Raw genomic sequence first — 123,119 nt, 5'->3', positions numbered from 1 at the left:
AACATGCACTTACCATATGACCCAGCAATTTCCCTCTTGGGCACTTATCTCAGAGAAATGAAAACTTACGTTCACACAAAACCTGTATACAAATGTTCATAGCGATAGTGGCTTTATTAATAATAGCCCCAAGCAGGAAACAATCCAAATGTCCTTCATCAGGTGAATGGTCAAATGAACTCTGGTACAACCATACAAAGGAATATTGCTCAACGATAAAAAGAAACAGACTATTGATACATATCACAACTTGGCTGGATCTCATAGGAATTACATTAGTGGAAAAAGCCAGTCTTAGAAGGTTACATACTGTATGATTTCATTTATATGACGTTCTCAAAATGACAAAACTACATAAATGGATACCAGGTTAGTGGTTGCCAGAGGACAGGGATGGGGGTGGGTACAATTATAAAGGGGCAACAGGAGGGGGTCTATTTGTGAGGATGGAGCAATGTTGTGTCTTCATTGTGGTGGTGGTTACACAAATCCATACATGGGATAGAACTGCATAGAACTACACACACACACACACACACACACAAGTGCATGTAAAAGCTGGTGAAATCTGAATAAGGTATCTAGTAAATAGTATTACACCAATGTCAACTTCCTGGTTTTGATATTACATGTGTAAGTTATATAAGATGTCTCCACTGGGGGAGGTGGGTGAAGGGTACAAAGGATTTTTAACCTCCTATGAATCTATAATTATTTCAAAATAAAATGCTTTTTAAAAGACTTTGCCACTTTGCTTTGGGTCTGCTCTGTGTAGGTTGGAGGTGAGCCTGGGATATATATCTGCTCATCCACAGAATTTGGGATCCCTCCTCCAGCTATCTTCTCTTTGGGAATTGCCCCACACTCTCTGGCTCATATGAGTTTCCTATTAGAACTTTAGGTATTCACACTGTTGGTACAGTATTGCAGGTTTGCAACTAAGGCTGTCCTCAGGGCAGGGACAGGGTAGAAAAAAGAAAGGAAAAATAAAATGAGCCCAAGGATTTTCCCACACATACTTCATCTTGCAGAGGCCCCTTTCCTAGTCCTCTGGATAGAGAGATGATTTCTCTGCACAGTTCTATACTGGGACTGACCTCAATTCAAAACTGGGAGATGGGGGCTTTCCTGGTGGCGCAGTGGTTGGGAATCCACCTGCCAATGCAGGGGAGTACAGGTTCAAGCCCTGGTCCGGGAAGATCTCACATGCCACGGAGCAACTAAGCCCGTGCGCCACGACTACTGAGCCCGCGTGCTGCAACTACCGAAGCCCGTGCGCCTAGAGCCCGTGCTCTGCAATGAGAAGCCCGTGCACTCCAACGAAGAGTAGCCCCAACTCACCACAACTAGAGAAAGCCTTTGCGCAGCAGCAAAGACCCAACACAGCCAAAAATAAATAAATAAAATAAATAAATTTATTTTAAAAAAACTGGGAGATGACAGAAGAAAAGAATCTGGGAATCTTGTGTCCATTATGGGTTATTCTTCAAGTTTTGGCTCTTCTCTCCAATCTTCCTGTCATTGCTAACATGTTTACTTGTTTACTTTGTCCAGAGTTTTTAGTTGTAATCAATGAGATAGATAGAATTTAGTGGTCTTCATCTTGGCTAGCATCAGAACCCTTAAATGTAATGTTTAATCTTTCCAGTTACCATGTGAGATCATATTAACTCTCTTATTTTAAAGATAAATAACTTGAGGTTTAATGAGGTATAGTCTCCTGCCCAAACCCATATAGCCAATGCTAAGGTGAAAATATATATACAATTAAAATTAGCTCATGAAACAGGCTGTTGAGTAGAGTCAGAAAGCAGGAGGGGGCAAAAAAGAAACACTCTGTTAGAACAGAGTGGTGGGGAGATCAATGGTGAAAAGGGACAGGAAGAGGAGAGAGTAGGGAAGGCGAGGAGGTCTCTTCCTGAGGGGTCAGGGCTGTATCAGGCAACAGCTGCTCTGCACTGAGGGTACTTACCCAGAACTCACCCCCTTTACACGCACCTCCATGGATTTCTTGTGAGCAAACAGGCCAGTCTAAGCAATGATGTAATCCTATTCCCTTTTCCAGTCAGGGCCCAGGCTTAACCCAATCAGGCTCGGCATTTCTTTGTTGACCACATTTGTCCAGGGGCACCTGGGCAGGTCACCACAACTGGCTGAAGATGAGGTTTTTATTCTACAGATGAGAGAAGGCTTTCTCTCTTCCCACCCAACAGGAACAAGGAAATATGTTGTTCTACTTACTGCTGGCATCCATCTGCAGCTGTGAGAAAAGACAGGCTTGGACAAAGCCCATGCAAGATAGCCTGCCTGGGACCTCCTTTTCCACTAGATTTCCTTCTCAAGTGAGTCAATTTAGGTCAGTGTTTCTGTTACTTGCAGCCTGAAATGTCCAAATGGAGCCCTCCTAGGCTGAGCCCCTCTTAGACGTGTTCCAGGAGCCACCTGACCCCAAGTTGGTGCTGGAGAACCTTCTGACTCTGAGCCCAGGACAAGAGCAGGCCTGCCTCTGGTCACAGGTTGGGACTCCAAGTGCATCTGTTATTGTCCCTACCTAGATCTACGTCCCATATGCTTGTGAGTGCATCCTTGGGAAACCACTGTGTTATTTTTTTTCCACACCAATAACCAATTCCTCAACTCTCCAGACTCCAGCCAATTCTGACAACAACTGGGTGTCCTATAATCTAATTCAATTCTGACACTAACTACTTGGAGTTAACATCAGACTCCACAGGTTAAGGGCTCAGTCCCACAAGACTGTCCCCACTTCAGATGCCAGTTGCAAGTGTCAGATCCCCAGGTAATCCTCCCTTCTGTCCAGCTCCCCAGGTGTTCCCCACCCCCCCACACACACACATGTTCCATATTTGATAGAATGACTCATAGGATTCAGTAAAATACTAATTATTACCAGTTCATTATAAAGGATACAACTCATGGGCTTCCCTGGTGGCACAGTGGTTAAGAGTCCACCTGCCAATGCAGGGGACACGGGTTGGAGCCCTGGTCCGGGAAGATCCCACATGCTGCAGAGCAACTAAGCCCGTGCGCCACAACTACTGAGCCTGCGCTCTAGAGCCCGCGAGCCATAACTACTGAGCCCACTTGCTACAACTACTGAAGCCCATGCACCTAGAGCCCATGCTCCGCCACAAGAGAAACCACCACAGTGAGAAGCCCGCACACTGCACACCACACCAAAGAGTAGCTCCCACTCACCACAACTAGAGAAAGCCCGCGTGCAGCAACGAAGACCCAATGCAGCCAAAATTAAAAAAATAAAATAAATAAATGAAAGGATACAACTCAGGAACAGCCAAATGGAAGAAATGGGAACAAGATATGGGGAAGGAGGGTGTGTGGAGTTTCCATGCCCTCTCTGGGCATGCCACCGTTCCAGCACTTCAATGTGTTCACCAACCTGAGAACTCTCCAAACTCTGTTGTTCAGTAGTTTTATGGAGTTTCTAATACATAGGTATGATTGATGAAATGGCTGGCCACTGGTGATTAACTCAGTCTCCTCACTGGAGACTGGGGGGTGGGGCTAAGTGTTCCAACCCTCTAATCATGCCTTGGTCTTTCTGGTAAGGAGCCCCTATGCCTGAAGCTATCTAGCGGCTTCCAGCCACCTCATCTCCTTAGCATACAGAAGACACTCTATCACTCTGTAGATGCCATGGTTTTGGGGGCTGCATGACAGGAACCAGGGGCAAATATCAAATACTTATTTTTTACTGTACCACAGGCTCCATTCTCAGTCCATGGGGTTGTGTTGAAGGGACTCCATGTCTGCCTCCAGGAGTGCCCATGTGGTAAGGTTTGGCCAGTCAGAGCATTTATCCACTTGGTCACAAGGGCTGTCTCAGTGGTGAACTCATGAAATAAGACAAACCAATGAGACTCAGAATATAGAATGGAAAATCCATTGAGAAAGAAAGGAATTTTCTGTCCTGCTATGCCCTTCTGGGATTCTGAAAGAACAGAATGTTCCCCCTGGACCTGCTGGAGGTCATCTTGTACCCATATGGGGAGAGCCCACCTGAGAATGAATGAAGGCAACCACAAAGAGAGCAAGGCTGAGAGTGGGTCAGAGGAAGCCCAGCTCTGATGATGTCATTTGACCTCTTAGATTCACTTGTGCCTGAACTTAGACCAGCCCAGACTTCTCCTAAGTGACCAAATAAAATTTCCTCTAGAGTGAGCTGGGTTTCTGGTGTCTGCAACTAAAATGGCCCCAATTAGTACATACCACCCCATGCCTACAGGGCCACCAGGCTGTTGTGGGGTCCGCCCCAACTTCCCTCTTCACTCATACCCCCAAATCCTCACTCCTTCTTCATTCTTAGCGTTGGGTCCCCTCAGTCAGGAGGCCTAATTTAAGAGTCTTCTAAAATGAGCGGGACAGGCAAGATTTGTCTTCAGGATGTCAAGACATCCAGAGGCCAGGCATAGCTTTTCCGTGCTCCCACTTCCTCTATATAAGTGAGAGCTGCTTTCAGATACAAATAATGGGAAATCTTCCACACAGTGGTTTTAAAAAGAAGCACAAAAGAATACAGAAGGACCCAGGCTCCTTCACCCTCCCTTCTCCACCACCCTCAGTGTGTGGTTTCCATCCTCATGATTCCATGTGGGCAGGAGAAAGGGTAAGATGTGGCGGCGGCAGACCTTCCCTCCCAAGACGTTGGCCAGAAATGCATCTTGGTCGGAATGTGCCCCGAGGGAGGGGATCTTTATTCGCTTATGTATTCCAAGCACGTAGAACTGCTGCTCAGTCAAAATGAGCTTAATGAAGGAGTGAATAGATGAAAGGATGGATGGATGCCCATACAGGAAAACTGAGTTGTTACCTCCTGTAGCCTCTACAGTGGAGTCAGGCAAGAGAGGAGGGGTTGGAGTGACCACTGAGTGATACCTCACAGAACCTGCCACCCATTCCCCAAGTTGGCATGCGGTCTCCTAGCTCTCCCCACGGCCCTTCATCCTCCACAGGTAGGATCTCTTTTCATACATCTGAGCAGGTCTGGATACCCCCACCCCAAACTTTCTTAGGAGATTCTCACCCACCAGGGGGCATATGCTTCACCGGGAGATGTGTTCTCCACCTTTTGGTAACGTCTCCTAGGGCAAAAATGATTGGCAGGGAGGAGGTCCAACTGTGACTGCAGCCTGGGTAACAAGCTGCTCCCCCCTGCCTTCAGTAACAACATTAAAACCAACCCGGTACAATTTTTGAGTAAGGACTTACAGGAATATTGCCTGCACTCGTACCCAATATGTTGCGATAATGTGAGATTTATCTTCAGCGAAGATGCACACAGTCAATAGACCAAATTTATGTCTATTTTTGCTCCAAGGACTGGGGATAGAATCATTCAATGTATGGAGAGTATTAGGCCTGTGAAGGAGAATTTGACTGAGGGTCACTGGGAGCCACCGCCCCCCCCCCAATTCTGCCAGCCCAACACTGCACAATCTCCCTACCCTTGGCTCCACAATCCCACTACTTCTAATAGGTTCTAATAGGTTCTTCAGTGGTCTCTTGATGGGTCATCAGAGATAGCATTTTTATAATTACAAAAGGAACACAACATTTTGAAAATAGAAAAAAAAATGTAAAGTAAAAACAATTACCTTCTTGGCCTTATTCACACATGTGGACTTATTTTACAGAGTGACAACCAGAGATTTATTTTGTATTCTGTGTCTATGCTCAACAGTACATCATAAGCATTCTTCACATTGTTACAACTTGTTCAATATATTAATAGCTGCATAATCATCCTCAAATTTGTGGTACCATAATTTGCTTAACAAATAAATGAGCTTATTTCCAACGTTCTGCCCATATAGCTAATGCTGCAATAAACATCTTTGTGCACACAGTTTTATTTTTCTTGTGTTGCACGTTGTTTTAAAAGCAGCATGAAGCCTGGTGTCAGCTCTGGACTGGCAGTTTGCTTTGCATTAATCCACCTGAATCCCCAGGTCAGAGAAAAGCTGCTGGGACTCTAATATTAGTCTTGGAGCTGATCACAAATAAATGGAAGCAGCACGGCCTCCCAGCTGGATGACAGGTCTGAAGAGGAAGATTCGAAACCCCACTTCTACTTCTGGAAGAAACCAGCGGCACTCACCTGGCAGGAAGTAGGATCAAGCAGCCTGTGTGGTTTTCCTGCAGCAGACAGAGCTGCCCTTGTCTCCTGTGTCACTGGGCTATGTCAGCTCTGGGGGCTATTTCTCCTCCACTGATGTTCCCTTGGCAGGCTGACAGTCAAGGTGCCCTGAGTTACTAGGATCAAGGTGTAGGCACCTGACTCAAACTAGACCAGTCAGATGCTTTCTTCCTGAAGGGATGCAACGCTGACTTAGCCCAACAGCTGTGCCCTGATGAAGCCACCCCTCTGTTCCCACTGCTCAGACTCCCAGAGTCGGCTGGGTGTTGTCCTTTCTGAGACTGGTCCTGTTGCCTTGCCTTCACCAGACAGCTTTCCGAAAGAGTCTCTTTCTGCACACATCTCTCCAGCCTGTGAACAGAGGGCCCTTCCAGATACAGCCAGGCCCCCTGGCAAGGGGCCCTAGGGATCCCAGGGACCACCACGCCAGGTCAGCCTGAGGACCAGCAGTCAGACATGAGGGCTGGTCTGCCCAGGCTAGCTCAGCCCAGCTGGCGTCTCCTCTCTGTCATTCATCACTCTGACCAAATAAATCTTGACAAAGTCCTGCTAAAAGGTTCCCACCCCAGCAGCCTGTGCCCACTCAGCATCAGCCCCAGGCCCCACCCAAATGCCTGGAGGAGCCTCTGGCTTCCTGGCCTGGGCCAAGTACCAGGAAATCCAGGCATCTTCTGAATCCTGAGCCTGGCACCAACCTGCAGGAGTGAAATGAGTGAGGGTCCTAGAGCTGGCCAAGACTGGTCTCCACCCCAGGGACACCACCTCATTAGCTGGGACAAGTTCACTGGGCAAAAATCTCACTTCTCTGAGCTTCAGTCTCCTCATCTGCAGAATGGGCATACAATCCCTATGTTTGAGAGTCCTCAGGAGAATTAAATTCTGGACTCAGGACCTTTACAGGTTCCAGATCTGAGCCGTTTTGTCTCTCATCACTCCTCTGTCTACAGGGATTTTCATAGCATCACCCGATCTGACGCCAGGTCCACTCTCATGGAGGTGGTCTATGAGGCCTGGGCTCAGAGGACCGCCAGTGTGGCAGGTCCTCACTCCCCACGTCCCGCCATTACTTCCCTGACGCCACCCCACCAGGAAAGGGAGGGAAGGCTGCCACTTCCTTCGTCTAGTGGCCCTTTTGGAGGTGAGAAGACCCTGGGTCACTTCCATTTTTTGAGGTTCTTGGTATATTAAAAATGAGGAAAGTTACAGTAACTGTGGTATAACTTAAGTGTCCACACAAAAAAGTATGAAACAATAGTATTCATATTATTGACAAGACAATGGCAGAAAATGCAGTATATTTTCTGGTGAACTCTAAGTAGTATATCTGGGGTAGGACACAAGCTCACATTTGCAGGACGGCCATCTACTTCTTATGATCTGCTGGAGCTGGGCCTGTGACCTCAAAGTCTGAATTTCTAGAAAAAGACATAACCAAACCCAATGCAGAAACTTCATTTGATCCCATTCAAAGAAAACATGGGGGCGAGGGGGGATTTTTAGACGTTTAGGAACCTTTGAATAGGGTAAGATATGGATTATTTTACAGAATTACTATTCATTGTTTTGGTCGTGGTAATATAGAAGAACAGTCCAAAGGGTCATAAAATTGTTCAGGAAAACAATTTTAAAATAAAAGCGATAGGTAAAGCAACCAAATGTTAACACTGGTTGAACCCAAGTGATGAGGTACAGGGCTTCACTGTGCCATCCTCCAACTTTTTCTTATACTGGAAGTTTTTAGTTAGGAAAGATTAAGAGTTTTGGATTACCAGTACAAATGTATTTTACATTTTTCTGAATAAAATGCTGTTACCTTGTGCCCCTGCTTGCAGTGGGGCTCCCGGTGCCTGAGTGTACAGGACACTGACCAGCCTGAGGGTCTATCCGTTCGGGACGGTCTGTTCTGGGTAACGGCTGTGGGAGGGCAGCACTGCAGTCCTCACCCAGGCAGCCACTCAAACCCTTCACAAGCCCCTGTGCCTCCAGTGGCAAGTCAGAGGGAAATAGGGTGACTGCAGCAGCTATAGCTTCCAGGCACCCGTCATCTGATTTGTGTCTCTCAGGACTATAGAGGGAGAGGTCATTAGTATCACTTCACAGAGGGAAACTGACCTCAGAGGGAACATGAGCTTGCAGAGGTCACACAGTTGACATGTAGCCAAGCAGGGATTTGAACCAGTGGCATTCTGGTAAACCACTCACAACGGTCGAAAGGTTGAAGCAATCCGAGTGTCCATTGACAGACTGATACACGAAGTATGGTATATACATACAATGGAATATTATTCATCCTTCAAAAGGAAGGATTCAGACACATGCTACAACATGACTGAGCCTGAAGGACATTACGCTAAGTGAAATAAGCTAGTGCCAGAAGGACAAATACTGTATGATTCCACTTATATGAGTGGAATAGTGAAACTGGTAGAAACAGGAAATAGAATGGTGGTCCCAGGGGCTGGGGGGAGGGAAAAGTTATTGTTTAATGGGTACAGAGTTATCCGTTTTACAAGATGAGAAGAGACTGGAGGCGGATGGTGATGACAGTTGCATAATAATGTCAGTGTATTTGGTGTCACTGAACTGTGCACTGAAAATGGTTATGATGATAAATTTTACGTTAGGTATATTTTACCACAATTGTTTTAAAAGGTAGCTTTGTATCACTACTTATAAATGAAAAATCTCTGGCCCTAATGGAAAGGTCTCCATAAAATTAAAGACAATTACACTCCAAATGCAGGTTGTGGTTAACATTGCTCTAGATGCTGGTGCCTGCTGAAGCTGTGCACGAAGACCTCATCCCACTTTGTCTGAAGGGGGATCGTGTTCAAAGCACTTTAGATCCAACTTTCTCCTTGACAAATTCAGAAGGGCCAAAAGAGAGCTTGAAAGGGACCTGCTTTCTCCCCAGCTGACTTAACAGGGTGGCGTCTGTGGGTCTCTATAATTGTTTCTCACGCCAGGGGGCAAGAGCACCCCACACTTTGAAAGACCCTTGTAAGGACAAGGTAGTAGGGGGCATGAGCTTTTCAAGCAGGGGCAGGCCACAGCGTATTAAGTAATAGGAGCGGAGTAAGAAGACCCCTACCACAAAGAGCCCTACCATGTAGGCCCGAAGAGGCCCAGGGCTGTTTGGAAAGGGAATGCCTAGGTCTCAGGTGCCGGAGCAGAGGTACCTTGGTTCCGAGGACTCCTTGCCCTGTGAGAGGGGTCCAGCTGTGACAGGGCCAGAGCAGAGCGCTCTTTCAGTACAGGGCCTAGGATGGTGGCCTGGTTACTTCCTGTATGCAAGTAAATAAAACACAGTCTCAGGACAGGACATGGACTAGACAAACAAAGGTAGTAGGGATGGAAGGGAAGGAACTGGAGGGAGAACTTGTTAAGAATGTCGAGAAGAAGGCACCAGTGGACATCTGATGTGTTGGCCTGCACTACATCCATACCCTTTCCCTGGAAAGTGCGCCTCAGCGTTCCTTTGGGACGTTGCCTCTCTCTGGGATTCTCAGTACAGTTGGTTGAGCAAGGATGACTTCCACCCCCTTTCCACTACAGGAGGCAGGAGATCCAGGCCTGGCTAGTCAGAAGATGCCATCCTTACTCCCCGCTTCGTGGCAATGATGAGTATGCTGCCCAATATCATATAAGCTCCTGAATTCAGCTACACCCAAATCTAGACTCACCCTTCCCTTTCATTTATGCTTTAGAAGGGTGCACAGCTTAACTGACACGGTGTGTGTGTGTGTGTGTGTGTGTGTGTGTGTGTGTGTGTCTGTATAGGGTAGTGTGTGTGCTGGGGGGTCCCGGGTGGGGGGAAAGTCTCACCACAGTCTCCACCTTGTCCAAGGGCCTCTGGAGGTTTCATCTAGTCTGTAGAGGTCCTTCCTAATAACTCAGATGTCCTTAAAGATCCGGGCCTAGTGAGCCCCTGTACTCTTATTTGCACAGAAGCATCCTCCCTCCCGTGATGCCAATTATATGACTTGGAGTTGACCAGCTGAAATGTGAAATCCCATAGACATTTAATCTTTAAATTAATTTTAAAGTTTTAGCTCTTTTTCTATTGTAACCTCATCTCAAACTCTTCCAGAGGCCCTTGGAAAGCCCCCAGGCTCCAGATCCTAGGCGCATCACGCCTGACGTATAAACACGGCTGGGGACGGGTTAAGAAAGTGCGGGGGCCTCCTCGGGCCCTCGTGCAGGCGGGCGGGAGCGAACAGGGCCTCGCACGCATGCGCATGGAGGCGGGGCTGAGCCCCAAGCCTGCGCCGTGCCACCCGGCTGACAGGGGGCGGGGCGGTGGCGAGCGCGCGCCTGAGGCAGCAGCTCGGCGACCGGGACTTTGTGCTCCAGGGACCCTTCTTCGGGCGCATCTCCCATACCTGTCGTGTCCTTGCGAGGCGCCCCCACTCGGCGGGACCGGCCCCGGGGAATGGAGAGGGCCCGCCCCCACGGCCCTGGAGGGACCCGGAGGAGACGACCGCGCGCGGTCTGACCCGTCGTCCTCGCCGAAGGGGCCCATGGGCGCGTCCCCGCGGGCGGGCCGCGGACGTGAGGGCGGCGAGCAGCAGGGCCGCGGCACCGAGGAGGGCCGTGCTCGTGCCCGGCCCTGCACCGGCCGCGCGCGTGCGCTCCCACAGCCGCGCTGGCCGCGCCCGCACCGCCTCTCGGCGCCGGCCCGGGAGCCCGGTCCGAGAGCAGCGGCAGCGGCGGCGGCCGGAGGGACGATGAGCGGTGCGGCGCGGGCGGGCCCGGCCCGGCTCGCCGCGCTCGCGCTGCTGACCTGCAGCCTGTGGCCGGCGCGGGCAGACAACGCGAGCCAGGAGTACTACACGGCGCTCATCAACGTGACGGTGCAGGAGCCCGGCCGCGGCGCCCCGCTCACATTCCGCATCGATCGCGGGCGCTACGGGCTCGACTCGCCCAAGGCCGAGGTCCGCGGTCAGGTGCTGGCGCCGCTCCCCATCCACGGAGGTGAGTGCCTGGCAGCGGAGAGAGAAGCCGTGGCGAGGCGGCGGGCGATGGTCCCCGGTCCCTGGCCACGCGGGAGCCGCAGCCTGGGCGCGGGGGCGGCGGGCGCGGCGCCCCCACCCCGGCCCGGATTGTCGCGCAGCTCGGCGGGCGGCCCCAGGGTCGAGGTTCCCGTCGTGTGCACCCCCGCCTGCCCACTGCTGGGATGAGGCTTCAGACGCGTTATTGGGTTCTTCTTTTGAGAAAGAACGTTCCTTTTGGTTTAGTTAGCTTGTTTACAGGAAGGCATTGAACTGCGAGTTTGCAGGGACAGCTCAGACAAAGGAGGTGGTGGAAGAGCGCAAAACTAGTTCATGATGGATGAGGTCTTAACCTGTATTTCGGAATCCGCAGGTTCGTTTCCGAAATCACAGACTTAGCGCTGCACTGAATCTCGAAGGATGAGGCCCTTTTCTAATGTAGAAGCGTGCCGTTTTTCTTAAGTGGCAAGTGAGAGGAGGGTGGAGGAGAAAAATGGGCATCTTCCCTGTTGCTTTTGGCTGTTATTCTGCCCCACCAGTTTTACTGTAATTTGACGCCTGAAAATCACACGTTATGAAGAATCCAATACCAATTGGAACCTGTAGCCAAGTCTTCAGGTCACGGGAGTCTACCAAACGGGAAATGGATAAAATTTTCGAGAGTTGTCTCCGAAGCGTTTGGCGTAACCTTACGTCTTCCTATTATCATAGGCTCTGTTTAATTATTTGGTATAAAGCATATATTTGTATAAATTTCTGGTCATGTTTTAAAGGAAAGTTTTCCCACACGGTGGAGTATGATTTTGTTTTTTGGCCCACAGCAAACTTTTTGGAAAAATGCCTACTATTCTTCTCAACCCCCACCCACTCTCACCCTGAGAATGCTGAGAGGGGACTTTTTTTTAAGCTGCTGTTCATGTTAAGATGACCTAAACTAGGCATCCTAAATAAGGTAATGGTGTTTGTTTTTATACTCTAAAATATTAAAACATCATGCACCTTCTGAGATCTGTATCTGAATGCTAACGTGCTAAGCTGTTTTCTTCTTTGAGGCAATCTAGCTGAGGAAGAAGAATCAGGTAAGGCTTTGACTGTAGCCTGTCCCCAGTTTACACCTGCCTTTTAAAAGTTCATTTTTACACGAGTAATCAAGTGTTAGGGTACACTTCTCATCTCCACTTTGTTAAAAAAGGCAGTTAGGGTCCCACCTTGCCCACAGAAACAACTTTGGCCTTTGGTTCATTCAGTAAATATTTGCTTGCTTGTTCTGTGCCAGTCACTGTGGTTGGGACATATAATGTTGCCAAACTATGGCACTGACAATGGTAGTCTATTTTCTGGTGCTGAGATCCGTGAGGGTCACGTGGAGGGGGAGGAAGAGGAAGAGAGAGAGGCACACTGTTCTAGAGCAAGAGCTGGCCCTGTGCAGTATTTTGAAATCTGTGGTTTGCTTTGGGGCTTGATTCCCCCAGGGACCCCAAATCCATGATCCTCACTTTAGATACTTACCTCATAAGTGATCCGTGTTCTGAAACTACTTGTTGCTTGCCTGTCACTCCAAACAAAAGCTCCATCTTTAAGAAAACTTGTTTTAGGTGTTTGGATAGAAAGGTATTGGGCACTGATGTGTGGGTAAAGGTTAGTCCTATTCCCCTGTCACCGAGGAGGTAGCATTAAAGGATTAAAGGTTCTGAGTCGTACTGTGCATAAACTGTGACCCTGGGAAGGTACTTTGTGACTCTAGGAAAGTAATTCGGCCTTTTAGCCTCAGATTCATCTGCAAAGTGGAATGGTGAAATATTTACACCATAAGGTTATTGAGAAGTTTAAATGACTCCTGCATTCTTACAAGAGGAGATTGGTTAGCCTAAATGAGTCTCTAGATTGGTGGAGTTTAAACACGGCACCAGTGTGCATACATTGGAGCAGTGTGTGGAAACTGAGTCTGCAGTCAGTTCCCCTGAGTGTCTGTCTGCTCTTCCTGTCCTCTGTTCTCTAGAGGCTCAATTTGTATCTGCACAGCATGAGGTTGCTCCATGTTTTCTCATGGTGTGGGTGGGATCCTGCAGGTTTGGGTCTGGCTTTGTACTAAGGAGTCTGCACACATAGGTTCTTTCAATCCAGCAAATACTAATTGAAAACCTACTGGTACCAGCCACCATCCAAGGCACTGGGGCAGAGGGAGGGGCCACAGCAGTGAACAAAACAAATCTCTCTCCCCTTCCTGAATCTCACAGTCTAGTGGCAGTTTTTATGTCAGTGTACCTGTAAATTGTTTCTAGATGGATTAACATGAAATCTAAGACATTTTTGTGCTTTTGCAGCAGGAACTTAGGAATGTATTTTATTTTTTTTTGTTTGTTTGTTTCTTGGTTTTTTTGACTGCACCATGTGCTTGCAGGATCTTTAGTTCCCCGACCAGGGATTGAACCCCTGCCCCCCACAGTGGAAATGCAGAGTCCCCACCACTGGACTGCCAGGGGAGTCCCAGGAATGTATTTTAAAAACAAGAATGGTGGTAGAAATCTGTTTAAACTTTTCCTGTTTAAGAAAATGGCTTATGTCCATTATACCTCAAATAAAAGAAGAAAGAAAATGGTTTAGAAGTTGTGTGATATTTGGGTATTTCACATTATGATATTCTTGATTTAGTGAGTCTCAAATTTTTGTATTTTTAGAAAAAATTATGCATTCCTTCTGACTCTTAAGCTCTTACAATTTGATTCTTAACATGTTTATTGAAGATTTACTGTGTGTTGACACTGAACAAAGTGATGTTCAAATTACAAAAAACAGTTATCAGACAGAATTCCTGGCAAAAAAAACAGGTGTGGTCAATAGATGGGAAATTAATGAAAATTCATTTTGAGGACAAATATTTGGTAGAAATGAACATAAAGACAAAATAACTTTACAGTTTTCCTGGAGCTTAACATGATGACTCATTTTAAATCTATGACTCGGTTTGTGAAAGTAAAAACCTTTCTTGTTATTTTGCATTGTTTCTGTTGATTAGGCATGTATGAATTACTGAGCAAGATTTATTTGTCTTATATCTTTAAAGGGCAAATTGGCTATTTTTTCCTTAGATGCTTTAGTATTTTAAAAGTACATTTTGGAAACTGTTTAAACTTCATAAAATATTTCATAAACAAGTGTTGTACTTTGAAAATATATTCTTTATCATTAAATAGATGTAAATGGAGATTCATTTGTTTGGTGATAACACATTTCATATTTTAACTGATAAAGAATTCATTTTTAGAAATGGACTTTTGAAAGAACACACCTTATATTTATGTACAGATCGTGGTTGTTCATGGTTGCTTTCTTACTGCTTACTCAAAGGGTGAGCTTAGATCTATAAACAAATGTAAACTAGCCAGCATTTACTGTTCCGTGGACACTGTAAATGTGCTTTATGTGTATGCACACTAACTTTTTGTTTGACGCTAGCGTGGGGGTTGGGAGAGGAGAAGGCCCTGTTGTTGATGATGTCATTTTGTATGCAGATGTGCTGGTGGGAAGAATTTGGTAATGGCCACTTAGCCTAGAAATTTTCAGGATTGGATGTTACAGCCTTGGAGAACAATTTTACCAAATTAATAAACTTTTTTTGGCCATCTTGCTGACTGTAGGGACACAATAACATTTTTAAAAAAATCTTAGATTCTTATGTTTTATGTGATTCTATTGGATGAATCCATTAAGCCTGAACTTGGTTTTTAAAATTCTGAGAGTAAAGGCGATTGATGTGGAAACAAGATCTTGGATGAAGAGGGCCATGTGATGTTCAATTTCATAATGGCAAAGACGGGCTACTGGATATAGTTAGAGATTTCAAAATATTCAGAGAAAAAGTAAGTGTGATCCTAGAAGCAGAGATCTTGAAAGGAAAGAGAATTCAGGAGCTGGAGGCTCTAAAAACCAAATTTTGATATAAATTAGATGACCAAGCAATATATGATAAATTATATTTGTGTTGAATTTTAATAATTTAGAATTTAACAATTTAGAAAATGTTTTTACATACTGTATTTTTCCTTTGCTTTTGGTTGATTCATTAGCATTTAAATATTTGAATATATATATTTAAACATTTGACCTCCCCACCAAATATCCATCCTGCTGCCATCCCATTTCTCTGTTTCTCTTTATGGCAAAGTGTTGTCTATACTTGTTGCCTTCAATTTTTCCTCCTGTTATTCTTCACATTGTGAAGTTCTTTGATTGTTGTGCCAGTGATTTTGATAAAGACATGATATATTTAACTGAAATATTGGACTAGAGTATCCTTAGGATCTCAGTATATGGAATGGTGGGCTGAAACTAAGAAAAAAGTTAATAGGAATGAATATGTATTCTTGATTTGGGTAAAAAAAAGTTAGCTCCAGGGAAGGGAGTTGAGGGGAGATAAGGCTTAGAGCAGCATGTCACAGGACCAAGCCTGTGAGTGCTCACTGACGAGTTCATTCTAATCTTGCATGCATTTGAGCATCTGGATCCTGGGTAGCACTGGTTGCACTTCGTTATAGGCCAAGCACACCTTTAGTTCATGTTCAATTCTGACTATGAGTTTTAAGAGATGAACAAACTACAGAGCATTGTTTTGAATATTACAAAAGGGAAATCCTTCATTTGAAGGAACGTTCGATTAGATGGCTTCCAAGATTCCCTCCATCTTGAACAAAGTGTGACTGTAAAGTAATAAGACAAATCTTGTTAAACAAACCTGCCGGAATAAACCCATTAAGGATACTATTTTTTTTCACACCAGTCACATGGGTGTGTATGTGTGGATATATATACATACATACTGTGCAACAATGAAAACAGATTTAAACATTTAGAATTTGTTTTATGAGATTATCTTTTTGATTGAACAATTTGAAAAATACAAGCAATATACCAAATCTTTGTCTTTTCTGGATAGATTTTAATTTTGACAATTGAAAATTATTTTTGATGCAGTTTTTTTAATGTGCTTGTGAACTCTTTCTTTAGATAATTCTCAAAGAAGTCTGGTAGTGCTTTGGACCATGTCCACGTCACTGGGATGCATGAGTAGTCCTCACAGCTGGTTCTTTTAAGTATAGCAACCTTGACTTATTTACAAAATGAAATTAAGTTGTCAGGATCATCAACATCTGTTTGTTTTATCATCTTAGAGTATTTTACGCACTAGGCATTCATTTTTTTCCGTAAATCATAGTAAGTGTAGATTTCTTTACTGTTGGAAGCAATTTTGAGTGAAATAAAGGGAACCCTTCAAATGTCAAATGAAGTAAATTAAAAAGTCCTTGATAAGCACCTACTCTGTGCTTGTGTTATACACGTTCTGTGGCGTGTGCAAAAGACATAGTATGTAATTCTGCCTGAGAGCACTTGGTTTTCTTGTTGAGATCAGTCTTGTCTGGATGGCACAAACAGGACATGCCATTGTAGAAGGTGGTGCAAGCTGTCTGCAAACTCCAGCCAGGGGGCCAGCCACCTGTTATTGTCAACAGAGCTTATTGGAATACAGCCACGCCCATTCACTCACATGTCTGTGGTTACTTTCAAGGTACACCGGCAGAGTTGAGCAGTTATTACAGGAGCCTGTATGGCTTCCAAGCCTAAACTACTTATTCTCTGGCCCTTTAAGAAAACTTTTGACAACCCACAATCCCTGTTCTAAAGGTTCATTTATACCTTAGTTTTTCCCATTAAAACTATGTTATGGATTTATGGGTGAGAATTTGATTCCTCAGTTGTCCCAAACTGTGAGCTCTTGGAAATTAGGAACAGTGTCTTCTTTGTCTTCTTTGTTTCAGCCAAACACCTAGGACTGTGCCTGGCACTAGCAAGCCACTGTAATATGTGATTGCATTTAATCCTGTGGTGCTTGGTCTGGTAGTGAAACTGATAGCAGGCATTGCTGGAAGCTGTATGGTGGGATGTGGTGGGGTGTTGAGGGACAGAATATACTGTAGGGTCTCTGTTATTATGCTAGATCGTAAATGGTACAAAGACCAGAGAAATGAAAAATTATTTGGACTTGTAGTCTAGAGAAGTTTCATTAAAAATGTGGAACTTGAAGTCAAACTTGATTAGTTCTGCTTCCAGCCATAATGGAGTAACAGACACCAGGTTTATCTTGCCACCTCAAGTGACTGGAAAACCTGACAAGGTTGTGAAACAGCAGTTTTAGAAATAGGTCAAAAAACAGCACAAGACAGTGATCCCTGAGAGAAAGGAAAGAAACAACAGAGCTCTGTGACTGCCTCAGTTGACCTCCTGGGGAGTTTCCAAGCTGCAGCACAGGGAGGGGGGACCCAGAAAGAATCTGGTGGTCTCCCCGAGTTGCTGAGACAGTTAAGAGCTCAGGGAGGCAAAGGCAGCTTGAATGTGTGAGGAGGTCAAGTATAGGAGAGGAGGGAGCTACACAGAGAGCAAGCTCTAAACAGCTGTAAGGGGTCCCCTCAAGCCTTTGGTTGAGTACTGATCTGCACGTTTTATGGAGAACTGTGAGGAACTCAGCAGGTGGAAGAACTGTTGGAGTTCGCACAAGGCTGGGAATAGTTCATATTCTCACTAATCAGAGTAGAAAGACCTGATGCACAAGGCATGGAGGGAGGCCAAATTAGCCCCGGAGAAAAGCCTGTTCTGGACCCACCTACCAAAGCTTAGAAGCAAACCTTAAAAGGATCAGATTTATTCAAAGGAACTAATCCTGAACAAACCCCAATAATATTTAAAGGAATACAGTAAAATCCAGCTCCCCAAAACATGAAATCCAAGACTAGCATCCAATCAAAAATTAGCAGACAAGCTAAGAAATAGAAAAACATGACCCATACCAGACAGGAAACAGGCAGTAGAAACAGTCCCAGAAATGGGCAAATGATGGAATTGCAGATAAGGATGTTAAAACAGCGATTACAAATATATTCGGTTTGTTCAGGGAGGTAAAAGAAAACTTGAACATAATAAGGAGAGAAATGGATCTAAAAAAGACCCACATCAAACTTCTAGCAGTAAACTCAAACCTGAAAAAGTATCGGATTTATATTGACAGAGGAAAGAGTATACTGAGAGGATGGTATTTCCTGCTTTGGTGTTCTTTCTTTATCCCAGGCAGTGATATAGTTAATATATATTGGGTACCTATTGTGTACCAAGAATGGTGCCAAATACTGTACATGGATTATCATTTAATCCTTGTAACAGCTCTCGGTGGTACTATATCCTCATTCTGTGGGTGGGAATTTAAGGCACTCCAGTCTCACACTTAGTGGGTTTTTTTTTCTTTATAGCACTTAACATGGTTGGAAACTATATATCTATCTTGTTTGTTTCTGAAGGCAGAGATCCTGTCTCAGTGTCCACTTTTGCATACTCAGTGCTTAGTGTTGAGCCTGGAACATAGGAGGGTGGCACTGGTAATTAGTGTTGGATGAATTAAAGCGAGTGAGGTAATCCACCAGCTGAATCCTGTGGTGATTCAGTATAGTTTGGACTTGATGTAGGTCTGTCTGACTGCAGAGCTTATACTTTAACCACATCTTGTATTGCTTCCCAAGTGGGTTTAGTAAATTATGATATATCTATTTAGTGGAATATTACACAGCCATTAAAGGGGATCATTGTGAAAGCTGGCTATATCCTACAAAAGTAAATACATAGTGAGTGAACTTTGACTGTGTTAAATATGCTTACAGTGGACAGGGACTCAAAGTAATATGCAAAAATAAAAATGGTTGTGTTATGTTGATTGGATTGTGGGTGATATTTCTCATTTTCTTTTCTCTCATTTTTTTGAAATTATTTTTAATATAAAACCTCTATAGGGGGAGAGTCATACTCTCTAAAGTGAACAAGTAAGTGTCTAAGGTTGGTATTTTTTAAAAATTTATTCCCTAGCTTCAAGAAGAATTGAATGCATTCCAAGCAGTGGTTAGAATGAGTAGAAAACTGGAAGATACTAGAAATAACTGAAGAGGGCATGTTTTTCACCAATAAGAAAAGAGGAACTCTCATGTTTTTCACCAATAAGAAAAGAGGAACTCTAAGACCAAGTATTCTTGTCTTAACAGGAATCAAGCTAAAATGTATCATCGTTTTGAGCAGTTAGTGAGTCCTAGAAAGGGACAGGACTTGGCTTTTGTATAATATTTTTATCATGATGATATTAGTGCTTTTATTGGCTTTCACTGTTTAAGATCAATCTGTAGTTAAAGCATGAAGACTTAACTATGGGTAATCTCCACTTTTTGAAAGTTCGCTTTACACTTTGCTTTTACAAAAGACCTACATTAGTACCGTGTGTGTGTGTGGGGGGGAGGTTCGCGGGCCTCTCACTGTTGTGGCCTCTCCCATTGTGGAGCACAGGCTCCGGACGCGCAGGCTCAGCGGCCATGGCTCACGGTTCCAGCCACTCCGCGGCACATGGGATCTTCCCGGGCCGGGGCACGAACCCGTGTCCCCTGCATCGGCAGGCGGACCCTCAACCCTCCCTGTGCCACCAGGGAAGCCCTAGTACCTATTTTTGATTTCCTCTTCAGAAATCTGAAGAGGTTTTTCGCTTTTAATGGGAAAAAGGCAAGAAGCAAAAATAGCATTCAGCATTTGTTTTGTAGCGAGACGAGCCAGTGTAGAGGCAGCTGCACCCAGAGCAGTGAGAGCGGCCCCGCCAAGCTCCTGCCCTGGAACGACACTCAGCATCTTAACATTGAGCTGCTGTAGCTGTAAACCGTGTCTGTGAACATCTATGCTCTATCTTGATTTATTTTGTGGGTCCGTTAGCAAGATGTGTCCTGCGGTAATTGCTTCTTCTCTTTTTGCCGTTTTGGCTTACAAAAGGTTTCACAGGAAAGCTCAACTTTTGTGTAGCAGAGAAACCTGTATAATTGCAGACCAGAAAGGAAATGTTATCAACCTTAAGAGTATACAATTATAAATAGATGACAAAGCTGGAGAAATAGAAGAGAGAGAGGAGATATTAGGGACAGGTGAGGGCCAGTATCTTCATCGCATCTCACAGGTGAGGATTCAAGAGAGAGTCTGTAATTGCAGAAACTAGAAAGGTTTAACTGCAGTGGAAAATAATGAATTAATAAAATCAGAAGAGAGGGAAGGTGGAGAAGTGTTAAGTGAGCAAAATCCTAATTTGTGACATCGTAAATCCACAGACAGTGTCTAAAGTTGAAAAACCAGGAAATAATGGCTGTAAGCCTTTTTAGAACTAGTGGAAGGTGACCACCGGAAGAACTAAAAAAGAGCTAGTTAAAAGTGGTTGCCTCTGGCGACTGGGGGTGATGGGGTGAATGGGGCTGGTGCACTTTGCTGTATGCCATTGGGTGGATTTGTCTTTTTTTAATCCGTGTATACAGTATGATTCCCACTCTTTCCCCTGTGTGCACTGCAAATGAACTCTGCCCCCTATTTTTTTTTCTTTGAAGAAGCTCCCTGTTTTCCCAACATCTGAGCTCTTCCCCATTCATCTTCTCCATTCATCTTCTCCATGCTTTCTGTCGCCCAAGCAGCTGAATGTTGCTGGAGAAAAATCTTAGAACCCAACTTACTGAGGTTTGAGATCATAAAACTTAAGCAAAAATAAATGGGCACTTAACAATATCCAGTAATCCAAAAATATTTTCTTGTAAAGAAATAAGAGCACTCTTTGTGACAACAATTTTTTCCTCTCTCCACACGCCTCCTGCGACAGCTTCCTGTATCTTTACTTTTAGCCTCGTCTTCTTCTCTGAGCTCTGGATTCATATATTCAACTGCCTACTTGGTATCTTTAACTTAAATTTCTCAGAGACATCTCCAGATCGATAAGCTTCAAATGGAGCTTTTGATATATATCTATTGTTTGCCTTGCAGTCTGCTACCCCTGTTCCCCTGTCTTCTCCATCTCAGTAAATGACATCGCTGTCCACTCCTGTTATTTAAACGCATTTCATCCTGGCTTCTTTTCCTCACATTCCACATCTGATCTATCCTCCACAGTTTACCTTCAGGGTGTATCATATCTATCTGTTGCTTGCCATTTTCACTCCTGCCATCTTAGTACAGGCAGCTACCATCTCTTACCATTTTTTGGTCTTTCTGCTTTTTCTCTTCACTTCCATCAGTCTTTTCTCCCTGGTAGCCACAGTGATCTTGAAGCTTCACCCAGTCATGTCACTCCTTGCTTAAACTACCCTTCAGTGGCTTCTTATTGTCCTTAGAATGGAAATCTGAACTCCTTACTGTGGTATACAAGGCACTTGCTGCTTGGTCTGGCTCCAGCCTTTCCTTCCCTCAGGCCATTCATCTCACCCTTGCTCACCATGCTGAAGCTACCTGTATTCTGATATTCTTTCATTCCTAGGGCTTCTAAGTTTTCTTTACAATGTGTACCTTCTTGCTGGCATCCCACTCACCTCTACCTCCTACTGTCCCACACAGTGTTTGCTGTATCAGTAGAGCTTTATGGTTCTTTGATACTGTATAATGGCCAGTTAAAAGGGCCATGGAGATGGAGACATGGGGAAGGAACTGTAGAATCTAAGAACTTAACAGTCATCAGTGATCATCAAGTCTAACCACCCATCTGAGGCCTCAGCATTACTATCCGATGGTTTTACAGCTCAAGCTTGAACAAATGAGTGACAGAAATCTACCACATTCATCTCTGGAAAACAGAATGTTAGAAAGTCTTTTTTTCATTTGAAGGAAAAAAAAGGCAGTTCAAAAATTTGTAGACAGTAGTTAATTTCCTTGTCTGACTCAAATCCTCTAACCCTTAGACTTCATATTCCTATTTCTATTGACCATTCTTAAGAATATGGTATTGTAAACCATAGAATGCAATATTCCACTTAAAGGATGCAGTGAGTTGAATAGTGTCCTACAAAACTTCATGTCCACCTGGAACCTCAGAATGTGATCTTATTTGGAAATAGGATCTTTGCAGATGTAAGTAGTTAAGGATCAAGATAAGATCATACTAGTTTAGGGTGGAGCCTAAATCCAGTGACTGGTGTACTTATAAGGAGAAGAGAGGATACAGAGAGACAATGGGAAGATAGAGGTAGACAGAGATTAAGAGTTAAGCTGCCATGACAGGGAGTGCCAAGGATTGCTGGCAACCACCAGAGGCTTAGGAGAGAGACATGGGACTATTTCTCCCTTGGAGCCTCCAGAAGGAGCCAGCCCTGCCAACACCTTCATTTCGACTTCTGGCCTGAACTGTGGGACAATAAATTTATGTTGTTTTAAGCCACCAGGTTTGTAGTCATTTGTTATGGCGGCCCAAAGAGAAAAGCAAAATTGAACAGTATTGCAATTTGGTCTCACCAATGCAGAAAAGAGTAGAATGCTTTTTTTCCATCATCTGAACACCTGCCTAGAGTTATATAGGTTCTTTTGGTAGCCCTAATCACTGACTCATACTGAGATTACTGCTGATTCTAGGTCTTTTTCATAGAGGCTGCCCCAAGCCAAGTGATTTTACCTTTACAGGGTTCCGCCTGTTCATTCAGCCTTGCAAGATACTTTTTGAATCCTGATTTTTCATCCAGTCTTTACTCTTTCTAGCAGCTTTGTGCCACCCGTGAAGGTGATGAGAATACTTCCTGTGTCTTCATGTAGGTCAGTGGTTCTTAACCTTCTGCGATTATGGATTCCTATTAAGACTTTAATGAAAGCTGTGAACCTTTCTGATGAAAAATACTTATTTGTGTATATATACACAGAGTTTTCAATGAAGTTTAAGAGGTTCAGATGCCTCTTGAGGCCTCAAGTGGTCCACGGACCCAAAGTTAAGAACCCTGCTCTAAGTTATTGATAAAAGTATCGAAGAGTGTGAATGAACAGACCCTTGTAGTGTGTTTCTAAAAACTTTCTAAGATGGTTGACATTATTCCATTAACCAGCACTTCTGGGGGAGTGGGGAGGGCATTTAACCATTTTCTAATTTACTTTATTGACTTTGCATTTAGTACATGTTTCTTTGTCTTATGATATCATTAAAAGACATAATCAAGTTCTTTGATGGAAAAAAACAAATATATTGTATTTACTTTGTTTCTGATTTGCTAGGAAGGAGAAGAAGTGAGTTTTTATGGCTTAACCATAGTATGTTATTTTCCTATTGCCACTGTAATCAATTACCTCAAACCAGGTGGCTTAAAAGAACACAAATTTATTATCCTACAGTTCTGGAAGTGAGAAGTCCTAAATGGGTTTCACTGGGCTAAAATCAAGGTGTTGGGCAAGACTGCATTCCTTCTGGATGGTCTGAGGGAGAACCCATTTCCTTGTTTTTTCCAGCTTCTAGAGACTGCCTGCATTCATTGGCTCGTGGCCCCTTCCTCTATCTTCAAAATCAGCAGTGAGGCATCTTCAGAGCTTTCTGTGACTCTGATCTCCTACCTCTCTTCCACATTTAAGACCCTGTGATTACATTGGGCCCACCCACATAGTCCAAGGTAATCTCTTTATTTGAAAGTCAACTGATTACCAACCTTAATTCCCTCTTGTCATGGTACCTAACATATTCACAGGTCCCAGGGATTAGGATGGAGATGTTGGGAGGATTGGGAGGAGGGCAGTATTCTGTCTCCCACACATAGTGAACCTGTGCAAGCACCCCATGATTATAGCTTTCTCTTCTAAGTGTCTAGAAATTATTCCTTGAATAATTATTTCTGAAATTTTGCTAATAGTACCCTAACTAGCCCATAATCTACACAGTCCATCTTTATCAGTTTATAAAGATTGGAGTGCTATTTACACAGGTTAGTTTTCTAATGTCTCTCTTCTATGATTGCTCAAAGATCATTGTCAGTGATGCAGTTTCTCATTTGCATGTTGTCACCAGACTATAATTCATCTGGATCAGAAATCCTAAACTCATGTGGGACAGCTCTTCAAATACTCATTCAGCAAATAATTATTAAAACACGTGTACGGCAGGCAGGACAAGAAGTTCCTTCATGCTGTCTGGTGGCTGTCTAGTGGAAGAAGCAAGGTGAGTCAGCCCCTGTGTATTGTCTAGTGGTGAAAACAAACGTTAAACAGATAATAACACAAGTAATAATTTAATAGTAATTCTTGGGGAAAGTATCAGGATGCTGAGAGAGCATAAATGAGAGAACTAACCCAGTCTAGGATGCTCAGGGCAGGCTTCTCTGAAGAAACGATGTTTAAGCTGAGGCTAAAGCAGGAGCAGACATTAAACTAAGAGGGGCACAGAAAGGAAGACCATTTCAGGCCAGGAACATATATGAAGACCAAAAGGTACAAAGAAACCCTTGGTGTGCTTGAGGAACTGAAAGGAGTTAAGAGAGTAAGGGGGAGAGTGGTATACAGCAGAGGTGAAAAGGTGGGTCAGTACTTTCTAGGCTGTGTTAGGATTGTGGACTTTATCCCAAGAGGAGTAGAAAATTATTGAAGGGTTGGCTGGTTGGTTTGTTCGTTTAATTTTTAATTATGGTAAAATACATGTAACATGAAGTTTACCATCTTAACCATTTTAGGTGTACAGTTCAGTAGTGTTGACTAGATTCACATTGTTGTGGAACCAATCTCCAGAAGTCTTTTCATCTTGCAAAACTGAAACCCTATACCCATTAAACTATGCCTTTCCTTCTCCCCCCAGCCCCTGGCAGCCACCCTTCTACTTTCTGTCTCTATGAATTTGACTGCTCTAGAAACCTCATATAAATGGAGTCATACAGTATTTGTCTGCTATAACATACACAGAAAAATACACCATCGTAAGTCCACAGCTTGATGAATTACTACAGCGACCACATTGACGTCACTCTGAACCTTGTCAAGAAATAGAGCATTATGAGCTCCACAGAGCTCCCTGGGAGTCCCCTTTCAATCACTACTTCTCCCTTGCTCCCTCCCTAAACGTAAATACTGTCCTGACTTTGAACACTAGAGATTATGCCTGCTTTTTAACTTATATACATAGAATCATGGTATGTATTCTTTTTCATCTTGTGATTAGTTTCTTTTGCTCACATCATACTGGTAAAATAAATTCATGTCATTGCATATAGTAATAGTTTTGTCAGTGATCCAGTGCATGAATATATCACATTTTACCTATTCTGCTGTTGAAGGACATGTGGGTTGCCTGTGTTTTGACTGTTACAAGTAATGCTGTCATAAACATTGTGTACATGTCTTTTGTTACATAAAATATATAAACATTTTATTGGAGGTATGCTTAGGGAGTGGAATTATTCTCTCCCTCTCAATTTTCTTTCAAGCCTGATATTTCCACAACAGTTCATCATCTTTCCTCCAAAAATCTGTTTCTTCTCCAATGTTTGCTGTTTCAGTCAACACCACCTTCTACCCAGTGTGTTATGCCAGAATCTAGGACATCATCTTTAGACCCCCACCCCCCGATATCTAATTAATTACCAAGTCCTGTTGATCCAAATTCCTGAATATCTCTAAAATGTATCCATTTCTCTCCACATCCACTGCAACCTTCTCTAACCTCTTACCTAGACTGTGGCCTCCTAACTGGCTTCCCTGTGTCTACTGGTGCCCTCTCTAACCCATTCCCCGTAGTACTGGGGCATAGACTTTTTTGGTTGTGCGTGTACATTTATCCCCAATATATGTATTATACTTACAAATGTTAAACCACACTATTGGTCTTCTTTGACATAGTACCTCAAGCCTAACACTTAGGTTAATAGCTAATAACAGCTGTAATAAGTGTATTTCTAATAGTCTTTCATGATCATTTCTAGTTTGGGGGCTTTCTTTAACAAATCTGATTAGTTGGGTTTTTTAAAACCTTTTATGATAACTAAAAAGAGGTGGTACAGGAGTAGAAATGTCACCTCTGCCAATTTTTTTTTTTTTTTTGCAGTACGCGGGCCTCTCACTGCTGTGGCCTCTCCTGTTGCGGAGCGCAGGCTCTGGACGTGCAGGCTCAGCGGCCATGGCTCACGGGCCGAGCCGCTCCGCGGCATGTGGGATCCTCCCGAACTGGGGCACAAACCCGTGTCCCCTGCATTGGCAGGTGGACTCTCAACCACTGCGCCACCAGGGAAGCCCCTGCCGATTTATTTTTGCTTTATTTTGTAGGGATGTTTTTAAGGCATTGTCCATTTAATGAGGGACATTTAGTTAAAAGTAGATGGTATCATGTATAAATCCATGTAACTGAGTATATAGGCTATTTTGCAATAACCTGAAAAAACACGTGTGAGGGAGTCACTGACATCCACTTTACGTTTGTGGGATCACTCTTCATTCAGGATACCTCAGATACCATATGAGATACACAGCCATCTGACATGGATTGAGAAAGGCAGCCAGTGTTAATCCATAGTTAAATGTCATTAAACCTTTGTTTCTCATTTATTATTACAGAGTGATTTTTTTTAAAGTTGAGTAAATTTAGAAAGGTCACTAGATACAAAATCAATACAAACACACACAGTCAATTCTACTTCTGTATGCCAGAACAAACAATTAGAAAATATATTTTTAATATCATTTAAAATGTCATTGGCCCTGAAAACTACAAAATACTGTCACAAGAAATTCCAGAAGACCTAAATAAATGGAAAGACATCCCATGTTCATGGATCTAAAGACTTAATACTGTTATAGTGACAGTACTCCCCCAAACTGACCTACAGATTCAATAACCCTAAGAAAATACCAGCTGGCTTTTTGCAGAAATTGGCCAGCAAAATGTATGTGGACGTAGAATTGTCAAAACAATCTTGCAAAAGAAAAACAAAATTAGAGGGCTACACTTCCTGATTTCAAAACTTACAAGTCACTGTGGACTGGCATAGACATATAGATCAATGGCATAGAACTAAGAACCAGAAATAAACCCTTAATTTATGACCAATTGATTTTTGACAAAGGTGCCAACACAATTGAGTGAGGAAAAGAACAGTCTTTTCAACAGAGGGTGCTGGGACAACTGGATAGCCAAGAAGACTGAGAAAGAGAGGGAAGAGACCAAAGAAATATATATTGTCTCAAAAGTTAAGTGGTTTGCTACCTCTGACACTGCTGAGGAGGATGGCATGCTGAGGACTGGGAAGTATTCTTTGCATTTGGTGATGTAAAGCAAAGTGACTAGAAATTTGGAAGAAAGCAACTATAACATTTTTTTTTTTTTTTTTTTTTCTTTTTGCGGTATGCGGGCCTCTCACTCTTGTGGCCTCTCCCGTTGCGGAGCACAGGCTCCGGATGCGCAGGCCCAGCGGCCATGGCTCACGGGCCCAGCCGCTCCGCGGCATATGGGATCCTCCCAGACCGGGGCACGAACCCGTATCCCCTGCATCGGCAGGCGGACTCTCAACCACTGCGCCACCAGGGAGGCCCAGCAACTATAACATTTTTAAGTTTGCAAACACCAGGGCAAAGAAAGCTGGGTAATTATAAATTATTTTAATGGGATGAGAGATTACTTGAAGAAACCAGCATGAATGCACAAGCTGTGAACAGCAGTTTTACTGAACTGGGAGACCTATCCTAAAAATATATTTGCTTTCTTATGAACTCAACCCATTTCCAGGGTGCTTTAGCCTTGCTCTGGTCGTCTTAGTTCTCAGGTTGTTCTCCTTCACAGGGAAACAGAAGCAAAAAAGTTTTTGAGAAATGTTTTCATCCATTGTTTTGTTGGCCCTGAGCAGTGGACCTATTACTTTCCTATTCTTCTTGCTCTGGAAAAATCTTAAATCTTTTGGGAAGGGATTGAGAGAAGCCCCTTTGCTTGTTCCTGTCATTATTGGCAACTTTCAACTCTTTCTGGGCTTTTTAGTTTTGGGGAGAATTTTTTTAAGTCTGTATTGTCATCCTGCATTGGCCTTTACTTTGTACGAGTCTTCCTTAAAGTTGAGTTTATCTTGTGCATTCTTGCTGGTTTCTTCATTTTCTTTCTCATCAAGATGATTTGTAATTACCCAGCTTTTTTGCCCTGGGTTTTGCATACTGTAAAATGATAGGTTGCTTTCTTCCAAGTTACTAGTCACTTCACAATCTGGGTATATGTTATGTTCTGGGTAGCATTTTCCTCTGGTTATCCTAGCAATTATCCTTTGGGAGACGAAATGAACAGTAAAGCAGATCAGGAACTTGCTAGACATTCTGCTTTTAGCTAAATGAGATTTCTGCAGTTTTGTAGATGACTGGAACCCCTATCAGTACTCTATCTTGTCTGCCAGTTTTGTGATCTGTAAAGAACTTTTGTATTTACTCCATTTGGCCAGTTGATCTTGGTATATTGCCCCCGTCAAAGTCTCATTTCTATCTCTCAGACATGTTCTGAGTTCTTCTTTTCACTTAAATTTTCTTGAAGGATGTACATTGTCTTGATGTAAAATAACTGCTTTTCCTTTTTTCCTCCGAATAGTAGGTTCTTAGGTAAAGTATTCTTTTCTATTATTATCGGCCAATCTTCAGACCCGCTTCAACAAATCTCATTGGTTATTTTGTATATATAGGGTAAACTTTAAATATTTTTCTCATTACTTACATTTATTGGTTTATAAACATCTCAGATTATGAAAACTTTAAACTTCCTATTCTCATTTGTTTTCTTATGTGAATAGTCTCTCACCGTGTTTTCTTTTCTAATTGTCCTCCATAGGGACTGATTTCATGATTTTTTTTTCATGTTCTCTTACCTCCTTCCTCAGCAGTTTCACTTAAAGTCCTTCAATCAGTGGTCAGTTAGCCTCTGGACAAATACTTCTCCTGTTAGTGTGAGTGACATTGTTCCTAGCCCATAATTTTTTTTTTTCATGAGAATGAGTCATCTCTTTTAACTAACATCATTAATTCAAGGGATAACAGCAATATCACACACGTAGCTAGCACCTGTGAAATGTAAGAAATAGTGGGGAACTGTGTCAATAGAAATTTGCATGAAACAAGGACCCTTGTTTTTGTGTATGGTGTAAGATAGTGGTCCAGTTTCATTCTTTTGCATGTGGCTGTCCGGTTTTCCCATCACTGTTTATTGAAGAGACTGTCCTTTCCCTATTGCATGTTCTTGGCTCCTTTGTAGTAAATTAATTGACCATATATGTGTGGGTTTGTTTCTGGAGACTCTATTCTGTTCTATTGATCTATGTGTCTGTTTTTATGCCAGTTTCATACTATTTTGATTACTGTAGTCCTGTAATATAGTTTGAAATCTGGAAGCATGATGCCTCTAGCTTTGTTCTTTCTCAAGATTGCTTTGGCTATTTGGGGTATTTTGTGCTTCCATACAAATTGTAGGATTGTTTATTCAGTTTCTGTGAAAAATGTCATTGGACTTTTTATAGGGATTACACTGAATCTGTAGATTGCTTTGGGTAGAATGGACATTTTAACAGTATTAATTCTTCCCGTCTATGAGCACAGATTACTTTTCCATTTACTTGTGTCTTTTCCGGTTTCTTTTGTCAGTGTCTTATATTTTTCATTGTACGGGTCTTTCACCTCCTTAGTTAAGTTTATTCCTAGGTATTTCATTCTTTTTAGATTTGATTGATTGATTGATTGATTGGCTGCATTGGGTCTTCGTTGCTGCACGCGGGCTTTCTCTAGTTGCGGCGAGCGGGGGCTACTCTTCATTGCAGTGTGAGGGCTTCTCACTGCTGTGGCTTCTCTTGTTGCAGAGCACAGGCTCTAGGCACACAGGCTTCAGTACTTGTGGCATGCAGGCTTCAGTAGTTGTGACTTGCGGGCTCTAGAGCACAGGCTCAGTAGTTGTGGTGCACGGGCTTAGTTGCTCCGTGACATGTGGGATCTTCCTGGATCAGGGCTCGAACCCATGTCCCCTGCATTGGCCGGTGGACTCAACCACTGCACCACCAGGGAAGACCCTATTTCATTCTTTTTGATGTGATTATAAATGGGGTTGTTTTCTTAATTTATCTTTCTGATAGTCTGTTATCAGTATATAGAAACACAGCTGATTTACATATATTGATCTTGTATCCTGCAACTTTATGGAATTTGTTTATTAGTTCTAACAGTTTTTTGGTGGAGTCTTTGGAGTTTTCTATATACAATATCATGTCATCTACAAATAGAGACAGTCTTACTTCTTCCTTTCAGGTTTGGATGCCTTTTATTTCTTCTTCTTGTCTAATTGCACTGGCTAGGACTTCGAGTACTATGTTGCATAGAAGTGGCAAGAGTGGGTATCCTTGTCTTTTTCCTGATCTTAGAGGAAAAGTTTTTAGGTTTTCACTGTTGAGTATGATGTTAGCTGTGGGCTTATCATTATGTTGAGGTACATTCCCTCTCTACCCATTTTACTTTGTTGAGAGTTTTTATCATAAATTGATGCTGAATTTTATCATATGCTTTTTCTGCATCTATGGCGATGATCATATGATTTTTATCCTTCTTTTTGTTAATGTGGTGTATCACATTGATTTGTGAATGTTGAACCATCCTTGTGGTGGGAGGAATACATGATGGATAGGAGCCAGCAGAAAAGAGAGCCTCAAAAATAGTTGTATTCAGTGTTATGATGCTTTTGTGGAATGGGGAGTGATGTGGATAAAATAATTAGCACTTGTGTACGTGTACTATGATACCATGATTATACAAGGACCTAGCAGTGACTTTTAGTTATTTCGATTTATAGTATCTCTTATGCATGAAGTATTTGTTACATCAGTTGTAATAGAAATTATTTCTGAACATGCCTTTTCAAGTTAAGTGATTTGAGTTAGCCATCATTTAAAATTACTGTTAAGATGCTTTTTATTATGTCATGGAGAACATCCAACAGATATATATAAGTTCTAAGGATGTAAAAAATAATCAAAATCCATTTGAGATCTACTGTAACTAAGTATAGAAGAGAAATGATAATGGATAGCTATTGGCAATTAAACTTGCTGACAGTTCAGCTACGTATGACCCTTCTTGCAATGTTGATTGATATATCCAGCACTCTAGGTGTACAGAAGATATTTTATTGTTTCCTTTTCCTTTAAAATTCTATATGAAAAGGTAGTGAAAAGTTTGTTTCTTCAGAATATAACCGAAGAGGTTAAAATTGTGATTAATAGATCATATTTATTTTACTCCTTAAAAATATTAGATTCAAAAGTAAAAAGTAGGTAACATTTGAGAGCCTACATAATTAAAATGTTTTGTTCAGCCTCTTCTCAACATAAGAAGCAGAAGACAATGGAATATTACCTTTAGTTTGCTAAGAGAACAATAACAATCTAGACTTTTTACCCTAATTTATCATTCAAGAATGAGGGAAAGTGAAAGAAGTTTTCAGATGTGTAAAGACAAGTTTACCCGAAAAAGCAAGTTTACCCTTAACAGATCTGCATTGAAATAACTTCTAAAAGATGTAGAATAAGTAAGAAGGAGGAAACACAGAAGGGAAAAGTGAAATGTGAGGAGTACTGTGATGGTTAATTTTATGTGTCACCTTCACGGGGCCACGGGGTTCCCAGGTATTTGGTCAAACATCATTCTGGGTGTTTCTGTGAGGGTATTTTTCGATGACATTAACACATAAATTGATAGATTGAATAAAGCAGATTGCCCTCCCTGTTGTGGGTGGACCTCATCCAGTCACTTGAAGGCCTGGATGAAACAGAAGGGCTGATTATCCGCCAAATAAGAGAGAATTCCTCTTGCCTGACTGCCTTCAAACTGGACATTGGCTTTTTCCTGCCTTTGGAGTTAAACTGAAACATCATCTCACCGTGGGTCTCGTGCCTGCCAGCCTTCGGACTGGAACTCCACCATCAATTCTCCAGCTTGCTGACTTACCCTGCAGATCTTGAGACTTGTCAGCCTCTGTAATCACATGAGCCAGTTCCTTACAAAATAAATCTCTTTATACACACACAAATATCCTACTGGTCTGTTTCTCTGGAGAACCCTGACTAATGTAGGGACTGACAAGCATCTGTAGGTAAAGTTTAACAAACATTGACTGTATGAAACATTGAATATTAGGGAGGGGATAATTAAAGCAAGGTGGAACTGCGTAGTGGGCAATTAGACATACGATGAAAGGTGGTGGTTGGAGTCTCATTCTGAAGTCAGGGTGAATGGTCGTCTCCTCAGAGAACATTCACATCCTAATCCTTGGAACCTGTGAATGTGGAAACATTATTTGGAAAAAAGGTCTTTGCAGATGTAATTAAATTAAAGATCTTTAGATGAGATCATCCTTGATTGCGTAGGTGTGTCCTAAATCCAATGATGAGTGTCTTTATAAGAGACAGAAGTGAAGAGACAGACACAGAGGAGAAGGCCATGTGAAGAGAGGCAGAGGTTGGAGTGATGCAGCCACAAGCCAAGGCCACCTGGAGCTCCAGAAGCCGAAAGAGGCAAGCAAGGATTCTCCACTAGGACCTTCAGAGGGAAGATGGCCCTGCCAACAACCTTGATTTAAGACTTCTGGCCTTCAGAACTGTGAGAGAATAAGTTTCTGTTGTTTAAACCACCAAGTTTATAGTACTTTGTTATGGTAGCCCTTTTAAGAGCCTTGTGTTATTTAGGAAGAAGATAGAGACATTGATTAAATGTAAACTTTTTATCAGGTGTGCATGTTAATTTTTTAAGGGTAACTTCTAAAAAATAGAACTTGAGTATGTAGATGGAAGAAAAGAGGGGAATAAAGAAAATTTTTCTTTATTCATTCAGAAGTGGGGGGTGGGGGTAGTATAAAGAAGCTTAGGGATAAGAACAAAGTTAAGTAATAGAAACAGATACAAATATATCATATAACTTAAACAAACTAAACCTGGCAGTTGAGACTCCTTTTGCAGTCTAGTGAAAAAGAAACCTGTGGACTTCTTCTCAGGATAGTGATCAGTACAAAAGTAAATAGGATTAAAGGAAACGAAGTATACTGAAACACGGTATCAACGTATTTAAAATATTTGTAACATAGTACTAGATGTGATTCTTTTTTTTTTTTTTTTTTTTTTTGCGGTACGCGGGCCTCTAGCTGCTGTGGCCTCTCCCGTTGCGGAGCACAGGCTCTGGACGCACAGGCTCAGCGGCCATGACTCACGGGCCCAGCCGCTCTGCGGCATGTGGGATCTTCCCGGACCGGGGCACGAACCCATGTCCCCTGCATCTGCAGGCGGACTCTCAACCACTGCGCCACCAGGGAAGCCCTAGATGTGATTCTTTATTAACATATTAAGTAACAAGCTCTTGGTGTGGGTTTAATAACTTTAATTACCAGTATTTTGAGATAACAAAAATTAATGTAGTTGCTATTGGTTACAGAGTTACAGGTGAAGAAAATGCTAAATGTCAGTTAGCATTTAGTGAAAGTAAAGACGATTTCCCTGGCCTCCTGGATTCTACCCATGTATCCTTGTCAAGAACCCTTGCTTTAAATGTTAGTCTTCAAGTGAAGCTCTCCGCTCCTGAATAGCTACCACTCCCCTCAAGGGAGGGAGGGAGGCAAAGAATTGGCATCACAGCTGCCTCCCTGTGTCGAAGGACTTTTCCAAGAAGCTTTCTTCTTATGATTTGATCTTTTCGGTGGGCTTGAGTTGCCAAGGATCCCGATGGATTAAGAGAGCCCCTCAGCAGGGATAAAGCCCCAGTCTTGACCTTTGCCGCTTGACTCACATGAGAAGTGTGAGTGCTCCAAGTAACAAATTCCTGCTTAGATTGATTACAGATTAGGAGGACATTAATCCTGTGTCAGAACTGGAAACTCCAAGGTAGGGCAGCTTTCAGGATTCAAAGATTCAGCACTGAGCAGTGTTACCAAGGATCTTGTCCCTTTCAGTGCCCCTTTGTCATCATAGCTTTAACTTTATCCTAAGATTGTTCCCCTCTTTATCACAAAATGACTGCCAGCAACAACTGGAGTCACATGATTCCTATTCATATCCTGTGGAAAACAGAGAGCCCTCTCCTTCATATGTAATTTAACTTCTGTGTGCCTCATCTTAGATCGTCTGTCTACCTCCCTCTCCACTGAAGCTTGCTCTCAAGTAGGTGTCACTTAAAGCATATGACTGTGTAGAGGTGATGCCCAAATTAAATTAGCTTTCTGTTTCTGGTTTTGGTTTTGGGTGGGTTTTTTTGGCAACTGATAGAATCCATTTGAAACCTCAAGGTGATCCCATGGCCTTGCCTGGAAGTGGGGCAAAGCTTCCAGGAAACAAATAAATTAGAAAGTGACTGTCCATACACCTGCCTACAGGTGCTCTCCTATGCCTCCTTCTGTGTGAAGCAGTAAAGACATTCAAGAATGTCTGTTAGCTCATCAAAGGAAGACCATCTGTTCCCTGCGTTTAATTATCTGTATTCCTCTCCTGATTCTTAGCATTCTGATTTAGTTGTATATATTGGAAACTATGGATTTATAGAAGTAAAATTTGAAAAATAGTTTCTCAGAAAAGGGCTGATTGGCATGAAATGTTAGTAAGCATCCTTATTCCAGTAAAAAAAAAGTCTGCCATCAACGTAGAGAGAATTCTAGCTCTGGAGAGTCTTAAACCTACGTCCAAGTGGTTTGAGTGCTCATGTGGAAGGAATGGAGTCAGTCAAGAAGATTAGGAAGGAGGGCTGTGAAGGAAGAGGAGGAAGAGGAAAGCCAGGAGGATGAGAGCCCTGAGAGCCAAGAGAGAAGAGTGCTCAGCTGGGACAGATGTTGCTGCGAGGTCAGTTTGGAAGAGGATTAGGCATGTCCTGGGATTTAGCGACACCGAGGTTATTGGTGCCTTTTAATCAGAGCACTTAGTGGAGGGAATCTTTTGAGATATCTTTCTTTCTTCTTCTCCTTTATTTTTAAGATGGAAGAGGCAAGCAGGTTTAAATGAGAGGAAAAAGAAAAAGAGGGAATGATCATTAATACAAGGTTCCTGAGAAATCAAGAAGGGCTAGGGTCCAGATCATTTTTGCAGGCCATTATGATAACAGATCCTAACAGAAAAAAAATGTAACAGAAGTATGGGGTAGGGGGGATTTTAAAAAGTGTATACAAGGTTAATAGAAAAAATTGAAACTTACAAATAAGTTAACAGAAAGTTAAAACAAAAGGAAGAGTAAACATTTTCAACCAGAATAAACAACTGATAAAGATAAGTAATAAAAAGAAATAAGATGTTAGACTTAAGTGAAAGTGTAGAAATAGTAAGAAAGTAAATTTATCCATGGAAGTGTGAAGGGATGAAAGCTAGATACTTAAGTCCAGTAGCTGAATGTATAAAATTAAGAAAATTGGGTGAAAAACAAACTTGTGGTTACCAAAGGGGAAAGGGCGTGAGGGAGAAATTTGGGGTTAACAGATACACACTACTATATATAAAATAAACAGCAGGGACCTACTGTATAGCACAGGGAACTATATTCAGTATCTTTTAATAACCTATAATGGAAAACAATCTGAAAAAGGATATATATATGTATATATATACATATACACACATACATACATGTACACACACACACATATATAAAACTGAATCACTTTGCTGTACACCTGAAACTAGTACAATATTGTAAATCAATTATACTTCAATTTTTAAAAAAGTTGGGAACAAAAATAAAGAATTGTATTTTTTCCTTTGAATCATAAAGTTGAAATTTAACAAACGGAAAATAAAGATAAGGTAGAAGTAAGAAATCTAAAGATTAAAGTGAAATTAATGTGAAAACAGAAAAGCGAATAATCAGAGCGTACTGATAATGGAAACATCTAAATTTAGGGTAACTAGTTAGGCTTATTTTTATTTTTACTTCTTTTGTAGGAAACAACTGATAGAACATTACCCCTGTCAGAACATTACCACATGAAACAGAGAGGTCTTTGGCACAGCTTTTTCTTTATATCAGGTCTTGCTTAATCTCCCTCTGTCATTCTTCTCTTGCTGCTGTCATCAGGTAAGTTAAGCGTCTGCTGTATGCCAGAGATACTGGCGGAGATGCTAGATCTCATGCTTTAGGAGAGACTCAGAATAAACAGCCAGTTACTAATAAAGTGTGATAAGTGCTAAAATAAATGGAATCTCAGAGTACCATGGAAACATGAATAAAGCACCCAACTCAGCCTTAGGAGACTGGGAAGGCGTTCCAGAGAAGATATTTTAGCACAATCCTGAGGCTTAGGAGGTGGTCAGCAAAGGAGTGGTGGGACTGGCATTTAAGGTGGAGGAAACAAGACATGCAGCCTCTGAGAGCAACAGTCACATTGGGGTACCTGTGCTGCGTGCCTAAGGAATCCAGCAGCCATGCATCAGTGCCCTAGCCCCACAAGGCTCTTGCAAGTTCTCAGGGCGCAGGAGGAAACATCACCCACACAACAATGTGGACATCACTACTTAGCAGATGGGGTGTTTACATTTTTAAGAAATGGGGTGAAATTATTAAGTGAAATTAATCAAAGTGGAGAACTTCAGGCTGCTCTGGGGTAGGGAAGAGAGATTTCATTTATTTATTTACTTATCCACTCAGAGAGCCCTTTAAATATTCAGATATTTAATATCAGCCTTTCAATATATCATCGTATTTGATTTTCACAAGAGTTTGATAGAGACTCTTAATCTTTGTTCTGTGTTCTTGTGCTAGTCACTTGTACACCCGCCTCCTTTCTGCTTGAGCAGTTTTCAAGTGTTTTAACCTCCAACTTCCACTAAACCTTGAACCATTATGTTGTTCTTTTCCTTTCCTAAATTTCTAAGCACTCTCTGTGTTGGCACTTTAAACTACCTAGCTGATATTTAATTTCTGTGCCAGGCATGCCTCTTCAATACATTTAGTGGTTCTTTAACATTTAAGACCAAGATGTTTTGTTCTATTGTATTTCTCTTTGGTATTTAGTACGTTGCTGAGCATTTAAGTTAATATTCGTTGAGGTGAGGATTCCATAATTGTTCCTGTCCAGAATTGTTTGGTTCTTGTCAAGGAATAAATAAAAGTCTCATTAACTATTTCTGGACCCAACAGGAAAAGCCATACAGAAAAAAACTGAAGTTTTTCAGTAATGTAAAATTTTTTTCCAGATTTACTGAGGTATAATTGACAAATAAAATTGTAAAATACTTTAATATTTTATATCACCTATAATTTCACATTTTCATTATGACTTTTTTTTGGGGGGGGGACTCTCCCTGTTGTGGCCTCTCCCGTTGCGGAGCACAGGCTCCGGACGCGCAGGCTCAGCGGCCATGGCTCACGGGCCTAGCTGCTCCGCGGCATGTGGGATCCTCCCAGAATGGGGCACGAACCCGTGTCCCCTGCATCGGCAGGCGGACTCTCAACCACTGCGCCACCAGGGAAGCCCTCATTATGACTTTTAATGAAAAAAAATTACTGGTTCATAGATCTTTTATGCCATACTACCATGTCTTTACTTAATAAATTGCTTCAAGTATAAACAACTGGTATTAAATTTTGCAGTAGTGCCAATTAATCACAATCAGTCATCAGTCCTCTTGGGACTTTGTTTTAGAGCTGTTGACATTATTTTCGTTGTTCAAGTTATTTTTTAATTACAGAAAAGAATAGATAGATAAAATAAACATACCATGGTACTAAGTGATTATGAAAACCCCTTATTTTCTTTTTCTGAATAACTACTTCCGAAGATGGCAGAAGAGTAAGACACGGAGATCACCTTCCTCCCCACGGATACACCAGAAATACAGCTACACGTGGAACAACTCCTACAGAACACCTACTGAATGCTGGCAGAAGACCCCAGACCTCCCAAAAGGCAAGAAACTCCCCACATACCTGGGTAGGGCAAAGCGGAGAGATTCCCGCACAGAGGATCGGTGCCGAGCGGCACTTACCAGCCCGAGAGGCTTGTCTGCTCGCCCGCCAGGGCGGGCGGCACTGGAAGCTGAGGCTAGGGCTTCGGTCAGAGCACAGGGAAAGGACTGGGGCTGGCGGCGAGAACTCAGCCTGAAGGGGGCTAATGTGCCACAGCTAGCCGGCAGGGAGTCCGGGAAAACTCTGGAGCTGCTGAAGAGGCAAGAGATTTTTTCTTCCCTCTTGGTTTCCTGGTGCGCGAGGAGAGGGGATTAAGAGCGCTGCTTAAAGGGGCTCCACAGACGGGCGCGAGTCACGACTGAAAGCGCGGAGCCCAGTGACGGGCGTGGGACGCTGGGGCTGCTGCTGCCGCCGCCAAGAAGCCTGTGTGCGAGCGCAGGTCACTGTCCACACCGCCCTTCCGGGAGCCTGTGCAGCCCGCCACTGCCGGGGTCCCGGGATCCAGGGGCGGCTTCCCTGGGAGAACGCACGGCGCGCCTCGGGCTGGTGCAACGTCACACCGAACTCTGCCGCTGCAGCCTCGCCCCGCACTCCGTGCCCCTCCCTCCCGCCCGGCCTGAGTGAGCCAGAGTCCCCGAAGAGGCTGCTCCTTTAACCCTGTCCTGTCTGAGCGAAGAACAGACGCCCTCCGGCGACCTACACGCAGAGGCAGGGCCAAATCCAAAGCTGAGACCCAGGAGCTGTGAGAACAAAGAAGAGAAAGGGAAACCTCTCCCAGCAGCCTCAGAAGCAGCGGATTAAAGCTCCACAATCAACTTGATGTACCCTGCATCTGTGGAATACATGAATAGACAACAAATCATCCCAAATTGAGGAGCCAGGAGTCAGTGCTGTGCCTCTGAGGTGGGAGAGCCAACTTCAGGACACTGGTCCACAAGAGACCTCCCAGCTCCACATAATATCAAATGGCGAAAATCTTCCAGAGATCTCCATCTCAACACCAGCACCCAGCTTCACTCAACGACCAGCAAGCTACAGTGCTGGACACCCTATGCCAAACAACTAGCAAGACAGGAACACAACGCCACCCATTAGCAGAGAGGCTGCCTAAAATCATAAAAAGTCCGCAGACACCCCAAAACACACCACCAGACGTGGACCTGCCCACCAGAAAGACAAGATCCAGCCTCATTCACCAGAACACAGGCACTAGTACCTTCCACCAGGAAGCCTACACAACCCACTAAACCAACCTTAGCCACTGGGGACAGACACCAAAAACAACGGGAACTACGAACCTGCAGCCTGCAAAAAGGAGACCCCAAACACAGTAACATAAGCAAAATGAGAAGACAGAAAAACACACAGCAGGAGAAGGAACAAGATAAAAACCCACCAGACCTAACAAATGAAGAGGTAATAGGCAGTCTACCTGAAAAAGAATTCAGAATAATGATGGTAAAGATGATCCAAGATTCTATTTCCCAGATCCAAAATCTTGGAAATAGAATAGACAAAACGCAAGAAACAGTTAACAAGGACCTAGAAGAACTAAAGATGAATCAAGCATCGATTAAAAACACAATAAATGAAATAAAAAATACTCTAGATGGGATCAATAGCAGAATAACTGAGGCAGAAGAACGGATAAGTGAGGTGGAAGATAAAATAGTGGAAATAACTGCTGCAGAGCAAAATAAAGAAAAAAGAATGAAAAGAACAGAGGACAGTCTCAGAGACCTCTGGGACAACATTAAACGCACCAACATTCGAATTATAGGGGTTCCAGAAGAAGAAGAGAAAAAGAAAGGGACTGAGAAAATATTTGAAGAGATTATAGTTGAAAACTTCCCTAATATGGGAAAGGAAATAGTTAAATCAAGTCCAGGAAGCACAGAGAGTCCCGTACAGAATAAATCCAAGGAGAAATACACCAAGACACATATTAATCAAACTGTCAAAAATTAAACACAAAGAAATCATATTAAAAGCAGCAAGGCAAAACCAACAAATAACACACAAGGGAATCCCCATCAGGATAACAGCTGATCTCTCAGCAGAAACTCTACAAGCCAGAAGGGAGTGGCAGGACATAATTAAAGTGATGAAGGAGAAAAACCTGCAACCAAGATTACTCTACCCAGCAAGGATCTCATTCAGATTTGATGGAGAAATTAAAACGTTTACAGAGAAGCAAAAGCTGAGAGAGTTCAGCACCACCAAACCAGCTTTACAACAAATGCTAAAGGAACTTCTCTAGGCAAGAAACACAACAGAAGGAAAAGACCTACAATAACGAACCCAAAACAAGTAAGAAAATGGGAATAGGAACATACATATCGATAATTACCTTAAATGTAAATGGACTAAATGCTCCCACCAAAAGACACAGATTGGCTGAATGGATACAAAAACAAGACCCATATATATGCTGTCTACAAGAGACCCACTTCACACCTAGAGACACATACAGACTGAAAGTAAGGGGATGGAAAAAGATATTCCATGCAAATGGAAACCAAAAGAAAGCTGGAGTAGCAATTCTCATATCAGACAAAATAGACTTTAAAATAAAGACTACTAGAAGAGACAAAGAAGGACACTACATAATGATCAAGGGATCGATCCAAGAAGAAGATATAACAATTGTAAATATTTATGCACCCAACATAGGAGCACCTCAATACATAAGGCAAATACTAACAGCCATAAAAGGAGAAATGGACAGTAACACAATCATAGTAGGGGACTTTAACACCCCACTTTCACCAATGGACAGATCATCCAAAATGAAAATAAATAAGGAAACACAAGCTTTAAATGATACATTAAACAAGATGAACTTAATTGATATTTATAGGACATTCCATCCAAAAACAACAGAATACACATTTTTCTCAAGTGCTCATGGAACATTCTCCAGGATAGATCATATCTTGGGTCACAAATCAAGCCTTGGTAAATTTAAGAAAATTGAAATTGTATCAAGTATCTTTTCTGACCACAATGCTATGAGACTAGATATCAATTACAGGAAAAGAGCTGTAAAAAATACAAACACATGGAGGCTAAACAATACACTACTTAATAACGAAGTGATAACTGAAGAAATCAAAGAGGAAATTAAAAAATACCTAGAAACAAATGACAATGGAGACACGACGACCCAAAACCTATGGGATGCAGCAAAAGCAGTTCTAAGAGGGAAGTTTATAGCAATACAATCCCACCTTAAGAAACAGGAAACATCTCGAATAAACAACCTAACCTTGCACCTAAAGCAATTAGAGAAAGAAGAACTAAAACATCCCAAAGTTAGCAGAAGGAAAGAAATCATAAAAATCAGATCAGAAATAAATGAAAAAGAAATGAAGGAAACGATAGCAAAGATCAATAAAACTAAAAGCTGGTTCTTTGAGAAGATAAACAAAATTGATAAACCATTAGCCAGACTCATCAAGAAAAGAAGGGAGAAGACTCAAATCAATAGAATTAGAAATGAAAAAGGAGAAGTAACAACTGACACTGCAGAAATACAAAAGATCATGAGAGATTACTACAAGCAACTCTATGCCCATAAAATGGACAACCTGGAAGAGATGGACAAATTCTTAGAAATGCACAACCTGCCAAGACTGACTCAGGAAGAAATAGAAAATATGAATAGACCAATCACAAGCACTGAAATTGAAACTGTGATTAAAAATCTTCCATCAAACAAAAGCCCAGGACCAGATGGCTTCACAGGCGAATTCTATCAAACATTTAGAGAAGAGCTAACTCCCATCCTTCTCAAACTCTTCCAAACAATATCAGAGGAAGGAACACTCCCAAACTCATTCTACGAGGCCACCATCACCTTGATACCAAAACCAGGCAAGGATGTCACAAAGAAAGAAAACTACAGGCCAATATCACTGATGAACATAGATGCAAAAAGCCTCAACAAAATACTAGCAAACAGAATCCAACAGCACATTAAAAGGATCACACACCATGATCAAGTGGGGTTTATTCCAGGAATGCAAGGATTCTTCAATATACGCAAATCAATCAATGTGATACACCATATTAACAAGTTGAAGGAGAAAAACCATATGATCATCTCAATAGATGCAGAGAAAGCTTTCGACAAAATTCAACATCCATTTATGATAAAAACCCTGCAGAAAGTAGGCATAGAGGGAACTTTCCTCAACATAATAAAGGCCATATATGACAAACCCACAGCCAACATTGTCCTCAATGGTGAAAAACTGAAAGCATTTCCACTAAGATCAGGAACAAGACAAGGTTGCCCACTCTCACCACTCTTATTCAACATAGTTTTGGAAGTTTTAGCCACAGCAATCAGAGAAGAAAAGGAAATAAAAGGAATCCAAATTGGAAAAGAAGAAGTAAAGCTGTCACTGTTTGCAGATGACATGATACTATACATAGAGAATCCTAAAGATGCTACCGAAAAACTACTAGAGCTAATCAATGAATTTGGTAAAGTAGCAGGATACAAAATTAATGTACAGAAATCTCTGGCATTCCTGTACACTAATGATGAAAAATCTGAAAATGAAATCAAGAAAACACTCCCATTTACCATTGCAACAAAAAGAATAAAATATCTAGGAATAAACCTACCTAAGGAGACAAAAGACCTGTATGCAGAAAATTATAAGACACTGATGAAAGAAATTAAAGGTGATACAAATAGATGGAGAGATATACCATGCTCCTGGATTGGAAGAATCAATATTGTGAAAATGACTCTACTACCCAAAGCAATCTACAGATTCAATGCAATCCCTATCAAACTACCACTGGCATTTTTCACAGAACTAGAACAAAAAATTTCAAAATTTGTTTGGAAAAACAAAAGACCCCGAATAGCCAAAGCAATCTTGAGAACGAAAAACGGAGCTGGAGGAATCAGGCTCCCTGACTTCAGACTATACTACAAAGCTACAGTAATCAAGACAGTGTGGTACTGGCATAAAAACAGAAAGATAGATCAGTGGATCAGGATAGAAAGCCCAGAGATAAACCCACGCACATATGGCCAACTTATCTTTGATAAAGGAGGCAGGAATGTACAGTGGAGAAAGGACAGCCTCTTCAATATGTGGTGCTGGGAAAACTGGACAGGGACATGTAAAAGTTTGAGATTAGATCATTCCCTAACACCATACACAAAAATAAGCTCAAAATGGATTAAAGACTTAAATGTAAGGCCAGAAACTATCAAACTCTTAGAGGAAAACATAGGTAGAACACTCTATGACATAAATCACGGCAAGATCCTTTTGGACCCACCTCCTAGAGAAATGGAAATCAAAACAAAGATAAACAAATGGGACCTAATGAAACTTCAAAGCTTTTGCACAGCAAAGGAAACCATAAAGAAGACCAAAAGACAACCCTCAGAATGGGAGAAAATATTTGCAAATGAAGCAACTGACAAAGGATTAATCTCCAAAATTTATAAACAGCTCATGCAGCTCAATAGCAAAAAAACAAACAACCCAATCCAAAAATGGGCAGAAGACTTAAATAGGCATTTCTCCAAAGAAGATATACAGACTGCCAACAAACACATGAAAGAATGCTCAACATCATTAATCATTAGAGAAATGCAAATCAAAACTACAATGAGATATCATCTCACACCAGTCAGAATGGCCATCATCAAAAAATCTAGAAACAATAAATGCTGGAGAGGGTGTGGAGAAAAGGGAACAGTCTTGCACTGCTGGTGGGAATGTGAATTGGTACAGCCACTATGGAGAACAGTATGGAGGTTCCTTAAAAAACTAAAAATAGAACTACCATATGACCCAGCAATCCCACTGCTAGGCATATACCCTGAGAAAACCATAATTCCAAAAGAGACATGTACCAAAATGTTCATAGCAGCTCTATTCACAATAGCCCGGAGCTGGAAACAACCTAAGTGTCCATCATCGGATGAATGGATAAAGAAGATGTGGCACATATATACAATGGAATATTACTCAGCCATAAAAAGAAACGAAACTGAGCTATTTGTAATGAGGTGGATAGACCTAGAGTCTGTCATACAGAGTGAAGTAAATCAGAAAGAGAAAGACAAATACCGTATGCTAACACATATATACGGAATTTAAAAAAAAAAAAGTCATGAAGAACCTAGGGGCAAAACGGGAATAAAGACACAGACCTACTTGAGAATGGAGTTGAGGATATGGGGAGGGGGAAGGGTAAGCTGTGACAAAGCGAAAGAGAGGCATGGACATATATACACTACCAAACGTAAGGTAGATAGCTAGTGGGAAGCAGCCGCAGAGCACAGGGAGATCAGCTCGGTGCTTTGTGACCGCCTGGAGGGGTGGGATGGGGAGGGTGGGAGGGAGGGAGATGCATGAGGGAAGGGATGTGGGAACAGATGTATATGTATGACTGATTCACTTTGTTATAAAGCAGAAACTAATTAAAAAATAAAGATAAAAAAAAATAACTACTTCCTTGAACAAGAATTGGAATTTCTTATTATTGCATATTATATTCTTACTGATATAAATGTTTTCAAAGACCTTTTGTGAATGATGATTTGGATAAATTTGGGGGAGCAGGAACATTCTTTTGCTCATATAGTCTGTTGTTGGCATTTTTTTTGATGATGCACTTGTTCATAATTGTTCTTAGTCGGTGGGCATTCCTTAAGAGAATTTTAAAGTTTTCCTTCAGTGTGTTTGATTTTGCTCTGTTGTTGCTCCCCTTGGTGTGTCTTTTCAGTCTTAGACATTGTGACAACTAGTGAACTGCTGTTCTTCTAAGTGGACAATGATACCGTCAGAGCATCAGGGAGAAAGAATGAAACGGAGTGGTAGCTATCAGGAGCAAGGGATATGGGGTGGAGGCGTGCTGCCAGGCTGTGGTAGCTATTAGGAGCAAAGGGTATGGAGTGGAGGTGTGCTGCCAGGCTGTGGGTAGACTTCACACACATTTGTGTAGAACATCCCCGTGGCACCAAGCTGGATCACTAGGACAAGATAGGATGGCACCCAGAAAACTAAGGGAAGGGAAGTTAATTTTTTCAGCACTCAAGGGTAGAAGAATTATTATAGACTTTTTCACATATGTAACTCTGGTAAGGTAAGAATTGTATTTCAATCTTTTTTTTTTCCTTTAATTGGGGTATAATTGATTTACAGTGTTGTGTTAGTTTCAGGTGTACAGCATAGTGCATCTGTAATAGAAATACATGTATCCACTCTTTTTTAGATTCTTTTCCCATATAGGCCATTACAGAGTATTGAGTAGAGTTCCTTGTGCTGTACAGTAGGTCCTTATTAGTTATCTGTTTTATATACAGTAGTGTGTATGTGTCAGTCCCAAATTGGAAGATTGGGATTGACACATACAGTCTTTATAAATTAGTAGAAATAGAAGATCAGAAAATTGAACCTGTGACAGTGCTCGACTAATAAATTGTTGATCTAGAATTTGGACCCCAGGTCTGGCTGCTTCCATAACTGTGTTGTTTTCTCTTTACTACACTGTGAATGAGTAAGAAATCATAGGGAGGACGGGATAAGTCACAGAAAAAATAGTGAATGTTGCACAGAAGACAAGCATACCGATCTCTTCAGATATTCTTGAAAATTTTCCCAAGACAGTGAGGTTATCATAACACATTGGCTAAACGCTTATATTTTTAAACAGCATAATTATCTGTGAAACAGATATTACTGAAAGTAAACAGTCTGTTTCAGGATTTCAAAGTTTCATGATGCCTTGACTGTGTCTTTCAATAGTTGACTACTAAAATCATGACATAAGCTTTCTTCTCTCTGTTTAATTTGACTGAGAAAGGACTAAACTTTCAGAGTGCAGAAACTGTTTAAGGAAAAGGATGAGTCATAGTCGTCGACAATATCAATCATGGCGAATTGTGAAATCATTTATCTCCCACTTACTGTGTATTAGGAGACCTCTGGTAGCAAATATGCTCTCATTGCCATCCATCACCATGATAATAAGAGAATTTCTTTTGCTAAGCAGTGTGCTTCTGGGGTGTAGAAAGCAAACATTTCCCCACTGGTGTTGTCTTTTTATACACTTTATTATTGATTAATATTTATTTAATATTTTCATTATTTATTTGCTTCTAGTGTTACCCTTTTGCGCTGTGTTCCTCTCCCTCCCTCCCTCTCAGCCCTCGAAGTACTGGTGACCGGCTCCAGGAGGGCTTGGGCCCATTGTCCTCTGGCACTGCATACCTGCAGTCTTCAAAATAACATTTGTGGGCTTCCCTGGTGGCGCAGTGGTTGGGAGTCCGCCTGCCGATGCAGGGGACGCGGGTTCGTGCCCCGGTCCGGGAGGGTCCCGCGTGCCGCGGAGCGGCTGGGTCCGTGAGCCATGGCCACTGGGCTTGCGCGTCCGGAGCCTGTGCTCCGCAGCGGGAGAGGCCGCGGCGGTGAGAGGCCCGCATACCGCAAATAAATAAATAGATAAATAAATAAATAAATAAATAAAATAAAATTTGTGACTTCTTTCCTCCTTCTGAACTGCCCTTCCCTTTTCATTTTAACCTGTTATAAATGCAAGGATGAGGAGTGGAAAGAGCAACCGGGACAGCTTTTTAAGGTTTGCGAAGAGTGCCTGAGCGGTGATCACCATATTTGCAGAATCAGAAATTGATGAGCTTCAAGTACAAATTTAAATGTACTTGAAAAAACTGTCCCTCCAAGTCTAGGACAATGACCATGTAATTTATTGTCCCAAGGGATAGTTTTAGTGTCTTTAATATTATCTTGTTAGACAAGTGGATATAGTAAGTTAATATATGTATGCTAATGTGAAATTGTAGGGTAATATTTACCAGTAAATATAAATTAGAGGAATAACATCTTAATTCTAGCTTCATGTTATTTTAGCTAATTTAAACTTTCAAATACAGGCCTGAACTTTTCTAATTTCCTTTGACAGTTACTGAGAAATTTGTTCAAGCATGCTTGAATTTCAGCAAGACTGCTGGGTAACTGAACCAAAGATTAGTTTGGCTTCCTCATTTACCCCAAGCAAAATCAGTCTCCTTGTGGTGATGGTGGGAGATGGGGATCAAGAGATGAGTGCAGATCAACGGGCAGAAGTCAGGGTAGCTCAGTCACTTGGGTTTCTGGGGGGTTCCCTGTGTTTGCGTTTTTTCCCTCCTCTCTTCACCAGCCTACATTGGATATTATCAGTCTTTTATATTTTTGTCAATCTATAAACAGAATTTTTCACGGTTTTAATTTGCATTACAGGTAACATTTTAATGAAGCATCTCCCTCCCTGTGCAGATATAGATTCAGATTCATTGCATTGTCCTTTGTGGATGTATTTATAGCTCTGCTGGCAGTGAGCTGCTTGAAGTGCTTTAGAGCTGTATGGTACCCAGAGAATAGTTGAGCACTTTGATGAAGACTTGATTGATTTTATTTACTTGAGGAAAAAATTAATGTCTGTTTTCTTTTTCTTTTCTCATCTATTTAGTTGCTGATCATCTGGGCTGTGATCCTCAAACACGGTTCTTTGTCCCTCCTAACATCAAACAGTGGATTGCCTTGCTGCAGAGGGGAAATTGCACCTTTAAAGAGAAAATATCACGGGCTGCTTTCCACAATGCAGTTGCTGTAGTCATCTACAATAATAAATCCAAAGAGGAGCCAGTCACCATGACTCATCCAGGTAAACAAAAAAAGGAAACTGTAGATTTTGTTTTTCTTCTGAGAAATGATTGCTTTATAGGTAGGAATTCTACCTCTTGCTCAAACCATATCATTTCCAACATAATTCAATGATTATATTTATTTTGGGTATTGCCATTTCTCAATTGCCATTGAGATGCATGTCTTTTTTTCCTTTAGTTGAACTTTTTTCTTTTTCTTAAATAATGACCATAAAAGCCTGTAAAACTTGCACTTATTAAGTAACTGGCTGTGACTGAATCCTTAGTCATTTTACATTATATTTGATAACTTTGAAAAATAATATATTAGATGTAGAATCATTCATCCAAGTTATGTCATGGATTCTTAAGGATTACCTGTTTGAGAAGGATGCTTTTTATCTTATCAGGATAAATGTTGAAACTGACTTAGTAATTATTATAATTACAGTAGTAATATTTCTTCATTTCTTGTGGAGCATTTAGGATATTTCTAATGTACCTGTTGTAATAACAGTAGTTGCAATTTATTGAGCACTGCTGTATATATGGCAGGCACTATATGGCTATAGTGGGTTTTTGGGTTTTAATAGAATTTATTTTTTAGAGCAATTTTATGTTCCCAGCAAACCCTGGGTTTTTTTCAGACTGGCTTTTTTCATTTAGTAATATGCATTTAGTTTCCTCCGTGTCTTTTCATGACTTAATAGCTCATTTCTTTTGAGTGCTGAATAATATTCCATTGTCTGGATGTACCACAGTTTATCAAGTCACCTACTGAAGGATATCTTGGTTGCTACCAGGTTTTGGCAATTATGAATAAAGCCACTATAAACATCTCTGTGCAGGTTTTTATGTGGTTATAAGTTTCCAGCTCCCCTGGATAAATACCAAGGAGCATGATTGCTGAGTTGTATGGTAAGAGGATGTTTAGTTTTGTAAGAAACAGTCAAACTGTCTTCCAGAGTGGCTGTACCATTTTGTATTCCCACCAGCAGTGAATGAGAGTTCCTGTTGCTCCACATCCTCACCAGCATTTAGTGTTATCAGTTTTTGTATCTTGGCCATTGTAATAGGTTGTTTTAATTTATGTTTCTCTGATGACATATGATGTAGAGGAGTCCCTTTTTTATATATTTTCGTAGCCAATCCTCACCATAACCATGTATGGTACAGGTACTCTCCCACTTACAGACCAGGAGACTGAAGCAGGCAAGGGCCAGCAGAAGAGAGGCTTAGACAAAGGTTTTTTGGTGTTCTTTTAGTTCACCAGTTCACTCTCTTAAAGTTGAAACCCAGATAAACTTTCATTCTGCATTCATAAAAATTTTAAAGATTAATGACTTATTTAAAGAATTAACTTTTTTTTTTTTTTGGCTACGTTGGGTCTTCATTGCTGCGTGTGGGCTTTCTCTAGTTGCAGCGAGCGGGGGCTACTCTTCATTATGGTACTTCTCATTGTGGTGGCTTCTCTTGTTGTGGAGCACGGACTCTAGGTGCACGGGCTTCAGTAGCTGTGGTTCACAGGCTCTAGAGCACAGGCTCAGTTGTAGCACATGGGCTTAGTTGCTCCGCGGCATGTGGGTTCTTCCCGGACCAGGGCTCAAACCCGTGTCCCCTGCAGGCGGATTCTTAACCACTATGCCACCCAGGAAGCCCAAGAATTAACATTTTAATCATGTAGTTAATATTCACATAATCGATTTTAGACAGTTATCTTGCAAAGATCTCACCCTAATTGAGGGTCATTGATACTTTTGTGTGTATCTTGATAGGATAATGCAGACGGATTTAAATTTTATTGCTCTGACTTGTTTTGTTCCCTTCAAATTAAGCGTTTTAGAACTAAAAATTTTTTTGTAATTGCAAAAGTAACACATGCTCATTGTAGAAAAGCTGAAACTAAAGAAAAGTTACAAAGAATAAAATAGAAAGAACGTGTGATTTTCACTATCCATAGATCACTTTTCATTTCTTCAGGGAAACCAAAAGGAAATTAAGGGTCAGTCTGATTTTGCAGGACATCGTGTGTGGGAAACATGAATTCAAGACTGGTTTTTCAAACTTTCGGGTACCAGGGGGTAAGGTGGGGGGATAAATTGGAAGATTGGGATTGACATATACACACTACTATATATAAAATGGATAACTAATAAGGACTTACTGTGTGGCACAGGGAACTCTACTTAATACTCTGTAATGGCCTATATGGGAAAATAATCTAAAAAAGAGTGGATATATGTATATGTATAACTGATTGACTTTGCTGTACACCTGAAACTAACACAACATTGTAAATCAACTATAGTCCAATGAAAAATTTTTTTAAAAAAGACTGGTTTTTCTGATTAGGTCTCAGAGCAGGTAACAGTTTGCTCTCCTCAGCTGCCTTAGAGGTAAGAAAAACTATTTGAAATTTTGGACCTTCCTGATTTCTTCTTACTGAAAACATGAAAAATGAATAGGGAGAAATTCAGCTGAGCAGAATGTATTTTTCTTTCTCTGTGATGTTATTTTACATACACAGAACCACAGAGAAGTAGCGAGAATGAGAGTCTTAAGTATGAGAAGATCTGGGGATTATTAGAGAGGGAATTGAATTTTTTTAATGATTTTTGTTTAAAAAAGGAGGAAATTCTCCATAAATTCACATGGATTTCCCATCTGTGTTCCTTGAAATGTTAGTGTACCCAGATATGTTCCATAGATGACCCATGGAGAAAAAAGGTAAATGATAAAATAAGTTTCGGACAGTGCTTGAAAAGTATGCCACTTTTATCCTAATGAACCTCATGAGGCCTCTGAGGAGTGTTAAAGACTTGTTTTAATTGATTAACCTATGGTTTCCTAAATGTATTTGATCCTGTAACTTTTATCACATTTTAGTATACAACAACACAAATAAGGAAATTTAAGGATAGAGTTTGAGGATATATGCTTAGGAAATGGACCTTTTGTAAGGCAAATGGAATGTGAGGGCAATAGGAAATGGCTTTCTGTTGTCGTTAGATACACAGAAAATTAGAAGGAATAATGTGAGCCCGTGACTTGATAACAGCACTTTGGGGAGAAATTTAGCACCATCTGAGGCACGGAAGAACTCACACGTGGCGATCCAGTGGTTCCACACCTAGATACGTGCTTGGAATGCGCCTGTGGATCCCCCGGCAGTTTTGTGAAAATGCAGATTCTGATTCAGTAGGTCTGGGGCATAGCCTGAGATGCTGTACGTTTAATAAGTTTCCAGGTGAGGCTAATGCCACTGGCCCACAGATCTTGCTTTGAGAAACAGGTAAAGACAAGAAAACTAGGTTTTAGTCTCAGATGTCTCACTGACCTCCTCTGTGATGTAGGCCACGTTGCCTCCTGTGTGGGAAGACCTTTTTCGTCTCTAAATCTATTTTTCTGGAAGGCCCTGAATCCCTGTTATGTAGGACGACAACACAGAAAATCTTTACGCTCTGAGAACCACTTGTTTTCCTGGCTCATTAATGTGTCACTGCTTCTCTCTCCCTCCATAGAGCCCCTTCTTTTCCTGTTTCTACATGAGGTTCAAGGACCCTTCCATCAGAGTCACTAGATTCCCCCAGTGACCTATATAACTCCACATCTCGAGGGGTAGACCCAAAGATCCATGCGTTTGCCCTCCCTTGCTCTCATGTCAATTCTATCCACCCTTCATTTAAGAAAAGAAACCTTTGTGCTATGCATTGTGACATGAACTAATACGAAATGGTAAGAGTTGAAAAAAAGACCCCTGGTCACACCCTCAGTGAGTTTACTGTCCAAGGCCCCTGCAGTCTTCACGGTGTCTTTTCGTTCCTCTTGACAGTACTGTCCTTCTGCTTTTATGTTGTCATGATTTGCATACTAGACTGGCAGTAGAGAGAAGACTATGGGTTTCTTTAAGTTAAAGTTTGTATCTTATCTTTCTATTCTCTGCAGTGGGCAGCAGAATACGTTGAACAAAATAAGTATGTGCTACACTGAAATGATTTCATGAAGACATTTAGCTTTGTTAAGGTTTCTTTCCATTTAAGGATATATTTTATAACTAATTTTTACATTCCACATTGTTAAGTATAGGTATTTCGTTTCCTTGCCTTGTTAATGATGTTTCAGGAGCTTGTTCATGTTTCTTCTAATGAATGCCCTTCATCCGGTGACTGAAGGACATCTTTTCTGGCGCAGTGTCCATGACATCACTGACAGGAAAGACTGCTCAATTTGTGGTTTTATTTGTTACCTCTAGTTGGCAGAATAAGTTCTTTGTAGTGAACAGATACGTGGCAGTGTAAAGGGGGAAGTTATGGGCTCTTGGATAGTTTAAAATAATGCACATTACAATAACACACATTTGTCTGAAAGTTAAGGATTTATTTTCCTGGTTTTTAAAAATTGATACAGACTTTACTGTTTAACAGTCATAAATTGTGTCAGATCATTGTCAAATTGGAGATCTCTTTTATAGTTTTATTTGTATGTCTGTAAGAATCTGTGCACATTTTTTTCATTGTTAATAGGAAGATGAGGTAATTTAGATAAACATGTAACCAAATAATTATGTTGCTTTTCTATCTTTATGTCAGTTAGCAGTATCAAATGCTGCATAGTGTTTCTTTGGCTGGTTGAATAGAATTAGTTAAATAGCTCTTCACCTTTTTCCCATCATATTCTCTTTAAAAAAAAAAAGTATATAGCTCTATATTTATTATCTAGCAATGAATAGAAAAAAACATACTTTGTAAAATATAGAATAAATCACTTTGTGAATAGTAAAAATTCACTTTATGAAAACAAATAAAGATAAATCACAAACATATTGCAAAATATCTTTAAATATCCATAATTTGGGGCCACTTAGTGTCAATCTGTTATTTTATTCTAAAGCCCATCAAGAAAATGGGCTTTTAATAATATACATTATTAATATATAATAATTGTAATATCAATATAATAGTCATACTATTGTTTTAACTGTTTAAAGTTTTTAGGTTCTAATTGAATATGGATTTAATTACCTCAGAAAAGGTTGAGCTTGCATTTTAAATGTACTGCTATAGCAGGAAACAGTCTTAATTGTATCTTTTTGCCTGAGTTTGCATATATCTCTTCTGTATCTTCCATATGATCCATCTACTTTTTCAAAAATTCATAATTATCAAGAAAAATCTGACACTGAAACATATAAGCAGTAGCTTTTAAAAAAATAACAGCTTTTTAAAAAAATGACTGTTGATGATTCTGTTTGAAAACTTTTCTTATAAGCTCTAAATTTGTCCTTTATTTCTCTGGAAGTGGAGAGCCCCTCCCTCTGCCAGATACTTAAGACAACTTATCTTCTAGCCTTCCTGTCTAACACGGACATTGAAGGCTCAGCATCCTGAGTAAATTGTTTGGACTCATTACTTGATTTGCCTTTTTAAAATTTATTTATTTATTTATTGGCTGAGTTTGGTCTTCGTTGTTGCGTGGGCTTTCTCTCCTTGCGGCGAGTGGGGGCTATTCTTCATTGTGGTGCACGGGCTTCTCATTGTGGTGGCTTCTCTTGTTGCGGAGCAGGGCTCTAGGCTTGCGGGCTTCAGTAGTGGCTCACGGGCTTAGTTGCTCCGCAGCATGTGGGATCTTCCTGGACCAGGGCTCGAACCTGTGGTCCCCTGCATTGGCAGGCAGATTCTTAACCACTGTGCCACCAGGGAAGCCCCTTGATTTGCCTTTTTATCTTGCCTGTGCTTATCCTTTCCTCTCCAGCAACAGAAGAGGAAGAAGCTAAAATACTGTAAAGGATCTGCATGGGGTTTAGAAAAATGGCTTAGAAATCAGTTCCATAGGTTACAGGACAAAAGACATTTTTTACTTGGTAGCTAGCTGTTCATATGATGATGACCTGGATTTACATTTGCAAGCTCAGAATTAGTCCCATAGGCACAGCTGCTAAGGAAGATGATGCAGCCTGGCTGCATGTGTCAGAGGTCTGCTGAGGCTACTTACCCCTTAACTGATGCCTTACAGTGCTCCTCAATTCAGGTTTTTCAGGGGGTGGGATGTGAATCATACCGGGGCAGGATGATTCTTTGCTCTGCAGAACTGTCCTTTGTATTTACAGAATGTTTAGCCTCCCAGGCCCATTCCTACTAAATGCCAGAGGCACCCCTCCATGTTTGTAACAGTATAAAATTCCCCAGAGTTTCTAGAGAGTCTCTCCCTAGGAGGGCTTTTCTACCTACTGTCAAATTCTAAGTCTACAGAGCCTTTAGAGGAGGAATGAAAAGAGGGTAATGGGAACAGGAAAACTGATGAAGGGAAAAGTGATAGGCTTTTATATTTACTCACATATAAGCATTTCTGGTCTTTTTTTCTTTCTACAGTTACAAGTTCCATCTGGTGTCATTTCTCTTTCAATACAGATAATTTTTTTAAATCATTTCTCGAGTGCAGATCTGCTGTGATGAATTCTCTCATCATTCATTTACCTGAAAGTGTCTTTTTTTGCCATCATTTTTCAAGGACATAGATACAGAATTCTGGGTTTCAGCACTTTAAAAGTGTTATTTGTTTTCTAGCCTCCTTTTTTTCTGATGAGTTGTTCCCTTTTATAGAATGACTCTTTTTAAAAATAAACCTTTTAGAATAGATTTACATTTACAGAAAAATTGCAAAGATAGTACAAATAATTCCCATAGACCATGCACCCAGTTTCTCTTATTATTAACATCTTACTTTAGTATGGGACATTTGTTATAATTAATGAACCAATATTGGTACATTATTATTAACTAAAGTCCATACTTTATTGAAATTTCTTTAGTTTTTATCTAATGTCCTTTTTTAGTTCCAGGATCCCATCCAGGATATCACATTACATTTGGTCATTATGTCTCCTTAGGCTCCTCTTGGTTATGACAGTTTTTTGAGGACTACTGTTCAGGTATTTTGTAGAATGTCCTTCAGTGGGATTTGTTTGTTTTTCTTATGATTAGACTGAGGATATGGGTTTGGGGAGGAAGACCACAGAGGTAAAGTGTCATTCTCATCATATCATATCATGTACTACCAATATGAGTGATCACTGTTGATGTTGACCTTGACCACCTGGCTGTTTGTCAGGCTTCTCCACTATAAACTTTCTCTTTTAGGACTTCTTTAGTGGTCCAGTGGTTCAGAATCCGCCTTCCAGCGCAGGGGACGCGGATTCAATCCCTGGTCAGGAATCTAAGATCCCACATGCCGTGGGGCAACTAAGCCCACGCGCCGCAACTACTGAGCCCACAGGCCACAACTAGAGGGCCTGTGTGCTGCAACTACAGAGCCCACGTGCTCTGGAGGCCGCATGCCACAACTAGAGAAAAGCCTGCGTGCCACAACGAAAAGATCCTGTGTGCCACAACTAAGACCTGATGCAGCCCAAAAGAAATTATAATAAAATAAATAAATAAAGTTTCTCTTTTCTCTCTTCCATGCAACACTCTTCAGGAGGTCATTGTGCACAGCCCACACTTAAGGAGTGGGGAGTTAGGCTTCCCCTCCTTAGGGTAAAGTATTACATATTTACTTGGAATTATTTCTTCTGGATGATTCATCTCTTCTCTATTTATAATTTATTCAGTCATTTATATGTATCAGTATGGACTCATGGATATTTATTTTATACTTTGTATTGTAATACAGGGTTACTTTGCTTATTTTTTTTGCTCAAATTATTTTAGCTTTGGCCACTGAGAGTTCTTTCAGTTGACTCCTGTGTCCTTTGACATGTTGCCATTACCATGGGTGTTGGTTTTTTGTTTGTTTTGCTTTTTTGAGCACTTCCTTCTTTCCTGGTTCTGTAAGATGCTCCAGGATCATCTTGTATATATTTCCTGTCCCAGTCCTAGAATCAGCCATTTCTCCGAGGAACCCTAGTTTCCATTTATTGGAGAATGATATTAGAAACCAGGCTCTGGGTATTAGGTGTACTTGTTACTACTAAGGTTCTGTTGCTTCTGGGCCTTCCCAGTTGACAGAGCAAGGAAATATATGTGTGTATACTAATACCTGTATGTGCACATATCTATAAATATTTCTACATACAACCATTTGTATCTATATTTAGCTAAGAATAAGTTCATTCTTAGGTCTCCAACTCTAATCTATTACATTCTAATCCATTACATTACATAGATCATTCTAATTTTCTCTCTTTGCTTATCTGTAAACTCCCACTCCAAAAGCGAGAAACCTGGCTGACACCAACCACCATCCATGTTCTAATTGTTCAGTTCACTGAGCTCTCAGACTTAGAAGTTTTTAAACATAAGTAACATATTGTAAGGCCTTTGGAGTGCTGGTGCTTGGTGTGAAAACTAATGTAAATTACTTTCTTATCTTCCCTGGCTGGAATGCCTAACTGTGTACTTAACTTTTCTTTCTCCACTCATTAAAAATTTTTTATCAAGAACTTGTACCTAATCAAACTTATAAGCTTTTACACAGCAAAGGAAACCATAAACAAAACGAAAAGACAACCTATAGACTGGGAGAAAATATTTGCAAGTGGTTCAACTGACAAGGGCTTAATTTCCAAAATATACGAACAGCTCATATAGCTCAATATCAAAAAACAAACAACCCAATCAAAAAATGGGCAGAAGACCTAAAGAGACATTTCTCCAGAAAAGACGTACAGATGGCCACTAGGCACATGAAAAGATGCTTATCATCACTAATTATTAGAGAAATGCAAATCAAAACAATGAGGTACCACTTCACACTGGTCAGATGGCCATCATTAAAAAGTTTACAAAAAAAAAAAAAAAAAGTTTACAAATAATAAATGCTGGAGAGGTTGTGGAGAAAAGGGAACCCTCTTACACTGTTGGTGGGAATGAAAATTGGTGCAGCCACTATGGAAAACAGTATGGTGGTTCCTCAAAAGACTAAAAATAGAGTTGCCATATGATCCAGCAACCCCACTCCTGAGCATATATAAAGACAAAACTATAATTCAAAAAGATACATGGACCCCCTATGTTCATAGCAGCACTATTCACAATAGCCAAGACATGGAAACAACCTAAATTTCCATCAACAGATGAATGGATAAAGAAGATGTGGTATATATATACAATGTAATATTACTTGGCCATAAAAAAGAATGAAATAATGCCATTTGTAGCAACATTGATGGGTGTAGATATTAATATACTAAGGGTAGTAAGTCAGAAAGAGAAAGACAAATACCATATGATATCACTTATATGTGTAATCTAAAATATGTCACAAATGAACATATCTACGAAACAGAGACAGAGAACAGACTTGCGGTTGCCAAGGGGGAGGGGGTATGGAAGAGGGAAGGATTGGGAGTTTGGGATTAGTAGATGCAAACTATTACATATAGGATGGATAAACAACAAGGTCCTACTACTGTATAGCACAGGGAACTATATTCAGTATCCTGTGATAAACTGTAATGGAAAAGAATATGAAAAAGAATATGTGTACATATAGCTGAATCACTTTGCTATACAGCAGAAATTAACACAACATTTTAAATCAACTACATTTTTTTTAAATTGAAAAAAAACTTGTAAGAAAACATAAATATAAGTATCTTAACTTGAAAATGACACAAAACTAGGTGGATCTTGGAACATATAACACCAAAAAGAAAGTATTCATTAGGTCAGCCTGCAAATGGGTTAAAAAAAAAGTTAGTAACAAGGTTTTGTGGAGACGTGGTTTAAGTAACAGTTCAAGTGGAGGACAGCTGGGAACCTTCAATCATGTAAGCTCAGCATATGCTAACATGTGCCATGGCTGCTAAAAAAATATATTGAAAGCTTGGCCTGTATCCCTGTGAACATAATATTCAGATGAAGGAAGACATTAGTCTCATACTGCTCTTGATATTGGAAGTATTCATTCTTTGTTGAAAGAATTGAAAAAGACATTGAAAAATGATGTCCAAAAAAAAAGAACAGGATGGAAGAAGTCTATAAATGTGTTTTACCAAACACAGTTTGGAATTTGAGCCAAAATGAATAATGATAGTATTTTAGACCATTAAGTAAAAAAAAAAATAGTAAGTATGACTTAATACTGATCTAAAAAGTAAAATAAATTGAAAGTTTGATGAGGAATGGAATACTTACCTGGTCTCGAAATACCTCCCTAGAGAATATTTAATAATTACTAGGGGAAAAAGAGTAACTTCACAGTGGAAATGCCTGGAGGACATATCTTTTACGAAATGATCAAAGTGAATGTCACCAGTAATGAGATATATCAAAACTGTGCCACCTGGGAGTATTCACTGAAAAGAGCACAGCATCACTTCTGTGATGTTACTGCCAGAGGTATATGACCTGAGTCTAGCCACAAGGAAACACCAGATAAATCCAGAATGAGGGACATTATACAAAATAACTGGGCTGTAGACTTCAAAAGTGTCAAGGTCGTGAACATCAAGCAGAGTCTGAGAGACTATTTCAGACTGATGGAGACTAATGAGACATGACAGTTAAATGCAATGCATGGCTCTCATCTGGGCCGCTATAAAGGACATTATTGGGAAATTGAGTAAATTGAATGGACTCTTAGATTAGTAATGTATCAGTGTTAATTTCCTGATTTTGATGGTTGTACTCTTTATAAATGGTTTTTTGTTTGTAGAATACAGAGTAAAAATTTGGGGGCGATGTGGCATCATGCCAGTAACTTACTGTTGAATGGTTTGGGGGAAAGGTTTTTATATGATATTTCTAACTTGTAAATGTTAGGTTCTTTAAAAAATCTTCTTTAAAAAAGAATAATTTGGGACTTTTTGAATGTGAATAATTACTATGGAGAAAAGACTGAGGTGGAGCCCCAGGGAAGATGTCTTTGACTATCAGAAGGACTGTTGTGTAGAAGAGGAATTTTCATTGATTCTAGAAGGTGTTTCTTATATTTGATGGCATCTTACACTTTATTGGCAGGATACAGTGATGATGCACCTTACAGTTGATGGTATTTTACACCATCAGTAAGTGAAATGCAGTCTATTCAGTGGTGCTTCTCCAGAGAAGAGAACCAAGAGCCATGAATGGGCATTTAGGAATCAAGATTTTAGTTATAAAAAAGACCTTTAAAACTACCCATGGATAGAACCAGTTACCTAAAAGAGTCAGTAATTTATAGGGTGTTGCTGTATTATGTTGAAGATGACCCCTAAGAACTCTTCTAACTAAAAGATTTGATGACTCTCTTAGTGTCTGGTGATGTCTTCCTAATTACTTTCCTACCTTTCTGCCTCTCTACATGAAGGAAGAAAGTGGCTTTCTTTTCCATGCTGGTCCTTGCTCCTGCCATCTTTTCCTTTTTATGATGTAGAGATTACCTGATGAGTGCATATAGGCAGGAGATAGTATAAGAAAAGAAACTGAGGGCTTCCCTGGTGGCGCAGTGGTTGAGAGTCCTCCTGCCGATGCCAGGCACAGGGGTTCGTGCCCCGGTCTGGGAAGATCCCACATGCCGCGGAGCGGCTGGGCCGTGAGCCATGGCCGCTGAGCCTGCGCGTCCGGAGCCTGTGCTCTGCAACGGGAGAGGCCACAACAGTGAGAGGCCCGCGTACCACAAAAAAAAAAGAAAAAAAAGAAAAAAGAAACTGACATTTGAGTGCTGGACATTGAGCCTTTGCTCCACTTGTGTAAGGTTGAAGAACTTCCTACTCCAGGAATAAAAGAACAAGGATTCAGTAGACCCTTGTTCTTTTTGAGGACAAACTACAGTTGAGGATCATCAGGAATTATCAAGCAACTCAATCGCTCGGTGGCTCACACATGGAGCTCCTGTACGTCAGCCTCGGGGCAGGAGGTTTAGGTTCAAACTTCAGCACAATTTCAAGTTAGTCAGTGTTGTGAACCTTGTGGGCATCAGCTGTATACCCATGGTGCTGGCATTTTCTTGAATCAGTACAGCTGCTTTCAAACCACTGCACTTCCACAATGACAAAACTTCACCTTTCATTCTCTTGCTCCACACCCTGTGTCCCTCCTTTATCACAGTCATTCACTTCCCTGCCTGTCACTTCTCAGAGGCCTTGACTCCTGACTGACTTACCCACACATGGTCCTGCCATCATCCTGGCCAACTTCAGAATCCTTGTGGAGAGTGAACACCCAAACCTAAAATTCTTTCCTCAGATCCTTTGACCATTCCACCTCACCAGGAACCTAGGCCTCATTATCTCCTGGAAATTTTATATTCTGGAGTCTCAACTCCAGTGTCCTATTCTCCGACTATTGCTTCTTCTCTTTCTCTCCCTCTCCTGTCATTTGGGTTTGTTGAAGCTTCCTGTTCCTTGGGCTTGCTCTCCGTTTTCTCCCACTTATCCTCCTCCACACTTAACACTTGCATTCTACTTAGATCACGCAGTCACTTTGACAGCTTCATTTGGTTAAGTGTCTACCATCACATGACTGTCAGTTACCTTTAGGTCCATTTGCCTCCCAAAATGCCCTGAATGTCAAGGAGTTTGAATTTTATTTAGTTGATAGAAGGGACACATGAAAGTCTCTGAACAGAGACATGACAGATGTGTTTTAGAAAAACCACTGACAAATCTCAGCAGGAGATCTATAATTGATATAACCTGTCATCCACATTGATCAGAATTCCTGCTGTATTCATTTCGTAAAAGAATGTAACATCTTTTTTTCTCCCTTGAATTCTTTAAGGGGTCAGTGAAGAGACAAGTAAATACTACGTTTGCATAAGTGAAAGTATTGTAGATCAACATCTGAGAAGGACTTAAGTTAGTGGAAATGAGAGTTAAGAGAAGCCCTCAGATCATAAGTGAGCAGATTCATTGAGGCACACAGGGCTCAGCCAGTCTGTGCAATGTGACTGGTAGGTTAGTACAGAAAATCCCTGACCTACACCTACCTGTTCCTTCAGCAGCAGCCATTCTAGACCTTTCAAGAAAGTTTAGTCTCTTTCACTTACAATATATGGTGTTCTGCTTTACATATAAAGAGGTCATTGAATTCTATAGGAATAACTGATGCCACTATCAGAAGTTATAAAAGTATCATTGCAGACACTTAATGTGGGAATGCAGCATTCCCCTGAGCTATTTTTTATGGGAAATTTCCTAAAATTATTTAAGAGCTTTAAAATTCCTTAAAACATTGGCAGCTGATTTGAGCTTATTAACAAACAAGTTTATCTATTAAGGCATAAAACCTCTGCTAAATGGGATTTTGCAGGTAAGCTTATAGTACAAAAGTGAAAGAGCTTATAGTAAAAGCGCTTTCTCCACTTGTGGCCTAGTGCCTCAAACAGTTCCTTTGCTCTTTTCCTGTATCTGCCTTTCTAGAGTTAAAGTATCAGCTGCCCGGCTGAATTGGGCTTGCCCTGAGAGTCATTCTCAGGAGCGGGGTGACAAAGACAGTTGAGGGGAGAGGGTGGTGATTTCTGATACTTCTCAACTGTGGGGACTCCCTGAGCTGAAGCTCAAATCCTCTTGGAAGCCAGGAGGATTGTGTTGGTCAGCAGATACCTGAGTGTTTCCCAAGGTGGTGGGAGAAATTAGAGAGCGTAGGAGTTCCAAAATGTTGCGGTGGGGGCCTTGTGGTTTCCTCCAAAGAATGCCTTCCTCTGCTTTCCATGAGTAATAATAATACAAGTAGAATAAGCTCAGTAAACTGTAGCATTTATTGAGCATCGGCCATGAAGCCTGCAGGTAATATCATTTTTTGAAAGAAGAAACTGAAGTTCAGAGAGGTTAAGTATCATGCTGGAATTTGAACTTAGACATTCGGACTTCAGAGCCCAAAGGAGGTTAATTCTGAGGTTCATTTTTTGGCCCCTGAAAATTGATTTTGTAGTCAGGATTGTAGCAGCATTACCATATTTTTCCACTTACCCCGTTTTCCCATTGAAAAATAGAAGGGCTGGGTGTTGCGGGGAGGGGGACTCTTTTTTACAGAAAAAAATGCCAACCCAGAAGTTCTGTTTATTTAGTAGGAAAAAAAGATAAGTAGAAAAATATTGAGTACAGAACCACTTTACAAAATGTAGAAGAAATCATAGTGTTAGAAAAATCACCATTTTGCAAACACTATTGTAGTAACTGATTCAGGTGGGCATTAGTGGGTGCTCAGAGCATTGAATGAAAGATTATTATTAGCCAGGTGATAAAATTCGCCTTCATCAATAAAGGTAAAACCCGACATATGCTTCCTGATGTAGCATGCTGGAAGGACATAACGTCACCTGTGTAGCGTTCCTACCAAAAATGTTTACTTTGGAGATCTAATCATGAGGAAACAATCAGACAAATCCAGGTTGAGGGACATTTTTAAACCATATTGCCTGGACTCATCAAAAAAGTTAATGTCGTGAACGACCAAAAGGGACTGAGGAACCTGTTTTAGATCAGAAGAGACTAACAAGAAGAGACAACTAAGCACAGTACCCACAAGGCCTGATTAGGTACTGGGTACTCAACTAACCTAAACAGTTCTGAGAGTCATTATTAGAATCAGTCAGAAGTATTTTGAATGTGGACAGTATGTTGCAGAACAATGTCATATCAGAGTTCAGTTTCTTGAGTATGATAAATGAACTGTGTCCTTGTTCTTAGGAGATAATGCTGAAGTATTTAAGAAGGAAATGTAATGATGTTTGCAACTTATTCTCAATTGGTTCAGCAAAAATAAATACACACAGAAAAGGTGAAGTGTTACCAGCTGACAGATCTAAATAAAAAGTGCATGAGTGTTCCTATAGTATTGAAACTATACTGTAGGCTTGCAAATTCTCAAAATAAAAGAAGAATTGAATTGTTTATTAAAGTAGCCATACTCAAGCAGAGGAAACAGATTCACATTAAAGAATAACAATGGAGAAAGTTTTCAATAAAATAGGTGAAATCAGGTATCACAACTAGGTTTTTACTTAATCGGCATCTCTGGCAAATTAATCCTGGCTGCTGGGCATGTTGAAATGCATGGGATTCCGAGGCCATATTCATGATTTATTAGCATTGTTTGCCAAGGGCTTCAGATGAGAGAGTGGTGATGAATGTTCCAAATATTTGTCATCTTTCCTTGAATGTTCACATCGTTACAGTCTAACTAGTTCTTAACTCTTTATCAGTCACTACTTGATCTAACCCTAATTTTATCCTGAGCTTACATATTCTCTGGCATTAATGTCTTCCCCCCACCCCACCCCACCCCAGAAGCTGGGCCAAGGCTTCACAGTCTTTAAAAGTGAAGTGTCTGAGGCAATCCTTAAATTAAGTTGTTTGAGCCCAGATCCCCTTTTATGGGTGGGGAATGAGAAAGTCTGTGAACCTCTCCTGAAATTAGAAGGGGGTGTCCTACCATCAGATTCTCTAAGGGATTTACGACCTAAAATGGTTGAGACTAATGCCTTTGCTGGTATTCTGATGATCTGCTGTAATTATTTTTCACTTTGTTTGGCCAGCAGTGTTTTAGTCTCCTTTCCTGTCACTCCCCAGTCTCCTCCATTGTAGTAGCATCATGAGACTACCTGTGTTTGGCTCCTCTCTCTAGTCCCTTTAAAATTGTCCTCTGCCCTTTGAGAGCAGATGCAGTTTTCATGTAATCAAGAGCAGGTGTAAAGGAAAAAGCACTCCTGTGTGTCTCTCTTACTACTCACACAGAAAACTTCACTTCCGACACTTCTGGTCACCAAATGTTTGTGGGGTTTTTCCCATACCAAACACTTTTCAGCAACACTAGCTGGGTGTCCTGTAATTCAATTTGATTCTGACACTATCTGCCTGGGATTATCATCAGATCCCACAAGTTAAGGGCTCAGTCCCACAAGACATCGCACCCCCCACACCACTGCTTCAGAAGCCAGTTGCAAGTCCCACGTTGTCACCAGTACTTCTGACCCACCAGCTGTAAGTTGAGGTTCCCAGAACCCCCTCCTCCGGTCCAAAAATTTGTTAGAATGGCTCACAGAACTCAGGGGAAAACTTACATTTACTGATTCATTATAAAGGATATAATAAAGAATACAGGTGAAAGCGTACATACATAGGGCAAGGTGTGTGAGAAGGGGCTCTCTGGCATGCCATCCTCTCATCACCTCCATGTGTTCACCAACGTGGACAACCTCCATACTTTGGCATTTTTATGCAGGCTTCACGTGTCTAGTCCCTCTCCCTCCCCAGAGGATTGGGAGTTGGGGCTGAAAGGTCCAAGCTTCTCATCATGGCTTGGTCTCTCTGGTGACCTGCCCCCATCCTGCAGCTATCCAGGAGCCCGCCAAGATTCACCTCATTAGAACAAAAGACTCCCATCACCCAGGGAATTCCAAGGGTTTTAGGAGCTCTGTGTCAGGAACCAAGGTCAGAGACCTAATATTAGAACAAAAGATGCTCCTAGGGCTGTCACTTAGGAAGTTGCAAGGGTTTTAGGAGCTTTGTCCCAGGAACCAGGGACAGAGACCAATATGTATCTTTTCTACTATTTCACAGCAGATAATTTTCCACTCTCTTTGCAAGGTGAACATTAAGGAGCCTTGATGATAGGATATGCTCAATAAATACTGTTGAAGGGATGGTTGAAATAATTAAATGCTTCTTCTCCCAAACAGCTTTCCAATTAAAATTAGGTGGTGCTCATTTAGTGTTGTTTGAATGAATGACATTCCATGGATTGGTTCCCTTGGCTACCTGTGCAGCTTTCCCAGCTCTTTTTCCAGCTTGAGTCTTCAAGAGGGAGCCTCAGAACTGATTTCTAAAACCATTTGTACCTGGTGTGATTATAAAGCAATGAGACTGATTGTCGTGTGTTGTTTGTGGGATCCGTCTCAGTTACTTTATAGCCATACCTGGTATCTTATACTGCAGATCATTGCCTGTTGAACAACATTTTAAAAGCACTTAAGGTTTCTAAATGGAAATTTTAAATGGTTTAGCATCGTTTTATGATTTTTTTTCTGACTTACTGATCAGAACTCTTACTTCAGAAAGATAATTAGAGTTAACTTTGTTGCTTGCTTTAATTTTGCAGTTTTCTTTCTGTTTTTGGATTTTTAATCAGTATTCTGATAAACTGCTGATAAATTCTGATGAAATGACTGGCACAATTTTGAATAAGGTTATACAAAGGTGTATGTTCCATTGGGTTAAGCTTCTCATAAAACTTTTTATTATTAAATTTCTTTTCAGTTGTATATGGTCTTTTGGCTGCACATTGTACAAGGATAGTCCTTTTAGTTAAATATGATGAATGAAACATATAAACTAAATATTTAGTAGTAGTAGTCATTGAAGCCTTCGAAAGGGCAAGTTTGGGGGGTTTTTATTTTGTTTTGGTGGTTTACATTTATATGCACAAACTTTATTCAGATTTAAGTAAGTGGTTATAATTTTCTCTTTCCCAAAATAAAATGTCTGTTCTTCTCCCTTTGACCCCCACGGTCTCGGGGCTCTTTGAAGAAGGCCTATTGTAAAAGTTGCATGTTGCCACAGGCAGCTTCACCTTATGAAAGGATGATCACTGACAGCTGGATTGGTGGTAGAAAGGCTTCTCTTTTTGCTTAAAAGAAAGTGGGAAATTATTCCCTTTCTGGAGAAGGAAAGGGATAGAAATTTCATGCTGTGCATAGGAGAGAGAGTCACTTGGCTTTCCTGTATTACTGCTTATGTAATTGAAAGAACTGGACGACTAGGAGAGCAACTTACAAACATCCTTATGAGTAACTTAGTGGCTGTAGCGGAACCTCTGGACAGCTGTTAGAAGCTGCAAGTATTTTGATGCCAGACTAGTCCAGACTTTTGAAGTTTGGACATTTCTCAGGAAGGGTTTGATTTCCACAGGATTTCTGGGGTAAATGAAAAAGGAACCTTCCTCCAGTCCGACCTACACATAGAATCAAAGTTAGTTTCAACTGTTATTGATTGAAGATACCACCATTTGGCATTTCGCTGTTGGAACTCTATTATCAGATTTGTGTTCTAAGCCAGTGAAATTATAAAACTGTATATCCTGTACTTCTGCTTCTTTCTATTCCTTGTGCTAGTTCTACACACAGTAGGTGCTCCATAAACATTTGTAAGAAAGATTAATGTAAAAAGTACCAATTTTTGTACTATGTTTTTCACCTTTTTATAAGGAGTTGGGACTCTCAAAAGAACATTTTAAAGATGGAAAAGGTTTTACAGTGAAAACCTGCCATGATTTTATCACATTTCTATTGGTGTATAATACAGTGCTGTGTACCATCTTTTGTTACATTTGGCTGATTTAATAATCTCTTTTAAATATAGTTGTAAGATAAATTAATATGGTTCTTAACACTGCAATCATTTTATGCTTCAAGTGCGCTTAAGTCTTAAGTAGTACACAACAAGTTTGTGGTCCCACTTGGTGCCAGCATACCCAACTGCAACTTCATTTCATTTGAAAAGTTGAATCTGCAAACCCTTGCCATTAGCAAAAATTACAGTAGTTTTGCTAAGTAGCATTTTTATATATTTGATCTATAAATTTTAAATGTCACTTGAGTATATATATTTATTTTACATTACAGGCACTGGAGATATTATTGCTGTCATGATTACAGAATTGAGGGGTAAGGATATTTTGAGTTACCTGGAGAAAAACATCTCTGTACAAATGACAATAGCAGTTGGAACTCGAATGCCGCCAAAGAACTTCAGCCGTGGCTCTCTAGTCTTCGTGTCAATATCCTTTATTGTTTTGATGATTATTTCTTCAGCATGGCTTATATTCTACTTCATTCAGAAGATCAGGTACACAAATGCCCGGGACAGGAACCAGGTGAGCTACCGGTACTCTGTATTGCTTGATGCTTACTGGCCGTAATTCATAGACATCTGTTATAATCATACGTAATATGAATATTTTTTCATTAAAAAAAGTGGTAACCCTCAGTCATTTTAATATGTCGAAAACGTATCTACACAAGTATTTTAAGGATATTTGAAATACCTAAATGGAGAAATTATTAAATTTACAGTGATCACTTGGAATATTTCAGGTAAATGGTTACCTTAATATCATAGTGTGATCTAGCTAATTCCGGTAATTTGAAGAAATATACAAAGTTGCATTTTTAAGCTGGTAACATTTGTTGTCAGTGGCAGGGGCGTTGGAAGGTTGGGGGAGGGAGACTTTTCACTATATATATTTTTGTTCCATGTGAAATTTTTTTCCCATGTGAATTTTGAACTATGTATTATCTATTCAGAAAAAATAAATTAAAAATAAATTATCTGTCCTATTTAAGCTTAGCCATGGGGCAGTGATGAGGTGGGGAAGGACCAATAGAAGAGATATATCTAGATAGTCATCCTAGAAATTCCATTGACCAGTGCAGTGGATTTCAGATGAATGAATAGAGACACAGAAAAGACAATATACTGCCCTGTAGTAAAGGGCTTGCAGATGGTTTTCTGTGAGTTTATTACTTAGTTTGTTTGATGTGCTATATATAGAATATCTACCCTGGAGCCAGGTTTGAGGTATTAGGTCCCATTACCAGTCCTATGCTTTTCTAGGACACTAAGAAGTAAATTGCTTGGAGAGTGGTTTGAAGACAATTTTTATATAACACCATCCTCTCCTCAGAGTACATCTAAGTCCCCATTGCGGGGTGTGAAATTTTCATCCTTCCTCATTCTAGTGAAAAGAGCACAGACTTGGGTGTGGAGTTCAAATCCTGACCTTACCACCAGTTTGCCCTTGTCCCTCTTGCACAGTTTTTTAAGCTTCTCAACTTGTTTCTGCATCTGAAAATATGTATAAAATATTTGAAAACTCTAATTTATTGAACATTTGTGTGCCAGGCTCTGTGCATCATCCTGTACATCTTTAAAATTTTTTTTTTTTTTTTTTTTTTTTTGCGGTACGCGGGCCTCTCACCGTTGTGGCCTCTCCCGCTGCGGAGCACAGGCTCCGGACGCGCAGGCTCAGCGGCCATGGCTGACGGGCCCAGCCGCTCCGCGGCATGTGGGATCCTCCCAGACCGGGGCACGAACCCCTGTCCCCTGCATCGGCAGGCGGACTCCCAACCACTGCGCCACCAGGGAAGCCCTTTAAAATTTTTATCATGATAATTTTTATTATTTATAATTTCAGACTTACAGAAAGTTACAAGAGTAATATAAAGTATTTCCTTGCCCCAATTCTCCAACTGTTAACATCTTACCATATTTCCTTTTTAACCATTTGAGAGTAAGTTTGAGATAAGATGCCCCTTTACCCTTAAATACTTCGTTGTGTACTTTCTAAAAGCAAGAACATTCTCTTATATAACCACAGTGTATGATTATCAAAATAATGAAATTAACATTAATATCATTATCTGATCTATAGACCTTTTCTAAGTTTTGTGAAATTATCTTAATAATGTCCTTTATAGCAAAGAAACCCTGGATTGATCCAATCAAATTGTATGTTGTGTTCAGTTGTCACGTCTCTTTTAATCTGTTTCATGACATTGACATTATTGAAGAGTACAGGCCAGTTGTTTTGGATTTCAGCTTGTCTGATGTCTGATGTTCCTTCATGATTAGATCCAGGTTATATGCATTTTTGTCAGGAATACCAGTCCTTTACATTTGTTAGTTTTTTATTTTGAGATAGGTGTAATTTCACATACGTTTGTGAGAAATAATACAGAGAGATCCCAAATACCCTTCACCCATTTTCTCCCAGTGGTAAAATCTTGCATAACTATAGTATATATCACAACCAGGATGTCAACATTGATGCAATCCACTGATCTTATTCAGATTTCTCCAGTTAAACTTGTGCTGGTGTGTGTATAGTTCTGTGCAGTTTCAGGTGACCACCTCCACAGTCAAGATACAGACCCATTATCACAAGGATCCCTTGTGCAAATTCTTTTATAGCCACAGCCACCTCTCTCCTACACCCCTGCCTAACCCCTGACTACACTAGTCTGTTACCCACTTTGTAGTTTTATCACTTCAAGAATGCTATATAAATGGAATCACATAATATTTAACTTCTAGAGTTTAGATTTCTTCATCTAACGTAATTCCCTTGAGATCCTTCCAAATTGTTACATGTCAATAGTTTATTCCTTTTTATTGCTGAGTAGTATTCTACGGCTTGGATGTACTATAACTTGGTTAACGAAGTTGTTTCCAGTTTTGGCTATTATAAATAAAGTGACTATGAACATTCATGTACAGGTTTTTGTGTGAACATGAGTTTTCATTTCCTTGGCATAAATGTTCAAGAGTGCAATTTTTGAGTTATTAGGATAAGCACATATTTAATTTTGTAAGAAACTGCCATACTCTTTTCCCAAGCAGCTGTACTATTTTACATTCCCAGTAGAGATGTATCCCTGATACAGTTCCTCTGCATCCTTGACAGCGTTTGGTGTTGTCACTATTTTTCATTTTAGTGATTCTGATAGGTGTATAGTAATATCTCTTTTATGATTTTAATTTGCATTTCTCCAATGACTACTGATGTTGAACATCTTTCATGTGCTAAATGCCACCTGTATATCCTCTTCAGTGAAATGTTTATTCGTGTCTTTTACCCATTTTCTACTGGGTTGTTTGTTTTTTACTGTTGAGTTTTGAGAGTCCTTCATACATTCTAAATACAAGTCTTGTCAGAACTGTGGTTTGCGAATATTTTCTCCCAGTTTCTCCCAGAATCTTTTGAAGAGCAAAATTTTTAATTTCGATGAAGCTTAATTTATCAGTTTTTCCTTTTATAAATTGTGCTTTTGCTGGCAAGTCTAAAAACTCTTTGACTACCCCTAGATACCAAAGATTTTCTAATTTTTTTCAAAAAGTTTTACATTTAAGTCCATGATCCATTTTGAATTAATTTTTGTGTAAAGTGTGAGGTTTAGGTTCAGGTTCCTTTTTTTGCTTATGTCTGTCCAGTATTGCACCTTTGTCAAAACCACAAAGCTTGATTCCTTGCCCAATCTTTTCCGCCTTCTTTCCAATTCTTGTTTCCCAGCAACAAGTCACCTCTTTCAACTCTTTTATCTGTTCCTTCTGTTATTAACTTCATATAACTAAGTAGCATGCTATACTCCTTTTTAAAATAAATTAAAGGTGTTTTTTAAGTATATTGCCATCATGAAAGAGTGAAAGTAAAATGATCAAGAGTAGCTCTAAAAGGGTGTTCTTGACAAGAAAACCCTAAAATATTGGTTTGAATGTAGCGCATCTCAAGGACTTTTGAAAAAAGCAAATGGTTTGTCCCAGGAGCCTGCTCTTTGACGGTACTGCTTTAATTAGCACCCACCATGGGGCCTGTGTGTGATGAAGGACTCAGCATAGTCACCATCTGGCGCAGGCCACAAACGGGAACTGGTTTTGCGGCTGACTGCGCGCAGACTTCCTAAGCATTCTTCTCTCCAGACGCTGCTGTAGCAGAGTGGTATTCTGACCTTTGTTCCTCCTTCCGTTTTTCCTAAGGTTGAGAAGCACTTGATGACATTTTTATGTGGCTTAAAAAGCTTAGCTTATTAAAGTTTAATACGAAGATGGCAGCAGCTCAACTGGTTGAAACCTTTGGCTATTTTAAAAGAGAAACCAGAACTATTAGTGAAGAAAAATAAGTGAGTTTACGGAGACTCATTTTCTCCCACAAACTGTCATCGTGAAGCAGTTCTTTCTACAGAATATGCTACCAAAGAGAACCATGTGTTGTGAATAACTTTCTAAGCACAGTGTAATGTACACAACTGACACCATTTTACATTGGAAATAAGAATCTAATGCTTTGGCTTTTTAGTGTATGCCAGGTGTCTATGGTTGCTCTTCTTGAAAACTTGTTAGAATATATCTGAATACAAATAGGTCAGATGATGGCTGATGGTAAACTTAAATGTCACCTTCTAATAAGACAGTGATAGTTATTGTACACAAGAGGATAGATGTTTGGTGTGTTTTATTGAAAGGGTACTTAAGGTTTTTCTGAGAAATGTAAACTTGTTCACAATTACATAGTTAATATTGTACCCTTAATTTCAAAGTGGTCAAGTTTGACAAACCAGAACAATAAAACTTTTATTTTACTGTTGAGGAATAAGACAGGTATTAAAAATTCCATAACCTAGGACTACTGAGTTTAGAAGGTCTTCTTACGAAAATCCCCTGTGAAAATGCATATGGTTTTAAGGTATTTAAAACTCGTTATAGCTTCTTGCCAGAATGTGTATGCAGTATTCTTAGACTTTATACATATCTCAAGGTTACTGAAATGAAATACGCTTTTGCTGCCCATTTTATCTCGGAAGATAGCTAACTGAAGAATACACTTGCACGTGCGAGTATGGAAGAACACTGAATGTTCTTCAGAGGAAGGCTAGTACTTTGCATATATAATCTTCAAAAATGGTGGGTTCAAAAGTCTTTTCCTTCCAGATTGGAAGGGGAGAAGTTATTGTGCATACTGTCAAGGTTTTTCCCCTAGGAAAAGATTATGTAGTCAAAAAGGGACAGATTTCTTCATAGTTGGATGGTAGATTGAATTTTATTATGTTTTTTAGGGATTGACAATTCCAGAAGAACTAGAAAAGGAAACTAGATCTTTGAACTGAGAATGTATTATTTTACCACTTTTTAAGTATATTGCAAGTGTTCTATCTTCTTTTTCATGTCTTGCTATTATGATCAATTTACATAAATAAATACCACTTTCTATATTCAGAGACTATATGCCTTCTAAACATTATATCAAAGCTTAAGACTTTGTTTTTCTAGCACAAAATATTTTCTTGAGGGCTTCCCTGGTAGCACAGTGGTTGGGAGTCCGCCTGCCGATGCAGGGGACACGGGTTCGTGCCCCAGTCTGGGAGGATCCCACGTGCCACAGAGCGGCTGGGCCCGTGGGCCATGGCCGCTGGGCCTGTGCGTCCGGAGCCTGTGCTCCGCAGCGGGAGAGGCCACAGCAGTGAGAGGCCCGCGTACCAAAAAAAAAAAAAAAAAAAAAAAATTTTTTTCTTGAGATCAGAGTGTTTCTAAGATATTCAGTTCTACATCCTTGGGGTTTAGCACAGGGCCTGGCATGTCACAGTATCTCAGTAAATGCTTAAATGAATTAAAGAATGAGATTACATTCTATTGGGAAGGCAGACAGGTGTAATCAAAATACCGTGTAGTATAAGAGTTATTCTTTTGGGGGCTTCCCTGGTGGCGCAGTGGTTGGGAGTCCGCCTGCCAATGCAGGGGACACGGGTTTGTGCCTCAGTCCAGGAAGATCCCACATGCCGCGGAGCGGCTGGGCCCATGAGCCGTGGCCGCTGGGCCTGCGCGTCCGGAGCCTGTGCTCCACAGCGGGAGAGGCCACAACAGTGAGAGGCTTGCGTACCGCAAAAAAAAAAAAAAAAAAAAAAAAGAGTTATTCTTTTGGAGCAGAGTGATATTACTAGAGTATTATCCAGAGGAGGTAGTGACATTTGAGCTGAATTTTAAAGGATGAATAAGACTTCGTCAGACAGGAACTGGGTGGAAATTCAGGCAAAGGGATCATTTTCCATAGAGCTGTGGGGAGATAAAAGGAGAGACAGAAGAGTTGAATGGCTTCAGAAATAGTAGGGAGGAGACCTGAGACTGAACTGATACTGGATGAGCATATTGACACTAGAAGATGAAGGGCTTGACTCTCATGCTGAAAAATTTAGACTTTACTCTCTAAGCAGTAAGGAGTCATCAAAGGTTTTTTAGCAGTGGAGTGATAGATTTTTTTCTATTAGGAGAGGCTTGGGGGAAAGAGTTCTTAAAGAGGAAAATATTGAAAAGCAAAGGAAAATAATATTAATAAAGCAAGGGCATGTAGAGAGCTGGGGGAGGGATAGGGGCACAGACAAATGGTTACCTTGGAAAACTGTTGGGGATACTTTTCAGGCAAAAGAGAAAAAGGTAGTAGTGATGAGAGTGAATGAAAGAAGGTGCTGACTACAAGACAGTTATTTCAGTCAGGGAAAAATTATATTTACAGCACCTGAATTTCACCTGTGTCTAAAAGAAGAAAGCCTTATTATCTGCTGATATAGACCTAATTCTGTATCTATGGGAGAGTTCTGATGACTGAACAGAAACCGGAGATGAGTCTCATTAAAGTGACCTGCCATCAATATATTGTGAACCATCTGGCTTTGAACAGATCATTCCTGTTAAATTAAGCAGTATGAGTTGTTTTAAATTGTTTTCTACCGATTTAAAACTTTTGGATACTCTGCATCCAAATATAGAATAGTGTTCACATTGGTATTCTTGATGTCTTTAACCAAGTGAAATAAATTAATCTAGCCCTTGATGATCAATATCCCTTCATATTTTATAAGATGGGAAGTCTTTTAGGCATTTATAATGGAAAAAGAACTGGACTAGAAAGTCAGGAGACCAAAGTTTCTGGTCCCAGCACTTTTACTAACTTTAGATAGATCACCTTAGTTCTCTCTGGATTTGGGTTTTCTCCTTTGTATAATAAAATGATGCATCCCTGTGGTTTTGTCCCATTCTGTAATGTTCTGTGTGTGGTGAGGTGGAAACTTGAGTAACTTTGTTAACTGAAGTCAGAAGTATGGAGAATATGAGTGGGGAGAGGGTTGTGGGAAATGCTTTGGAAGCCAGGGTTGGTAGTTTATACTTAGTATAGTGAGTCTCAAATTTTAGTAGGCAAAAGAGTCATGTGGGGGCACTTTTTCCCCCTCCTTCCCCTCCTCTTTTTCTTCTCCTCCTCCTCCTCCTCCTTTACTTTCAAAAACTGCAGATTCCCAAGACACCTCCCCCCTCCAGTCTTTTCAGGAAGTCTGGATAGGACATACTTACCAGCTCTCAATCTGAGCAAATTACTTAATCTCTCTGTGCCTCAATTTCCTCTTCTATAAAATGGGAATAATGTAATTCTTTCTCATAAAATGATTGTGAAGGTGTCATGAGTCAGTACATGTGAAGGACTTACCACAGTACCTAGCACATGGTATGTACTGAATAAATCTTAGTTACTATAAATATCATCATTATTTCATATTATTATTAAGTACTTGGCATGGTAGTCAGGTGACGGTAAGGGATCTTAAAAGAAAATGATCTTCACAAAAGGAATTTTTGCTTCATCTTAGATATTTGAGAGTCAGCATGATGCAAATAGTATTAAAATCAAGAGGTGAGGGGAAAATGGCTTTTAGACAGATCCAAGTAAGAGAACAAAATCATAGCTGAGATATACCTGTCACAATGTGATGGGAAATGTTGAGGGAGGTATTTAAAACTCAAGGGATGGTCCAAAAGAAGGTAGTTAACACAGAAGCCAAGTTCCAAGAAAAATACTACAATGAAGATATTTAACATTATTATCAAACACAAGGAAAAGATGTTTTTTACTTTTGCTGCAGGACGTTTTGAAAGTTCAGAAGTGGAAGTGATGATATATCTAAATATTTATGGGAGATCTCTAATTAGGTGCCCTACATACATTCAGATCAACTTGCTGAAGCTGAACTCCTCCCATCAGTGCCTGCTCTCCTCTCTCTGCCAGTCTCTCATCTACCGTGATGCCTCTCCCACATAGCCAGTCACTAACTAGAAAGCTGGGATGGCCATTCTTGACTTCCCTCTCTTCTCATTCCCCCGCATCAGTCAGTCATTAGGTTCTGTCAGTCGTACCCCCTAAATCTTTCTTACTTTGTCCTCTCCTCTTGCCCCACTACTACTTGCCTAATTCAAGCCCTACTTATCTCTCTGAAGTACTAGACTCTACCTGGTCTCTCTGTCTCCAGTCTTTTCTGTGTCACATACATTCTTCTCTGGAAGTCAGATCTGAATTCTCCAAAATTCATATCTCATCATGGAACTCTTTTGTTTAAAAATCTTCAGTACAATTCTGATCTGAGCAGGATGGAAGTAGTGGGTATTTTGTTTAATCTTCCCAAATCCCTTTAAAAAATACAAAGAACAACTAGGATAGCAAAAGGAAAAACCCACAGCATCTTCAATGATGCCAAGGAGCAGCGTACCTCCAAGAACTTCTGGAAAAGGAGTGGTCACGCCAGACAACTAGCAGCAGCAAGACCTGCACTGTAGCTCCAAGAAAAGGAGCCAAAAGAAGAAAAGGGTGGTCCTAAGAACCAGAAATCAGAAGGAAAGGGCTCAGAGGGGAAACCTCAGCAAATAAATCTGAGAACAACTGGTAAAATAGATACAGCACCACAGACTCTAAGTTGTAAACAATTGAAAAAAAGACCTTGGAAACCCATTAAGGAACTTTAGGGAACACAGGGTGGTGGGGCAGCCTCAGCCCTTGAGGCAGTCAGTAACACACATGAGCATACACACTCAGCCTGGATGGATAGATGGATGGATGGATGGATCAATCTAGGTAAACACTTTAAAACTGTGTAAAATCTATATGAGAAAAACTACAAAACACTCCTGAAAGACGTATATACTTAAATATATATACTGTATATATACAGTATATACTTAAATGGAAAAGACACCTTCTTCCTATTGAATATAATCATTCAATACAATGAATGTATCAGTTCTTCCTAAATTCATTCATAAGTTTAACTTAAGCCCAATAAAATTATTTTCAGATATTTTTCTGGGGTTAGATAAGGTAATTATAAAATTTATTTAGAAGAATAAGTAATGAAGAAAAAAATCCTGAAAAAGAGGAGCAGTGAACAGGTGGCTAGCCACACCAAGTTTTATAATACCTAATAAAGCCTCTTATTTAAAAGACTGTTAAGAGTTAATCCATGAATAAACAGAGCAATAGAACAAAATGCAAAATCCAAAAAATAGACACAACTGAGTGTTGAAATTTAATACAAAGCATCATCTCAAATCAGTGGAGAAATATGAACTTTTTAATAAATGGTGTGGGACAATTGGAAAAAGACAAAATCAGATCCATTCCTCAGTTGTACACCAGGATAAATTTCAAATGAAGCAGAGATCTAATTATAAACAATAAAACTACACATATTAGGAGAAAATGAAGGCTAAATTTTCCTTTTTGATGGAGAATTTGGAAAACTTTGAATTACGGCTCAAAATCCAGTAGAGTAATAAAGATGATTGATGAATTTGACTATTTTTTAAAGGAAAAATCCAAAAAATGAGTGACAAAAAAGATATTTGCAATTTACATTATAGACAAAGGGTTAATGACACTGATATATAAAGAAGACCTCCCCCCCAAAAAAAGACAGAAAACCTGATAGAAAAAAATGGGCAAAAAAATAAATAAATAGTTCACCAGAAAGAAATGCAAATAGTTCTTAAAATGTTAAAAGATGTTCAGCCACATTCATAAGTTAAATATGACTTAAAACCAAAGTGAGATACACAGTCATAAGTTAAATATGACTTAAAACCAAACTAAGATTTCTTATTAATCAGTGCAGGGGAAAAAAATATTCTAAGGTTTGACAACATACTTTCTTGACGAGGTTATAGGGGAAACAAGCATACTCATACATTGATGATGAGAATGCAAAATGGTACAGTTCCTGTGGTGGGGAAGTGGGAATCTGTAATATCTTGCAAAATGCATGTGCACTTATCCTTTGTCTTAGTAACCTCACTAGTAGGAAATTAGCCTGATATTGAACTTGCAAAAGTAAAAAATGACATATTTGTTATACAGTTCACTCTGATATTATTTACAATAACAAAAGGCTTGAAACATTCAAATGTCCATCAATAGGAGTTTGCTTGAATAAACTAGTACTCTACACATGAAATACTCTAAATGCAATGGAGTAGTGTATAGCTGTAAAAGAGAATGGTTTCTAAAGCTCTCTGGATGTTGCTATGGGGTGACCTCTTAGTGCAGAACAGTTTTAGCATACCAATTTATTGTAAGAAGGGGGGACCATGAAAACATTGATATATATATATATAGATAGATATACATATCACATATATACATATATTCACACGTACATAATGTGTGTTTATTTTCAAAAGGAAACAATGTAAGGATAAAGCAAAAATTAACATAAAGAGTTGTTATTTGGGGGGAAGGGAACAGGATGGAGGAGATAGAGATTGATGAGACTTCCCTGTACTGGTTTTATAGTTTTGACTTCAGAACCATCTAAATGTTTTAGATGTTATTTTTAAAAAACAAAAGAAATCATCAAAATTGAAAATAAATGGAACCTAAATATATTTCAAGATGATGATATAAGCACATAGAGAAAGGAATTGTTTTAGGGGACTTTTATTTGACAGTACATTTCTATTGGGATACATTCTAAGGATAAAAAAAGTCTAAGCTGGAGCTTTCAGCAGCAAGGAGGTACTTGAGAACAAGCTCTTGTAAATGTGAAACTCTGGGCCATTGATCGACAATGTTTTCAAACAATAATGATGAGGACAGGACTCATCAAGCATACCGAGTATATGGAATTTTTAAAAAGCAGCCCACAGGATAGAACCAAGATGGCGGAGTAGAAGGACATGCTCTCACTCCCTCTTGCGAGAACACCAGAATCACAACTAACTGCTGAACAGTCATCAACAGGAAGACACTGGAACTCACCAAAAAAGATAGCCCACATCCAAAGACAAAGGAGGAGCCACAATGAGACGGTAGGAGGGGTGCAATCACAATAAAATCAAATCCCATAACTGCTGGGTGGGTGACTCACAAACTGGAGAACCCTCATACGTTAGAAGTCCACCCACTGTAGTGAAGGCTCTCAGCCCCACGTCAGGCTTCCTAACCTGGGGGTCCAGCAACAGGAGGAGGAATTCCTAGAGAATCAGACTTTGAAGGCTAGCGGGATTTGACTGCAAGACTCTGACAGGACTGAGGGAAACAGAGACTCCACTCTTGGAGGGCACACACAAAGTAGTGTGCGCATGGGGACCCAGGGGAAGGAGCAGTGACCGCAGGGGAGACTGAACCGGACCTACCTGCTAGGGTTGGAGGGTCTCCTGCAGAGGCAGGGGGTGGCTGTGGCTCACTGTGAGGACAAGGACACTGGCAGCAGAAGTTCTGGGAAATACTCCTTGGCGTGAGCCCTCCTAGAGTCTGCCATTAGCCCCACCAAAGACGTGGGTAGGCTCCAGTGTTGGGTCGCCTCAGGCCAAACAACCAACAGGGAGGGAACCCAGCCCCACCCATCAGAAGACAAGCAGATTAAAGTTTTCCTGAGCTCTGCCCACCAGAGCAACACCCAGCTCTACCCACCACCAGTCCCTCCCATCAGGAAACTTGCTCAAGCCTCTAAGATAGCATCATCCACCAGAGGGCAGACAGCAGAAGCAAGAAGAACTACAGTCCTGCAGCCAGTGGAACAAAAACCACATTCACAGAAAGACAAAATGAAAAGGCAGAGGGCTATGTACCAGATGAAGGAACAAGATAAAACCCCAGAAAAACAACTAAATGAAGTGGAAATAGGCAAACTTCCAGAGAAAGAATTCAGAATAATGATAGTGAAGATGATCCAGGACCTCGGAAAAACAATGGAGGCAAAGATCAAGAAGATGCAAGAAATGTTTAACAAAAACCTAGAAGAATTAAAGAACAAACAAACAGAGATGAACAATACAATAACTGAAATGAAAACTACACTACAAGGAATCAATAGCAGAATAACTGAGGCGGAAGAACGGATAAGTGACCTGGAAGACAGAATGGTGGAATTCACTGCTGCAGAGCAGAATAAAGAAAAAAAAATGAAAAGAAATGAAGACAGCCTAAGAGACCTCTGGGACAACACTAAACGCAACAACATTCGCATTATAGCTGTCGCAGAAGGAGAAGAGAGAGAGAGAGGACCCGAGAAAATATTTGAAGGGATTATAGTGGAAAACTTCCCTAACATGGGAAAGGAAATAGCCACCCAAGTCCAGGAAGCACAGAGAGTCCAATACAGGATAAACACAAGGAGAAACATGCTAAGACATATAGTAATCAAATGGGCAAAAATTAAAGACAAAGAAAAATTATTAAAAGCAACAAGGAAAAAACAACAAAAAACATACAAGAGAAAATTATTGAGAGCAGCAAGGGAAAAATGACAAATAACATAAAAGGGAACTCCCATAAGGTTAACAGCTGATTTCTCAGCAGAAACTCTACAAGCCAGGAGGGAGTGGCATGATATACTTAAAGTGATGAAAGGGAAGAACCTACAACCAAGATTACCCTACCCGGCAAGAATCTCATTCAGATTTGATGGAGAAATCAAAAGCTTTACAGACAAGCAAAAGCTAAGAGAATTCAGCAACACCAAACCAACTCTACAACAAATGATAAAGGAACTTCTCTAAGTGGGAAACACAAGAGGAAAAAAGGACCTACAAAAACAAACCCAAAGCAATTAAGAAAATGGTCATAGGAACATACATATCGATAATTACCTTAAACGTAAATGGATTAAATGCTCCAACCAAAAGACACAGGCTTGCTGAATGGATACAAAAACAAGACCCATATATATGCTGTCTACAAGAGATCCACTTCAGACCTAGGCACACATACAGACGGAAAGTGAGGGGATGGAAAAAGATATTCCATGCAAATGGAAATCAAAAGAAAATTGGAGTAGCAATACTCATATCAGATAAAATAGACTTTAAAATAAAGAATGTTACAAGAGACAAGGAAGGACACTATATAATATGATCAAGGGATCAATCCAAGAAGAAGATATAACAGTTATATATACACCCAACATAGGAGTACCTCAGTGCATAAGGCAACTGCTAACAGCTATAGAAAAGGAAATCAACAGCACAATAATAGTGGGGGACTTTAACACCTCACACCAATGGACAGATCATCCAAACAAAATAAATAAGGAAACACAAGCTTTAAATGACACAGTAGACCAGATAGATTTAAGTGATATTTATAGGATATTCCATCCAAAAGCAGCAGATTACACTTTCTTCTCAAGTGTGCATGGAACATTCTCCAGGATAGATCACATCTTGGGTCACAAATCGAGCCTCAGTACAAGTTAAGAAAATTGAAATCATATCAAGCATCTTTTCTGGCCACAGTGCTATGAGATTAGAAATGAATTACAGGGGAAAAAAACATAAAAAACACAATCACATGGAGGCTAAACAATACGTTACTAAATAACCGAGAGATCACTGAAGAAATCAAAGAGGAAGTCAAAAAATACCTAGAGGCAAATGACAATGAAAACACGACGATCCAAAACCTATGGGATGCAGCAAAAGCAGTTCTAAGAGGGAAGTTTACAGCTATAAAGCCTACCTCAAGAAACAAGAAAAATCTCAAACAATCTAACATTTCACCTAAAGGAACTAGAGAAAGAACAAACAAAACCCAAAGTTAGCAGAAGGAAAGAAATCATCAAGATCAGACCAGAAATAAATGAAATAGAAACAAAGAAAACAATAGCAAAGATCAATAAACCTAAAAGTTGGTTCCTTGAGAAGATAAAATTGATAAACCATTAGCCAGACTCATCAAGAAAGGTAGAGGACTTGAATCAATAAAATTAGAAATGAAAAAGGAGAAGTTACAACAGACACCGCAAAAATACAAAGCATTCTAAGAGACTACTACAAACAACTCTATGCCAATAAAATGGACAACCTGGAAGAAATTCTTAGAATTTCTTCTAAATTCTTAGAAATTCTTAAATTTAAGAAATTCTCCTTAAATTCTTAGAAAGGTATAACCTTCCAAAACTGAACCAGGAAGAAGCAGAAAATATGAACAGACCAGTCACAAGTAATGAAATTGAAACTGATTTAAAATCTTCCAACAAAAAAAAGTCCAGGACCAGATGGCTTCACAGGTGAATTCTATCAAACATTTAGAGAAGAGCTAACACTGAACTCTTCTCAAACTGTTGCAAAAATTTGCAGAGGAAGGAACACTCCCAAACTCATTCTGTGAGGCCACCATCACCCTGATAACCAAAACCAGACAAAGATACTACAAAAAAAGAAAATTACAGACCGATGTCACTTATGAATATAGATGCAAAAATCCTCAACAAAATACTAGCAAACAGAATCCAACAACACATTAAAAGGATCATACACCATGGTCAAGTGGGATTTATCCCAGGGATGCAAGGATTCTTCAATATGCACAAATCAATCAGTGTGATACACCATATTAACAAATTGAAGAAGAAAAACCATATGATCATCTCAATAGATGCAGAAAAAGCTTTTGACAAAATTCAACACCCATTTATAATAAAAACTCTCCAGAAGGTGGGCATAGAGGGAACCTGCCTCAACATAATAGAGGCCATATACAACAAACCCACAGCAAACATCATTCTCAATGGTGAAAAGCTGAAAGCATTTCCACTAAGATCAGGAACAAGACAAGGATGTCCACTCTCAGCACTATTAATAAACATAGTTTTGGACGTCCTAGCCACAGCAATCAGAGAAGAAAAAGAAATAAAAGGAATCCAAACTGGAAAAGAAGAAGCAAAACTGTCACTGTTTGCAGATGACTTGACACTATACATAGAGAATCCTAAAGATGCCACCAGAAAACTACTAGAGCTAATCAATGAATTTGGTAAAGTAGCAGGATACAAAATTAATGCACAGAAATCTCTTGCAATCCTATACACTAATGATGAAAAGTCTCAAAGAGAAATTAAGGAAACACTCCCATTTACCACTGCAACAAAAAGAATAAAATACCTAGGGAGACAAAAGACCTGTATGCAGAAAACTATAAGACACTGATGAAAGAAATTAAAGATGATACCAGCAGATGGAGAGATATACCATGTTCTTGGATTGGAAGAATCAGTATTGTGAAAATGACTATACTACTCAAAGCAATCTACAGATTCAATGCAATCCCTATCAAATTACCAATGGCATTTTTTACTGGACTAGAACAAAAAATCTTAAAATTTGTTTGGAGACACAAAAGACCCCGAATAGCCAAAGCATTCTTGAGGGAAAAAAAACTGAGCTGGAGGAATCAGACTCCCTGACTTCAGACTATACTGCAAAGCTACAGTAATCAAGACAATATGGTACTGTCACAAAAACAGAAACATAGATCAATGGAACCAAGATAGAAAGCCCAGAGATAAACCCACACACCTATGGTCAACTAATCTATGACAAAAGCAAGGATATACAATGGAGAAAAAGACAGTCTCCTCAATAAGTGGTGCTGGGAAAACTGGACAGCTACATGTAAAAGAATGAAATTAGAACATTCCCTAACACCATACACAAAAATAAACCCAAAATGGATTCGAGACCTAAATGTAAGACCGGACACTATAAAACTCTTAGAGGAAAACATAGGAAGAACACTCTTTGACATAAATCACAGCAAGATCTTTTTTGATCCACCTCCTAGAGTAATGGAAATAAAAACAAAAATAAATGGGACCTAATGAAACTTCAAAGCTTTGGCACAACAAAGGAAACCATAAACAAGACAAAAAGACAACCCTCGGAATGGGAGAAAATGTTTGCAAATGAATCAACAGACAAAGGATTAATCTCCAAAATATATAAACAGCTAATGCAGCTCAATATTAAAAAGCAAACAACCCAATCCAAAAATGGGCACAAGACCTAAATAGACATTTCTCCAAAGAAGACATACAGATGGCCAAGAAGCACATGAAAAGCTGCTCAACATCACTAATTATTAGAGAAATGCAAATCAAAACTACAATGAGGTATCACCTCATACCAGTTAGAATGGGCATCAACAGAAAACCTACAAACAACAAATGCTGGAGAGGGTGTGGAGAAAAGGGAACCCTCTTGCACTGTTGGTGGGAATGTAAATTGATACAGCCACTATGGAGAACAGTATGGCGGTTCCTTAAAAAACAAAATAGAATTACCATATGATCCAGCATTCCCACTCCTGGGCATTTACCCAGAGAAAACCATAATTCAAAAAGACACATGCACCCCAATGTTCATTGCAGCACTATTTACAATAGCCAGGTCATTGAAGCAACCTAAGTGCCCATTGACAAATGAATGGATAAAGATGTGGTACATATATACAATGGAATATTAGCCATAAAAAGGAACAAAATTGCATCATTTGTTGAGACGTGGATGGATCTAGAGACTGTCATACAGAGTCAGAAAGAGAAAAATATTGTAAGTCAGAAAGAGAAAAATATTGTATATTAACACATATGTGGAACCTAGAAAAATGGTACAGATGAACTGCTTTGCAGGGCAGAAATTGAGACACAGATGTAGAGAACAAACGTATGGACAGCAAGGGGGAAAGCGACGGGGGTGGGGGTGGAGGTTTGATGAATTGGGCGATTGGGATTGACTTGTGTACACTGATGTGTATAAAATTGATGACTAATAAGAACCTGCTGTATAAAAAATTTTTTTAAAGAATTAAGAGATAAAAAAGGAAAAGAAGAATACAAATAAGCTTTAGGAAAAGGTTTACCAGTTTGGTTGGTCCACATTTTCCTTTTTATGTTTGCAAAAGACTGATGCATGATAAAAATATATGATCAATTAAGTCTAAATTTCTTTCTCTGTGTGTAAAATAGAAATTATAAAGAATAAGAAAGTATATAATCAAATATTAATTAGCAGTGTCTTTATCTTTCTAAAATATATAAAAATAATAATGTTTTAAAATAATGATACGTTTCCTTGGATTAAAAAAAGTTTGGTATTTTGGCCAAAAAAATAAATAAATAAAGCAACCCACAGTGTAAGACCGAATCATCTCTTGTGTGAGGATCTGTATTAAAGATCAGATGACTAAGATGAAAAGTTCCAAGAAGTTTATTATCCTTTAATCCTGAATTTAACTTCCCAAATTAAATTCATTTTATGTTGCAGTTCTGAGGTATCAAAAGCTTTTCTTTTCTTGATATTATATATTATCATAATAACTCAGTATACCATAGGAATTGGAATAAAACGCCAGCTTTCGTTTCTTAGGAATATACTGATAGTCACTGAAATTCATTTCTTTGTCTCTAAGCTTATTTTATTTTAAAGAGTATATATTTTATCATGAAAAAGAAAATTGACGACCTCTTTTGAAAGATAGTTATTTTGTCTAATTTTTCTTTTGAAAACAGAAACATCACTAAACAGTGATGTACAGAGTATGTGAGCTAAATGGGAGTGCAACACCAATTAAGATTTGTTTTTTGAGAGCTAGAAGGTTAAACTGGCCTTTTTATTTTATATTTTTATTTTTGGTGAAGAAATGGTTTAAATGGTGTTAAATCAAATTCATATTTTGTGTCAGTGATAGAAAAATCTTAATGGATATCTATTGAATTTTCTTAAATGCAGTTTTACTGTTCCTTACTTGGGTATTTCTTTTGGTTAACTTATTGTTTCTGATTACATTTTTTACTTCACATATTTTTTTCTTTATATTCCTGGTAAAACAGCAATAAAATTCAAATATGATGTCAGCTGAGACTATATTAAAAAAATTATTGGCAAAAAAAAGTCTAAGCTGCATTTAATAGTCTTATTGTTGGTAGTATTGATTGTTATTTTGAACTATTATATGTAGATTGTAGAATAAAGCAAATAAGTAATTATGTTGATGATATTAGAAGCCAAGAATCAGAGTAAGAATAAATATTTAAAATACAGAAATTATATAATAATCCTTTAATCTTATTATTGAATTGAAAATGTCAGTATGGACTCCTGGTTTATTTTCCTTTTACTAAAAAATACAGAGCTCCTCTGTCCATGGCAACGACAACCCAGTAACAATGAGTACCTCTCTTTATAGAAGAATTCCAACTAATAAATGCAGTAGGGGACTTCCCTGGTGGCACACTGATTAAGGATCCACCTGCCAGTGCAGGGGACACATATTCTATCCCTGGTCTGGGAAGATCCCACATGCCGCAGAGCAGCTAAGCCTGTGCACCACAACTACTGAGCCTGTGCTCTAGAGCCCGCGAGCCACAACTACTGAGCCCACGTATCACAACTACCAAAGCCTGCATGCCCTAGAACCCGCAAGCCACAACTACTGAGCCCGCATGCTTCAATTACTGAAGCCCGCATGCCTAGAGCCCGTGCTCTGCCACAAGAGAAGCCACTGCAATGAGAAGCCCATGCACTGCAACAAAGAGTAGCGCCTGCTCGCCGCAACTAGAGAAAGCCTGTGGGCAGCAATGAAGACCCAGTGCAGCCAAATAAATGCAGAAGGAATGACAGAATTAGAAAATTATTTTATATTCTTAATAAAATAATGAATCTCCACTCCCACCCCATTCCACCCTCAGACTACTCTAGGATTATTTTCAAATACTATTTCCCACTCAAAAAAAAAAAAAAAAACCCAGACATCTTTGGAGAAAAGGCTTTTTTTAGGTTTAGGGAAGCAAATTTATAAGATGAGTATTGTACCAGTTAGCAAGGAAGCTATTGAAGACTACTATGGTGGTATCAAAGGGACCTAGGTGCCATCTTAAAGGAGCTCCCTATATCAGTCAAAGATGAGACTGAGCATTCAGGGAATAAATATTGCAGTTGATTGAAACTGCAGGTTGTTAGAGAACAAATTTGTTATTCTGAAAATCAGTTTTTAAAAACTGAGTCATCTATTTTTTCTGTACAGATTGTATTGCATAGTAACCAGCTAGTTGATGAGGGAAACTTCTTTATAGAAGAATTCCAACTAACAAATGAATTATAGAATTAGAAAATCACCATTTCATTACCCTCAGTGAAATGATGGATTTATAGTGCTCATCTGTGGATGCTAAAATCAGATGAAAGACTGATGGGAGCTTCATAATGGATGGATCAAGCACTTAGGACTGTCAGAACCCTTTTTCTCTTCCCTCCACTACTTCAGCACAGCTGCTGATTGTGTTTCTGTAGAATAATGCTGTAGTTGGTGGTTTGACCCCACCTACTTGTAGTCTGGGGTTTGCGAGATACCCTTTCACCTGGTTTTGTTGAAGATGTTTGTGGGCTTTTACTTTTACTCTCAAAGTTTCTCTGTGCATTTTTATGAGGAAATTTGGTAAGATTTGAAAAGGTACACTGACACCACCACCTTGTCCCAGTTGAAGGCCATTCCATCAGGCTTTTCTTCCTGTCCTTCCACTGAATGATTATTGTCGAGGCCACCATGACCTCTACTTGCCATCTCCAGTAGTCATTTCTTAGTTCTCGGGATACTTCCTCAAACTTCATACACCCAAAACTGAACTTGTGATTTCTCCTTCCAAATCTGCTCTTGCTGAATCTTCCTTATGTCATTCAATTGTGTATGTATTCTCTAAGCTGCTCGGCATCATCTTTGACCCCTTTCTTTCTCCCATATTCCACACTTAATCTATCAGTTCGCTCAGATCTACCTTCAAAATATATCCTGTATACTAACACTGAACAAAAAGGAAATTAGGAAACAATTGTATTTACAATAGCATCGAAAAGAGTAAAATATTTAAGAATAAACTTAACCAAGGAGGTAAAAGACTTACTGAAAACTACAAAATGTTGCTGAAAGAAATTAAAGATGCAAATAAATGGAAAGTCATACTATGTTCATGGATTAGAAGAATTAATATTGTTAAGATGACAATAGTACCCAGATTCAGTGCAATCCCTATCAAAATCCCAATTACTTTTTTGCAAAGATAGAAAATTCTATCCTAAAATTCATATGGAATTTCAAGGGGTCCAAATAGTCAAAACAACCATGAAAAAGAAGAACAAAGTTGGAGGTCTCAAACTTCTGGATTTAAAAACTTAGTACAAAGCTACAGTAATCAAAACAGTGTGGTGCTGGCATACAGACAGACCAATGGAATAGAACTGAAAGCCCAGAAATAAACCCTCACATATATGTTCAAATGATTTTTGATAAGGTGCCAGGACCATTCAGTGAGGAACAGACAGTCTTTTCAACAAATGATGCTGGGAAAACTGGATATCCACATGCAAAAAAATGAAGTTGGACCATTACCTTACACTGTGTACAAAAATTAACTTGAAATGGGTCAGAGACCTTAGCATGAGAGCTAAAACTATAAAACAGTATAAGGGAAATGCTTCGTAACATTGGATTTAGCAGTGACTTCTTAGATATGACACTAAACGTACAAGTAATAAAAATTATAGATAAACTGGACTATCAAAATTTTAAATGTCTGTGCATCAAAGGACACAGTAGGGCTTCCCTGGTGGCGCAGTGGTTGAGAGTCCGCCTGCCGATGCAGGGGACACGGGTTCGTGCCCCGGTCTGGGAGGATCCCACGTGCCGCGGAGCGGTTGGGCCCGTGAGCCATGGCCGTTGGGCCTGCGCGTCCGGAGCCTGTGCTCCGCAACGGGAGAGGCCACAGCAGTGAGAGGCCCGCATACAGCAAAAAAAAAAAAAAAAAAAAAAAAAAAAAAAAAAAGGACACAGTAAATTAGAATGAAGAGGCAACCCACAGAATAGGAGAAAATATTGGCAAATTGTGTATCTGGCAAGGGTTAATATCCAGAATATATAAAGAACTCCCACAATTCAACAAAACAAGCAAACCTGGTTTTTTAAATATGCAAAGGACTTAAAAAGACATTTCTCAAAAAGAGATATACAGGGACTTCCCTGGTGGTCCAGTGGTTAAGAATCGCCTTCCAATGCAGGGGATGTGCGTTCAATCCCTGGTTGGGGAACTAAGATCTCACATGCCGCGGGGCACCTAAGCCCATGCGCCACAACTAGAGAAGTCCGTGTGCCTCAACAAAAGATCCCACATGCCGCATCGAGGATCTCACGTGCCACAACTAAGACCCAAAGCAACCAAAAAAGAGAGATATACAAATGGCCAATAACACATGAAAAGATGTTCAACATGCTAATCATTAGGGAAATGCAAATCAAAACCACAATGAAATATCACTTCACAATCATTAGAGCTAATATCTTTTTTTTTTTTTTTTTTTTTTTCTTTTTGCGGTATGCGGGCCTCTCACTGTTGTGGCCTCTCCCGTTGCGGAGCACAGGCTCCGGACGCGCAGGCCCAGAGGCCATGGCTCACGGGCCCAGCCGCTCCGCGGCATATGGGATCCTCCCAGACCGGGGCACGAACCCGTATCCCCTGCATCGGCAGGCGGACTCTCAACCACTGCGCCACCAGGGAGGCCCCTAGAGCTAATATCTTAAAAAAAACAAAATAAATATTTCTTGGATGAGGAGAAATTAGAACCCTTAGGCATTGCAAAACGGTGAGGCCACTGTGGAAGACAGTATAGCAATTCCTCAAAATATTAAACATAGAAATACCATATGACCTGGCAATATCACTTCTGGGTATATGCCAAAAGAATTGAAAGCAGGATCTCAATGAGATTATTTTATACCCATGTTCAATAGCAGCATTATTCACAATAGCCAAAAGTGGAAGCAACTTGGGTGTACATCAATAGATGAATGTATAAAGGAAATGTAGTGTTTACATACAATATCACTCAGCCTTAAATATTATTAAGCCTTATTATTATTCAGCCTTAAAAAGGAAGAAAATTCTGACACATGCTACATTGTGGAGGAACCTTGAGGACACTATGGCAAGTGAAACAAACCAGTCATAAAAAGACAAATACTGTATGACTCCTCTTACATGAGGTACCTAGAGTAATCAAATTCAAAGACAGAAAGTAAAATGGTGGTTGCCAGAGACTCAGGGGGTGGGGGTGGAAGGAGGGAATGTTTAATGGATATAGAGTTTCAGTTTTGCAAGACGAAAGAGTTTGGGAGATTTGATGCATAAAAATGTGAATGTACGTAACACTACTGAAGTGTACACTTAGAGATGGGTAAGATAGTAAATTTTATGTTACATGTTTTTACCACAATTAAAAGAATTTTTAATTTGTAAGATATTTGTCTGTATAAAGAAATATGATAATATATAGTGGAGTTATATAAGTAAAATGGGTGACAACAATAGCACAAAAGCTGAGAGGGATGAAATGAAAGAATACTGTCGTAAAGCTCTTACACTATATGTAAAGTAGTATAATCACCTGAAATTAGACTGTGATAAGTTAAAGATGCATACTTAAACCCTAAAGTAACCACTAAAGTAACACTACAAAGAGTTATAGCTAAATCCAACGAAGGAGACAAATGAAATTGTAAAGAGACAAAACAAAACAAAAAACTCAATCCTAAACAAAACAGAAAAAAGCAGGAAAAGGGAGTAAAGAACAGATGGGACAAATAGATAACAAATTCCAAAATGATATACATAAACATAATCATATTATAGCCAGATTAAAGTATACCTTCTAAACACCCAGTTAAAAGCAGAGGTTAACAGATAGGATTAAAAAAGGAAGACCCAACCATATGCTGCTTGTAAGAAACCTATTTTAAATATAAAAATACAAATAGGTTAAAAGGATGAAAAAGGCTACACAAAACCAACACAAATCAAAATAAAGTTAAAGAGGCTAATTAATATCAGGAGATTTCAGAGCAGACCTATTGCCAGGGATACACTTAAACATGTATGCATGTAATAACAAGCTTAAAAAAATATGAAGTGAAAACTGATAGACCTGCAGTGAGAAATAGACAAACCTGCAATTATAGTCAGAGATTTCATTACCCCTCTCTCAATAATTGAAAGAATAAGGAGACAGAAAATCGTTGAGTATGTAAAAGACTTGAACAGCATAATCAACTAACTTTACCTGATTGATGTTTACAGGACACTCCCTCTAACAAAAGCAGAACATACATTCTTTGGAAATACTCTCTGGGCCAAAAAACAGGTCTCAAAATTTTAAGAGGATTCAAGTCACACAAAATATGTTCTCTGACCTCCTGGAGTTAAGTTAGAAATCAGTAACAGAAAAATCTCTGGAAATCCCCCAGATATGTGGAAACTAACTTCTAAATAACCCATGAGATAAAGAAGAAATCAAAAGGGAAATTAGAAGATCATTTGAACTGAATGAAAATGAAAACACAATATATCAAAATTTTGAATGTGCCACTAAAGCAATTTCTATATTAGAGAAGAATGTCTGGAATTAATACTCTCAGCTTACACCTTAAGAAATTGGAGAAACAAGAGCAAATTAAACCAAAAGTAGACAGAAGAAGGGTAATAAGAAAGATCAGAGCAGCAGTTGGTGAACTAGAAAACAGAAAAACAGTAGAGAAAATTACTCAAAGAATTAGTTCCTTGAGAAAATCAATAAAATTGATAAGCCTCTGGCCAAACTGATCAGGAGAAAAAGAGAAGGCACAAATTAGCAATATCAAAAATGAGATGACATCACTACAGATTATAGAGATATTAAGGAAATCTTGTGAACAAGTTTATGCCAATAAACTTGACAACTTCTATGAAATGGATGGATTCCATTGGTGTGGTCATTCCATACTAATGACCAAAGCTCATTCAAGGTGAATACATAAATTAAATAGCCCTATATCTATTAAGGAAATTGCATTTAAAACTATCTGAAAAAAGAAAACTCCAGGTACAGATGATTTCTGGTGAGTTCTACAAAAACTTAAGGAAGAAATAATAACAATTCTATGCCAACTCCAGAAAACTGAAAAGATAGGAATACTTCCCTTTTCATTCTATGAAGCCAGCATCATCCTGATACCAAAACCAGACAAAAACATTACAAAACAGAAAACTACAGACCAGAATCCCTCTTGAACATAGATTTTAAAATTCTAAAGAAATTTTACCAAATCATATCTAACAATATATAAAAAAGGTAATTTATCATGACCAGGTGGCAGTTATCCCAAGAATGCAGGTTGATTTAACATTCAAAAAATTAATCAATAAATTTTCTATATTAACAGACCAAAAAAAGGAAAACCATATGATCTCAATAGATGCAGGAAAAAAACATTTACCAAAATCCAGCATATATTCCTGATTAAAAACTTTTAGCAGGGTGTCTGGGATGATGTCGGGTCCAGGGACAGCAGTGTACAGGGTCTGGGGGTCAGCTGGCCAAGGGTTGGCCAACCTGCAGTATCCCTGGTCTCTCCAGCCCTCACCCAAGACTATCCAAGAGGACAAAGCCTCCCCAATGGCAGGCTCAGCATGTGGGAACCACCTCTCTGAGGCCTTCCTTGGGCCCTGAGCCAGACGGAGGGCCTGGTTCCTGGAATGACAGGCTGACAGTGACAAGAGTCCCTTCCCCTGGGCTGGGCCCCTCTGTAGCCAGGAGCCAATGGCCCAGGACAGAGCCAAACCCTGTGAGCTGAACCAAGAGAAATACGATGCTGATGACAACATGAAGATCATCTGCCAGTGGGACAGCACCATGGGCAAGTCCAAATTTATGGAGAGATTTCTCATTGATGGATTTCAGCCACAGCAGCTGTCCACATACACCCTGACCCCGTATAAGCACATGGCCATGGTGGGCAGTATCTTACTGGTCTCATCTTTGTGGACTTTTTGGACACAGCAAGCCAGGAGCAGTTCCAGAGCACACATGCCTCCTACAGCAAGGCCCACGCCTACATCGTGCTGTTTGATGTCAGAGGAAAGTCACCTACAAGAACCTGAGCACCTTGGGAAATGGGGCTTTGGGGGTTCAGGCCAGAGATCCTGTGCACCTGGTGGCCAAAAAAATTGATGCAGACATAAAGGTGACCCCCAAAATCTTCAGTTTTGCCCAGAAGTTCTCCCTGCTCCCGTACTTTGTCTCAACTGCTGATGGTACCAACGGTGAAAAGCTTTCCAACGATGCAGTTCAGTTGGCTGTGTCTTAGAACACCCTGTACACTTCATGGATGAGGTTTTGCAGGAGCTTGAGGACTTTGACTTGGATAGAAGGAGCAGGAGGAGGAGGATATGCCCAACTAAGAAGCAATGGGGCAGCATTGTGAGCCCATCTCAAAACTGAGAAGCTCTTCCAAGCCATCTCCCACGAACCTCCTGAAAACACGCCAATCCCATTTGCCTCCCCTACTTCACGGCCCATGATACCTGACCCTCTCACAGTTATCCCCTCCCCTGTACTCAGGGACAGGGATGGGGATAGCACCAGCAAGTGCCCTCAACAGATGTAAGAAGTCCACATTAGACCATAAAGCAGAATTAGAGATCAGTATTATAGCCTTCCCTCCATGGTCAGACAGTAAAGAGAATCAGGGAACATGCTTTGTGTGTCTCTTAGAAATTTAGGTGAGTTTTTTTTTTCTCCCAGAACTGACCTCAGGGTCCATTCATTGCATCTCCACCAAGGGAATGATTTCTAATCCTTGACTACCCCCATTTCCATCCCCGTGGAATTTGGGAAGCCTCCATCCTTTTTACACATGACCTACCATCCTTCTTCCTCTTTAGTCTCCCAACAAACTTTTTTAAAAATGGTTTTGAGCAGACAGCTGTTCACTCCACAGATTTTTGAGCACCTATGGTATTTCACGAGCTCTTGTAGGTACAGCCAGTACCTTGGTGAACAGTGAGGCCAAGACCACAGGCACAGATTTGCCATTAAAATCAAGTGAAAGAAGGTGTCAGATCTGGCCATACACAGACTTCATTGGTAAATGTCAAAGGTCAATAGGCCATTGGGTCCAAACCCATTTGGATTACAAGAACTTGACTTCTTAGAGAGGTACCTTTAAAACCCCTCTTTCATCATATGAGGCTTTCCCTCATTTTTTGAAGACTAGTATGAACATTGTGTGACTCTGTCCTTGGGTGACAGAGGCTGCAAAAGAACCATCCTGCTGCCTTTTCCGCTTCTTTCTAGTACTTGTGGTTCACTAATGTGTTTTTATGATCATCTTGTGCATTATTTCCATTGTTTTTATTTTTTTCTGTTTTTTTTTTTTACAGTAAGGGTTGAATTACATTTTAGAAATCTCTTAGCAAAGTAGCATAAAATGTAACTTCCTTAAACTGAAGAGGGGCATCTATGAAAAACTGACAGCTACCATCATACTTAAAGGGGAAAGACTAAATGGTTTTTCCTAAGATTAGGAACAAGAGACTGATGTGTGCTCTTATGACTTTTGTTTCCACATTATACTGGAGGTTCTAGCCAGCACGATAAGGAAAAAGAAAAATAAAAGGTACCTATATTAGAAATGAAGAAGTAGAACTGTCATTTGCAGATGACATTATTGTCTATGAAGAAAATTTGACGGCATTTATAAAAAAAAGCTACTAGAAGTAACAAATGGGTTTAACAAGGTTGCAAGATATAAGATCATTATACATTTTTATAACTATTTTTAAATATTTATTTATTTATTTATTTGGTTGCACCAGGTCTTAGTTGCGGCCGGTGGGCTCCTTAGCTGTCACTCACAGGTTCCTTAGTTGCAGCTTGCTGGCTCCTTAGTTGTGGCACATGAGCTCCTTAGTTGTGGCATGTGAACTCTTAGTTGCAGCGTGCATGTGGGATCTAGTTCCCTGACCAGGGATCAAACCCGGGCCCCCTGCATTGGGAGCTCAGAGTGTTAACCACTGTGCCACCAGGGAAGTCCCAAGATCATTATACATTAATAAATTTTATTTCTATACAAGCAATGAATGGGAATTGAATTTTTTAAATACCATTTTCATTAGCATCAAACAGGAAATTCTTAGAGATCTCACAAAAGATGTATAAGATCTATACAGTGAAATCTATGAAATATAGTTGAGAAAAATAAATAAAAACTAAATAAATGGAGAGATACACAGTGTTCGGGGGACCACTCAGTATTGTTAAGATGTCATTTCTCTCCCAATTGTTCTATATATTCAGTGCAATCCCAGTGTAGATCCCAGAAGGCTTTTGTTGTTAAGAGAAATTGACACGATGAACCTAAAATTAATATGGGAATACAGAGGATCAAGAACAACCAAAAAGACATTGGAAAAGGAGAAAAAAATTGGAGTTGATTTCAGATTTGTTACAAAGCTACAGAAATCATGACAGTGTGGTATTTGCTTAATGATAGACAAATAGATACGTGGTGCAAAATAGTGCTCGGCCATAGACCAACACGCATATGGGCAACAGATTTTTGCCAAACTTACAAAGGCAATTCAGTGGAGGAAGGGCAGCCTTTTCAACAAATGGTGCTGGGACAATTATGTGTCATATGAAAAAAAGAGCTTTGATCCATACCTTGAACCATATGCAAAAGTAACTCAAATGGATCAGAGGCCTACATATAAACTTCTAGAAAAGAAAATAGGGAGAACTCCTGTAACCTTGAGATAAGGCAAAGATTACTTAGATACAATACCAGAGCACAATCAACAAATGAAACATTGGTAAACTGACTTCATTAAAATTAAAAACTTCTGCCAGAGTGAGAGAAAATATATGCAAAATGAATTATATCTTGAGCATATAAAACACTCTCTAGGTGGCTCTGTAGCACAATGGATAGGACACTGGACTTCTAGAATATGTAAAATACTCTCAAGTCAATAATAACAACTCTAGAAAAATGGGCCAAAGATTCTAGCAGACACTTCCCCAGAGAAGATACGCAGATGGCAAATGAGTACATGAAAAGATGCTCAACATCATTAGTCATTATAGAAATACAAATTAAAACCCCAGTGAGATACCACTGCACACCTATTAGAATGGTTACAATCAAATGAAAAAGACTGGGCATACCAAGTGTTGGTGAGGATGTGGAGGAACTGGGATTTTCATACACTGCGGGGGGAAATGTAAAATGGTACACTCACTTTAGCAAACACGTTGGCAGTCTCTTAAAAAGTCACACACGCCTACCATATTAGCCAATCTTCCCTACTTCATAGCTATTTACCCCAGCACAAGGAAAGTATAAGTCCTTACAAAGACGTGTACACTGTTTGAAAAGTAAAGAATGTTGTTTTTAGCTTTATTCATTGCAGCCAAAACTGGAAAACAATACAAATGTCCCATCAACAGGGAAAAGGATAAATAAGTTGTGTTATGTCTATACAGTGGGATACAACATAGCCTAAGAAATGAACTATTGATGCATGCAACAACATGGATTAATCTCAAGATAATTATGCTGAGTGAAAGAAAGCATGCACAAAATAGAACATACTGTCATTCCATTTACATAAGCCTCAAAAATACAAACTATAGTAGCAGAAGGTAGTTCATGGGGCATGAAGTGAAAAGGTGGCAGGAAGAAGGGATTAAGAAGAGGCACAAGGAAATTTGGGGAGGATGATAGACTGTGTTGATTGTTGTGATGATTTCATAGTCAAGTTAAAACATCAGATTGTACACTTTATGCAGTTTAAGTCAGTTATATCTCCATAAGGCTATTTTAAAAATATTTATGTATGTATGCATGTATATGTATATATATATATATGCATGTATGTGGTAGAGGGGACTCAGATGAAAAGAGACTTGAGACACATAGCAACCAAATGCAATGTTTGGACTCTGTATCCTAATTCAAGCGTTCTGGAGGCAACTGGGGAAACAGTCCGAGTGTTAGATTATGTTGATTAATTATTGTTAGTTTTGTTAGATAAGACAGTGGCACCAAACAAAAGCCCGTATCTGTTAGACATAGTTCACTTGGGGTGACTTTATGGGTGAAGGCATACAGTGCTTGTGATGTGCTTTGAAATCCTCTGGCATAATAAAGAGGTGGGAACAGATGAAGAATATAGGTAAATACTGATCATTGAAAGTCAATGATAAATACATTAAAGGTTCATTAAATTCCGGTTTTTTTGTGTACTTTAAAATTCCTCCTAAAATTTTATGTTGTTTTTGTCTTATCCTCAGGGTAGAATCCAAGGTCTCCTTTGTTTTAGCCCCTACCATACCCCTTCAGCCTCATCATCTGCCTCCCACCACAGTTTAGGATCTGGTTATATGCAGGGTGACTGTCTGTCCCAGTGTGCCTGGAACAGTCTTGGTTTGCACCTGTTGTCCCAGTGTAATTATTAACAGGGCCCTCTGATTCTCAGAATCTTCTAGTTTGAGAAATATATGCTTACCCTAGTTACAGTTAGATCGAACTGTAATTTCCTTCACATACCTGTTTGTCTTTACTAGAGTACACCTTTGTCCGTAATCCCCCTTCCTAGCCCAATGCTTTCCTTATCTAACTCCTTCCTACTCACTTTTCCACGTCTTAGCTCAGGCATCATTTTCTCAAGGCCTTCCCCGGCAGTCCTCTGCTGCCGTGTCCCACCCCACCTGCATTATTTTGCCTTCTTTCTGCTGCCGCACCACCTGGGCATGCTCCATCGTACGACACTTGACGAAAATGTGTTTACTGGTCTGCTTTCCAATTCCGTTAGCTTTTCAAGGTTAAGGGTACATTGTCTTTTCCTCTTTGGGTCCTTGGCGTCTAACAGTGTTGGCAATGTCTGCAAAATGCTGGATAAATTCAGCCTTAGAGATCTTCTGACCTAACCTTCTTAGACAAATGAGAAAAACTCAAGCTTGGAAAGGTAAATGCACCTTCCTAAGATCACGGAGCATAGCAGTGGCAGAGTCAGAAGTAGAGCTCATGATTGCATCCCTTCTCCCACACAGTGATATGATAAGCAATTTTAAGGAGCTTTAGAGGTGTCCTTTCACAAAGATAGAGCTTATGTACCTTCCTTGGAGCAGAATAGGAAAGCTATCAGAACAGTGGCAGTACCTCTGACATGTACAAGAACTAGATGTTGATAATGCTGTAATATTTCACATGTTTGTTAGATACAAAATGCAGCGGTGATTATGACACCTGGCTTCTTTACTATACACACTTATTTACCAGAATGCTAAATCTGTGGGAAAACTGCCAGTTTTTCTCTTTTTTTAATTACTTTTTTAGAATCCTCTTATATGATATGACATGGAGAGTAATGTAGGATAATAGGGACTTTATACATTTAATTATTTTAAAATAAAGAACATCATCTAGAGTGCATCTTAAAAGTTCTCATCACAAGAAGAAAAACATTCTGTATGGTGATAGATGTTAACTGGACTTATTGTGATCATTTCAAAACATACAACTCTCAAATCATTATGTTGCACACCTGAAACTAATATAATGTGTATCTCAATTAAAAATTTTAATCAAATAAAGTTAGCTGAAAGATCAGGAAAAAAGAAGAACATCCAGAGATCTTGCACTTAATGTCTGTTTTTCTTTGCAATTTTCATAGCGTCGTCTTGGAGATGCAGCCAAGAAAGCCATCAGCAAATTAACAACCAGAACAGTGAAAAAGGGTGATAAGGTACAGTAATGAAATCACTTTAACACTATAAAAACAGTAAAGTATTTTGCTTTTGATTTGGTGGGCAGGAGTATACCCTAACCATTTGTGTCTCCTATGTTAGATTATTCTTTTTCTCTCCAAGCATACTATCTAAACTAGCTTCTCTTTGAAATCTTACTCTTAGTATGCCTGTCATTCAGATACCCTCCATACAGTTCTCTAATTTTCCCGGATTTTAAATGCTCCTGTCATCATTAGCATCACTAGACTACTTACGGTTTCCCTAGCTGTGGTGTTCAACAGTTTTCTTCTGCTAAAACCTAGCATACTTTGGGGAAGAACTCTAAGTAGCCAGGAATGTGCATTCTCTTCCTGTGCTTCATGCGACTTTGCCTCTCTCTTCTGTGTTTTAGTTCTTCACCAGTTAGCTGGAGAACTAGAGACCCACATTCAAGGGACTGCTGGTTAACAAGGTGCTTTCTGTACAGTGGGCTAAGCAGTTTGAAAGAAGGGCACAGTTTGTTAGGGTTGGGTCTAGTGGCTTAGGGGGAATGAATCAGAGAGGCAGTGATAGAGGCCATCTATGGCTGAGATTCCTGAGCCTAATTCTCCAGTCAGATCTCAAAATTAGGTAGAGCCCTGCTACTGCTCTCTGTGGACAAAACAGCAACTTAATGTGAGACCCTGTGTTCAATATATTCAAGGTTATCTAGAATGAAGAAATTGCATCTCTGAAGTTATAAATCCAAACCTGTCTTCTGCCCCAAAACCAACTCTAATTTTTTAGCAGAGAGCTCTGGAAGGATAATTACAGGCGATTCTCCATCGTCTTAAGTTTTAACACTTTCTTGACTTTACTCATTTTTATTCCTACTGCCTTGATACCCCACATCCTTGACACAGCTCCAGAAGATAGAAACATTTTCAGTGAACTTCATGGTATACTAAAGAAAGAAAAAAGTAAAAACACTTGCAGAAAATATAAGCAGCATCACAACAGCTGTACTTTAACCCCAGAGGAGTGGTCACCGATATAAATGCTTTTTTGACCTGGTAGCCTTCAGCTGCCACATTAATTTGAACTTCCCTGGAGCTCATCCAACCTACCCATCCTACTTTGTCCCCCCATGCTAATACAAAACCATCTTTCCTTATTAAAACCAACACTTTTTAGTTTGTACCTCCTAGACCTGTCAAGAGTTACCCTACTGAGTTTCAGTCCAAGGGGCAGTGACGCAGCAAATAGTGTTGCCTTTCCTGGTAGCGCTCTGTTTAATGACAAGGCAGGGGAACCCTTCCCCAATTCAGAGGAGGAAGGAGATCAATTACCCTGGGTGACCAAACACCTGGCTGACTCTTCCTGACCCTTGATAAAGACCTAGTATAGAGTTGAGTCCATGACTGTTCTCTAGCCCAAATCTATGACCAGCTCGTATCCTGGGGGTGAGTCTTTTGGGGGCTCAGCCATCTTTTCTGCCTGTACTTAACTGTGTGGTCAGATGAGCGTCCTGATGAGGAAAGCCTACTCAGACCAGAATAGTGATGTAGCACTAGATGGTCCAAGGTGATAGCTGATTTGAATCTTGAAAAAAATTAGTATTCTGATTTCTAAGACGTTTCACAAACAGAATTAGTATTAATTGTTACACCATAGTTTAAAAACAAAATAGACTGGCTTAGTTACAATTTGGGTCAATACAGTTAAGCAAATGGAAACGTTACATTTTTTTTTATAACCTTTCACTTTATAATCACCTGTTTACCACAGTTGCCACAGGAAAAATCTTAGCTGGATCGTATCTCCTCCATTTAGGTACTTATAGCTTTAGCGTATAACTTTTGTTGCTGTGCTTTTCATTTCAGGAGACAGACCCAGACTTTGATCATTGTGCAGTCTGCATAGAAAGCTATAAACAGAATGATGTTGTCCGGATTCTCCCCTGCAAGTATGTCAAATTTCTTCGTTTAAAATAGAATGATACTAATGTGATTTGTACATCTCCCTTTCAGAGTGGGTATCCACTTGCTTTTGAGAGCCACCTTACCCACGGCTTTTCTGGTAGGCAGAAGCCCAGCTGCACACTGCACATAGTGGTGAGCCGTGTGCCTCAGCAAGAACTGAGTGCAAAACCTTTTCTAGTTATGAGAAACACAGGGGCACAACCTCCAGGCACATCAGTAGCCCAAAAACATTAAGGTCAAGAATTTTTATTTCTGTGGCTTCTGTGGGTTTCAGAACTAGCCACTGTTCCTCTCCTTCTTAAATCAGAGTACATCACTAGGCTCTCCGATAAAGCCTCAGCAGTGTTCACTTGGTGCTGGGTACCAGAACTCTAGGACTTGGATTAAATCTTTTTTTGAGCCTTGGCTGTGTAAAGTGGGGCGGACTGGTATGTGCTGTGTGCCTGCCCCACATCAGGTACTCTGCTCTGTGCAGTTCACATCTGCTGTCTCCCCATTGTCGAGTAAAGGATGGCGAAGTCAATGGTAGAGCTGCCAGGGTCACACAAGTCAGAAATGGCAGAGCCAATATAAAGGTGTGCTTCTGTATTATTTCTGCTCTTTATGTAGGGCCACACGCCTCCCTCCAAAAGGAGGATGTTCGCCTGTACTCTGGTGCCCTAAAAAGAGCGTGTGGATTTCTACCATGGTGTTATGCCAAGCTAGGGAGTATGAGACACTAAGATACACAATTCTGAGTGTAGACTGGAAAAATATGAGGTCACCTACTGAGGAGCCTAAAATCAAAAGACTTTTCCTTCTCCCTTCTCTTTTAAAAGACATCCACATAACTCCTACCTTCTAATAACACAGAACATGTGAATGAATAGAATAATTAGTCGTAGTTGTCTCCATGAGGCTACTGGTGTTAGTTTACTTATTCACAAAGTTATATATTTTGAGCCTAGAAAGATCTGGTTTTTTTAAATCAAAAGTTAAGAGTAATTCCATATACTGAAACAGAAAACGAAGATTTGGGAAGTCAAATCATTTAGTTTACATATAAAGGGAAATCTGTAAAACTAAATGTAAGCTGTGCTATAGAAAATTAAACTATGTAATTACAGTTTTTCTAGTATAAAAACATGAGGCTAAAGGAAATACACATACAACTGTACAACTCGGGTTTGAACTGCACCGGTCCACTTATTTCAATAGTAAATACTGCAGTACTACATGGTCAGCAATTGGTTGAATGTGCAGAACTGCGGATACGGAGGGCTGACTGTAAAGTTATATGTGGATTATCAGCTGCATGGGGCATCAGCACCCCTAACCCCACCCCACCCCTAGGTTGTTCAAAGGTCAACTATGCAGATCAGGGGAAAGATTAGTAGGATACATTATAAAGCATAATCAGCTCTTACTTGCTTTTAAAAATTGTTTTTACTTGCGCAGATTTCTTTTGACACTGGAATAGCCAGGAAGAAGCCGAGTCTTTCAAAATTCTCTGTCTTCTTATCTCAGTCCAGGGGCCCTTGGGACCATCTGAGACCTAAGAACGAAGGCTTCCAAAACCACTAATGGTTATTAATAAGGTGACACTGTTTTCCTCAGGGGAGCCTCAGCTGAAAATAGATTATGCTGGGAAGTTTGCTCCATATTCTCTCTGTCCCTCAAGCACTGACTTTTCAAGAGTTTCATTCTTAGTTCTCTTTTTTTCTCCCCCAAATCAGAATCAGTGGGGAGCTTTCAGAAACAAATCCTCAGGGGAGCCCCAGGCATGTTTGTTTTTATTAAGTACCTGGGTGACTCTGATGCTGCAAGGCCATACCATCTATTGAAGTCTAGAGCTTTGCTTGATCTCAGCCATTTCTATGGCTGCACCTTCCACCAGAGGAGGGGTCTCAACCTTTGTGTCTGTGGTCTGCTTTCCAGTATTAGAATTTGGCAAACTTAACAGCATTTCTATGCACCTGTAATTACGGCACTGCTCACTTGGTTGTCTTTTATTCCTAGATCCTTGTCTAGACTATACATGCCCACTGCCCTGACTTCCCCTTTTGCTTTGAAGCAGGTTGTAGCTTTCTCTGTGTTGCACAGCCTGCTCAGCAGGACATGTCACCTAACGGAAATGGTGACAACAGCGTGATTCTCAGGTGTCGTAAAGACTAACTTTGCACATCAAGCAACACTTTGTGTGACCCAAGTTGACAACTTCTGACCAAGAGCAGGGTCTCTCCACCTGGGCACTGTGGACATTTGGGACCAGATAATTCTTTGTTGGGCAGGTTGGGGTGCTGCCTGTGCATTGTGGGTTATTTAGCAGTGTCTTTGGCTCCACTCACTAGGCGCCAGTAGCACCCCCCACACACAGTTGTGACAACCACAGATGTCTCCGGTTGAGAACCACTGACCTAGAGGATGGCTCCACACAAATACTCATCTTTACTCCATATCTTCTCCAAGCCTCTGTTTTCCAGTGGATTCCTCTCAAGTACCTTTTTTTGTTTGTTTGTTTGTTTTTGCGGTACGCGGGCCTCTCACTGTTGTGGCCTCTCCCGTTGTGGAGCACAGGCTCCGGACGCGCAGGCTCAGTGGCCATGGCTCACGGGCCCAGCCGCTCCGCGGCATGTGGGATCTTCCTGGACCGGGGCACGAACCCGTGTCCCCTGCATCGGCAGGTGGACTCTCAACCACTGCGCCACCAGGGAAGCCCTCAAGTACCTTTGAATTAACTCTTGTGCCGCTACTTGCTTTATTCCCTCTGCCTGAGATACTCTGCCCTTCCTCTTTTGTCTATTGGTCTTTAAAACTGAGCCAAGGTGTGACTCTGCTATGTCTTCCTTTAGCTCTGGTTGCCAGACAGCTCTGCTACCTCCCTGCCTCCCGTGGGCTCCAGCCAGCCCTCCAGCTGCGCCAGGAGCGCTGCCCGGAGCCCCTCTCTTTCCCTAGTCATTTCTCCCTACTCCTCAAGCAGCACATCCAGGTGTATTCATTCTCCTTAAACACCCTAACTCATCCCTTATTCCTCACTCTCATCAGGTAACTTCACCATAAACCTCACAGAAAATAATGGCTGTTAGACAGCTGAAATTCTCCCAGCCTGCTGTCCCCAAGCCTTCATGCGTACCTGCCTCCACACCCACCCTTGCAGCCTTCCCTCCCGTTAGGATGGAGAGGACAGCCTCCTTGGTTCTAATGTGCTCTTTCAATCTAGGCCTCTGTGTGCCAACACCTTCCCTTCCTTGGGGACCTTGCTGTATTGACTATCTGCTCCCTCCAGTTTTTGTTCTTTCTGTCTCTACCCACCAGCATTTCATCATGCTCAAGCATTTTCTATCCAGTTTTTATAATTCTCTTTCAAACCCATCTCCAAAGCTGTACCACTCTACAGCTTCTCCCCTTTACAGCCAGACTCTGGAAAGCATCTGTACTCACTGTCCCTTATTCCCCTGACTAAGGGGAGAAGAAAAGCCCAGATGCCTTTGTCTGTCCTTCCTTTTTTTTTTTTTTTTGCGGTACGCGGGCCTCTCACTGTAGTGGCCTCTCCCGTTGCGGAGCACAGGCTCCGGACGCGCAGGCTCAGCGGCCATGGCTTATGGGCCCAGCTGCTCCGTGGCATGTGGGATCCTCCCGGACCGGGGCACGAACCCGTGTCCCCTGCATCAGCAGGCAGACTCTCAACCACTGCGCCACCGGGGAAGCCCTGTCCTTCCTTTTAACAAGCCTATCCTGCGACTGAACTAAGACTTTCTGTAGATAGCAAACCTCTCATGGATTGCTGGCTTTTTGTTGCATGACCTTTACTTTTTCCTTCTGTCATGTTAATTTACTGTGGACAGATGGCAGTTGGCATTGCTTTGGGCGCTTGTACTTGTGGCAGTTGATTACAGTTGATCATCCTTTGGATGTTAGCCAACACATCTTAGAAACTGGGAAACTGGCACTTTATTTAGGCCTCTTTTATTTAAAGGTCAGCCACAAAATTTTTAGTGGTTAAAAATACTTTTCAGGGGCTTCCCTGGTGGCGCAGTGGTTGAGAGTCCACCTGCCGATGCAGGGGACGCGGGTTCGTGCTCCAGTCCGGGAGGATCCTACGTGCCGCATGGAGCGGCTGGGCCCGTGAGCCATGGCCGCTGAGCCTGCACATCCAGAGCCTGTGCTCCGCAACGGGAGAGGCCACAACAGTAAGAGGCCCGCGTACTGAAAAATACTTTTCAGAAGTAGAGTTCTGCAGCTTAGATAACCGTATGTCTAAGATGCCACTTCGAGAGCTAAGATGGGTCAGTCATCTGGCTCCTGGCAGATGCCCCCTCCTCAGAGGGAGGGCCTGTTTCAACAGTGTCTGCTGCCAGTCCCAGTTCAGGGAAAAGAGTTCTTTCCTCTGACCTTTAATAATCCTGGATCCTTTTATATTTGCCAGGTTCTTGCATGGCACCAAGAGGCTGCAGAACTGTGAAAACAACTCACCTTCAATGTAGACTCCTCACCCCACCCCCAGCCGTTGTTCTGATCACTCTAGCTTATGGTGTACATGGGAAGTGGGAGAGTGGGAAAGCATCGTATTTCAGTATTATTGGTTTGGTTCCTTTTATGTTCTCTACATTTCACATTCTGTATCCCAAAGTATTTCTAATAGGAATAAAGGACTTTGGTTGAAGCTCTGACACGCTTATCCTTTTCATGTTTCAGTGTTCCTCAGCACATCACCTGCTTTCCATTCCCGTCCACCACTCAGCCCTAAATATGTTGGGCCCTTTTCTGCTTTTATGTGCATTTTTATTATTCGAGTCTTCTATAAAAGTGAGAAGGGGGCTTCTTTTCAAGGTCCAGCTGGCCCCAGCTGCCGCCCTCTGAGGTGTCTGTGCATGCTTGTGGTATGTCTGCAAGCTTGTAAGAGGTCACTCTGGTGCTGGGCATGCTGGGACCTGAGGCACACTCAAGTGTTCTGACCACGTATCAGGATATCGTGTGAAATGTTGATGTTACTTTGCCTGAATGTATGTTTAATGACACCTTTCCTCTGCATGTCCTTGGTGCCTTTTCTGAGTTTTTCACTTACTGCTCCAAACAGCTTCACCAGGTAGATGGCAGGCAACCTTCCCCACTACGCCCCAAACCCGCAGTGTTCAGATGAGACTGCTGGGAGTCAGAAAGGGCAGTTTGTCAAGGCTCCGAGTGTTGTAGGAGCAGAACTGTCCCTAGGAGGAAGGGAAGGCCATGTGGAGTTTAGTAAAGCAGTAGACCTGAGGAGAAAGAAGCAAGAGGTCACAAGAATGGGTGACAAAGGAAAGAAGCAGCGAGTGCAGGGCAGCTCTTCACCACTGTTATGTCAGTGACCTGAAGCAGGGTGATAGGCTTGTGTCAGAAGGGCCGGTAGGTGAAGACAGACGTTGTCGGGTTTTGTTTTCAGAAGAGGGAGATGTGCTGTGGGGATCGGACTGATGGTCTCTGGGCCAGGTGCAGGGCCAGGTGCAGAGCTGGACTGTTGGGAACCTGGAAAGACAGCACAGATGGAGGAGGGAGTGTGGGAGGGAGGGAGGGATGGATCACTGGCTGGGGTGGGGACAGCGGGTAGGAAAGCCATGGGGTAAACAGGTAGTCAAAAGGAAAAGTTATTTTTTTATGAAAGAAAATATTTCTTGGTGATTTTGAGTTAGCTAAGGAGGGGAGGCTTTCTTTCTTGTCCCTAGAAAACCAGTTAGTCTTTGTTTTCCTTCATTACAGTGCCCCACAGCAGGGGGCCAGATACTTTCTTTTAGATCAGCAAACCTACAAGGAAACAATTAAGAACCCCAACATAAGAGAAATCCACTTATAACTAAGGTGAAAAGAACAGATAAATAGAGAACACTCAACTTACGCAGCTTTAAAAATTAAATATAGGATTATACCATTTTGTTCCTTTCTGAATAACCAGTAATAGAAAAGACCAGACAATAAGAAAAGGGGAAAGCAAAAACGCTGGTAAGAGTGGGAAGGTGAAAGCCAGGCCACCGCTGCTGGCTTAAACCAAGGTCTCCACAAACAGCCGGCTCAGGTCGGCTGCCCCACACCAAAGCAGCTGCATCAGAGATCACAAAACCTTATCTCTTCTGTCACCTGCCAGCTGGCCAAAGTCCATCGTCCACACTACATAGAACTGGCCTAGAGAACCTTCCCAGCCACCCAACACTGACCAAACCCTCAGTGCTCCATAGGCCTTCCAAAAAGTACGCCAGATATTAGGCAGATGCACCCTCGCAAGGGGGAGGATCTGTCATTTATGTCAGACCTAAAGGGTATGTATCTTCAAAGAGGACTAGAGGTCTTGTTCTAGTGTTTGTTAGGCCACAGCCAGCACTGGCACAGTTCACAGCTGCTGGGGAGTACACCCCAACTCTGAGAACACACCCTCGGCGGGGCCCTGTGGTAAGGAGCCTTCGTCTCCCTTTTGGAGTACACTCATACTTGGATGCAAGGAACAGGAAGCAGACGTGACACTGCATTGTGCGTCCTGGATGAAGTTAGGTCTTGCCTATGGTTTGATGACTTTCACCTCTTAAGTAAAAACCTTCAGGTTTAAATAAAAGCCTTCAAGGATGATGAGGTTCTGGTTCATTGCAATATCTGTAAGTTGCAGACTGGATTAATATGTTTAGTTGTCAAGATTTTTATTCTTACCCCAAAGAAATGGGTACAAGCTACCAAGTGATGTTAGGTTGTTTGGGTTGGAGCTGTAAGCATGAATGTTTCTTCCAAATCCCAATTTAAAAAGTGAGTTTTCTAGATCTCCGACTTTTTAAAATCAAAACTGCATTTTAAAACAGGTGTATATAACTGCTTATAAGCGATATATAAATTACAAATTTAACAAAGTTTAAAAGGCATACCATGGTTCAATTTGATATCTTTCTCAAAATTTATTCTATCTTATCCGAAGACTCTGATTATAGTGCTTCCAAAAGTGCCCGGAACATCTGTCCTGGCACCTGCCCCTGCCCCTGCTTGGCCAGGACTCGGGGGCTTCCATGTGGCCTCATTTCAGGTTCTCAGAGCTACCACGGAGAGGTACTTGAGCTTGAGAAATGATGTCAACAGCTCCCTCACAATCTTTTCTCCTTTCCAAAGGACACAGGCATCTTTTTCAAGACTGCGAAACCGTCCATGATTTATTTCCAGTCACAAGGATGTGACTTTCTACTCTCTGGAATAAGAGAGAAAATCACCCATCCTCTCTCTCCCTTCAACATTTCAGCTGGAAACTGCTACTAAATGTTATCTGATCCTTAAGCACAGAGCAGCCCTAAAAATATTTCCAACCACCCAATGTTTGTAACTTTACAAACATTTAACCTGGGTTGCTTAGAAGTCTTTTTAAATAATATTTTAAATGACATTTAAACAGAGGTCCATGAAACTAATTATATAGAGAACTCTTCGTTTAACTTCTGGTTAATATTTTCTTGAAAGTCTATTTCTACTTTAGGTACTATTGAAAACAACTGATTTATAATGTATAATTCATTATCTTCATTGTTAATAAATTTCCTACTTTTCCTCAAATCTTTTTTGGAATTTGGTGGAGTGAAAACACCAAACAGCCAAATACTACGTATCAGTTCTCATTATACAGTGCTATCAACATACAAGATTGGACTCAGGAGATTTTCTGCCAGCTCAGTTTTAATACATCCCCAGTATTTGTCTCTTGGTACCATACAGACTAACTAAAAATTCCATTTCTTTACATTTTGGCCTAGGAGTTTTTTAGTATATAATTTGTGATATAATTCTCCATTTTTTTATAGGCATGTTTTCCACAAATCCTGCGTGGATCCCTGGCTTAGTGAACATTGTACCTGTCCTATGTGCAAACTTAATATTTTGAAGGCCCTGGGAATTGTGGTATGTTTCCTATTTTATTAATACTTTTGTGTAGTGTTATCTCTAAGCATAACATAACGTAGCACAAGTGGATGGTTAAAAGTCTCACAAGAAAACACTGGCTTTCTCTGCCAGATAACCCTGTTAGTCCAACACTGCCTTTTTTCCCACATTACTTAAAGTCCAGCCCACCTCAGGGAACTTCTGGAAGAGCAGATAAAGAACTGTGCTTGTCCACTTTACAGCCTGCTTCTGTTGGGTGGTGGGTGTGTGATGAAGAACTGAGGTAGAGAGAAGGACGTGATTTTCCTCTATTCCAATTTTTTTTTTTTAAGGAATAGAATGTAGACTTTTAACTCTGGTCCAGTAGTAACTTTTTCTGCATTCAGCATGATATAAAACTATGTCATCACTTATGTTCCTTCCTCTTGAATTTGGCTTTGCTCTCCTGGGCGTTGGTAATTGCAGTCAGTGAAGGTGGGCAGTGCCAGCCCTGGGCAGACCTTTGACAGCTGGGCAGGGGTTTTGGTTGGGTGCCAGCCACATAGGGCACTTCAGCCCTGGCCAGGAGAGTCAGCACTGACTAACTGAGGACCTTGGAGACTTCCTGCAGTTCCTTCCTTAAGAGAAGTGTATGTCCAGGATTATTGCTTTTTGGAGGAAAGTGAAATACTTTCTGGTCTCAAAAAAGAGTGAATGAATAATCTCCATATAGAGAAGAAAGTTTATTTTGACCCAACAGATGAATTCCTTGTTTTAGCTTTACAGATCTAAGTAGTCCTATTTGAAATATATTATCAGATGACAGTTTAGATGTAATCTAGTTAGGTAGTGATGCCCCATTTATCCTCCATCTCCAGAGATCACATCAGTGATGTTGTAGTTTCTTCACCTCTTCACCCCTGACACTGGCCTAGGTAATTCCTTCTGGTGAGGGCCATCCTTGAGACTGTCTGGCAGCATCCCTGGCCTTTCATATCCACTTTTTAGTTGGTAGGCTTTGACCCCACAGCAGCTCTGTACCTCTTCTTCAGCATTAGATGCTTAGGGTTTTTTTGTTTTTATTTTTGTTTTTTGGTTGCACTGGGTCTTAATTGTGGCAGGCGGGCTCCTTAGTTGTGGCATGCGAACTCTTAGTTGCGACATGCATGTGGGATCTAGCTCCCTGACCAGGGATTGAACCCAGGCCCCCTGCATTGGGAGCGCAGAGTCTTAACCATGGCACCCCCAGGGAAGTCCCAACGCTTAGGTTTTGAAACATAGTTTTCTTAGAGTTCAAAAGTTTTTCAACGTTGATCTGCTCTTGGTTGTATGCTTTACTTATGTTTAAAGATAGAAGATATTTAAAAACTGACTAGCAGATAGATGGGGGTATTACAGAGAAGTTAATAGGGTGAAAGGATATTTTATGTTACCTGTATTAACATACAAGCCAAAGTGATACACTACACTGTTTGTCAGCTTTGTAATAATGAATCCCTCTGCCTGTGAGCCATGTCCACAAAAGGTTGTCACTTTATAAAGATGAAGTATTCAATTTTCTCAGTTGTGCAATGGATTTTGGCTTTCCTTAGTACCATTTTGGGGAAGAAATCATCTGTTTCTTTTGAATAAAAATTCTTGGATGAGAGTGGGAGGTGTAGATGGGGAGAGAAATGAGAGGAAATCACCTGGAAAAAACTTGGTAAAGTGCAACAGGATGTCAAACATTTAGAATTGTATAAAATGATTTGTTAATCTTACAAGTACTTTTAATCTGGAAATATTTTGCAGCCAAATTTGCCATGTACTGATAACGTAGCATTTGATATGGAAAGGCTCACCAGAACCCAAGCAGTTAACCGAAGATCAGCCCTAGGTGACCTCGCCAGTGACAACTCCCTTGGCCTCGAGCCACTTCGAACTTCGGGGATCTCGCCTCTTCCTCAGGATGGGGATCTCACTCCTAGAACAGGAGAGATCAACATCGCAGTAACAAGTAAGTGGGCCCTGTGCCCAGGGCACAGGACAGATTTGCTGGTGGTATTTGATGTGTGGTGGAGAGTTGAGGCAGTCACCAGGGCCAGTGACTTAGTCTGTAACTGAGAAAGTAATGGTTACTTTTGTTAAAACAGGTATTTGGAATAATGAAACTTCCTTTATAATAAGAAGCTTGTGTACTTGTGTGCAGTTAATAGGGATAGTTGCCATTTGATGAGTAGTTGATCAGAGGTCTGTCTTAATAGCTGTTTATCAGCCTGATTTGAAACGATTGCATTGCAGACAGGGATGTAAGGTAGGACGTCAGCAGCATCTCAGGTGTGTCGTGTAACTGTGAGCACCAGTGGTCTCTGGTACCTAGGCTGCAGGCTACCTAGTAAAAAACTAATCCAGAATTTGAACCTAAAAATTCACAACTTTAGGAACAGTTGGGATGGCCAGCTGCTGCTCACTTTATTTTACACTTTTATGAAATTTGGTGTCTTAGCACTTACCTCTTTGGTATAATTGTACAAGAAGTGTGAGAAGACCCAAAAGGTAATCTACTTTTAAAAAATGCTCTGGGCTAATTATGAACGTCATGATTGTTGAACTGTTGATGAGAAGAAAAAAAAATGCTGAGTGTTTTGATGGCCTTGCCAAAGTATGAGTGGGCTGGCAGGCGTGCGAGTGGGCCTCGTGGACATTCACCCCGTAACAAGCCGGCTGTTTTCAATCCATTCTTTATGTGTTATTTTCATCTAACAACCTTTCACCCCATCTTCCTCGTCACCACTCTGGTGCTGCCTTTTTCAGTATATGCTGTTGCTTACCTATAGCTTCAAGCCCTAACCCTAATGGGACTCCTCTCAACTCTGGGAGTCAGTAAAATGGATAAAGCTGTTAGAAAGAGTTTTCCCTTAAACAGTAAGACTTGTGTGGTCTATTCAATTGAAGTATACATGATCTGAACTAACCAAAAGTTGTTAGAAAATGATTTCCCAAGTTTTATTTTCTCATTTGCCTAAACTCAAGGAGACTTCATTCAGTTATAAAATAAGTAAAACTATTCTTTGATACAATTTGACTGATTTCTTACCATTTACCAATGGTTTGTTTTAACAGCATTTCATGTTGTCCTGCTTTGACATCTAGGTTTTATGGGCTAGATTTTTAAAAATTGATCTAGTAATAATAAAGGAGACAAAGGTTGTCTGTTTACTAATGAGTTTTTGGTAGGTCCTTCATTGATCAACATTTATTGAGCACCTACTACTACATAAAGTACTGATCCCATTATATTTCATATAGAAATATCCTTTCAAAATCTTATGTTTTGATGATAAAAATATTACTTCATGTATCAAATTAATCACCTTTAGCAGAATTTGTACATGTTAATAAATGAAACTCATGTGGTTAAATTAGACCAACGCTACCTCTACTTTAACATCAAAGCTCTGTAGTGCCATAGTAACTACAGTGCATTCAACCAGCATCCACTGTTTGCAAGGCACTGTGCTAACTACACACTGGGGAGAACAGAGGTGACCGAGACCCCAGCTGCAGTAGGTCGGTGCTAAAATACCTCTGGGCCCATCGGGTATTATTACGATAGTGTTTACTTCTTTTTGGTTACTGATTTTTATAACTGAAATGCCATGCATGTATGGATGCTATATTCAAAATTGGAAACATAGACATAATTGAAGTTCTAAAAGTTAGTCTGCTTATCATGTGTAAAAGTCTAAGAAGAAAAAAATAAAGAATGCTATGTTAAGCTTCTTGAAATTGATTATCAGCCATCTCTTAATTTTTTTTAAATGCCAGTATATATTTTTTCTAACTTAAAATATATGTGGGTAAAAATGGTGGATTTTGCATGGGTTCTTAAATGTTTATTTTGACTTAAATAAAAACCTTGTAAATTCACTCTATTGATGAGGAATTTGTATTCCAAGAAGCAGTGGCTGCACTGTTATCTAAAATGAAAGAGTTTGCTGTGCATTTTAATAATATAAACCAAGGTGGGCAGAGAAATGCTCATAGAACAACTCAGCATCCTGGAATCCTGAAGAACAGTTCTTCTTAACCTTTTGAAGATCACAACCTTTAAAATTCAGTGAAAGTGTAATAACCTTTTTCTAGAAAAATTCCTAGGCACACATAGTTTTGCATAGATGTAGGATTCGTGGAAACCAGATTAAGAAACGCCCATGTTATACACAGCTTTCGCATATAAACATTTGGCATTCCGAGTATAAATTTCTTCTCTGCATTATTGCAGATGTACAGGGAACTTTACTGTGTAACACTTTGTTAAACCAGCCCTAGTTTGTGTATATTTTAGGAAATATAGTTAAGACTTTTTAGGAAGTCAGATTGGTTCTCAGGCTATTTTTGTGGTTCTCAGTAAGTACTGTTTTTGGAATGTTACCTTGATGGTACAGAGTTTGAAAACTTAAGGGAAAATATTAACCTATTTCCTGGATCTAGAGAGAAACTAGATAAAAACCTTTAGAGTTCTGTGTACCAGAGGTTTTCAACTCTTTGATGAGCCAAGAGTTGAAATAACCTACCTTGTGAATAACCTACCCTTTCTACTTCTGTTTAATAAAGCCAGAACAGCCAGTGCCGCTTCCCAGCGGTGGGGTTGTGAAGGGTAGTTCTCTTCTTTGCAGGAGACACCAATAAGATGTCCTTTTAAAATAAAGACTATAAGTAAACCCACTCATAAGCAAAATGAATATAGATGTGAATGCCATGGAAGGCCAGCCTGCAGACTGCTTGGAGTACCCACGAGATCTTTGGGAACCACTGCTCCATATTTCTAAGCCTTCTTTAAGAATGAAGGACACAGCCATGCAGAAGTGACAAAATGAAGAAAGAAAGGTTATAAGTATGGCTAGTCCACTTTACTGTCATTTAAATTAACGATTTTTAAAACCTATGTCCATGTGCGATTTTATATACATCTTTTTACTACATACTTTTTGGTGGCCACACTTCTCACAAACCTCAGGACTTTAACTGGAAGAAATGTTTGGGCCATGCTTTCCTTTCTCCCTTGCAGCTTTCACCACTACTTCCACTAACCTTCTCCACTTAGTAGCTCTCTGGCAAACCTCCTCCTGCTTCACTTCCTTGGGCCAGTCTTGGCTTACACCTCCGTTGACGTCTGCTTCGTTGCATTTGAGGGAAATGTTGACATCGATTTGACATAAGCCTACTCCCCAGAGTGATTTCCTCCCTTTCCTTTGTCAACAGAAGAATGGTTTATTATTGCCAGTTTTGGCCTCCTCAGTGCTCTCACACTCTGCTACATGATCATCAGAGCCACAGCTAGCTTGAATGCTAATGAGTAAGTAACCAATTGTTTCTTGGATTGCATGTGCCAGATGATCCCAAGAAAATATGTAATTTTCATAAAGATCATGAGAATTGCCTTCTACCAATTTCATACTGATCCTGATGGGATCATACCTAGCAAAATAGTTTATTTCATGAACAGTAACACTGATTGGGAGTTCACCTTGCTCAGCAACAACTACTCACTTTAGAAAAGATCTCAGGGCTTTCATTAGCCACAAGCTTAGAATAAATCAACGATGGAACAAATGCCAAGGGAACCAATACAGTCGTAGTATGTGGAGGATGCCCATGTCCTAATCATAGACAGGATTAGCCCCACTTTGCTGTGTGCTCATCAGACTTTACCTGGAGTCTTATCTACTTAGCTTTTGGTGGAGTACTGGCACCCTGGCCTATGGTCAAAGGAACATGGTCGTTTAACCTGTGAGAAAGAAGCAATCAGAAAGACCTGTGACTTCCAAATATTAGAAAGACTGTCAGGAGAAAAAGAAAATAAGCATAAACTATATTTCCATAGGACAAAATGAGGACCAAAGGGTAGGTTACAGGAAGGCAAAATTTCACCTTGGTAAAAAGAAGAACATCTGTCAGCAAGGCTACTTACCAGTGAGATGGTTTGCCGTCGGGGTAGGGAGTGCTCAGGACTAAGAATGCAGGTGGAAGGAAGCTGGGTGTTACTTGTCAAGGCTGTTGTCGGTAAAAGGTTTTTCAGAGGATGGAAAATTGGGCTGGGTAACAGTTGAGGTCCATTTTGATCCAATGGTTTTCCAAGAGTAGCTTTCCATGGGGGTAAGATAAAGAAAAGGTTTTATTGGCTTTATTTGTTTTGCTTTAAATTTTTGACATTTACTGTAGGATATTATTCAGTCCTTTCTTTTAAGGAGTATTCATGAAAACTAATTCAAGATGAAAGCATCCCTGGGACACTGCCCAAATTTGAACCTGAATTGGTAGAATTCCTGTGCTCCCTATATGCAGTTATGTCCTGGCATTTTAATTGATTGATAAAAACCAACCAAGCTCATTTAATTGATTTAACTAAATACTCAGTCCAACTGTAGAAACAATGGGCAAGTAACCTCCACTTCCAATGACATGATTTTGTTATCTCTAACCTGATCTTTTGGCTAGATACTTGTAAGAAGTACCCTTTGGCATCCTTGACATATTATATATTGGGAGGATGTCATGTCAGTTGGCATTCTTCAACCTTCAGATAAGTAGTCTCGGCCTCATCCAGCAGGTCAACAGCTACCTGCTTCTGTTGGGCCCACCTGATGCAGTTTTACTTCAACATAGCACAATGTTAATTGCCCAGATTCTGGAGTCAGGCATACCTGGACTTGACTCCCTGCTCCTCCATATTTTTCTTGTGAGACCTAGGCAGTTATATTTATCTGAAGCTCATTTTAGTCATCCATAAAACAAGAAGTCGGAGTACATCATAGGGTTGTTGTGAGAATTAGCATATAAAGTGCTTAGCACAGTGCCTCGTACATAATAAGTGCTCAATAAATGTTAGCCAGAACAATTCCTCTGCAATTCTTTCAGAGTTCTATGAATAAGGTGGCCATCTGCCTTTATCCTTTGGCAAATGAATTTAATTTTCTTCCATGAAGTAGAATACGGAATCATAAGAGCTCATGAGTACCTGTGATTCAAACCTCAGTTTGGAGGGAAATATTTATTTCACTTGCAGTCACCTCTTTTGCTTACTCCCATACCAACCCATCAAACTAGATGATAATGTAAGCCCACTTCTTTAAAATTGCACAAAACAGTGAAAGCCAGTCACAGCAAGTAGCTGCACACTGGGCACTTTTAGAGAATTATTAAGTAATTTAGTAGTCACCTTACTGCCACTCAGAATCAGCCAGGTGCTCAGTTCATGTATCAGATATTTTAGAGAATATGCTCAGTAGACGTGTTACCTGTTGAAGTTAGAGTTCCGCTCATAAATGCCTGCATGACTCAGAATCTAAGTCATAGATCTTAGATCCATGTCTTAGTCCATCCCTTCTCCCATTAGCCTTTGTAGAGGGTTGATACTGCAATTGTTCATTTGACTATTATTTCTGTGCCTTCAGTCAAAACCACTCTGAAGGACAATTTCCATGATTCCATTTAGAGAGAGAAATGAGAGAGAGAGAGAGAGAGAGAGAGTGTGTGTGTGTGTGTGTGTGTGTGTACACACACATATGGATGCATGGAAGGATGGTCACCAAAATATTAATGGTGATTATCTTAATTTAGTACAATTTTGGGTGATGGTTTGCTCTCCTGTTCTGCTTTTATGTGTTGATTTTTTTGTAACTGTAATTACTTAATTTTTTGAAAGACCCTTTTTTTTTTTTTTTTTTTTTTTTCTTTTTGCGGTATGCGGGCCTCTCACTGTTGTGGCCTCTCCCGTTGCGGAGCACAGGCTCCGGACGCGCAGGCCCAGCGGCCATGGCTCATGGGCCCAGCCGCTCCGCGGCATATGGGATCCTCCCAGACCGGGGCACGAACCCGTATCCCCTGCATCGGCAGGCGGACTCTCAACCACTGCGCCACCAGGGAGGCCCTGAAAGACCCTTTTAATTGTAGGGGATTAAAAAAAAGATAATAGCCAGGAATTCCCTGGTGGTCCAATGGCTAGCACTCTGCACTTCCACTGCCAGGGTCTTGGGTTCGATCCTTGGTCTGGGAACTAAGATCCCACAAGCCGTGCAGTGCAGCCAAAAAAAAAAAAAAAGATAGCCACTCTTACTCAATGTCTGTTTCCCAAAAATGTTGATGAAAAATTCCTGTGTGATTTTAATTCCAGAGAAAAGTTTATTTTAGCAAATAAATTTATAATGATTCTTCATTAATGACATCTTTGAAATCTATCTTACCTTTTCACTTTTACCAAAAAATTACAATCAAAGTGAGATTGCCTTTTCAATTTAATTGCTGTGTTTCAATTTTCTGGGTAACCTCGTCCATTTGTAAGATAGTCTTCTGTATAAATAGATTCTATCTTTTCACATTTTAATGATTTGTCTGGAAATTAGTAGTAAATTCCACCTTATGCTTTCTACCTACTGTTATAGTTTACTTTTTACTTTAGTTACTTTAGTTTACTTTTCTGACAGTGTACTGATTGTATTGTGATGTCAATAAGACCTTGACCCAGTCTAGTCACTGGTGAAACCCTGTGGGCAAGATGAAGCAGTACTGGCCATATATAAAGGCAGGGCTGCGGAACCCAGGCAGGTCCAGGCCTCCATGGGTTGCTGCTCCACTAGGGGTGAAAGCACTCCGCCTCCCTCACTACGCTCTGCGTGTTCACTCAGGGCCTAACTCAGAGATCCATGAAAAGCCCACGTATCTGGGGTCACCCCCTTCTATCGTGATGAAATACTATTTATGTAAGTACTCAACCATGACTACAAACAAATCCAGTGAATTTTGAGACTTTGCAAATTTAAACAGGATAGCAGTCAAAGAGGCAAATAAATGTAAGTTAAATATATTGGTACACATTAGCTTCCCTAACACTTGCTGTACCTAAGTAAGCAACGTTATTGAACTGCAGCTCCAAAGGAGGTTTTCTGCTCCACTTCATTATTCAGGTAAACCTTGTTAAATCCCAGCATTTACCAGCTTACGTTTCTATAAACCCATTTTTCCCTCAACATAAAAAAAGTAAATATTTATTTGAAAAATAATATTTGTTTTTATTTGAGGAACAAGTTATAAGATATGTGGATGATGTAGGAGAGATTTTGAGTCAAATGGGAGGTTCAGCTGGGTATTCTCTAGAGCCCTTTCTTAGTTCCTGGATTCTGATGCATAGAGATCACGTTCTAAGATTTGCAGAGGATTGGAGCCTAGGCATTCAAGGTTCAGAACAGTTGCAGGAGGAGGAGATGAATCTGATGTGGTTAACTTGATGAAATAACTGGAACAAATAGGAAATCCTGTAGCATAACTGAAGACCAGGAAGCCCTAGCTCTGTGGCAGGTCGTTGGGCCTCAGTCGTCCCCACCAGTGCTCCTCTTCAGCTGTCCTCCTCTGAGGTTAGTGGTAGAAATTTACAAGCCAGGTCAAAGGAACTGATGTTTCTATTTTACTCTCTAATCAATATTTCTGAATTGTTTTGCTCGGACTCTTTAAGAGGAACGTTGACATATTTCAGTATGAAAGAGTCTGAAAACTTAACATTTCTATCTTAGGGATGCTTACCTTAGAGGAGACTGGGGTGATGTAAGAGGTGTCCCCGGGTATTTGGAGGACTGCCAAAGATGAGAACAGCTACTGTTTATTGTGTGCCTACCGAGAACTTACTCCTGTTTTGGGCTCTGTTACTACCCACATTGCCCCATTTAATACTCATAATGGTCCTGTGGTGACTAACCAGTGCATACAGAGGGTGATACTTACTGTGTAGCTCTGGAGATATCTACAGGGAGGTAGATTTCCATTTCATGTAAGAAAGAACTTCCTGCCAGTCAGAATTGTCCATCCCTGACATGGGCTGTGTTGAAAGCTAATGAGCTTGCTGGGACCTGCGTATTCAGACAGAAGTGACAAGGCTGAAGCTGTTTGGAGGCAGATCCTGAGTCAGGTAGAAGTCCTATGACTCCTAGTTCTCAGAGTTCCTCTTGAATTGTCTGTCCTAAATGGTCCCTTCCTAGGAGAGATCAGAGCCCAAGGAGAGGGGTTGGGGTCTCTGCTGGCTGCCTCCTTTAGAACCTTCAGGGTCAAAAGCAATGTTTTGTTTGTTTGTTTGTTTTTAACTTATTTATTTATTTTTGGCTGAGTTGGGTCTTTGTTGCTGCGTGCCAGCTTTCTCTAGTTGCGGTGAGTGGGGGCTACTCTTCGTTGCGGTGTGTGGGCTTCTCACTGCCGTGGCTTCTCTTGTTGTGGAGCACGGGCTCTAGGTGCATGGGCTTCAGTATTTGTGGCTCACAGGCTCTAGAGCACATGCTCAGCAGTTGCAGCGCTCAGGCTTAGTTGCTCCGCTGCATGTGGGATCTTCCCAGACCAGGGCTTGAACCCATGTCCCCTCCTGCATTGGCAGGTGGATTCTTAACCACTGTGCCACCAGGGAAGCCCAAAAGCAATGTTTTTAAAACTATTTTTTTTACCATCTCCTACTGTAAGCAATACATTTTATATTTTTACCCAGTGCTCCCACATGTATAACTGAAACAGAAGTTCCACAGACATTTTCCTTACTACATCAGTATTCTCTGATCTATTCTTCTCTGTGCTTTTTTATTGTATTGTTGTTAATGTTGGTCATGAACTCCTGCATTGATTTTATGATCCATTAATAGGTTACAGCCTGCAGTTTGAGAAACACTGATCTAAAGAATTTTGAATTTTTAGTTTTCAACCTAAAAACTTTTGCTCACACTAGGACACATCTCTGATTGTTTATTTTCCTGAGACAGCCTTTTTTGTAGCAATACCAGCAAAGATCTGCCCCCAGTTTGATCATGAATACTCTTCTTTGTCTTAGTATTTAGTTCTTTTAGCCACTCTGAGCCTGAGATAGATATATATATGTATATATATATATATATATATATATATATATATATATATATATATATATATATATATACACAGAGGAGTACCCTGAGGCCCAGAGGGGCTGAGTGACCCCCAAGAAATGCCATAGGAATAAGGGCATGGGATTCAAGCCCTGTATTTCTGGTTCCAGCTCTTTCCTTTACACTGCTTGTCTTTGACTACTCCAGTGAGCCATTTAAGGGCTCCAAATAATGTGGTTGAAAAAGATAAATTTGGTTTTCTAAAAACATGGTGACAAAAAGAAGATTACAGCAGCAGAAGCTTTGACTGGACTTCTGTCTTTGACAGCAGTCAATCTTTCATTTTTCAGAAGTGCCTTTAATGTTTGGCTGCATAGTTTATAATTTCTTAGGCAGCAAAAAAAGTAAGCTTAAAAATCTTTATTTGCCCATTAAAAGTCCTATATGCAGTTTTTCAGAGGAAATGTTATAAAAACGATGTGTTATCTTAAGTATGAACTACAATGAACAAGTGTAGAGCCCTGTTTGCAGTTTCTGTGAATGGCCTTCACACCCAGCCTTTCATTCATTAGGCACCATCTCCCCAGTGTTTGAGACACCAGGCCTTGCCCTGCAGGAGCCCTGGGGAAAGGGAAGGGGGCTGCACTGCTCAGTGCCCTGCACTGCGGTGCTGGTTGAAGTGACGGAAGAGCCAGGGAGTGCCTGCGGACCCAGCACAAGATGACTGGAGTCTCACACAGACACAGGGGAACTGCTGCTTTTGCCCTGAGGGAGTTGAAAAAGGCTTCCTGGAGGGAGTGACTTAGAAACCAGGCCAGGCATAATTAAAGCACAAGGTGAGAAAAAGCAGAGCAGGTTCAGGGAGTTGTGTGGTTTGACGTGTCTGCTGTAGCTGGTGGCGACGGTAGGCAGACTACAGAATTTGGACTGGTTTTTTTGTAACCAGCAGGTGATATCTAAGGCTTTTCAGCAAAAAGAAAATTGCTGATGGCTGAGAAGTTGCTTTCATGGTAGAGACTGGAAGCAAGAAGGTAGGTTAGGTGAAAATACAGAGCTGAAGGAGAAAGTCAGGACGATAGGGAGCAGATAAAACAGGAGATGCTGGAGAGTTGTGTGTTGACCAAAGATTAAGAGGTTTGAAGTATGGATCTGGAATTCTGCCGGGAAAAAAGAGAGCAGAATTGAAGATGTGATGTGGGAAATAGAAATGAACCAGACTCTATAAGGGTTCAGGAACTAGGTCAGTCCCACAGTGCCAGGCTGCGGAGGGGGCAGCATTAGCCTGAGGGTAATGCAGGAAACTTCCAAAGATGTCAGGTACCTTCAGGCACCTGATTTAGGGACACACACACACACATACACACACGCACGCACGTAAAATCTGGAGAATTCCTGTAAGAAAGGCTTACATCTCTGGGAGTCTGTACTCCTCAAATATTACTTCAATATAAGTAATGACATGTTTGTTTGAGGTATAAAGCAGGAGCATATTGTAAAGACAGCAGCTACAGATTTCAGGGCACTCAGCATTTAGAACATGTGTTCAAACCAGGAAAAGTTGTAAATTGTACGACAGTTATCCCTGCATTTTTAAACAAAATGCTGTTAGCCTGTACTTTTCCCTGCCTTCCTTTTGGAAGTACTAACACACTTTTAAGTGACTGAGCCGCTTGACCTCAGATCTACAGCTGCTGAGTTCAGGAAAATGCTAGTGACTTACTGGCTTTACCAGATTGGTCTGGGAAATACTTGGGGACAACCCCAGGCCACCATTCAGTTAGGCTTACTTTCTCTGTTATTTTAAAACATTGACAACTACCCGTTAACTAATTCTTGACCTTTTTTCCTTTTATTCCATAGGGTAGAATGGTTTTGAAGAAGGAAAAGAATGCTTTCTGACTGATTGCCTTGAAGGAAAAAAGAACCTATTTTTGTGCATCATTTACCAATCATGCCACACAAGCATTTATTTTTAGTACATTTTATTTTTTCATAAAATTGCTAATGCCAAAGCTTTGTATTAAAATAAATAAATAATAAAATTAAAAGACTGTGTTGTTGCGTGTTATTCACCCACTTGTGTTTGGAGGGCTGATTTGGAGGTCACATACCCAAAGTTCATTTGTGTGTGTTTCAGAGACAGAACGTGCTCATACTCCCCAGGGGAGGAACAGTGATGCTGTTTCTTTTGGTCTTTTCACATTGGCTCCTGTTGTGCCCAGATAGGACCCAAGTGTGGGGACATCCTGTGTGGTAATGTTCCCTTGGGCCCTGAACCGAGTTGCTCCATTTTATTTTCTTCAAGGTCGCCATTCACTCTCTGATAATTTCTTGTTCCTTTGTTGGTGGTTGATCTGACTCCTCTAGAACGTCAGCTCCACAGCCGCAGGGACATTTAACTGTGTCACTTGCCACTGTATCTCTGGTACCTAGTAGAGTGCTTTGCACATAGTAAGTGCTCAATAAATATTTGGTGGGATGAAAGCATGAGTGTATGAAAAATTTTCCAAAATACATAACTGATTAGTAATAAATTATATCTGTCCAAGATTTTTTTTACATAGTTTGTACTGTATTCTTTTAAAAACAGTGAATTCTGAAGTTGGATGAGAGCAATTTTACATGTATAAATGAAATTTTTTTGCATTACTTGTGAGGAAGTTGTTGAAATATTTTATGTTATATGAATCTTATGCTTGAAGGGACTATCAGTATGTGTAAATGTGCCTAACCTTCCACCTCAGCATACCTGAGAGTTGAGAATATTCCCACTAGTAGTAATAGGTCCACTACAGCGGTCAATACTCAAATCAGTAGGAAGTTGAAGATTCTTTTCTTTTTTTTATTGAGATATAATTCACATACAATGAAATTTACCCTTTTAAAGGGTAAAGCCACTGCAGTGGTTTTTAGTATGTTCACAAGGCCGTAGAATCATCACAACTGTCTAATTCCAGAACGTTTTTGTCATCCCAGAAAGAAGGCTCATACCCATTAACAGTAACCTCTCACCCCTGCCAGCCCAAAAACCACTAATCTATGTCTCTATGGATTTGCCTGTTTAGGACATTTTGTATAAATAGAATCATACAATATGTGGCCTTTTGTGTTTGGCTTCTTTCACTTAGTATACTGTTCTTAAAATTCATCCAGTTGTAGCATGTATCAGTACTTTGTTCTTTTTTGTAGCTGAATAATATTCCATTGTATGGATATATGCTGCATTTTTTTCATCCATCCATTGATGGACATTTGGGTCGTTTCCACATTTTGGCTTTTATGAATAATGCTTCTATGAACATTTGTATACAAATTTTTGTGTGAACATATCTTTTTAATTCTCTTGGGTATATCCCTAGGAGTAGAATTGCTGGGGTATATGTTAACTCTAAGTTTAACTTGTTGAAAAACTACCAAACTGTTCGCCAAGGATCTGTACAATTTCACATTCCTACCAGCAATGTACAAGGGATCCAGTTTCTCTACATCCTCACCAGTGCGTATTATTTTCCTTTTTCTAAAAAATTATAGCCATGTCTAGTGGGTGTGAAGTGGCACCTCACTGTAGTTTTGATTTGCATTTTCCTAGTGACTAATGACGTTTAACATCTTTTCATGTGCTTGTTGGCTACTTGAATATCTTCTTTGGAGAAATGTCTATTTAAGTCCTTCGCCCATTTTTAATTGGATTATTTGTCTTTTTGTTACTGAGTTGTAGGAGTTCTTTATACATTCCGGATACTAGGCCCTTATCAAATATATGATTTGCGAATATTTTCTCCTATAAGTTCTCTATTCACTTTCTTGATAGAACCTTTTAAAGTACAAGTTTTTTTGTTCTGGGGTTTTTTGGGGGGGAGTCCAATATGTCTATTTTTTCTTTGGTTTGTGTTTTAGGAGTCATATCTAAGAAACCATTGCCTAATTCAAGGTCACAAAAACTTTCAAGAGTTTTATAGTTTTAGCTCATATTTAGTTCTCTCATCCATTTGGAGTTAATATATGTATATGATGTGAGGTAGAGGTCCAACTTCATTTCTTTTTTTTTTTGCATGTTGGATATTTATTTGTCTCAGTACCATTTGTTAAAGAGATATTCTCTCTTCCCCAGATGAATGGTCTTGGCACTCTTGTCAAAAGTCAGTTAGGCATAACGTATGAGTTTATTTCTAGACTCTCAGTTCTATTTTATTGGTCCCTATTCCGTCCTTGTGCCAGTATCACATGGTATTGATTACTATTACTTTGTAGTAAGTTTGAAATTGGGAAGTGTGAGTCCTCCAGCTTTTTCACGATTGTTTTGGCTATTCAAGGTCCCTTGCATTTCCATATGAATTTTAGGATCAGTTTTTAATCTCTGCAAAAAAAGCCCCCTGGGATTTTGATAGGGATTACCTTGAATTTGCAAGTCATTTTAGGTAGTAGAGTCATCTTAACAATATTAAGTCTTCCAATCCATGAACAGGAGATGCCTTCCTATTTATTTATTTAATTTCTGCAGAAATGTAATTGATTTTTGTACATTGATCTTTTATCTTTGCAACCTTGCTGCACTCATTTACTAGCGCTAATAGTCTTTTAGTGGATGCCTTAGAATTTTCTATGTACGAGATCATGTCGTCTGCAAATAGAGATAGTTTTACTTCTTCCTTTGCAGTCAGGCTGCCTTTTATTTCATTTTCTTAATTGCCCCTGGCTGGAGCCTTCATTAGTAGAATGTTGAATAGAAGTGGTACAAGCGGACATCCATGTCTTGTTCCTGATCTTGAGGGAAAAGCATTTAGTCTATCACTGTTGAGTATGATGTTAGCTGTGGGATTTTCACTGATGTCCTTTTATCAGGTTGAAAAGTTCCCTTTTGCTTCTAGCTTGTTGAGTGTTTTTATCATAAACGAGTTTGGGTTCTGTCAAATGCTTTTTCTGTGTCTGTTTAGATGATCGTGTGGTTTTTGTCTTATTTTTATTAGTATGATATATTATATTAATTGATTTTCATATGTTGAACCAACCTTACATTCCTGAGATAAATCCCAATTGGTCATAATAGGATTATGTTTTTCTGTGTTTCAGGATTCAGTTTCCTAGTATTTTGCTGAGGATTTTTGTATCTATATTCAATGAGGAATATTGGTCTGTGATTTTCTTGTGATGTCTTTCTCTGACTTGGTATCAGTGTAATGCTAGCCTCATATAATGAATTATGCAGTGTTTCCTTCTGTTTTTTGAAAGAGTTTGAGAGGAATTGGTGTTAATTCTTAATTGTTAGAATCCACCAGTAAAGCCATCTGGTCGTGGTCTTTTCTTTGTGGGAAGTTTTTTGATTACTGATTTACTCTCTTACTTCTTATAGGCCTATTCAGGTTTTCTATTTCTAGTTAAGTCAATTTCAGTAATTTGTGTCTCTCTAGGAATTTGTCCATTTCATCTAGGTTATCACATTTATTGGCATACAGTTGTCCGTAAGATTTCCTTATAATCCTTTTTGTTTCTTCAATGTCAGTAGTAATGTCCCCTTTCATTCCTGATTTTAGTAATTTGAGTTCTTTTTTGCCTGGTCAAAGATATATGCACCTAACACTTATCCATGGTTTAGCTAGTTATGCCTTGCTAAAGGTTTGTAAATTTTGATCTTTTCAAGGAACCAACTTTTGGTTTTATTGCTTTGTCTATTTTTCTATTCTCTACTTTATTAATTTTCACTGACATCTTTATTATTTTCTCCCTTCTGCTGGCTTTGGGTCTCATTTTTTTCTTCTCTTAAG

General features: G+C 40.3%; 1 protein-coding gene and 1 pseudogene across 3 annotated transcripts; both read left to right on the top strand.

Annotated features, from left to right (window-relative positions):
- The first annotated feature begins 10,472 nt into the window (after positions 1-10,472).
- RNF130 (ring finger protein 130) lies at positions 10,473-119,405 on the top strand. Of its 2 annotated transcripts, XM_081233883.1 has the most exons (9): positions 10,473-11,152; positions 47,371-47,565; positions 66,086-66,336; positions 96,638-96,709; positions 98,555-98,637; positions 106,426-106,522; positions 108,275-108,479; positions 111,728-111,821; positions 119,218-119,405. In XM_081233883.1, exons 1-9 carry the CDS (start codon positions 10,699-10,701, stop codon positions 119,231-119,233), a joined length of 1,467 nt encoding a protein of 488 aa, XP_081090009.1. In that variant the 5' UTR covers positions 10,473-10,698; the 3' UTR covers positions 119,234-119,405. The 2 variants fall into 2 exon arrangements, with proteins under 2 accessions (XP_081090009.1, XP_081090008.1); XM_081233882.1 differs by lacking the exon at positions 111,728-111,821 and having other exon boundaries at positions 10,562-11,152.
- On the top strand, positions 90,443-91,461 carry LOC308615893 (rab-like protein 2A; annotated as a pseudogene). The gene has a single exon. The product of its transcript is annotated as a rab-like protein 2A (transcript).
- Positions 119,406-123,119: the final 3,714 nt, after the last annotated feature.

Source organism: Mesoplodon bidens, assembly GCF_964165515.1.
Source record: "Mesoplodon bidens genome assembly, chromosome: 4".
Taxonomy (NCBI): Eukaryota; Metazoa; Chordata; class Mammalia; order Artiodactyla; family Ziphiidae; genus Mesoplodon; species Mesoplodon bidens.
Note: the sequence above shows the minus strand (reverse complement) of the source record. Positions and strands in the feature narration are given on the sequence as shown.

Bases quoted from the DNA above. Each gene is read 5' to 3' on its own strand.
- RNF130 (XM_081233883.1), top strand. From the start codon at position 10,699: ATGGGCGCGTCCCCGCGGGCGGGCCGCGGACGTGAGGGCGGCGAGCAG. The intron at 47,566-66,085 runs GTAAACAAAAAA...TTTACATTACAG, and splicing joins AGTCACCATGACTCATCCAG to GCACTGGAGATATTATTGCT. The intron at 96,710-98,554 runs GTACAGTAATGA...TTTTCATTTCAG, and splicing joins CAGTGAAAAAGGGTGATAAG to GAGACAGACCCAGACTTTGA.